Genomic DNA, 144,179 nt, shown 5'->3' on the forward strand with positions numbered 1-144,179 from the left:
CACATTCCGGATTCTTCACGTCATTATAAGTAACCAACTGTAGCCCTACAGATTCGACGTGGAAAAATTTAATCACATTAGCGGGATAATCAATGATTCCCCCATGTTGAATGAGAAAGTCTGATCCAAGAATTAAGTCAAATTTCATTTGCGTCAAGATCAAAAATAGATGTTGGAACTTAACACCACCAATTTCTAACTCAAGAAACGCCTGGAATTTGCATTTAATAGCTTTGTCAGGAACTATGCCTTTAACCTTAACTTGAGCAACCGGCAAGATGGAGATGTAGGTCGTCTCCTGCGCCACATCTATTAATTTCTGCGAAATTAGTGAGGCTTGCGATCCCGAGTCTACTAGAGAGTGGACAATCATATTGCCTAACTTAATGATAATGATCGGTAAGCCGCGTTTATCTGAGGCTGTCGTGGTGTTGAATCCTCATATAGTAAATCTGCATCCTCTAAATACCAATGGTTAATGAGTGCGCTACATACTACTTCTCCTCCCTCCGGGTTTTCAGGCAGTTTCTTTATTGCTTCGACAAAGTTTTTTTTTGAACCCGTAGCTCTTGGATCCATTTCCGTTCTCTCATTTCTTCTCTGTATCTCTGCCTGGTATTCCAAAGAAGCTGCTCCAGGTAAACCCTCTTCCCTGTTCTTATTCCTTACATATTCCGTAGTCTCTCTCCAACGTTTCTCTAATTCTTCCCGCTGGGAGTTCCTATTATCATTGGGTTGATTAGCTGCCTGCCTCCATGAAGGTCCAGGTTGAAACTTAGCCCTCCCTTCGTAGGGGCGATTCCTAGATCTTCTATACCGAAACGGAATATCTCGGCGAGTTTCTCTTTCTTCTCGCGGTTCTGGATTTACTTGAACTGGAGTTTTCATTTCCGTAAAGTTGGTTGTAGTTTCTTTGGTTCGACCTGCTTTTGCTGCGCTCTGAGTGTGCGCAGTATCGAGTTTCCTCAGGACATCATCGAGCTGCTCCAAGTCCTGGACGTTTGCTGCCACCAATATTTCCTGAACATTTGGTGGAAATTGCAGCGTTATGACCTCTATAAGTTCTTGCTCCGGTAAAGGAGGGTCGAAAAACTGCATCTTTTTAAGCTGAGATATGAGATAATCTGAATATCGCGAGGAATTGACGGACGTGTTATACTTTCTAGAGTATAATTGAAGTTTTATCAGGTGCTGAGCCTCAGCACTCCAAAATCGTCTAAGTAAGGCTTCCTTAAATTCTTCGTAAGTGTTAATACTGAATTTAAAAGCGGTAAACCACATTAACGCCTTGCCTTCTAACAATCGAGATGCTATTCGTAAACGACGGTCGGTCTTAACGTGATTTTCTTGAAAGAATTCTTCGAGGTTGAGGAGAAACTCCTTAGCAGTATACTCCTCTTTCCCCGAAAATTTGGCTGGTTTTTCCTCAGTTATTTTAAAAATTGTGGAAACATTCATGGATTCTCCACTAGAGTTGTGAAGGCTAGATGATGAAACATCCTGTTCGATTTGCGATACTTTGCTGTTGAGAGCTTCTATACCCCCTTGGAGTTCAAGTTTTAGGGTTTTAATTTTCCCCTGTACGGAATTCTCAATTTCCTTGACCTCCTTCTCTATGTCGGTCTTGACTTCTGCTACATCGCGACAGATACGAGTAATCTGCGTGTGAGCATTATCTAACTGAGTCTTGACACGTTTATCGGCCTCCTCTTGCTGACTTTTCAGAAGAGTAATTTCGTTTCCCAACTTCATGAAATTATTTTTAACAGATTCATGAAGTTTGTCTTGAATAGACGCGATTTTAGTTTGCGCAAGAGATAATTGAGCATGGGACTCTTGAAATTCTTCCTTTAAGCTTTCTACTTCTTTAAGGACTTCCTGAGAAGAAGACGGGAAAGCAAGTTTTAAGTCCTCCGCCACTTGTGATTTTATATCTTGCTTAATGATTTCTAAGTCACGAGTTAATCTTTCATTTATTTCCGTAAACTTAGAATCCATTCTTTTGTTAGATTCTTTAAATATTTTTTCAATTTCGGCACCTGCACTATTGAGCCTACGTTCCAAATTATTATTAACTTCCGCAAATTTTTGATCAACAGATTCTGTCAATTTTACAATGTTGGCATCATTAGCTTCCCTAAGTTGACCTATACTAGCCTTAGTGGCTTCCAGGGTCGCGTTAGATTCTTTAAGTTGAGCTCCTAAAGTATTATTAGATTCAGCAATCCTACGCCCGAGATTAGTGTTACTTTCCGTAATCCTGTCATTTAGACTGATTTTTAAAGCCTCGATGGCAGCTAGTATATTTTCCATATTAATGTCGTTATTTTCACAAAATGCAGAAAATACAATCATTCACCTCATACGTAAAATCACCATTATTGTCCAATGGTAAAGTTCAAAATTTCACCAATACAAAATATCAAACACTTGTGCATAAAATTAAATATCACCATTATTGTCCAATGGTAAAGTTCAAAATTTCACCAACATAAATATCAAAATTTATATAAGCCTGTGCATGAATATTATGCCTGAAATGTTTTACATAGCAAGAGAAAGAGAAAAATAATCACTTGTGCCATAAACTTGATCAGAGTTCTGTGCCAAAAGTTTAAAATTTCGTCAAAGTCATTGAATTGAACTTCGTAAAATTTTAACACATTCACTGAACTGGAATTAACGTACGTACTATGCACTTTTATTTGAATTGGTAAGTTAAGATATCACTGATTTCAAAGTTAATTTTTATCACTTTACTCTCTTTAATCTGGCCCCAACGTCACGGGTGCCACTATTCACTACCTTCTCTCTGTAACAGGAACGCCCGTACTTCAGTTTATCGGAGAGCATGAGGAACGACAAGGCGTGTACGGCCCATGCTAAGAGAGCTAGAGAGAAGGGTAGTGAAAGAAAAATTCATGATTAAGTGGATCCTTCAGTTTATTCAATAAATAGGCAAATAATTATGTCACCTTTTATAGCTGAATTGTAGATTTGTCCCTGAGGGCGTGAGGAGGACGTTGTCCCGCGGCGGCTGCGTCGTCTTGCGGTCGGCGTCGGCGTTGTCTTCCGTCGTTGTATTAGTGTTGATGACTCGAACCAGAGGCAGGAACGGGGAAATGTGGAGCTTCCACATTTGACGTCGTGGGGTACTGGTGTGACACTTCCCTATGGCGAAGCACGCCGAAATAGTTCCCACAGCAGCAAGGATAAAGTTAGAGTCACAGTTCGTATTTGGAATAATACGCAAATGAAACAATCTAGAACCTTCCGAGGTGCGGTGATCAAGCACTTCATAAAGAAAATTAAATTTATCGAGTACAGTCTCTGCACTGTACTCCACCAGCATAATACATTTGTTGAAATAAATGACAGTCCAAATTCCCGTACGTCGTGATTTTCAGATTAACACTGGCACTTAAGATCATAATGCAACACAGTTCAACGGATAGACATAGTCTTTAAATGAAATTGAGGCTGGCTAGAAATACTACCGCTGCTTTCACACAGTCTTTGAACGAAATCAATGCTGGCACAGTTAATGCAAGAACACAGTCTTTAAATGAAATAAAGCTGACACAATTAATGCGAGAACACAGTTTTTAAACGAATTCAAAGCTGGCACCGTTTATGTGAGAACACAGTCTTTAAATGAATTCAAGCTGGCGAGAACACAGTCTTTAAACGAATTCAAAGCTGACACAATTAATGCAAGAACACAGTCTTTAAACGAATTCAAAGCTGGCACAGTTAATGCAAGAACACAGTCTTTAAACGAATTCAAAGCTGGCACAGTTTATGTGAGAACACAGTCTTTAAACGAATTCAAATATACAGCCGGACCGAGAGACGAATTATGTCGCGACGTGCTTACTTGCACACACTCGCTGACTCACGGCTTACTGCCGACTCACTCCACTCTCTGCCTTCAGCACACTGCCGTCGCATACCGCACACTCTCTCTGCTTTACTGCAGGCTCTCTGCTTACATTCTGCCTTACCCCAGGCTGGCGACTCGCTTATATTTCGTTCATGCAGCAATGGAACACGAAGGAACCTTCTGCGTGACGTCGCTTGTCCTTGGCCGGTGTTCTGGAACGTCGCGAACTTGCTCGCAGTTCCCATTATGCCTGTGCGCTCGGCGCAAGTTTTAAATGCTTACGGCCGGGTGTTAGCGAGCTTCTCTTAATAAAAGAATGAAACGTGAATGCTCGTAGGGTGTTACCGTTTCAATATCAACTTCAGAAAAGTTTATCTTCATTTTGTTCGAAACTATGTCCACCACTTTCAATACTAATTCCACTTTTGATTCTGTTCCTTCCTCAGGTACACCATACACAAACACATTTTTTCTTGCTGATTCGTTCCTCGCTAACCTCACTTCTCTCTTCATTGCTGTTAATTCCTCTTCCAGTACCACCACCTTCTTTTTCAAGCTCCCTATCTCATCTTCTATCTCCGCTAACTTGTCATTTACACCTCCAATTTCTTCTTTTATAAAACTGTTTAAGTCCTTCATCTCCTTCATTTGGGTTGCCTGGTGTTCCTGCATCATTTCCTTAATTTCTTCTCCTTTGCTTGCTTCCTTCACCACTCTCTTGATCTCTTCAAGCTCCTCCCAGCCGAACGGTCCCTGGTTTGGACCCGGATTTTTTTCTATACCTCCTACCACCAGCAGCGTCGCAATAACCGTCGCACACAACATAATCTCCAACAGTCCTTTATAACCACTAATTTCTCTTCCTCTCTCAACTCCACCTTCCTTCCAACACTGCCTTGCACCATGCCATCTTCCAATTCTTAGCCTGTATTGCTGTAACGTTATTCCCATATTGCGCACCTCAGCTCATTCACATGTCCGCACTTCCCGATGTCTCGCTCGTGACTGTTGGTTTAGTACATAAAACAAATTCGAGTGTAGTTTATGATACACAACAAAGTAACCGTTTCCCAATAATAGATTTAGGACCACAAGTTTATTGGACTGCCTTTCCTTTTACTACATCCCGTAATATCCGTTCTTTGGAACGTGATATATTCGCTACCTTTATAGCAGATAAAATACACTCTTCATTTCAAAATAAAACTTATCTCGACTGCAATCTTCTATTACATTTTATTCATTCCTATTTAGATACATACCATCGAAGACAAGCATACATCTAAAAAGCAGAACAACTCCATTAGATAGTGGGATTCCGAATGTGCTTCCTTAGTCCAACGAAGGCAAGCTGCCTTAAGAGCATATCGGAAATATGTAACACTCGTTGACTATATCCGGTATTAAAAATAGTCTCTTCTATACAGTATATTTTTTTATGAAAAACGACGAAATGCATGGAAGTTTTTGTCATGTTTCTCAATAGACAAACTCCTGGTCAAGATGTATGAGTGTCCATTAAACATCTAAGCCTTACTCACACAAATTTGCCAATAATCAGACAATATCGGAATTTCTCTGTTTTATAAAAAACTGACACCAGATTACGTGGAACCTTCCTACGAATATAATTTCATACACTCCTGTATGAAATTTCTAGCCTCCTTAAATGAACTAGATATGGCACTCGACCATCGAAATATACTAGTCCGTGTAGAGATGATATAGCTTATACAATGTTAAAGCAACTACCGTCCCACGCTAATTATACGTTAATGAATATATTTCACGACGTACTCGACAGCAATACAATTCCTGTCGATTGGAATGGTTCCAATTATTCATATCAATATTTAAAAAGGTAAACATTCACAAGATGCAAACGGGTATACAGGGATCGCGTTGGGACCATGTCTTTGAAAAACATTCCAACGGGTTCTCTTGCACAATCTCATATGGTGTTTGGAATATTATAAGATACCCACAATCTATCAGTTAGGTGTTTCTGAAAGATAGAAGTACGGCAGATGCCCTCATCATATTCCTTACCGACGTATTACTTGCTAAAAGTCGAGGTGACGTTTTGACCTTTCTGTTTCTTGATAAAAATGTGCATATGATAATGTGGACATCGAAGCATTTCTAGAAAAATCACATAAGTGGCAACTACCTATCCGGTTTATCAATATCATAAGGCAACTATTAACTAACCATCGCATTTTAGTAAAGAACAACGGACAATTCTTTGATTCTAGGTACACTTCCAATGGTCTTCCACAAGGCGATATTTTGAGCCCGATTTTGTATATTTATATCTCTTTTAATTAGAGGAGATGACCACTAAACAATCTCGAATCATTCGATACGCCGACGACTTCATTATTTATTCCATTAAAATCGGTAATAAAATCACGTACTACTATTGAAAATACATTAACGATTTTGGTTAGATGGCTCCTATATCTTAGTTTAGAAATAGAATATAAAATTAAACTGCAATGATCTTTACGAGCAAACGTCATTATGATCATACGCTATTAAAATCAGGCCACCGTGAGATTAGTATAAAATTCGACCAATTATCTGGGAATTAAAATTGATAATAAATTACTCTGGAAAGTACATATCGATTATGTTATCTCCACATTGGGAACTTAATATAATATTATAAAATCCCTCTATAAACGCCCATGGGGATCTGATCCATATATACTTCTTAAGGTATATAAAATTATAATCCGATCAGTATTAGAATATGGTTACATATTTTGACGTAGCTTCCTCTTGCCACATACGCAAAATAGATACATTTCAGATTAAAATAATCCGGTTAATAATGGGAGCTATGTACTCATCCCCAACGAATATGTTCTTAGCTCAAGCATCGAAACCACCATTAAAGTTTACACGACGATTACTTGCAAGGAAATATATTCCGAACAAATTAAAGTAAATTTTCCAGAAATTACAGCTTTTAAAAAATATTATCCAAAACGCAATTTTAATGAAGAACATCAACCGGTTCTATTATGGACATTTAACCAATTTCGACATTATACTAATATGGTACAAACCATAAACCACCCAAAATACTCCATACCTTTCCGAGCTAGTGCATGTAATCCCGACATCTATCACACTATCCTCGAAGACAGCACTTCATTACTAAGAAAAAACAGTCACGTTACGAAAATTCTAACCAATACAGTTTTAAACAACCACGTATAGTCCCACGCATAGAATTACGGGAGCACTTTCCACGGTTCATCAAAGACCAGTGGAATGAAGAATGGTGTCAATCATCACAGACGTTAGGTAAACTATTCACTCTTATGAATGACATTCCTAACAAGCTGTGGTTCGCTAATGGAAAATACCCTCGCCAACATATTACTGCAATCACACTTCTTATTCTTCTTTTCTAGCCTATTTCAATCCACTGTTGGATATAGGCCTCTTCCATATGATTCCATCGTCTTTGGTCTTGAGCCACTTGGAACGAGCGTGTTCCAGCGAACAGCTTTATGTCATCGAGCCATCTCTCCTGGGGTATTCAAATGCCTCTCTTGTGTTCTAGTGGTCTCCAGTGAACAATCCTAGAGGTCCACCTGTTGTAGTCTTGTCGAGCTATGTGTCCTACACATTGCCATTTTAGTCTTGCTACCCCTCTCTAGGATATCTGTACATTCGTTCTTCTCCTGATGTCATCTGAAAGGATCTTTTCCCTAAGGCAAATCCCTAGCATATGTCGCTCCATGGCTCGTTGTGTTCGCTGAAGTTGCGAGCACTTTTCTTCCTTAGGGTCATCGTTTCCAGGCCGTAAGTAGTGACTGGCATCACGCATGTATTATAAACCTTGGTCTTCAGGTTAATTGGAACAACCTTGTTGAACAGGATGAATCTTCGTTTTCAGAATGCTATCCAACTCATACCTATTCTGCGAGGAATTTCTGCACCTTGGTTGCCTGTTCCAAGTTTTATCTTGTGTCCAAGATAGGTGTACTCATCGGCAGCTTCTATACATTGGTTTCCCATTCTAAGTGGTTGACCGTCTGGCCTTAGTATTTTCGTTTCACTAATGTTCATTTCCAAACCAAACTTTAGCAGAGGCAATTCTTGGCTCATGCTTTCTAGCTCTTCTAAATTTTCACTTACGGGCACAATGCAATCGGCAAAACGTAGGTGGTTCAAATATAACCCCTTATATTTATTCCTTTATTATTCCAATGAAGGGTTCTGAATACATCTTCCAAGGCAAGGGTAAACAGCTTTGGAGATATTGTGTCACCTTGTCGAACTCCTTTGCCAACTGGTATTTTATTGGTGTTGAGGGCTTCGCCTACTCTGTCTACCATTGTTGCTTGATCACTCCTTTTACGTATGAGACACGTTGTGGTAGATAACCAGTAATACCGAGCTCGATAGCTGCAGTCGCTTAAGTGCGGCCAGTATCCAGTATTCGGGAGATAATAGGTTCGAACCCCACTGTCGGCAGCCCTGAAAATGGTTTTCCGTGGTTTCCCATTTTCACACCGGGCAAATGCTGGGGCTGTACCTTAATTAAGGCCACGGCCGCTTCCTTCCCACTCCTAGTCCTTTCCTGTCCCATTGTAGCCGTAAGACCTATCTGTGTCGGTGCGACGTAAAACAACTAGCAAAAAAAATAACCAGTAATAATAATACGCGTTATTTTCAAAGTACCACATCAGCTAAGGAGTCGCAATGAATCTGCTGCAGGATACATGGCGACAGATTCGAGGTCAGGAGAAAGCTAGGCTGAGGATAGGCGAGATAGGAGTAGCAAATTAGAGAGCTTTATTTGAACAGCCACATGACCCCATGACATACACATCGTCCAATACTGACGTAGTGACAATCTAATACAGCTGACTTTAACCACATGATTTACAATTGTAAGTTCTAGAAATAAATATGAAAATTGTAACAGAATATATTACATTCCTTCCTTCTTAAAATCTTGGCTACAACTGATCAGGCCAATGTAGTGTTATACGCATTCCTTAGAAAACACAGTAAACACAGTGATAATATGACTAAATGACTGTGTAATATTCATAAACAATCATACAATTTGAAAAATGAAATCAAATTAACATACTATCTTACGATATTATAAAACACAAAAGAGTGACCTACTATGAATCGAACCTTACAATAGGTTTCCTGTCTCGAATTGGATATCGTCTATTAGCGACAGTTGACGTGACAGTTAGCTGTGAGTGTTGCAGAGATCGTCTGCTAGATGCAACAGGACTCTGACGTGCTGGTTGTGCACGTTGTGAGGGAGGAGGCTGGGAGCGAGAAGTAGAAGAACTCTGTTGGCACTCAGAGGCTGGTGCCAGCAGAGGAGTGATCAGTTAGTGAGAGTCAACTAACTGTGACGTCCCTCGCAGTAAAGCATTAGCCCTATATCGGTTAGTGCTAAAAACAGCGGGCCCTGACTCTAACCCTATTAGCTGCTCTATATGTCTTTTCCAAGTCAACCCAAACTCGAGATGAATGAAATAGGTAACTGGGCCTAATCTACGTATAACCCTACCTTCTACCCACTTATCTCTTTCTCTGTAGTCTTTAGGTAACACCGGCGGTCCTATAGTTAATTGTCTAGTGTAGCTTCCTCCTGCAGTAGTTATTTGTTCCTCCTATTTATTTGCTACAGCTTTCTGCAAATTAGGTCTGATCAAATCCAACTTAGTTCTCAAAGGACGATTGAACATTGGCTTAGGATGAGTTTCATTAGTAGTGTTATGTACAGTGTTACGATAAGCTATTAAAATCTACTCAGCTACATTTACATCTTCATTTTCAAAAGTTGCATATTTTAAGCGTTTTTAACAGTTTTATCTGCATTCTCGACCTGCCCGTTAGAAGCAGGATGGCATGGTGCTATCAACATTTACCTTATCCCGTTTTGTTTCAAAAATCGAGAAAATTCTTCACTAGGAATACAGGAGGACCAAATCTACAAAACATAGGACGCAATGTCTCAATGACTTGCTTAGCTGAAGTTGAGTTAACTGTTTCATTTTCCAACCATTTACTATGAGCGTCCATTACAATAAAATACAGCTTTCCTAAAAGGTCTTAAAATCCTATGTGAGTTCTTTGCCATACATTGGGTGGAAATTCCCATACATGAAGTGTACATCTATTAGGACTTTCTCGCTGGGCAAGACAAGCTGAGCAACTGATGGCTACTGCCTCGATGTCCTTATCAATTGAAGGCCACCATAAGTACGATCTAGGTAATGATTTCACTTTAACTACTCCAAAGTGTCCACTGTGTATTTCATTTAACAAGGTGTACTGAATAATTAGCGATTTAAACAAAATAAACAACCTCTTTATTGACAGTCGCCATTACATCCAAAACATAAACAACAATTCTCTTCTCCCTGACCTTACAACACACACATCGATCTCCTACATATCGATAGTACAGTACATCACTCCTTTTTTACTTTAAATCGTAGTCTGACAAAAATCCTGGGGGTTTCCTCTCCCGTTGACTTCGTCTCGGTCCCGATTCTTGGCTCCCTTTTCCTTCTTTCTTCTCTGGTTGATATTCTTCTTCTGGATCCTCTGGTTGCTCTTTCACACTCTCCGACCCGTCCTCAGACAACCGCTCATAAAAAGGCCGGAAGCAGGTAGAGTTGCGAGTTATTTGTCTACCAACCGAAGAGTCTATTGTCACAGCGTTGTCATTTTTCTCGACGACTTTCAAGGGTGTGGGTCCAAATACGGTTGAAAAATTTTTTACTTTTGGGTTACGCATCAAAACCTTGTCGCCCTCTGATAATTTATTTTCTCGGGCCCAACGTCTAATTTCCGCGTATTCTCCCGTTTTTAACTTTGGAATAAGGTCTCGTTCCACTACCTCTTCTAATATTGTTTCTGTTTTGTATGGGACCAGACCGGGAATTTTGTCCCTCAATTTTCTTTTAAAAATAACTCTGGCCGACTAACCCCTATAGTCTGGTGCTCATGGTTTCGGTACATCAGTAGGTACTTGCTTAGTTCTAACTCCCATTCTAATTTCATGGCATTGGCAATCTGTAGTCGTTGAGTTATCCCTGGGTTCAGTCGTTCCACTGTGCCATTTGCTTGTGGGTGTTACGAGGTAACTCTGTTGTGATGTATTCCACACTGCTGCAGGTAATTTTCCGTCTCTGCGTTGACGAAGTTCGTGCCGTTATCTGTTAAGAGAACCTCAGGATACCGGTATCTTTCAAATTACCATCTAGGGCCTTTATTTTGCTTTTAGAGTCAGTATTACTTAGTTTCGTTACTTCTATGAAACGGCTAAAATACTCTATCACGATCAATAGTTATACCCCATTAGGGAAAGGACCCAGAATATCAGCAGCTATTCGTTCCCAAAGATTTTTAGGAATTACTGTCGGGGATATTTTTTCGGGCTTCTTGGGTTTACTGGTAATCTGACAACCCAGACTTGTTCTCACTGTCCGTTCCGCTGCTTTATCCATTACAGGCCACCATACTTTCGATATGAGTCTGTTTTTCATTTCTAAAATTCCCGGATGACCCTCGTGTGCCAAACTAAGGACCCTAGTTTGTAAACTTTTCGGAATTACCAACTTAATTTCTTTCAGTAATATATTGTCTATGACGCATAATTGCGACATCATCGCCCGAAATGGAAGTAGGTCAACGTCATTACGATCCCAACACCCTGTTTGTAAATGCGACCGGACCTTTTTTAGACTGGGATCAATTTTTGAAGCTTCATCTATTTCTTCCAAAGACAATGCAACTAGTGCCAAATTCGTAGCCAAGTGCATCAGATAATGGTCCTTCTTGGCTTCACCGTTTGAATCCTCACTTAACCGTGATAAAAGATCTGCTTTGTTATTTTTCCCCTTTACATACTTAACTTGGAAGTCAAAATATTGGAGTCTTAGAAGCCAACGTTCAATTCTCGCGCAGGGTTTTGATCTAGGCCCAAAAATTACCTCTAGTGGTTTATGGTCCGTATACAGGCAAAAATGCTTACCCATCAGTAAAATCCTTAGACGCTCACACGCCCAGACAATCTCAAGTGCTTCTTTCTCCGTCTGAGAGTACCTTTGTTCCGCAACCGACAGGCTGCGACTAACGTAGTAAATTATGCGTGGGATCCCTTCAATGTTCCGATGTATCAGCACCGTACCAAGTCCTTTTGGGCCAGCGTCTGCCATCACTATCATTTCGTCCTTGGGGTTGAAATATCCCAATACTGAACTAGATGCAAGTACATTTTTATTTTATTAAAAGCCTCTTGGTGTATTTGTTTCCATACAAACTGTGCAGATTTATGTGTAAGCTGTCGCAGTAGTTCTGTCATGGTTGATATGTTCGGAATAAATCTACTTACGTAGTTCAGTAGGCCTACAAAACCTTTCAGCTCAGACACATTTTGTGGTCTTCTGCAATTCTTCAGAGCCACCACTCTGTCTTCGGTAGGCCTAATGCCTTTAGCTGATATTATGTGACCCAAGTACTTAATTGAAGTTTTACCGTATTCACACTTTTCCTCATTCAGTTCAATACCGTGCTCGCGAAAAACTTCAAGAACCTTTTTTAATCTTCAATCATGTATTTCTTTACTTTCCCCATACACCAGATTGTCATTAATAAATACGCAAACTCCTTTAGGAATCTTGTTCCTTACCAGATGATCCATTATCTTTTGGAACTCAGGAGCTGCCCAATTCAAACCAAACATTAGCCGTTTGAACCTATATAAGCCTAAATGTGTGCTAAATGTGGTAATCTCCCGTGAGTCTGGATGCAACTCCACATGGTGAAAAACTGACTTAACATCCAACTTTGAAAAGTATTTGCTTTCACTAATTTCAGGGTGTAGGTCTTCCATGGTTGGTAAGGGATGACTAGCCATCTTCATGTGCCATGTCCTCGCAGAACGTTGGCGATCAGTAGCATGATCTGTTGTTTGTTCATAGCTGTCCTGAAGAGAGTAAGCTTCGTCACCCCAAACCACTGGCTCAAGTTGCCGGGCCATGATGTCCTACTTCTCCCTGGACCACGTTTTTATTTGCCATTCGCATATCGACACAAAATCTAACGCTGTCACCTTTTGGAATTGGTACAAGGGAGAAAACCGATCTTGACGGTCCTTCAACCTTTTCAATTATGTCATTTTGCTCCAGCTCAAGGATACGTTCTGCTATTTTTTGTTTCAATGCCAATGGTACCCTCCGCAGAGGTTTAATAACTGGTGGAACTTTCGGATCGATTGGTAATTTAAGCTGAAAATCCTTTTTTTCTCCCACCCTTGATGTGTCAGAATCCACCGTCTGGTTAACGTGCTCAGAAATGTGTAACATTTCTAGTTTTGTAGCCGAGGAACGTCCCAAAATAGGTGGTCCCCTACCTTTAATAACTACAACAGTGGTACTAATTTTTCTACTGGAATGCGTTATGTCCGCCTCAAACCCTCCTAAAATATCCAACGCATCGGTTCTACCATAAGTGAAAAGTCTTTTCGAACTATTTAGTAATTTTACTTCATCGGTTACCTGCTTCCTTTTAAATTCCTTCCAAGTTTCTTGGTCGATAACATCGCAAGTAGATCCTGAGTCAATAATAAAAACGAAGGGTACCCCTTACAATAGACAAGTGGTCTTCCCCGTTGTCTCCAGTTTTTGTCATTTGTAAGAAAGGTGTAGTCTAAATCACTACTACATCCAGGGCCGAGTTCATATTTGACGTTGCCAACGTAAAAAACTCCCTCATCAACAGTTGACTCCCCCGATTCTAACGTATATGTCCTTTTTGTTTTCAACACTTCCGATAGTGCCCCGCTAAATTACAAGCCTGGCAAACTTTGTTTCTTGCAGGGCACTGGGGGTCACTTGCTAAGTGATTTGTTTCCCCGCAGCGATAACATTTCCTTTCTCCTCTATTTTGATAACTATTATAACTAGTTTTCGGCGGTGCACCAGTGTTTTGCCACTATTGGAAATAGTTCTTTGTGAAATCCCATATTTCTTCCTATTCGACATACTATATACCTTTTGCTCAGAAGCGTCGTCCTTACTAAAATGTGATGTCTGTATGTTTATCATTTCGTAAGCCCGTCCAATGTCAACCAAATCGTCTAGTGTGACAGAGGATTTTTCTAATATTCTCTTTCTGACTTCTGCTGATTTGCAACCCTCTACGAACTGGTAACCAATAAACATGTCCTCCAATTCTTATTTTGTTGTGGTATCTTTAAAATCACATTTGAAAACCTGTTGACGCAACCTAGATATAAACGCGTCAGATGTTTCACTAACATCCTGTTTCATAGACTTCATAATTGCTGCTCAAATTACGAACTGCTTTTCGGTAAAAAAATGTTTATCTAACAATTCTAAAGAATATTCATGCACAGCTTTACCTGTAGGAATAGTGTTGTGTTCAAGGATAGAATAAAATATGTCTTGCAAGCCTTCTCCACCCGAATGTAGGTAAAGTGCCTGTTTTCTAGGAGAATCTGTTATTCCTTTTGTGGCAATATACAATTCGACTGAACGTTTACATCGAAAATTGGTATAGGCCTAGTACAGTTCCTTTCCATTTTAATATCTTCTGAAGGTTTAGTTTACGGATTTAATAAACGGATTTTACCGACTGCGCCAATGTACTGAATAATTAGCTATTTAAACAAAATAAACAACCTCTTTATTGACAGTCGCCATTACATCCAAAACATAAACAACAATTCTCTTCTCCCTGATCTTACAACACACACATCGATCTCCTATATATCGATAGTACAGTACACAAGGGCTTTTCAAGGACTTTGGAATTACGAATCTGTTGCCCCACATCAAGATTCCTTGTTTTACAGTTAGCTCAGCTTGTCCTTTAACAAAGTTACTTAAAGTTGGATCTGGCGTATTAGGCCATCCGTACAACACATAACCTAGGATTCTGTTTAACTCATTGTCTTTTTGGGACTCAATACTATAAAGTACAGAGCGAAATAAACGGATCAAACACATAAAACAATAGTGGGTTATATAACTTACCTGCTTCCCTGTCCATAAAATAAATTAAACCAGCATAGCTGCAACCGGTGAATGGGTATTTAGGGTTCTTGTGACGAGAGTATAATTGGACAGGAATACTAATCTAATTTTGTAAATGAGGAACTCTGTAATTATTTAGCTATTTAATTGACACAGCACAGTCAATTCATATATCTTTGTTGTAACAATTCTTCTTTACAATATGTCACACACGTGATGAAAAGATAAAATGCCATAAACGGCTCAAGGATAAAAATAAAACGATATCGACGTGCTGACGGATGGATGAATGAACCAATTTGAAAGTCCTTCGGTGAATATCACCTTTGGACCTACAGAATAAAAATATGGTGCTAGGATTAGGGACGTTTCGCAGAAATATATTTACTGTTAAGTTTCCCTTACATTTGGGAAATATTTACATGTAAACAGAAACACTGAACGCTATGAAAGACAACTAAATTAAAACCGAACACTGAAGCTACCTGTTGCCCGATTTCACATAAACATCATAGGGATGTGAACTCATATCCTGTGGGTAAACTTCATAATTACCAGACAATCTAATAATCATGGTCCAAACTACTAGTACAAAAATATATCACATATTCAAAGATATTCTGTCAATTTTAATATTAAGGTTCGATGCGTGACCAATTGGCCTAAAATATTTATAAAACCTCTGGTGATAAATTTCAAATAGAGCTTTTCACAAAGTAAATGTAGTGGCACTGAATCATACCCAATTTTAATATCCAGGAAAATAGCGACCGTAATTTGTTTACAATATTTCGTCAAGAGAACATAAAAAATAAAAGTATTAAAGGTTTCGTGTGAGCTTCGCCCCTTTATGAAGGCATATTGATATTTTGGAACCAGGTTATAACATTCCAAAGTCCACATTAAACGTTGTAAAAGAAGTTTGAGGAACGTTTTCCGAAGACATGAGCCCAATACTATTCCTAGATAACGGTTTGGATCCCTAGGGAAACTGCGGACCTGAGAATAAGAAAAACAACATAACATAATTGGCTGCAGTAAGAGTCTGTCTATAAGCTTTGAGAAGCCAACTTCTAGTTTGTATTAACGTATGGATTTCTCTGTCCCACCAATGTATTTTTCGGAATGGCTAGATAGTTGGGTAAAGGCTTTTCGAGGGGGTGATACACATCTATGTAGTCTTGATTTATCATGAGTAAGGAGGAATACGTCAGTTTATTTACAGGTAGGAGATTACGTTGTTTGATAATATAACGACTATAATTTTGTACATCAAACTTTCGTAACGATCGAACATTACTCTAGCAATTCGGGGAAGTATTAAACTGGTTAGGCCTACCTACTATAAAAGCAATTAATATTGGAAAACGATCACTTAAAAATGTGTCAGATAATGTGTGCCAAGTAGTAAGATGGACCATATTTCTCCCACAAATGGTTAAACCGACAGCTTTAGGGGGTGTGCGCCGCGGGCAGATTGAATCTAGTAGGTGAGTCATCATTACGGGTGATCAAATCTTGATCATGTGTCGCTGAAAGGAAACGAGGGCGTTTAACTGTGTCGGAATAACTTCCCCAGGTGATGTTGTGGACGTTATAATCCTCCAGGATTATGAGATACAATGATGAATCGAACTGGTGGAAGAAAGCGACCATTTACGTTTAGTGATAAGGAAGTCAGGTGAGAAATAGATATTTATAAAGAGTATATTTTTGTAAGAAATACCAATTGCAAAGAGGTTATGTACCTGATAAACAAGATTAAGCGATTTGTAAGGAAGCTTGTCGTGGACAAAGAAAGCAACTCCTCCATATAACTGTCCATCACATCTCTCCAAAGTAAACCCCTTAACATTAATGTATTGATTGAGATAAAGCCATGTCTCTTGTAGAGCTTCTATGTGTGAAGTAGTTTAATTAATTATTAATGCTTGTTCGTGTTTTTACTTAATACATTCCTAACATTCCACTGGATGGCCCAGATCATACAGCGACAGAATAATGAATACGCTATCTCTTAGGTGATAAATCACGTTCGTCAATTGAATGTTATCGCCCAAGAGTTGAATAAGTTTCACTAATGTATTCTGGATTTGACCTTGCAAATTTGCATTTTTGACATTATAGGTTATCGGCCGTTGGATGTTTTGAAACAAAGCTGGACACAACAGGCCCTCCATGTGGTAAATTAGAATCAGTGACTGAAATCTATGATTGTGGAGGGTTACAGACAACTGTGGTGCCCTCGGTGGATTGACATAACGTCCTCTATCATATCCTGGAGGAGAGACATGTTGTGGCCTCTGTGTAATAATTAGGGTAATATTCCTTTTGCGTGTGTTTTCAATTGTAGAATGGGGCACCTCCCTGACAAGTGACGGAAATTGCTGATGGTGCATGTCTGGTCGGTATTCAGTGGAAAGCATTTCACTAGCTGCTTCTTGATATGACACGTAACAGTAAACATGGCTTTTTATCAAAGTTTGTTGCTGTTGGGTAGGGAAATTTAGGGATCCAGTAAGGCGGGGACCTTGGCAGTGCACACACTTATGATATGCTTCTAAGTAATCTGTCGTTTAGTGTTGTAACGACCAGAATCCCGAGCAAGGATCTTTGGCGCGACAGTTTTTATCTGTATGGCCATACCGTTGGCAATTTTTTGCACAGAATAGGGGAAATGATGAAGGGTTGCACATATAAAACACATGATATAGTTAAACCTGCTGGGATAAGCGTTGAGATCTAAGCACCACCTTAATGGAACCTTTTGGGCACATATTCTACATGGTCGTCAATAGATACTTTTCGATTTAACCTCTGCATAGATTTGACCGGACCCGGTCATTTAAGGTTGTTGAGAATGTCAGCGTCCGTTAGAATTTTTTCAACTCCGCGAATAATACTCAATCGGAACACCTGGGAGCTGCGTATATAATCATTAATTTGTTATGATTTCGGAATAAGGTGACTCAAAAACTCGTTGGCTTGCACTGCGTATTTGAAATCCACCTGTAGTCTATTTCGCACTCTACGTGAAATAGATTTGACACCGGCAATTTTCTGCTCAAAGAAGATTCGACCTACGGCCATTGGATATAGGTTACCAATATTTTTTTAATTAGTAGATTCTACATTAACATAAATGGCATATGGACCTTAATGAGAAAGGGGGTACTTCTCTTGTTCAACTTGTGACGTATGAGCAGCCAGATTAAAATCACTACAGTCAACAGCAGCCTCACATTTATTCTATGAGTGTTTGCCTGTTGTTATGGTTATCTTTGGACAGGAACATGCATGGCTGTCGGACTGTAATGTGAAATTGTATATTCCGTAATACAGTGTTTCTTTTTACAGCATTTGTGAGTGTTTATTTTGTGTTCAACTGGTTATACCTATACCGAGTAGGCATAGGTCCCTAACAAATTGTGGCGACCCTGCCAGGATACGTATTAATTCATACTCTTTGTACATTGTGTTGAAATGGAGAAGTTAACGATAGCTCGGCGGCCGGTAAGAGCGTTTTTTATGATAACGTGCAATTTGCTCCTGCAAAATTAAAGTCAAGGAATACAAGACGGCATTCATGAAGGCACGTTGCAGTCCTTGATACATAAATTGGAAAGATTAGGAAAGGAACTGGCACTGTTGGACGCAAAAGTGTTAGATTTGTTTCTGGAAAGAGGAGACGACGAGTATGACCGTGAGTACGAATCTATAGACAGTTTTAGAGACAAATTAGATGATGCAGACAAAAATATGCCCTGTGGTTACAAGCTAATAATGCCGATGTGTTGGAAGTAGTGTCAGGTAGATCAACTGTATCAGCCGAGAATACAAACAAAAGGCAATCGAAATTACCAAAGATGAAAATCGAGAAATTCGATGTGGAGGTTAGGAATTGGTTGGAAGTTTGGGGACAATTTCGGCGCATCTGTAACGAATCTGAAATTGAGGATGAAGATAAATTTCAATACCTTATCCTGTCCACGAAGTTTGATAGCCGAGCTAGAGATTTAGTTACCAGTTCCCCCCTCCCTCCACTTCTGGAAATTACTCTAAGCCTGTAGAATCCCTTAGGGGTAGATCTGGAAGATACGATTTATTGAAAGAATTATATGTCAAGATGCTTATAAGTCTTGTATTAAAATATTTTTCAGACAAAGGAGAAGCCTTTGCTTGCTAGTTTATACGACAAGTTAGAAGCACAGCTGAGAACTTCAGAATCACTAGGCGTTACTCGAGATAAGTACGGCTCGATGCTCTTTCCGTTAATAAAATCTTGCTTGCCTGAGGGAGTATTACAGTACGTGTCTAGATGAGAAGTTCATCAACGACTAGGATCAGAATAATGGACATGCTGACAAACTGCCCGCGTTACTTGGTTTTCTGAAGTGTGAAGTAGAGAGTGAAGAGAGAATTACATTCGCTCAAGCTAGTTTTGGACTCTAATAAATCGAGGTGTGCTAAGATTAAAGAACGGGAGCGGTAGAAGCAAGGTTTAGGAGCTGCTAGTCTACTTTTCGCTGGAAAAGGAAACAGTTTGGATTGTGTCTTCTGTAATAAACCGCATGAGAGCAAAGGATGTCATTTGGCTCAAAAACTGGACTTAAGTGATAAACATAAAAGGTTGCCAGAGAATAAAGGTTGTTTTTTCTGTCTCAAGGTGGGGCATAGGGCTGCTAATTGCATTACGAAACTAAAATATCTCGTGTGCAGTGATGAACATGAGACTATTATGTGTCCCGAATTGGATGTAAATAAAGGGTGATGAGAAGAACCAAGAATGGGATTCAAAGTCGTCAGGTGGCCCAAATGTAACCCTTAACACCCAAAGCAGTGATGTTTAGGAAGTACTTGTCATTAGGTTAAATCATCAATGGAAAGAAAGAACTGTACGGGTATAGCTAGATACAGGCTAGGAGAGATCCTACCTATTGGAGAAAACTGCCCTGGAAATGTGGTATATTCCACCAAAGATTGTAAAAATTGAACACGATTTTGGGGGTGCTTCAATCGGTGGTATATTCCACCAAAGATTGTACACGGTGCAAACCATCATAGCCTGTGTGATGTAGCTATTGTCAACCTATATCGTACACTTTCTCAAATTATTAAGGAACTGAGATAAAAGGTACTTTGTGGTACATTCCCACGGTTAAAAGATGGTCCTTGGATGGATGAAATCAGAGAAAAGAAAATTTGGCTCTCTGATTATGGTCCAGAGCCATTGGAGATTGAGTTACCCATTGGTGCAGACAACGTGGGGAGTTTCTTGACCGGGGAAACAATCAAGTTGAGGTCTGCTGTTAGGACCACGTTTGGTTGGACAGTGATGGGACAGCTCTGGAAGACAACTGAGAACTCTAACACAGTGTCTATGGTGAACCCTCTGTTTGTGAGAACTGTTTCTTTGGGTGAACTATGGAACTTGGAATGCATAGGAATTTGTGATCCAACTGAGACGTTGTCGAAGAAAGAAATTGAAATGGAAATTGAATGGAACCATGGAAACACTTCCAAGCAAATGTAAAGATAAATGAGGAATGATGATATGAAGTCGCACTTCCATGGAAAGAAGATCAGCAGCTATGGTCAGACAACAAGGACATTGCATTTAAAAGACTGCTTTCTGCAACACACCGCTTAATCAAGGGAGAAAAGTTTGAGAAGTACCAGCAGGTACTCCATGACTGGCAAGATGAAGGGATAATTGAAAATTTTTTCCATGATAGCTCTCAGGATTCTGGGTAATTTCTACCGCGTCGAGGAGTTTTTAAGGAAGGGTCGACTACAGCAGTGAGGGCGGTGTTTGATGCTTCATGTAAATTAAAGGAGGACTTTCACTCAACGACTGGCTGGAGAAGGGACCTAATCTAGAAGGCGTAATTCCATCCATTTTGAACGTGTTCCGTTTAAACAGGATTGGCATCTTCTCAGATATAAAATCGCGGTCTCTTAAAGGGATCGAAAAATTGTTAAATTCCTGTGGTGGGAGAATTTTGCTGAGCGAATTCTTAAAATATACCGCAACATGATGGTTGTTTTTGGAGTTAACTGCAGTCCGTTTTTACTTGGAGCTGTACTAGATATTCATTTAAAAAACAATTCATACTTCCGTGAAACTGCAGTTAAACTGAGAACATCTCTGTGTGTGGACAACTGCGTCACTTCCGTGAACACAGAACAAGAACTTAAACACTTTGTGGATGAGTTGAAGGAACTGCTGTTGCAAGGAAAATTTGACCTAGGAGGGTAGGAGTACAGCAGTTGACTCGGGAGGATGAAGTACCTAATGTGACATCTGTTCCGGGTTTTTGTGGGACCCCGTAGGTGGTGTTTTGTCATGTAAAATGCTGAAGTTGAATGGCTCTGATGTTCTCACAAGGAGGACAGTTTTGTCAATGACTCAAAGTATTTTTGGCCCAAATTGTTTTACTTGTCCGGTACCCATTGTACCTAAGGTTTTACTACAGGAAAGTTGGAGAGAGAAAGCAAGTTGGGATAGTCCGTTAAGTGAAGACACCCAAATCAAATTCAATAAGTGGTTGAATGGGTTGTCCTCTGTTGCTGAAATTAAACTGCCTAGAAGATTTTCTAGTTTCGAGGACAAATAATCATGGAGTATGCACGTACACATATTTTGTGATGCCAGTCAAATGGCTTATGCAGCCGTTATTTTTTACGATTTTTCAATGGAAAAGAGTTTTAAGTGAGGCTGGTCGCAGTAAAATCAAGGGTAGCCTCCTAAAGAAAATAACGGTACCGAGACTGGTGTTATTAGCCTGCACTATAGGCTCACGTCCCGCTTTTTCTGTGAAATAGAGTTTGAATCTGACGGACATCCCGGAGTACTATTGGAGTGACTCTTCTTCTTTGCTATGTTGGATAAGAAGAGAGGAAGCTTGGGGAGTTTTCGTCACTAACAGAGTGAAAGAAATTAGAGTATTATCTAATCCTAAGCGTTGGTTTCATCTACCAGGCACAGACAACTCAGCAGACCTACCTTCGAGAGTTTGCTCTACTTCGCAGCTGATTCCTTCTCGTTTGTGGGAGGGACACGCTTGGTTAATGTTGGAAGAGTATAGTTGGACAGCAGTGGTATTTGATATTATTTTCTCAGTATTCAAGAATCGTTAGAATGGTGGCCTGGATTCTGCGGTTCATCAACAATGTGAGAAAGGTCGTAGAGCAGAATGTTGCTTCTGAATGGGATTCTTTTGACGTTTCAATGGCGAGGAGACGACTGTTGAAAATTGTTCAAGAAAAGATTTTTACTGAAAGAGACAACCAATAAACATTGCGCCTTTTCAAAGACCAGCTGGGCCTCGTTAGGGTTAAGACAAAAATCACCAAGAGAAAGGACGAATACTATGTCCGTACACCTGTTTTATTGCCACTTTTATTGCCATCAAATCACCCTCTGACTGAGGTGATAATCAGAGAAGATCATTTGAGAGCGTCTCATGCTGGTGTTCAGATTCCACTCGTCATACTGGGGGAATACTACTGGATATCAAAGGGAAGAAGAACAATTCGCAAAGTCATCAGGAACTGTATACAATGTAGAAGATTTGAAATGAAAAATCAGTTCCTGAAACGCCAGCCCTTCCAGAAAATCGTGTGAGCGATGCAGGTGTATTTGAATTGGTAGGAATCGATCTTCCTGGACCACTATTTCTAAAATAGAACTAAAAGTCTTGGATTGTGATTTTTACATGTGCAGTTGTTAGAGCAGTCCATTTTGAACTAGGAATGACTTTGTCAACTACAGGTTTTATACTAGCCTTTAGGCGCTTCATAGCCCGACGAGGCAGGCCTCGTGTGAATTATAGTGACAATAGGACAAACTTTGCTGGGGCCAACAAATTGTTCGGCAACATTGATTGGAAAAAATAGGTCTGGAAACATCGGTTACTAGAATCGAGTGGAAGTTTAGTCCTCCTTCAGCATCTTGGTGGGGTGGATTCTGGGGGCGCATTGTGCAAACGGTCAATAAACTATTAAGGTTTGTTTCAGGCAAGGCTATCTTGGTATGAGGAACTGATGACTGTTATTGCTGATTGTGAATTAATAATTAACACCAGACCTCTCACCTACATTTTAGAAATTCGTGAAGAATATTGGTACCTCTATCTCCGTCAATGTTTCTTCAGGAAATTCCCGTGGTTGGTACTCCAGATTTAGACATACTAGATCAGGCCAGTCTCCCAAGAAGGTTTCAGTACCTTCAACAGCCGAGGAATGGACTGAGGAGAAGATTCCTACTGGAATTATCTGGGTAGCCTTCTGTACTGTACATCGGGCAAAGAGCCTAATCGGCAGTGGAAGATAGGATATGTGGTCATCATTGGTAGTGATGACAAGAGAAGAACTGACTGGCCCTTGGGGAGAGTGACAGCTATACTTCAAGGTAAAGACAAAGTGATCAGGGTATTCGGGTGAAGACATCCCCAGGAGAACTCATCCGTCCTACGAGGCTTCTTTATCCATTGAAGGTTGAAAGTGGGAGTGAGGAGATGGACTTACCCAGTGACACGGTTCCTGAGACAGTAAGTCTCAGCAGCCGCAACTTCACCAGGAGTGGAAGAAGAGTTAAAACACCGTCTCGCCTCTGTCAGTAAACATTATGTTTTGACTGGTATTAAAAGAGGGGAGTATGTCACGTTTACTATATGAGTGTTTGCCTGTTATTATAGTGATATTTGAAAAATTAAATGTATGGCTGACGGACTGTAACGTGAAATTGTATTTTCCGTAATATAGTGTTTCTTTTTACAGCAGTTGTGAGTGTTTATTGTGTGATCAACTGTTTATACCTATACTGGGTAGGCATAGGTCCCTAACAAGGAGGTTGAATCACAAGATTAGTTGGTAGGCTGAGTTAGAACTTGTATACTCTTCCATTAGAACAATCTCCTTCCGAATATCGGGAATGATTTTGAGGGTCATGTGCCTCCTTGCCACTACTATTAGCCATCATACCGGTTCCACTCAAAAAACACTAGGTTGATAAACACAGTGAAACATAATCCTTTATACACAACACCACACACGATACCGAGATATTGTTGGTTCGAGAAGTTACTCTAAAGATCATGCAAGGTCGTGTAGGTGCTATCAAAGGAAGCCTGTTCAGAATGCTTCGTTGAAATCAATCCACTTCGAGCATGCTCGAAGCCAATCAAAAACGCTGAAGGAGAAGAAGAAGACTGCTGAACGTAGTATTTTACTACGACGTCAAAATATTAAACAAGAGGAAGAATTATTTGTGGGTTAGTTGTGTGCCCCGTGGTAGCACGGTCAGCAAATTATTTTCCCAGCGGCTCAATTTCTTCTCAGGGTATCCATCAGTCAAGTAAAATCTGAGATTTTACATTAAGTTGCGTTTTACGTGAGTTCAGAATAATACCGGTTCACCGAAGACGTATCACCGAAGAATTCATTCACCTAAGAAAGTACCGACTACCGAAAACCTCGAAAATCTTTTACCATGCATCAATTCAATCAATAAATACTCAACTTAACAACTAACTTATAAACTAAGTGTAAGAGTAAGAATTCATAACACATTCGATCTAGAAAAATAATATAATAATATTTATTTAAATAAAATATCGACCTACGAAAAAAATAGTGTGAATTTGGGTAGTATTTTTATGTTATTATACCTGAATAATAGTCCAGAGTCAGCGCTGGCTCAAGTAAAAGAAAAGTAATTGCAACGTTATGCTATTTACACATATTCACACTCATATTCATGTTCATATTCATATTCATGTTGAAATTCATATCCCTGTTCATGTTAGCATTTACATTCCGAAATGAGATCAAAATGAATCTTACTATTCAGAATTGATCACTGGGCAATCACAATCCTCCATTGAAATACTTCATTAGGTTGACGTAAATACTGTCATGTTAATTATATTACTTATTCTCATCACATTCAAATCAATTACGTCTTAATAAAGCGTTTAGTTTACCAGAATGAAGCGCAGAAATAACTAAATAGATTAAAGTGAGAATGTAAATATGAATTTGAGCATATCTTTGGATATATGTCTCTGAAAATAAACCCTAGCTTAACTTTTAACTCATAAATCTGATCTCATAACTCTGCATTCATAAATTTGAACTCATGTTGTTTGGTCCTTCTTCTTAAATACGCTTCAATAACAGCTTAGGGGCTAAGGCAATACATCCCTAGTGCCTGTGACATCTGGCTCCTAGCCTACCATTTACCTATTCATTATATTTTTCAAGAAACGTCAATTCAAATAATCTCTGTGTCAAAAGAAACAAATTATCTATCTATCTATGTACGCAGTTTCTGATCCACACACACACACATCTATTTACGGCTCAATGTGCTTTCCCTTTCTCATATTACATAGTATTTCTCATCCTTGCAAGCTACTGAGTTCATATGGTCAGTCAGAATGAAAATAATACGCATTCATGTTTGGAAATGTGTAGTATAATAGTAGTATAATATACGGGTTCGGCCGCCACCGCCACCTCCGGCTCTCGGGAGAGGCCTCCTCCTCAGCCAGTGGCCTCCTCCTCCTCAGCCAGTGGCCTCCCAGTGGCCACCTCCTCCTCCTCCTCAGCCAGTGGCCTCCCAGTGGCCTCCTCCACCTCAGCCAGAGGCCTCTTCCAGTGCTGCCAACTTAACCTAACTAGCGCGAGATAAACAAAGCCACGTGCTTTTTGACAGACAACAACGCACCGCTAACCTCAGTACTGCCATCTTGACGGGCCTAAACCTCAGTAGTGCCAACTTAACCTAACTAGCTCGAGATAAACAAAGCCACGTGCTTTTTGACAACCACGTGCTTTTTGACAGATTTGTAAACAAAGCCACGTGCTTTTTGACAGACAACAACGCATCGCTAACCTCAGTACTGCCATCTTGACGGACCTAAACCTTAGTGGTACCAACTTAACCTAACTAGCGAGAGGTAAACAAAGCCACGTGCTTTTTGACAGCCACATGCTTTTTGACAGCTGCCATCCGCCATCTTTGAGCACCGTGCTGCCCTCTTTCGTCACCTGTCATCGGCAGTGCTGCCATCTTGACGGGTCTAAACCTTAGTGCTACCAACTTAACCTAACTAGCGCGAGGTAAACAAAGCCACGTGCAGCCGTCATCCGCCATCTTTGAGCACAGTGCTGCCCTCTTTAGCTACTTACCTTTGAAATGTGGTGGCGGATAATTTGAAAAATGCTTTTTGACAGCAGCCATATTGCATCGCAAACCTCAGTGCTGCCCTCTTTAGCTGGATACCTGTGGTAGCAGACAATTCCACGTGACAGCAGCCATCTTTATTCAAGAGAGCACCGTGCTGCCCTCTATGTGGTGGCGGCAAATTGAAAAATTCCACGTGCTCTTGTTTGGAAACAAACTCACGTGCTTTTTTGACAGCTACCATCCACCATCTTTAATCAACAGAGCACAGTGCTGTACTCTTTAGCTAGATACCTTTGAAATGTGGTGGCGGCAATTTGAAAAATTCTATGTGCTCTTGTTGGGAAACAAAGCTACGTGCTTTTTCTGACAGCTGTCATCCGCCATCTTTAATCAATAGAGCACTGTGCTGCGGGCAATTTCGTTAGCTGTCATCCGCCATCTTTAATCTAGAGAGAACAGTGCTGCCCTCTATGTGGTGGCGGCAAATTGAAAAATTCCACGTGCTCTTGTTTGAAAACATACTCACGTGCTTTTTTGACAGCTGTCATCCGCCATCTTTAATCCAGAGAGAACAGTGCTGCCCTCTATGTGGTGGCGGCAAATTCCACGTGCTCTTGTTTGAAAACATACTCACGTGCTTTTTTGACAGCTGTCATCCGCCATCTTTAATCCAGAGAGAACAGTGCTGCACTCTATGTGGTGGCGGTAAATTCCATGTGCTTTACAAACCTATGTGCTTTTCTGACAGCTGTCATCCGCCATCTTTAATCTAGAGAGAACAGTGCTGCACTCTATGTGGTGGCGGCAAATTCCACGTGCTTTACAAACCTATGCGCTTTTCTGTCATCCACCATCTTTAATCTAGAGAGAACAGTGCTGCACTCTATGCGGTGGCGGCAAATTCTACGTGCTTTACAAACCTATGCGCTTTTCTGTCATCCACCATCTTTAATCTAGAGAGAACAGTGCTGCACTCTATGTGGTGGCGGCAAATTCTACGTGCTCTTATTTGGAAACAAATTCTACTCGCTCTTCAGCTGTCATCTACCATCTTTAATCAAGAGAGCACCGTGCTGCCCTCTTTGTGGTGGCGGATAATTTGAAAAAATTCTTTTCGACAAGCAGCCATCTTTAATCCAGAGAGAACAGTGCTGCCCTCTTTAGCTACTTACCTTTGAGGTGGTTAATTTGAAAAATTCTTTTCGACAAGCTGCCATCTTTAATCCAGAGAGAACAGTGCTGCCCTCTTTAGCTACTTACCTTTGAGGCGGTTAATTTGAAAAATTCTAGCTGCCATCTTTAATGAAAAGGGCATCGTGGTGCTATCTTGCGGGTAATATTTTACGTCACAGCTGTCATCCACCATCTTGCATTGCTAACCTTAGTGCTGCCCTCTTTAGCTACTTACCTTTGACAAGCTGTCACCCGCCATATTGCATCGCAAACCTCAGTGCTGCACTCTATGTGGTGGCGGATAACTTGAAAAAATCTTTTTGACAAGCAGCCATCTTTAATCAACAGAGCACCGTGCTGCCATCTTTAGCTACCACCATCTTACATCGCTTACCTCGCTGCTGCACTCTATGTGATGGCGGTTAATTCGAACAAGTTTAATCACGCATCGGGTAAGCTAGAGTAAGCACGTGCTGTTGTGATGACATCATCATACATGTTTAGACTTGTCCGTTTTCTTAAGAGTAAGTCGATGTAAAGGAATGTGGTAGCGGTAAATTCGAACGAGTTTAAACATGCATCGGGAAAGCTAGAGTAAGCAAGTGCTGTTGTGATGACGTCATTGTGCATGTTTAGACCTGATCGTTTTTCTTAAGAGTAAGTCGGTGTAAAGCAATGCAATAAGTACAACATTTTTTGAATGCGATCAAATATTTATTTACAAATGTACTACAACAGTGTTCGTTTTTGCTGCTGACAAGGTTGGTGTGCTTCTTAACAACGTATGCTTCCGAAATGCCTCCTGCAACATTCAAATTAAACAAAGCATTTAGAAATATATTATACTAAGTATGTTATGCTTTACAGAGAAGATCATGTACTTCTTACCTTGCTGTTATTCCTTTTCGGAATCATCATCATCATCATGAAGTACTAGAGAAAGTTCATTCATACACTGTGTACAGTGTTCAATCCTCGGATTTGGTCCATCCCAATCATCATCACCATTTTCTCCTCGATGCTTGTAATGTCGCTCACAAGTTCTGCATAAAGCTACTTCGATTGACATCTTACTGTGTAGAGGAAGGATGTCCCAAAAATTATGTACGTAAGAGGCAGCGTACGTATATAAAAATCCTGGTGGTAAGTATTGAATAAGATGTTTCGGCATCGATGATCTACGTTTATAGAACATCTTAATAGCCTCACTCACTCGTGAAACATAAATAAGATGTTGCGTATGAGCATGCAAACAGCATGCACATTTACAGTTTTGTTCCATAGCGTACGATGTCGAAGCACACACTAATGAAAATGATAAAGATCTATTCTTATTTATAGTCTCGTAACAATATTCGTTAGCGGATGGTAAGTAACATCACTCATATGAATAATAAGACAATAGGCTGCTGTGTTAGCAGGAATGTTTTCAGATGTTTCAAATTCTAAACGAATATCAACTGGAGATTCTTTTATAGATTCTTCATGATAAGAGCAGTCTATAACTACAATCGGTGCTTTATTTTTAAATTCTTGAGGTGTAAATAGCGGACGATCTTCTTTCTGATAATACGATGATTGAAATTTACAAAACATGTCATAGAGCATCCCAAACTTATTTTTCTCAAAGTTAATGTCGATGTTTTCGTAGGGATACGTAATTCCATTGAGATATAGTCTAACGTGTCTTAATTTGCAGTGATCAAACAGTGAGCTATCTTTTTCGTGATTGAATTTACGATTAGTTTGAAATCCAAAAATAATGTACAAGGGCTTCTCAGTAAAACGTGATGTTTTAACTGCCCAGCTATGCTTGTTTGTAGGTGGTAACACAGGATATTCATGCAGCTCCCAACTTCTAAAACGTATAGGTAATGGTGTATCATTTTCTACAATCTTGAGCAATCGAAGTTTTTCACGATCAGATAAGGTTACATGTGGGATCCGCCACAGTATACGATGCAGTGTTATTTTCGATTCTACAGGTGTTTCTACTGCTTTAAGAGAATTGTAATCACTTCGATCACGGATTAGAATAAGCTCTTGTTTTACGTTGATTATAATACGTGTAAAGTCTTCTGCGAATCCAAAAATATGTTTCAGTGATAACATACCCGTAAAAGTTCCATCCTCATTAATCATCCAGTTGTTAGTAGATTTTGGACACCATCCAGCCATCCGCAAAAGATTACTTTCTTCATCACAGAAAGAAGGGTAGAGTTTCATTGCGCTTGTAATACCAACATTCTTCGTTCGATCTATTTCAACATTATTTACTTCATATCGCGCTTCAGAAAAGAGAAAAGCTAGAGCATGGTTGTTTAGTTGTGAAGTGCTTGGTCCACTTCCATCAGACTTTTCTAATCGTCCTTCAATATAGAGGTAGCTTTCGTGTGGTAAGGTGTAAACATCTTGTTGATTAATAATAAAATGAATTTCATCATTGTTATTTAATCCAAACGTAAAAGGTTGATAAGAATGAAGCTCACTTCGTACTACACCTTCACGACTTTCTACTGTATTCGTAATGTCTAGCATTTCTTCCATTCTGTTGTAGTAGTGTATATCCTAAATCTTGGAGTATCTGCTTATGGGTATCTGTTAACTCGATGAGTCTCTGCACACATGTAGTATGCCTTCGGAATGTACACCGTGTTTTATAGATGGTTTTCATACTGGTTTAAGATGTAGTTTGTAAGCTACGTACGCGTGCTGATCTAAATGAATAAGCTGATTATGTTTATTTACAAGTCTAAGAGTAATGTTGCTAATGTGTTTTACAGACACAGGATGATAAAGAACTACTGCTGGTTTCTCACAAATAGTATATCCACGTTCCTCTGTAACAATAAAGTCGTGCAGGACGTGCGAAGGTTGTAGATTACTATTCAAGTCTGTAATAATATTACAAGTAATGTTCACATTATAATCATCGAAGAGTTTTATAGGTTGATCAGACTCGTAACGTACGTTCGGTAGGAGCTCCCTCGATGAAAATCCAAGCAGTGGTCCAATCGAATCAGGTTGTGATTTGAAGTCAATCTTAAATGATGATTCAATAACACATTTGTGCGTAATGTTGCTTATAGTGATTGAGAACTTGTAATTATGATTACTAAAACTATCTTCCCCAAACTGATCAATTAACGTACTTTCAATATAGTCGTGAATATCATCTACTGTATAACTACCTGAGGGTAGTGTTAGCACATACTCATCGTAATAGAACTTGTTTAAACCATCACGCACATTATAGATTTTATTGTAGCTTTCAAACGATACTAGTCCAAGACTATGCGGCTGATAACCAAGTTCGATTGGTGGATTAAAATAGACGGTTGTTTCAGGTCCTTCTCCACGTACAGCAAACGTTCTTTCACTGTTCGTCATCACGCATACACTAATGCACTTTCTCTACTGTCTGGGTTTGATATAAGAACATAAGACATAATCGTCCGCACATGCGTGTATTAAAGTTTTGCACACGGTTTTTATTGTAAACAATGTCTGCACTGCTTCCGAAATAACGTATGAGCTCAAAAGGAGGAGGTAAATCTCCATAGCTATCAAAATACCATACTTTAGATTTACGTTTTACATAAGCAACGTAATGAGTTCCAGGTCCACGACTGTCGTCCAAGTTAATTACGGCACTTTCACGTTCACGTGGACGTGCTGGTAGTTGATCACGCATATACACTCCTCGAAAATAATGAATTCCTAGTTGTTTAGCAAACGTAAAAACTTCATCATGCGTTAGAGCTCGATATGGCAGTGCATTCAGTAGACGTTTTTTGGAGAAATGTAGATACCAAGCCCTTTCTTGTATGGCGCTAGCTTCATGTTCACACCTTTGCCTCGTAACGCAATTGCCTCCATCGTCTTGTTATGACGTTCACTCTCTTTCAACTGTTGTTTCGCTTCTTCTACAGCTTTGACAGTTCTCGCTACAGCACTAGCACCACCTAGCAATGACCCTAAAGCTGCTAAGCCAGCAAACAGCGCAGGAAGAAATCCTCCTCGTTTTGGTACAGGAATAATTCGCGCACGTTTACTAAATATTGCTCTGCACTTTGGAGAAATTCTCGCTCTTGCTGCGCGTAACGCCTTAGTAATAGCTACACGAGGATTGTATTCCCCTCGAATAGCTTTTTGCGCAGCCTTTATAACATCTTTCCATCCAACAGTTTTTACTTTCTTCTTCTTCTTCATGTCGTTTGGATATCGTTGTTTCACCATGCTGGACACGACTTTACTAGTCAAGAGCAAATCATAAACTAACCGTTGCCTCTTGTTTCGTTTAATATATATATTACTATTACGTACTTTATGATTCAGTTATCATGAAGATTATAAAGCAGCAAGACACGCTACCTGTTACCGACATTGTACCACATCTCTTACCTAGTTCTAGTACAACTACAAGAAAACGTCATGGAACGTTGTTTCCTTTTACTGTGCGATGTATTATATCAGGTCCGTCGGGATGCGGTAAAACAAATCTTTTACTCACACTTATTACTTCTGTAAATGGTATACGCTTCGAGAATATTTACGTTTTCGCAAAGTCACTCTATCAGCCGCTATATACTATTCTACAAACTGTAATGCACGATCTAGTTAAAGATGGAATAAGATATTTTAAATTTAATTCACATGAGCAAGTACCATCACCAGACGATGTGCTTCCTAATTCTCTAATGATCTTTGATGATGTCGCAACAGAACAGCAAAACGTTATTCGTGCATTCTTTAGTATGGGTCGACATAAATATGTTGATTGCATCTATTTGTGCCAAACCTATTCTCGTGTGCCCAAGCAGTTGATACGCGACAACGCAAATGTTATTGTGCTTTTTCGGCAAGATGAGCGCAACATGCGACATGTGTATAACGATCATGTTAACACTGATATGACATTCGATGACTTTAAACGTATGTGTGCTAAATGTTGGTCATTACACCGTTACAGCTTTTTAGTTATTGATAAAGAAAGTGATGTACAGCATGGACGATATCGCATGGGTTTCGATCATTTTATATGCATTAACACAGAATTACAGTAACTACTTGATTAAAAACCACCATCATGTTAACATCTAGCAAGGAGATCACAAAACATATCATCCAAGCTCGAAACAATATTCGACGGAAATTTAAAGAGCTTAAACGTATTCAAGCAGACACGGATTTATTTTTAAAAACACAACTAAGTACACCACTCAAAGAAATTTTTAATTCTACTTCATTACCGCAGTCTACTTCAAGTTTTGCTTCTATGCAAACATCATATCATAAAGAGAAGCATGAAGAAGAAAAGCATGAAGAAGATACGGAAGAGAAGAAGCAGGATGTAGATCAAGAAGAGGAAGATAAGGAAGAAGAAGAACTTAATGATGCATCACCATCTAAGCGTGTTGAGTTTTTAACTACAGATGTTATTGCAGAAACACCTACTACATCGACGCAAAATCTACCATCTTTGTCTGAGGTTATGATTACACCAGAATATCGCAATCAGTTTAGAACTTTTATTCAAGATACCTATGGATCTCTCTTTGCACCTTATATAGAAAAACTTTTTACAGGACAAACTGACACTAACTATGGTATTCGCTACGAAGATGACTGTTTCCGGATAGGAAATTCAAATGTTAAGATTAATAGCAACAAACTCATTGTAAAAGGTGTTACCTATAAACCTACGAAAGGACTCTTAGAACTTCTTTTCTCACGAATACCTGACAAGGATATAATTTTACAAGATGATCTTAAAAAGTATAAAGCAATACTTTTTGCTACCGATGCAACACGACGTAATTACAAGAGAACAGAAGCTGTAAATGCGAATAAGAGTTACAAGTATCGTGAGTTTATTTCTAAGCTGTTTCCGACTGCACGTAGTCTAGACGTTATCTACAAGCCTTTGTTGCCGTATGTGGATGTAAGATACTGGAATGACCCAAACTTACTCGTTGAACGATTACAACTTTTAAGAGCATCGCAAGAGGCTGGTCACACTGGTCACGGATCAGAAATTCTAGAAATAGAAAGAGAACTACGTTATGCCGGTATTATTTTATAATGGCTCGTCAAGAGAAGATCTCACCTGTAAAGGTAAACATCGCACATGAGTTACATAAACCAGCACGTCGCACCTACTGTCGCAGACGCGTTATTACACGAGGAAAAGATGATCTCTGGCAAGCAGACTTAGTAGAAATGATTCCATATGCTTCTAGTAATAAGGGCTATAAGTATCTACTTACTGTTATCGATGTGTACTCAAAGTTTGCTTTTGCACAACCCGTGAGTTCTAAAACAGCAGCTCAAGTTAAAGAAGCATTTAAACATATTGTTGAAGAATCGAAACGCTGCCCAAGGCTTCTTCAAACTGATCAAGGTAAAGAGTTTTACAACAAGGATTTTTCTTCTTACCTCAAGTTACTTGGCATTCAACACTACTCTACGTTCAGTAATCTCAAGGCAAGTGTTGTAGAACGCTTTAATCGTACACTCAAAACAATGATGTGGCGAGAATTTACAGCGCAAGGTTCATATCGTTGGATTGATCTGCTACCTAGACTTTTATCTACCTACAACGATACACCTCATCGCACTATCGGAACAAAGCCACGTCTTGTTACAAAGAATACACCTCGTCTAGATGCTATTCATCTTGTAATCAAAACAGCTGATCCACGTCGCTATCGCTTTAAAGAAGGTGATTTCGTTCGCATCAGCAAACACAAGTCTATCTTTGCAAAAGGATACACACCTAACTGGAGCACTGAAATTTTTCAAATCAGAAGTGTTAAGCTTACTAATCCAGTTACGTATTTACTTCGCGATCTCAGAGGACAGCCTATTGAAGGAGGATTCTACATCGAAGAACTGCAGAAAACAAAATATCCTGATCACTATTTAGTTGAACGTGTTATTCGACGTCGTGGTAATAAACTGTATGTTAAATGGCTTGGTTTTAATAACAGCTTTAATTCATGGATTAATAAAGAGGATGTACTTTAAATCTTATGTGTGTTTTCTTTTAATCCTCTACGTTTCCTTTCTTCTAAGTCACTAGGACATGCTGTAGGATTAAACAACACCTGTAATATGTTTTGACAATTCATATTTATTTTAGACTATATACATACATTTTTATCCTTTGTTCATGTTACGGTCTTTGTCACTCAGTTTTTCGTTTTATTGCACCAACAACGACAAGTGCTGCTATATTCTTCTGAGCAGCTAAAGCACTAGGTAATAACACATACACACACATACACAGCATAACTTTACGAAGCAGATTTTAACAGCTACACTCTATGCAGGCAGCATGTAACTACGTATCAGGCGAACGTGTTCTAGGGCCGCAGGGGAGATGAAGCACGAAGAAAAGAAGATCAATCACTCTATTGATGAGTCCACGCCCAACATGCTTCCTCATCTTTCTCCCAGCACGTTTCTTCACCTTTTCCTTGTTTACTCTCTCCACAGCCATGATAAGTGTTTATAAGCGAAGACAACTCGTTAGTTTTAGGTCCGTGATACAGTTTAATTAGTTGACATGTACGGCACTGTCTCACAGAAGGTCTTCTAGCTAAACTCACGTGTTCATGATGTAAACTACACGTTTGAAGCTCTGACAAAACAGGATCTTGAGTCCACTCACGAGGCACCTTATCCCAAATCTTCTTTACAGCATTCGCAGCTACATTGACCAAAAATGCCTTTGGTAATGCATTTAACTCTTCTTCAGTAAAAGTGTTTAGTTTCTTTTTGCATGCATAAAACTTTACGATCGCCTTTTCAACTGCGTTACACTTAGTATCTGTTAGAAATGACATGATGTCTTTACTCTACAAATGTTTCTTTTACACTAAGGTTATTTCGACACTGCACTTTACATATGTTGTTCACTTCCCGACATGCACTGCGACACAACCAATCAAAGAGCATGCATACATGTTGTAAAGACTGTTTAGTTGTTTCTCTACTATGCTCTTTCGGAAGAGTTTTAAATGATGGGCACCCCAATTCATGCATGTCGATAACTTCACATGATGATGGTAGAAAATCACGCAACCATTCTTTCTTTTCACAACCCTTTAAAAGAACAAGATCTGCTCTTGACAAATGTGCATTCATCATTAAAGGTAGAAAACGATAAGGTATTCCTTTTCCTTCCCACTTCAAACCTAAATTGTTTTCAATCCACTGAGTCTGCTTTTTATCTTCATCTGTTTGCAAACGGTAAGGGAACGGTGGACTAAATACTAAACTAACAAGTTTTGGTGCCCACAACACACAGCAATCTAACACAGCCACCTCTTTAAACACAAACTTGTTTCCGTTTACTTTAAAGCCTTGCACATCAACTATTAATGTTTTCGTCATGTTTGCACTCCACACTCTATCACTGTTTCCCGAAGACTAAAGCTTTTAGTCAACGAACGGGTTTAAACATGCATGATAACGTCATCACTGCAGCACGTGCTTACTCTAGCTTACCCGATGCGTGATTAAACTTGTTCGAATTAACCGCCATCACATAGAGTGCAGCAGCGAGGTAAGCGATGTAAGATGGTGGTAGCTAAAGATGGCAGCACGGTGCTCTGTTGATTAAAGATGGCTGCTTGTCAAAAAGATTTTTTCAAGTTATCCGCCACCACATAGAGTGCAGCACTGAGGTTTGCGATGCAATATGGCGGGTGACAGCTTGTCAAAGGTAAGTAGCTAAAGAGGGCAGCACTAAGGTTAGCAATGCAAGATGGTGGATGACAGCTGTGACGTAAAATATTACCCGCAAGATAGCACCACGATGCCCTTTTCATTAAAGATGGCAGCTAGAATTTTTCAAATTAACCGCCTCAAAGGTAAGTAGCTAAAGAGGGCAGCACTGTTCTCTCTGGATTAAAGATGGCAGCTTGTCGAAAAGAATTTTTCAAATTAACCACCTCAAAGGTAAGTAGCTAAAGAGGGCAGCACTGTTCTCTCTGGATTAAAGATGGCTGCTTGTCGAAAAGAATTTTTTCAAATTATCCGCCACCACAAAGAGGGCAGCACGGTGCTCTCTTGATTAAAGATGGTAGATGACAGCTGAAGAGCGAGTAGAATTTGTTTCCAAATAAGAGCACGTAGAATTTGCCGCCACCACATAGAGTGCAGCACTGTTCTCTCTAGATTAAAGATGGTGGATGACAGAAAAGCGCATAGGTTTGTAAAGCACGTAGAATTTGCCGCCACCGCATAGAGTGCAGCACTGTTCTCTCTAGATTAAAGATGGTGGATGACAGAAAAGCGCATAGGTTTGTAAAGCACGTGGAATTTGCCGCCACCACATAGAGTGCAGCACTGTTCTCTCTAGATTAAAGATGGCGGATGACAGCTGTCAGAAAAGCACATAGGTTTGTAAAGCACATGGAATTTACCGCCACCACATAGAGTGCAGCACTGTTCTCTCTGGATTAAAGATGGCGGATGACAGCTGTCAAAAAAGCACGTGAGTATGTTTTCAAACAAGAGCACGTGGAATTTGCCGCCACCACATAGAGGGCAGCACTGTTCTCTCTGGATTAAAGATGGCGGATGACAGCTGTCAAAAAAGCACGTGAGTATGTTTTCAAACAAGAGCACGTGGAATTTTTCAATTTGCCGCCACCACATAGAGGGCAGCACTGTTCTCTCTAGATTAAAGATGGCGGATGACAGCTAACGAAATTGCCCGCAGCACAGTGCTCTATTGATTAAAGATGGCGGATGACAGCTGTCAGAAAAAGCACGTAGCTTTGTTTCCCAACAAGAGCACATAGAATTTTTCAAATTGCCGCCACCACATTTCAAAGGTATCTAGCTAAAGAGTACAGCACTGTGCTCTGTTGATTAAAGATGGTGGATGGTAGCTGTCAAAAAAGCACGTGAGTTTGTTTCCAAACAAGAGCACGTGGAATTTTTCAATTTGCCGCCACCACATAGAGGGCAGCACGGTGCTCTCTTGAATAAAGATGGCTGCTGTCACGTGGAATTGTCTGCTACCACAGGTATCCAGCTAAAGAGGGCAGCACTGAGGTTTGCGATGCAATATGGCTGCTGTCAAAAAGCATTTTTCAAATTATCCGCCACCACATTTCAAAGGTAAGTAGCTAAAGAGGGCAGCACTGTGCTCAAAGATGGCGGATGACGGCTGCACGTGGCTTTGTTTACCTCGCGCTAGTTAGGTTAAGTTGGTAGCACTAAGGTTTAGACCCGTCAAGATGGCAGCACTGCCGATGACAGGTGACGAAAGAGGGCAGCACGGTGCTCAAAGATGGCGGATGGCAGCTGTCAAAAAGCATGTGGCTGTCAAAAAGCACGTGGCTTTGTTTACCTCTCGCTAGTTAGGTTAAGTTGGTACCACTAAGGTTTAGGTCCGTCAAGATGGCAGTACTGAGGTTAGCGATGCGTTGTTGTCTGTCAAAAAGCACGTGGCTTTGTTTACAAATCTGTCAAAAAGCACGTGGTTGTCAAAAAGCACGTGGCTTTGTTTATCTCGAGCTAGTTAGGTTAAGTTGGCACTACTGAGGTTTAGGCCCGTCAAGATGGCAGTACTGAGGTTAGCGGTGCGTTGTTGTCTGTCAAAAAGCACGTGGCTTTGTTTATCTCGCGCTAGTTAGGTTAAGTTGGCAGCACTGGAAGAGGCCTCTGGCTGAGGTGGAGGAGGCCACTGGGAGGCCACTGGCTGAGGAGGAGGAGGAGGTGGCCACTGGGAGGCCACTGGCTGAGGAGGAGGAGGCCACTGGCTGAGGAGGAGGCCTCTCCCGAGAGCCGGAGGTGGCGGTGGCGGCCGAACCCGTATATTATACTACTCCGCATCAAAGAATATTATGATTACATTTGGCCATGAACATAGTTAAATAATATATCAACGTACTCTCGTATTTAACATACAGCATCTACAACTGTCATATGATTCTGTCACGAAACTCAATTCTATTATAGTACATATCAATCTTACCTCAATTAGGTCATCCACGCGATGTGCTCTCTTTCACATACTATTTTCATTTGACACGAAATCTCACCTCATATAAATGTAACATAGCGTTTCATCAGCAAATAGCATTCTTATCCACACCGCAGCACATAAATAAACATCCACGTTTCAATATTCACAAATACATTCCGTCGAATAACCATATTACAACTTCATTTCAATACACAACTATCACTTTATTTGCATAATCTCTACCACAAACATATTGCCGATTACTCTTATAATGCTATGCTAAGTATCTCAGAATTGCTTTTCTATTAAATGCAACAACCATGTATATTCAAACCCAAAACAGAGTTCAATGCCCTCATGTTACAGAGCAAAGAGTACGTAACTCAAATACATTCATATCTGATGCGCGTGCCAAACGTGACGTAAACATTGTGCAAATTAATACGAGATCTATCGAAGTTCCACAATATCTGTTAACTCATTGCTATCAGCTCTTAATACAAACACTTCATTCATTTACTCATGCCACATTCTACTTATTCTGACCAAGTGCGGTAGCGCGTATATAATGTAATAAAAATCTATTCTACACTGCCATATTATATTATAGCCTTAAATATCTCACACTTCACTTGTATAATTCACTTGCATTCTTAATTAAACGCTTAATATTACCAACTAATCAGCACATGCCGAACTTAGAGTGCGCATGCAGATCAAAAAAACTACGCAGCTAAAAAATGTAGACTTAGCTCGTTTGATGTTATATCTGGTCCAGTTGTCGCTCCTGTGCTCGGATGTGGTTAGACCCGCGGTTGGAATCCAGGTCTGGTCATCCTCCGTCCTCCCGTTCAGAACCGCCTTCTGGTGGGTTGAGATTCTCCCTTATCATGGTCTGGACATCAGGTTGGACATCGGCTTCCTCGTCATGTGCTGGTCATCTGGTTGGGATGTACCTTTCCCTAGTTCGGTCCATCTTGCATTTTTAGCAGGCACACATCATTTCAGTTCTGTAGGCAGCAAAGATATTCATTTTGGAGAAGGAATCTGTCATAATATTTTCCATTTTTACGATGATATCTCTTCAGTTCAGCTTTTTCTGTAGAACTCGAAATTTACTCTCCTCCTTCTTGAATTGAGCTAGGATAGTCTTCTTCCCGTTTGAAATTATTTCTCCTGTGTTACAGTTGGTCCTTCTTTACCAAACGTAAGACGATTGCTCACGGGATCCTGCTAGATCTAGATCACCGTATTTTACTTATTTTTATATTTCTCGGCTCTTCTTATATCGTCCGCTGATGAATTATTCCGTCAGTTTTTGAACAACAATCCTTATTCTTCGATATTTTCTTCTCAATTCTTATTCTTCCGATATGAAGCTCGTTTGGCAGATGCGTCTACCCTCTTGCGATGCAAATTTTTAAGTGAAGTTTTTTAACAATCCCTTCGCTGCTATATTTTTTAATAAACAATCACCTTGACTCTCTACTGTCCAGTAGTGCCTTCCAAATTGGTTCATTCCGAGACGTGTGACCTTCTATGACATCGCATTATCTAGAAATTCATAGTATCTCATAGATAGTATGGGCCATACCTTCCTACGCCGCCATTTTGAGGGTCTACGAGATACGAACGGGCACAGTTGGTAGTATTACAAGAGTAGCCGGCATTGTAAATCATGAACGCCGTTGTTCAGTATTGCCAAATTAGGGGTTTCCCCCAAAATTTATTGTTCTAGAGGAAAAGTTGGGGGGAAAAGAGGCAGGGGTAATTTTAGGGGAAAATTATTTTTGGTCCACCTTCGTGGTGTAGTGGTTGGCGTGATTAGCTGCCACCCCGAGAGGTCAGGGTTTGATTCCCGGGTCTGCCACGAATTTTGAGAAGTTGTACGAGTGCTGGAACGAGATCCACTGAGCCTCGGAAGGTTTACTGAGCAGAGAGGGATTCGATACCAACCTCAGCCATCCTGGAACTGGCTTTCTGTGGTTTCCCACTTCTCCTCCAGGCAAATACCGGGATGGTACCTAACTTAAGGCCACGGCCGCTTCTTTCCCTCTTCCTTTCCTATCCCTTCCAATCTTCCCATCCACCACCAAGGTTCCTGTTCAACATAGCATGTGCCTGGGCGACGTACTGGTCCTCCTCCCCAGTTGTATCCCCCGACAAAATATCTCAAGCCCTTGAGGCGGTAGATGTGTGGTCCCTCGCTGAGTCCGAGCGAGAACCAACTCTGGAGGGCAAACAGACTAAGAAGTAGGAGAATGAGAAGAATAAATTATTTTTTAGGAATTTTGAAGGGCTATGGGAATGATTTATTTATTTATTTATTTATTTATTTATTTATTTATTTAGCCGGCCCCGTGGTGTAGGGGTAGCGTGCCTGCCTCTTTCCCGGAGGCCCCGGCTTCGATTCATGGCCAGGTCAGTGATTTTTACCTGGACCTGAGGGCTGGTTCGAGGTCCACTCCGCCTACGTGATTAGAACTGAGGAGCTATCTGACGGTGAGATAGCGGCCCCGGTCCAGAAAGCCAAGATTAACGGCCGAGAGGATTCGTCATGCTGACCACACGGCACCTCGTAATCTGCAGGCCTTCGGGCTGAGCAGCGGTCGCTTGGTAGGCCAATGCCCTTCAGGGCTGTAGTGCCATGGGGTTTGGTTTATATATTTATTTATTTATTTATTTATTTATTTATTTATTTATTTATTTATTTATTTATTTATTTATTTATTTATTTATTTATTTATTTATTTATTTATTTATTTGCTATAGCATGCTTGGGTCCGCTAGTGTGCTAAATTTATCTTGAGCTTTAATTTTTCACTTGTTTGCCAGCCTGTCTCAGACACTCTTCTAGCAGCTCTTTTAACGTACGTTCCCTTCACGTGCCTTGGGATTGCCTATTCTCCTCTCTTTTATGAACCCAGCAACCGCCTTATTCTTTACATTTTTATTGACTACCAGCGGATAGGTGTATTTATATAAAATATACTGATTTTTTCAATTAATTAAAACTAGGAAATATCGTTACATCAAACCATTACAAATATGTATATCGCTCACATTCTTCCTCCCTGTCCCTCTTGCCCCTTGGTAAGCGCAGCAGAACTTATTCCTATTGGTTCATGTTGAGGTGAATCACATGTAGGATAAAAATCACCGCAGTACGTGAATGTAGCAGTCTGATAGCGTAACTCGAAGCGGTTTTCACTGTGACTGTACAGTTTATGCAGTTGTAAGACTATTTGCGTAACTTGTTAATAATTCTGTGGATTGATTTATTATTTTTTGTGAATGTGTACCGGTGTAATATATAATAGCATCCAAAGAGAAGAAATATGTACAGAAATGTACACAGACGTGTGAAACAATTGAAAGATATGTTATATATGAAATTTATGTAGGGTAAAAGGTTATGTATTTTAGAAATTTGAGTATACTTAAAAGATGTTAAATACCGTGTTACAAAATGCCCTCATGTGTTATTTATTTTGTTATCATCTCAAGCAGAAAAATGCATATTTAAAAATACGGTACGTTATTGCTACACATGATGTTTCTAACCAGGGTAACCCACAACTGATACGGTGGTAAGATATTAGGTCATTACAAACAACTGTTTAGAGATGTTTGTAAGTAGGCTTACTACTGTAACTCGGTTATGCAGTAGGTCAGCTTTGCTGTTATGGTTAGGTTATAAACATGTTCTTTTACATCTTTGATAATTAGTGAGTAGGCGTACTACTGTAACTCGGTTATGCAATGGTTACGTTATAAACATGTTCTTTTTCATCTTTGATAATTAGTGACTCCGACTCGTTGGCTGAACGGTCAGCGTACTGGCCTTCGGTTTAGAGGGTGCCGGGTTCGATTCCCGGCCGGTTCCGCGATTTTAACATTAATTGGTTAATTCCAATGGCACGGGGCTGGGTGTATGTATTGTTTTCATCATCATTTCATCCTCATCATGACGCGCAGGTCGCCTACGGATGTCAAATAGAAAGACCTGCACCTGGCGAGCCGAACCCGTTTTGGGATATCCCGGCACTAAAAGCCATACGACATTTCATTTCATTTCATTTTCAGTGAGTAACAAATCTCTTCAGCACTTTTCAGACTTGTTTAACACGGTTAAGTACGTTTACATGCAGGATTGAGATCGATCTGAGTACCTTTCCCGTAATGAAAACACCATGTAAACGGGGACTCAGTTCGGATTGAGTCTCAAGGTCGATAGGTAAAATCTATGATCGTATTGTACTCGGTTCGAATTTAGATCCATGTAAATGCGGATCGTACTGAGATCGTATTGAAAACGACTGCGTACACACCCCATGTTTGTTCTGTCGAAATAACAAATATAATAAGCCAGTAGATATATTTACCTGTATAAATGATCAACAACTGCCATTATGTTATAAGACGGCCAGCCCTTGCGATTAACAAAATCACGATAACCTTGTGTTGGGGGTAAAATTGGAATGTGCGTTCCATCTATTGCACCAATTACGTTTGGAATACCACACTTGCTTTCGAAACCGAAAGTGATCTCCCGGGCTTGTACTGCATTTGGCGTTTTTAAAAACTAAGAGGTGTCGTCGATTTTACTACAATTCTGTAGCGTTAGTATACGTCGATGTTGCCTGGCGGATCCAATACGATACTCAATTACCAGTTCTACATGTAAACGGGGATTGTATTCAGTACGGTAAGTGTACTCAAATCGATCTCAGTCCCCACGTAAACGTACTAATTTACTCATCTGGCCAGGAATCCAAACCATTCTGTAGATATTGCCACGCTAGTCTCAAAGCTCATAAGAAGGATTTGTTAGATCGTGCAAAAAACGAAAAAGCATTGCTATAAAGTTCAGATGGAGGGGGTCGCAAAATCATGCCAAAATATCAAAACCTGTGGGATTTGTCAGCACTTTTAAACAGACAGAACTTAAAATTGCTGTTTATGTTTCTCAGCATTCTTCCATTAGGTGTGTTGATCATCTGAGGGAACTTCGTTCTCTGTTAGTGTTTTCTACTTCTAACACTTTACGGAGTATAAAAATCCATTGAAGAATATTTACCATCCTTATTAAGAACGTGGCCCCGTGGTGTAGGGATAGCGTACCTGCCTCTTACCCGGAGGCCCCGGGTTGGATTCCCGGTCAGGACAAGGATTTTTACGTGGGTCTGAGGACTGGTTCGAGGTCCACTCAGCCTACGTGATTAAATTGAGGAGCTATCTGACAGTGAGATAACAGCCCGGTCTCGAAAGCTAAGAATATCGGCCAAGAGGAATAGTCGTGCTGACCACACGACACCTCGCATTCTGCAGGACTTCGGGCTGAGCAGCGGTCGCTTGCTAGGCCATGGGGGCGTACTAAGAACGTTATAGGCCCTCCTCTGTAAGAAGATTTAGGCCCGGTTTCTTCAATTCTATGTTAAATTTTGCTTAACAAATGTTAACTAACAATTTAAAAGTACCCTGTTTCAAGAACACAATTCCAACACTTGTTACGAAACAACTGTTAAAAACAAGTTATCACATTTCCGTAAGATTTCTGAACGCGTTTAGCAGTGAGCGTCTTTTGTTTCTTTACACAGAGCGCTAGTGGCGTGTTCAAGTAGTATTTTGTCATACAGACACATGGTTGACATTATTATAGGTTATGGTTCGGGGAGACCGCTAAGAAGTAAACATGTCAAGTAAGAGGCAACAAAAGCATAGTTATGATGAATGCGAGACAAATGCTTTTATAGTTTTAATTTAAAATTATGCAAGTGTGCTTAAAAATGAAACAACGGACTGTTATATCACAACATTCGATATAGCCTATACTTGTAGGAGTGCAATCTAACGTTCCTACATCACCGGGAAAATGTGAAAATTGAGATGTTTAGAATGATTTTCGGGCATTATTTATTGCGGGGAAAATAATGTAGTGCCTTGTTAATGCTGCAATGGAGGCAGGAATTCTTTGTAGGATTCTACACACTCTTTTCTTGCACTCGTGAACACAGTCGCCTACAATTAGGCCTTCTTTTCTTTAAAAAAATACTATTTTTTCTGGACGTCGACCTATGAAGATCTTTTGCCCCTACAATTAGGCCCACGTGGAAAATGTCTCGAGGTCAGATGTCATGACAAACCTCCGCTGCGGACGAATTGGAGGTGATAGAACACTAAAAGGCGAACAAATTTTACTTAAACCTGTCAGTTCCGCAACCTAATAACTTCTGAAAAATTGATGTATCCCCGATTCCAATTCAAGGTGTATATACTTGGGAGTTGTTGCATAGTGGTCATCGTACCCTCGTCTGCGAACGTCGTAGACGTGAGTTTGAGTCTCGTTTCAGGGAACGTTATTTAAAAATTGGAACAAAAATATTCCGCAAATTGCAGTACCGTTCACTTTGTTTTCTACCTGAAATTAATATAGGTCTAAACGTTCTCACAGTTACAGCTGGATATCTTTCTCTGTATATATATTAATTTGAGGTAGAAAATAAAGTTCCACTGCAATTTGATCATTACTTTTATTCGCATTTTTACCTTCACATTCCCTGAAATAATAATTAAATTTGTATTTAAAGAAGTAACCTAACGCGGGACTCGAATTCACGTCGTTGCGGTTCGTAGACAAGTACGATGACCACTCGGCCACTACTCCACTTGTCTGTCGTGCAACTTTTCAAGTATATACGCGATGTTTTACAATCGAAAATTCATATTTTTTCGGCAATTTTTAGGTTGCGGACCTGACAAGTTCGAGTTAAATGTGTTCGCATTTTAGTGTTCTATCCCCTCCACGTGGTCCGAAGCGGATCCTGCCTCATAAGATTTGTCCTCATTTTTTTTTTTTCGAAAACGAAACTTTACGGTATTGACCCAAATCCTTGTACACGAGTTACTGTCGAGTGACCCCCAACAGGTACATTAAGCTAGTTGAAATTGATTGGAGGCATGGACTGACCCATTCTTGTAAAATCTATAAGCAACTTCTGCACTGGAGAGATTGATCAGTTGCAATCTGTTGGAAACTCTAACCTATTTTCTATATCGTCTAGTACCTTGTTCATTATGGCTTTGGTAATGGGAAATCTTTCTTCTGACAACTCTAAAAAGTCGTTATTTCTTAGTATGGGTCGTCCTTTGCCTTCTTCAGTTTATAAATAGTCCTAATACAGCAATAAAGCTTCAAGCGTCTACCGAGCGAGTTGCCCGTGAGCTTGCATCCGGGAGATCGTGGGTTCGAGCCCCATTGTCGGCAGCCCTGAAGATGGTTTTCCATGGTTTCCCATTTTCACACCAGGCAAATGCTGGGGCTGTACCTTAATTAAGACCACGGCCGCTTCCTTCCAACTCCTAGGCATTTCCTATCCCATCGTCGCCATAAGACCTATCTGTGTCGGTGCGACGTAAAGCAACTAGCAAAAAAAAAAAAGCTTACGTCTTCTACATGCCGCCATTTTGAAATTTTAGCAACTGTTACGTGGTTAACTATTTGTTAGAGTTAACAATTATTGAAGAGGCGACCATTTTTTAAATTATGTGTTAAGTCTTCTTAACAGCAGTGTTAACACTTAACATTCGTTGAAGGAACCGGGCCTTTCTATTATTATTGACGGAAGTACCGGTAACGATCTTACAACTCAAAAAGCTGCTTTGATTTATGTTACGGTACTTTTCGGATGTTAAAAAAGACATTGTTCCTACATTTTACACATATACACAAAACTCAGATTTGAACACACATTTAATTGTCAATACTAGAATTTTGTCAGTCCTCCTTTTGCTGCAATAACAGCCTGCACTCTGCGAGTCATGCTATCTATGCATTGTAAGCTCATATCCTTCAATTGCTGGTTGTGGTTCCAGTGGAATATGATCCATTCAAGTAATGTATTCTCGTAGTGACATTGTCTTTTGCCACTTCCCTCTTTAACAGGTCCCATACATTCTCAATTGGTTGAAGGTCGGGAGAATTACCTGGCCAGTCCTACCGAGGAACTTCCTTTTCCTTCAAGAATCTTTTGACAGTCTTTGCCGTATGACAGGGCGCACAATCTTGCATAAATATTTTCTTTTCATCTCCTTTGAACCAATCCCGGAGTTGTGCAAGAAGTCGAGTTTGCAGAACATTGATGTACTGTTTTTGTTTCATCGTACCTTCAACGATGTACAGCCTACCCAAGCCTTTGCCACTAATCATTGCCGAAGTTGGATGTTTGATAGGCTTTATCACACAATCTTCATTGAATTTTTCCGATGGCCTTCTCTTAATAAACTGAGCCTTGATCATTAAAATCTGGAAGGTGCTTTCGTCACTAAAGCATACCTGAAACACAAAAGCACTTTGTAAACATTTTTAAAGTAGGTATGGATAATTTTCAAATCAAAATGAAGAGATGGAAAACATACTAATCTCCCTTCTTCTACAGTGAAGTGTTTGTGTGCCTTAGCCCATTCCAACCGTTGCTTCATCATCCTTGGATTAAGTCTTGGCTTGCGAGCAGGTCTGCAGCTTTTGTAGCCAGAGTCTGCCAGTCTCCGCCGAACTGCTCTGGTAGACACTGGAATTCCTGCATAGTTTAATTTCCTTCTTATGTTGCTGTTCGCTGCTGCTCTATCTTCCATTATTATTTTTATCAACATTCGTTCACCGTGAGGTGACAGCTCCTCTTTTCTGCCACATTTGCCCTTACGATTCGGTGCCAGAGTGTTTTTTTCACGTAACCTAAGATTGATATTAGCCACTGAAGTTTTGAAACTCCACCTTTTTTGCTATTTCGCGCTGTGGAAGATTAGTTTCAGTCAAAAGACCTTGAATCATTTCCCTTTTGGTTGGTGACTGGTACTTTTCTAAGCTCATTTCTGAAAAAACGATTTGAGGTTATAACAGAAAAAATTGTTAATTTTCTCCCAAAGGAGCATAAACTTATCGTAAACGTACCGGTACGTAAAATATATGTACGTGCAAGCAGAAATGAATATAATTGATTAGGTTTAACTTACCATTAGAATCTTACCTTTAAAAAGCAACTTGTGTGCAGAGAAAATGAATACAAGAGCACTGCCTTCGTAATGTCCAGGCTGTACTGTACCTCTGATGACGTCACGCTTTGGGGGGAACTTGAAGGCTATACGCATACGCTCCGCTTGAATAACACACTCGTTTAAATTACTTAAAGAACTGTTAACACCTTATAAAACCAAAACGTGTCCTCAAATATTTGTTAATTCTGACATACAATGCATATCCTTCTCCGTAACGTTCTATCTCTCGCGTATGTACGTTCGTTTGCGTGAGTACAGCCTAACACTTTGAGACATATTCTTTCGATTTTATCCATGTTCTGGTCAACTGGAACATTCACATCACACACACTGACAGAAAACATGCAGCCAATTACCATTACTATTTATTACAAATATACATTATTTCTGTACCACACTGTTTCCACTCCATGAACACTGCAGCTTTCCTGGACCTCTTACAGGAAGTTACACCAGTATGGAGTAGGTCTGCTGTCTTTGAAGCACTTTGTTGAATACACAAGTCGGTGTGAATTTTGGAAAAGTTATTTAAAAATATATACACTCAAATATATATAGGCCAACACTGTCCGGCCAGGTCTTCCAATTTCTTCCCGTAGTCACAAATGACTAGGGAATCTGCTAACTGCATTGACTCCAAAGCCAAGGACTTTGTGACACACTTAGGATCGTCTAAATTCAGAAATACCATCTTATATGTATCTGACACTAACACACAAAATACTTTGCACACCTCAATTCCAAGTTCTATTGACATGTCTGATGGATACTTTAAGCCCCCTCGATTTAGGAAATTGAGATATCTTACTTCTGGAGGTAATTCATAAATAAGATCTGAATCTGTCAGAAGATAATATTTACATAAATCACACTGCTGTTTGATGCTCATAATTTATTTATTTTATTATTATTATTATTATTATTATTATTATTATTATTATTATTATGCTATTTGCTTTTCGTCGCACCTACACAGATAGGTCTTACGGTGACGATGGGACACGAAAGGTCTAGGAATAGGAAGGAAGCGGCCGTGGCCTTAATTAAGGTAGAGCCCCAGCATTTTTCTGGCGTGAAAATGGGAAACCACGGAAAACCATCTTCAGGGCTGCCGACAGTGGGGTTCGAACCCACTGTCTCCCGAATACTGGATACTGGCCGCAGTTAAGCGACTGCAGCTATCGAGTTCGGTGATACTCATAAATAAGACTTGCATTTTCAAATACACCGAATTCAGGTAAGCCGTAGGTCTGATTACATAAAAATATAGGGTCTACCTAATGTTACCCATGTTTATGACATAAAAAATTAACTCACCATCTGGACGAGACACTCTTATTTCTCTCAGGATGTGATTTTCAGGAAAGTGCTTAATACACACAACTGTGTTGTGATTAACTATTAAATTCTCCCTGGGAATAGCCTTAACTCCTTCTTCATCAGAAGGAAGCGCTAATACCGGAGTGTACTCTCCTTGTTTACAATTGGCTTTGCAGCCAGGCACACAGCAACTCTTAGGCATGGAGATTTCCCTCACTGATCATCTTAATTCAAGTATATACAATTCGTTGTTAATAATAATAAAACACAGAATGCACTAACTCAATTAATTTTACATTATAAATATAACTGTACACAAATAGCTTCACATAAATACACGCTCACACTAAGTTTTCTTCACTAATTAACGACTTTCCACTTAATAATGCAGTCGATGACGACTCATTCTCACATATATCTGAGTAAACACGCGGCCATCGTTAAAAATTTCAATAAAACTGCGAAAATCTATGTTTAACTCTACTAACTAATATGCTAAACTTTCCCCCTAACGATCAGCTGATTGCTTTCCCGCGCTCGTTACACTACGGCCTGGACATCACGAAGGCAGTGACAAGAGCGACACGCATTTCCCTCCATAAGTATAAATTTGCGTGAACATGTAAACAGTGTGACCAACATACAATATTTTTCACAACCCTCCCACTTAAATGTTTCCTTGATATATAAATGCACTTACAGTCTTCCTACAAACACTTTCCAGTGTCAAAAAATGGTTAAATGAATCCATCAAGAGAAAAAAAATATGAGGTGGTCATATTTATTTGGCCAGCGACTGTAATATTATATTTTTAACTGAGGGAGTTGAAGAAGACAAAGCAACTTTTCAGAGAAATCTCTGGGCTGAGGTTCTCCAGGGTGTCTTTCTACTCTTTAAATGTAGGTACTGAAAAGAATTGCTGTTGCCAGTCAGCTGGAAAAGCATATTTTGACTTTGAGAAGTACATGATGCATACGTGATGTACCGGTATTTGTTTAGGATATGATTTGGAATGTTTGGTAAAATCTGAAACCTGATGAACGCAACGAGTTCATGAAAGATGCAATAAGTTCTTAACTGAATTGTGCGACGAACTACAGAAAAGATTACTAGAAAATATAGCAACTTTACAGACGAAGACAGTGCGATATCCTTCTACAGCATCATCTCAGAAGAAACCTGAAATACTACAACTCGTACCCAATTTCAGTGCTCATAAAGTAGCAGGGAATATAGATGACAGTGTTTCAGAGTGGAACATTCTCCGAGGAAAACAATGGCACAACAAATCAAGTAGTACCGGTACTACGGCTTTCTGGGCTGAGGTTTTCCAGGATAATGATGCAGCTGGAAATGATCGTTTCTGTAAAATTGGTTATTTTGCATTAGGCTACCACAGAGGAGAGCGCATTTTCAGTCTTTTCTATTATAAAAAAAGGAATAGGGTTTCGTTGGAACTAAAAATGCTTTACTTCGAACTAGATATTATTTATTAGGTAAAAGACATGTTGTACTCGTTTTCAACGATCCCTGTTGATGCGTCCAAGTAACATCACAAAAATATCGAAATAAGAGAAGAAGAAGCGGAGGTGCTAGCAAATTTTAAGACTTCTGGAGCATCATTCAGCAGGAATATAATAAAGACAAACTCGTGGGGAGTTTTCTCGTAAATACTATCAAGGATGGTTTCTTATATTTTTCTTGTATGTTTCCAATCATTCTTTTGTTGTTTCGTAGTATTTCTGTAGATTTTAAAAATATTGTGTTTGATCAATATGATGATGACGAAAATATTAATTATAATTTGGGTTTTAAAAAATCTCATTTAGTGGATTTTTAAAAGTGATTTTGGGTGCAATTTGGACATATGGGTTGGCGACACTGCCGTTGTTTTCTTGTTTTCTGGTGTAGACTTGTTTATTTCAGCATGTCATATACCAGAAACACGAAAAAGTAAGACATTTCAAAATACGGGTTATTTATGAACAAAGTCACATTTTTTGTGTGCTTCCCTCGTTGATTATCAATATCAGATTACTTGTACGGTATTTGTAAAACATGAAGATTTCGGTGAAAGATGTACAAGGCCAACAAGAAGCTGTCTTAAGGGTATACGATATTAAGATTTATTCTGTTCCTATTTCTGGACGTTTGTTTATATTGCCAATCCTACAAGTAAGTAATATGTTTGTGTGTTTGTAGGTTTCACCTGAAACCAATGTCTTGGAAGTGAAAGAATTCGTGGCAAGAGGCATGGGAATACCCTTAGCACAACAGCAAATAATTTTTTCTGGAAACGCGTTGTCAGGTTGGTGTGATTATTTAATATTGTGGTTTATTACCTTTTCCTCTCTGAAATGATTGTATATTACATATTTATTGTTACTGGTAAAGATGTTCACTAAGTGCCCATTGGCTCCTTCCATCAGTAAGTCTAAATCACGTAATTCCCCCGTTATCAAACCATTTTCGTATTTAATCTATTACTTTGCTCGCATTTTGAATACAATGCTCCGAGATTCAGGCTCATGTAAGAGGAAATGACGTTTGCATTACATTTAGGATCGGATTGAGTGGTAGCTGTTCCTTCTTGTTATACAATTTGCTTGCTAATCATGTTATTGTCCTTTCATTGGACTCTTATTAATAGTTCGCGCAGAAGTCTATAACGGAATGCTGATGTATCTCACAAATCAGCAGTGAGTAATGAATAGCTAACACTGCTCCTGCATGCATCACTGTGTGAGGTTTGTATATTAGTACTTAAAGCTGGTAACTTCCAATAGTAGTCCGCTTGGTGCGACTGTCTTTTCTTTTCTTCTGTGGCCTTCTCGTTGTCGGGGCGGTGGACAAGTCTGCCAATGTCTCGAGTTGAGTACTAAGATGGAACAAGCCCCCAGATTAGAGCCGCAAAGCAGCCTTAGGCATCTAGTTTCCCTTGTGCAAAAACCAGTGGTGTGTGCTGATTAGGGTAGGGGTGCAGAAGACCGTTGATCTGCATTGGTTGGGGCAGGGTTGGACAAGATGGTCAGGGTAGGGGTGGGGACAAGAAAATGGGAGTCTGGGGGCCTAAGCCCCCAGGCTAGAGCCGCAAAGCGGCTTTTGGCCTCTAGTTTCCCCCGTGCAAATACTGTTAGTCTGTTTTGATTAGGGCAGCGCATTCTATGCGGGCTAGTGGTGGAAAGTCGAATCACAAATTTTTTATTCTTCAAATTGGCGAGGGGCGATTAGAATGTATTTTATGGGGTCCTGTGGTGGAAAGCTATATTACAATTGTTTTCAGTACCCTTTTTCCAAATAAAAATATCTCCAGGCCAATAACAACTGGTTAGCGTACAATGTAACTCTTTTCAGTATTTTTTAAAGACGCAGATTCGTTCCAAGCCGATATGAACGGAATCCTGTATTCCATATTCTTTGTGCTTTTATTCTGCACGGGTTGGTAATACAATCTGCGATTGTTGACAATGGCGCCAGATGCAACTTTATATTGGCCAATAGAAATTTAAATTCGTACTTCAGGAATACACAATGGTGAGTGTTGCTTTCTATTTGGTTAAAGAAGTAAATGTATTATCCGCACACTTTATCTTGGTACATTTGTGTACGGGAGTGAGGAGTAAGGAGGGAACTGTCACGGTATCGATAGTGCTGCCTGGTGCTGCCAATTGAATGAAAATGAAATCTGAATTGAATCGAGAATATGATCGATCGATATGAAATTTCTAAACCGTTATCATCTTAAGCCAACAACTATGTCACATACACATTATATAACATTATAAAACATTTCTCAATGCGAATCTTGTTCCTAGCGTGAATTCTATACTTTGGCTTTGTTGTGTAAACAACAACAGTACTAGTACGTAAAGTGTACGCCAGATGTCGCACAACGATGCTTAGCGATTCATAGTTTGTGTTTCAAAGGTTGCCAGTACGAATCTTGAAGCTCGCCGAGGTCGACCGATTCAGCACTAGAGTGTAAATGCACCAAGATAAAGTGTGCGGATAATACTTCTGTTGGCGGGATGGTGGGTTTCAGGATATCGCAATGAACACATCTCTTTTTTAAAAGCATTTCCAAGTAAGATTTCTGTAAATTTTGATTCCTATTAATGTCACTAAGGTTGGAAGTTGCTGGCTTAAGTTTTACCCTTCTACCACTGCAAGCATGATTGCCTTTTCCAACAATTCTGATTTCCTCATATTATGCCCAAAATAAGATAACTGTAATGTTGTAATTAATGCCTCAAGAGGCATGTTCTGAATGATCCACTTGTTCATCACTTTTGAATTCTGGAATTCTGGGAGTGACATAACATACAAATTTAAGCCGATGCCAGTGGCAGGCAAAAGAACAAACGATTTATAATATCAGGTTATAAAAGTAAATATATTTCTGGGGCTGGTTTTGTGTCCCTGTCCTCTGTAAGGAACATGTGAATCTCTGGGTAGTCTTGGAATGTAAGATTTGTATTATTTATTTTTGTACAAAGGGCATTCAATATATAATGCAACACATTTTATTTCTCGGCCAATTTCAGTTTCAAATAATTGGAATTTTGTTTGGGACATCTTTGAATATTCCCGCTTCGTCTCGTAGATTTCATTAATTTCCAGTGAGTGGCAGTGCTATGACTAGCCTTCAAAATGGTGTCTGTAATAGAGGTGCGTAACAAACAGGGAGCAGTTAATGAGTTTTTAATGGCAGAAAACTAGGGAATCACAGATATACATAGGCGCTTTCAGAATGTCTACGGAGACCTGGCAGAGGACAAAGCATGGCAAGTTGTTGGGTGAGGCATGTTTCATCATCACAACAAGGTCGAAGAAATCTGTCTGATCTCCCGCGTGCCAGCCGGCTATACACAGCTGTGTTGCCTACAAAGTTGGAACATGCGGACACCCTTATTCGAGTTTCTCGACTGATCACAGTCAAACATTTCACTGCTGAACTTGACGTCTCTGTTGGTAGTGCTGACACACTTATCTACCAGTTGGAGTATTCAGAGCTTTGTTCCCAATGGGTTCCTCAACACTTAATCAACATCTGTATCACCTAACAGAAGACCATAAAGAGCAATGAAGAAACATCTGTGCAGAATTTTGCTCATTATGAGGCTGAAAGTGACAATTTCTTGTCAAACATTGTTACAGGCGATGAAACATGAATTCATCGCTTCGAACCGGAAACAACAGTGCAATCCACACCAACTCTCCCATGAAAAGAAAGTTCAAAAACATACTCTCGGCTGGTGAAGTCATGGTTACGGTCTCCTGGGACTATAAAGGAGTTATTCTGTTCGGTGTCCTCCCTCGTAGTGAAACGATCAACTCTGAAGTGTATTGTGCTACTCTGAGGAAATTGAAAAAACGTCTTCAGCATGTTTATAGCCACAAAAATTTAAAAAAACGTCTCCTTCTCCAACCAATGCAAGACCTCACACAAGTCTGCGCATTCGGGGGATAGTGGGTTTGAATCCCACTGTCGGCAGCCCTGAAGATGGTTTTCCATGGTTTCCCATTTTCACACCAAGCAAATGCTGGGGCTGTACCTTAGTCCACGGCCGCTTCCTTCCCATTCCTAGGCCTTTTCTATCCCATCGTCACCATGAGACCTATCTGTGTCGGTGCGACGTAAAAAAAAAAAAAAAAGAAAAAAAAAGTCTGCGCATCCGACAGGAGTTTACAAAACTTCAGTGGACTGTTCTTCCTCATCCACCCTACAGCCTGGATCTTACGCTTTCTGACTTCCATCTGTTTGACCCTATGAAGGATGCACTCCGTGGGAAGCACTTAGTGGATGATGGGGAAGTTATCGATGCAGCACGATGTTGGCTCCGACATCGACCAGTTGAGTAGTACCATGCAGGCATACAAGCCCTCACATTACGGTGGTGGGTGCATTTGAATCCTCAATAAAACTAACCTGCTTTTAGAAGAAAATATTTTGCATTGTATATTGAACTCCCCTCATATATAATTGTTCAGGAGAGCGTCTTATAAATAGACTGATTATGTGCCTAATGCGATCGATTGATTAGCCATTAAACCTTTTCCAAGTGTAATATTTTACACCGGTGTTCTTGTTGAATCTGTGTCAGTAAGTGTGTCACCCTATCATTTTCAACATGAATTGATTGCGCTGCTAGCTTTGGAAACCACAGACAGTCCTCAAACCATATGGTAATTGGAAATGTAATCAGGAACTAGTGACTTTTGATATTGTGTCACTTAAAAGTAATAATTATAACAACAATCAAAACTATTAATGTACCTTCTTTGTAGATCAGCAAGTAGAGCATGCAAATCGGTTACAAAAGCAACAAATTCCAGCTCCATGTATGTTATGTAATCTTTCCATTTGAAGAGATGTTGCATCCTTGCACTAACGAATTGAAGCTCTTTCTCTGTTAGATGGAACAAAAATGACTGTAAAACTTTGCAACACAGGATTTTTTTGTGCAACAGAAGTGAACTGGATTTTGGTGAAAACTACAAAATAAGGTAAATGTACCAATAGATGACACCCTTGCCTGGCAGTACCAATAGGTGACACTCAGTCTGAACGTCATAACACTAAAGAATTTCCACATTCTCAGGGGGTAGTGCAAGTACTGGCAACATTAGTGACCTTAACTTGACTGCCTGAACTGGTCCCTAGTTCTTAACGTAGTGTGCCGCTAGCTTCCATCCTCTCAGTACTTTACATTGCACTTGTCCACTATGCATAAACAGCTCACCCCTCATGCTCCTCAGTTTCAGCCTGAGTGCATTGTTTGACGGACCCGGTCTAAAACTCCTGGCATGCTCCTTGACGTATACGTGTTTATGAGTTAAGTTTTATTTTTCAGTTAATATAGTAAGAATGTGTCAGTTTTGTTTTAATTTAGTGTAAAATAGTGCTGTCGTATGTGCTGAAGTCCAACACATCATGGATAGAAATAGGGAAAGAGAAATCGAAAGACTTTTAGAAAAGGAACATTCGTCAAATGTTGGGATTGCCTGAAGAAGAGCAGCCCGCTGCAGATCCACAAGAACTAGAAGGACCTGGAAGATGTGCCCACTGGAACTGAAAAAACAACAACAGAAAAACCAAGACTAGATGCTGTGTATCCCAGCGAAAGAAGAACACTCGGCAGTGACGTGTTCGGTGCGGTATGGAAAGTCAGGAATCAAGTGATGACGCAGAATAAACGTCAATTGTTTAACATCCAATTTTTGCATTGTTAAAATATCTTTGGACATTATTTACAAGTTGTTTCAAAATTATTTACTAGTTTTGTAACATTAAAAATAGATTTTTCTTAACTTGCACTATTTTTTCCTGACCCGGTCTAAAACACCATGCGTGCCTCCTCATGGGGTTATTTTTACGCGCCCTCTCCAGGGTTAACAGAGTTATTCTTTAATGTAGCCTACATGGTAAACTATGCTAATTTCATTATAATTTGACTTCCAGAACTAATAGTTAACAGGGGGTGTCAGCCGTTGGTGTCCATGGTGTCAGGTATTGGCTTGTTGATTCGTTTTACTATTTCTTTTTTTTTTCTCCCTAGATTCAAAATGTTAAAAAAAAAAAGAAAAATATTAACAAGAGACCATGGCTGATGCAATAGAAGAAGTGGGAAATGAGAGTTCTATGATGGCAGTGGCCAAGGGAGTTCCTAGGGTGACACTAATGTATAAAGTCATTTGATTTCATTGTGTGTGTGGCTTGAAGTTTTAAAAACATTGAAGACTGATTTCATTGCATTTTTACTCCAAAGACTGATCTCATAGCTTTTTTTAAATTTGAACGCTGATTCCTTTGCCTTTTTTAACTTTAAAATCTGATTTCATTCATTTTTATTTTTGAGACTGACTTTTTATACTTTTTAAGTACTAGCTACTGTTTTCCTTGACTAGCACTATTAGAAATGTTCTTCCTTGTAACATTGATGAAGATTAAATGATTTTGTGTTTTAAAATATGTTATCTATTGGGCCAAAATATATGACATCTATTGGGAATCTTGACTTGAGGGGTGTCACCTATAGGGACTAATGCTAAACGTGAGGATAAATTTAATTATCAGTAGTTGAATTAAGAAAATGGAAAACTTCACCCATATTCCAGTAGGGGATAGTCCAGGGCACTTAAGCTAGTTTCTTGCTCGATAAAATAGCATTTATTTTAAGCATAGTTCTCATTTTGCCATTTTTTTTTCCTCTTATAGGTGTCAGCAATAGGTACCTTTACCTTATCTCATTTTATTAACACGTTATTCAAATTACATCACTGATATGCTTAAATTTTATGTGGATTTTGATCATAATATGCCTTAATTGTACATACGAGATAACATTGAATACGATAAACTACCTAATGCCTTTGTTAAGAAGCTGGTCTTCAGTCTTAATACTATGGAAATGGTCTCTAGTTTTCTATTTATTTGAACTGATTTAATTTAATAAACAGCGGAAAACTGTGACCTGTCAAGAAAAGTATAGACGAACTCTTCAAAATAATTGTAAGCTCCTTTTAGGATTAAACCTGATTTTGATTTTAGATTGCTTATTTTAACATTTTAAGTCAGTTGATATTTTGAAGTGACAGAAGGTTGTGTGCTTCATAATTTACCACTTTTGGGTAATATAAGTGAAGCGTGGAACACTTTCCAGTTGGGGATCCTGTCATAGATAACCATGCCAGATGCCACATTTGTAAAAAGAGTTTCTCGCAAGTAGGAAAATTTCATAACACTAGCAACCTTAAGAAGCATTTTGTGTCAGTTCATAAAATTGTTTTTTTACTGAACATGAACATCCCAACAAAAAAATCGAAACGGTGGAAGTGTAACAAGTCTGGAAGAATCTGTGCTTGTTCATTCCATTTCAAAGTCATTGTCCTCGTTATAGTCTTCAACATTATCATAGTAACTATCCAGCTTACACTCGCATCTTTTTTTGGACGGTAAGTCCGAATTAAATGGGGGGTTAATTGGTCGGATGTAATTACCTGGAAAATAACCTATACGATATGCAAATACAACCAGCTATTTAGCATTGTTGAAGTTAACAGATCTAAGCAGTTGATTACTACCTTGAGAACTGAGACATGCTGTGCCTGCTCGTAAGCACATATTAGATGACATTCTTCCAGAACCTTATCAAGAAGTAGAAACAAGAGTAAAGGATGAGCTCCAAAATACAAATAGTATAGCTATTACAACAGATTTGTGGACATCAACAGCAAGCAACGACTATCGGAGTATCACCATTCATTTTTTAGACAAAGTCTGCAAACTTCGACATAAATGCATTGAAGCGATGGCATATGAAGAAATGAGGGACACAGGTAAAAATATTGCAAATTTTTTGGCGAAGACTTTAGAAACTGAGGTTTAGTGGATAAAATAGTGGCTGTGATTTATGACAACTGTCATAATGTAGTTAAGTGCTATGAGTTGGGGAAAATTTCCCCATTTGCCATGTGTAGCTCATACACTACAACTTTTTGTGAAAGAGGAACTTTTCATTTCAAAGAATATTGAGAATCTCATTGTGTTATGTAGAAGAATTAGTAGGAAGTTTCAAACACTCCTCAAAATCCACAGCCGGGCTGAGTGGCTCAGGCGGTTGAGGCGCTGGCCTTCTGACCCCATCTTGGCAGGTTTGATCCTGGCTCAGTCCGGTGGTATTTGGAGGTGCTCAAATACATCAGCCTCGTGTCAGTAGATTTACTGGCATGTAAAAGAACTCCTGCGGGACCAAATTCCGGCACCTCAGTGTCTCTGAAAACCATAAAAGTAGTTAGTGGGACCTAAAGCAAATAACATTATTATTATATAATCCACAAAAATTCTTAGAGCTGCACAGAAACCTCTTCCTCTACTACAACACCGCCTGATTCAAGATGAACCTACAAGATGGCAACACTTCGTATGTTAAAAAGACTTAAAGATCAGATGAGAGCCATTGCATTCTCACCTGCCGATCTCACCCTTCCAGTAATTCTTACAGTATCGCAGTGGGAACATGCTGATTCATTGCTCAATACATTAAACTTTTTTTTGGTCAAGCAACACTTGCTCTAAGTTTTACACTGACAGTGTCCGAGACAATCCCTGTTGTGAACAGTGCTATATCTCGTCTTCAGAATCCATCACACAGGGGATCAGGAATTGTGACTACAGTAAGACTGTCATTGCTGGATGCAATTAATATCTGCTATAAAGACATTGAAGAGTATGAAATATGTTCCATAGCAATGCTGTTAAACTCCCATTTAAAAGGATGGCTTTCTGGCAGTTGAGTGCTCTCACTCTTGCTATAAACTGCGGCAATTTGCTAATCAACAGGAGGGTCCTGAATTTACAGCTGAAGAGATAAGCTTGTAACTCTTTGTAATATGCTGTGTGTTTAAATCTTTGGCAAAGCTGTAGGTTGCACTTAACTCGCCAGTGGTCGCTAAATGACCAAAATGCTCACGGTTATTGAAAATAATCTGCTCTTTTATACGGCATGTAGTTTTGAACTTGAGTCCTGATGTACCTTCGCACTGCAGTTTTGAGAGAAGGGCGGATGCATTGAAATGCACATCTGTGACTTTGAGAAGGGACAAGGAGGGAGGAATTATCAGCGACCGCTAACGGTGAGCATTTTGCTTCATGCGCGACCAGTCACGTTGGTGCTAATTTCTGTGTGTGTTATAGTTTTGCTATTGTTTTATGTTTCATAGTTGAAACAGGTTTTTGCAACTTATTGTATTAATGTGTTGTGTAATTAGTGCATGACGTTGGCTTCAAGTCGTGACATTTTAGCTTGGTTTGATGAAATTGCTAGTGATCAACTCGAGGGTGAGAACAGTGACTTGGACTGTGAAAGTGAACATTAAACGGACACTGAACAGTCTGAGACAGAAGAATGTGCTGATGAAACTGTACCTGGAAAGCAATCTGTAGCTGGCGAACAACATGTTGGAGGTAAATGAGAATGTCATGTTTAGTGACAATGTTTAATAGGGAAAAATAAGGTGACAAAGTGGGGCAGACACCCACCAAGAAGAAATACACGCTCACGTACTTGTGCTGAAAATATAGTATCTCATCCTCCTTGTGTAAAGGGCATTGCGAAAGCCGTGCGCACTATTTTAGGAAGTTGGGAATTGATTTTTCCAGATACAGTTATTTGAGATTTATTACTATTTATAATTTTATTTCTAATTTTTAGTGTTTTTATAACCATTTAAGGGGCTGCCTGGCTGAGGCGGTAAAGGCGTGCTCGGTTTGTCCGGAAGGATGTGGGTTTGAATCCCCGTCAGGAAGTCGTAAAATTTAAGAAACAAGATTTCGACTTCCAGAGGTGCACATGGCCCTGATGTTCATCCAGCCTACCCAAAGAATGAGTACCAGGTTAATTCCTGGGGGCAAAGGCGACCGGGCGTAGAGCTAACCACTCTACCACATCAAGCGTCGAGGTTATGGATAGTGGAAGCCTTTACCTTCCACCCCTCCAAGGGCCTTCATGGCCTGTATGGAGATGACTTTGCTTTGTTTTTTTAATAACCATTTGAGATTTATTCTTATGTTCATTTAATGTCTTAATTTACGCTTTAAATCTGTTGGTATTTCATATGTAAACGTGTCATGTCATACCGTGAACATTTTGCTCAACGTGCAACCACTCGTGTTACTTTCATCCTAGCGACCACTGGCGGGTTAAATACTCTCTAACAATTGTATAGTAAAGATTTTACATTAAAAAAAAAAAAAAACCATTTCAGATGACACATTCTTCGGAGCCAGCAAAATTGCCCAGTATGTCATGCTTGTATGGCAGGAATTAGCAAGAAAATATGAAAAGTTCATTGTCAGTTAACACCAAAGTGAAATCACCACATACCTGAAAGAAGATCTGTAATCCCCGCTTGCAAGTGTTTACGATTATCGGACAACAAATATATAAGTTCCAAAGCTGCAACAGCTAGCTGTGAAGTATTTATGTAAACTCCCAGCAACAGTATTTTCTGAGAGATTGTTTAGCACAGCAGTACTCGTTTGATAGAAGTTGAAGTAAGCTCAATCCCGACAGAGTGAGAATGCTTATACTTTTGAACAAAAGCTTATAACACCATCAGAGGAGCCGTTTGAATAAACATTTTTTTGTAATATCTGTAGCCATCTCTTTTCAGTTTCGACTCAGTTATAAATTAACTGTTAGGCTCTTCAGTCTGACGAAACTAATTTTGAGTAAATACATTTATAAACTACCTGAAAGAGAAAACATATGCTAACAGTATTACACCTGAAAAAGGAAACAACTTAATTAAAATAGAATGACATTTTTCATTCTTGAGAACCGGGCGAGTTGGCCGTGCGCGTAGAGGCGCGCGGCTGTGAGCTTGCATCCGGGAGATAGTAGGTTCGAATCGGCAGCCCTGAAAATGGTTTTCCGTGGTTTCTCATTTTCACACCAGGCAAATGCTGGGGCTGTACCTTAATTAAGGCCACGGCCGCTTCCTTCCAACTCCTAGGCCTTTCCTATCCCATCGTCGCCATAAGACCTATCTGTGTCGGTGCGACGTAAAGCCCCTAGCATTCTTGAAAGAACATCATCAGATTTTATCAAATCACACAATATTATTCTATTTTAATTAAGTTGTTTCTTTATCAAGTGTAATGTTGTTACCAAATGTTTTCTCTTTCAGGTAGTTTATAAATGCATTTATTCAATGTTAGTTTCAGTGCACTGAATAGCCTGATAGTTATAAAATAAAGTGATCTAGGAATTAACTTTGTGTTTCCTTGTTCTTCTCTTCTTTGTTTTTGTGGTGAGTGACTGGTGTGTGAAGTGATGTCACTAGAGGTAACCTCTGTCTGTGCCTGTAACTAACCAGTGCGCTGCAGCATTAGCAAAGTAACAGAAGTGAAAACACATGTTACACCTGCAGTTCAGTGGTGTACTTTAACCCCTTAAGCTGGCAATTTCATCCTGAGCTTCTCACTTTCCAGTTGGTATTTAAATTGAAGCTCAACAGAGGTTTAGACACAATCAAGTTAAACAATTCATAATGTTAAATCTACGAAACATAATCCAATGAAAATTTTAGGACTACTCACCGAGAACATGTCCAATGTTTTTCAGTAATATTTGAGATGACTGCAGGTTAAGGTTGTCCATAATCACCTGAATTATTTGCAAAAATATATAATTTGGTTAAGTTCCACTTTCGGCATCCAGCACAGCCATGAAGGGGATCTTTTGTGTGCTTGTTATGAAATCTATTCCTCGCCACAAGCAATGAACAGCAGATGAAGTTATTACAGCTGAAAGTGTTTCTTTTTCATCTCCGCTGTCTGCCACTTCTGTAACCTCTTGCAAGCATACTTTCTGTTTGTATGACTACCAAAAATATTGCTTCCCCGATACATCACTTCCACTACTGTCATCATCTTAATTCTCAATCTGAAGATTGATTGGATCATTTTCTCGTATGAGCCTGCTCCTACATATTCTCTGATCTGTCTAGGGCAGAGGTGCTCACGCTGGGCATTCCGTCTCGCGAGTGTCCAGCACTGTGAGTGGACGGGCTGACAGGTGATGAGCGCACCGTATGCTATTCAACTAAAGTGATGCTGTGGTTGCATCACAGGCCGTGAAGAATGGGCAAAGTTTTCCCATTCACTCTTGATCACTGCTGCGATACCCGAGTTTGAAATGGAGGCAGAAAATAATGAAAGAAAGAGGGCAAAAATCCACTTTATTTTCAGTTTGCGTTATAAGCAAAAAAGTTATTTATGTTCGTTGTAGTTTATGTATTTTGACCAGATAACCTCAAATATTTTTATAATGTACATAATGAATGAATTGCAATTTTCACTATTACATTTTTAAGAGGTGCTTTAGAAACAGTTTTAATATAATACGGAGTTAAGGTGGATAAGCTGTAGCTTGTGGTTGTTTAGGTGTAAATTATCTGATAAACTCACCAACAATCCAATCATGCTTACCAGAAATAAGATCAATAAGGTTATCTACCTGGTAGATATATTTACATTGTTGTTGTACTTTAATCTTGGATAGTAAATATCTACAGTATGTCCTCACTTGTGATGAAACTCCCTCTCACCATTTGGCTAGCTATTATCATTGGATGCCTGTTCAATTTTAAATACTATTTTCAGAAATTCAGTGAACAGGGAAAGGCACATAACACTACAACACTGTGCAGAATCATTATTGCATTATGTAATTATATTAACTTTTGCTTAATGAATAAAGAGGTGATACTCTCATGTGGTGCATCCCAGGTGGTGGATAGGGGTGTCCTAACTGGCTTGCCGGTGGACGTGAGCAAAATAAAATAGCTCTTGCGGACTAAACACACAACTCTCTGTGGGTGGGAGAGGCAGACGAAGAATACACCCACAGTATCCCCTGCCTGTTGTAAGAGGTGACTAAAAGGGGTGACCAAGGAATGATCGAATTAGAACCATGAGACTACTTGTAATTAGTACTATCACGCGGGGAATACCATGGGCTGCCTTTACTTGTGAGTAGTACCACTATGTTAGGTACACAATAGATTTGTGATTAGTAGCAACAGAGTGTAAATCAGGGTGGGATTTACAGTACCTGAGATTAGTACCACTACACGCCTGTAATTAGTACCATTATGTGAGAAATACCACGGGTCTGGGCGTTTCCTGTGATTAGTACCACTATATGAGCGACACCGTCTGTCTGCGTTGCCTATGATTAATACCCACTATGTGAAGAACACCATGGGATAGTACGAGTCCCTGTGATTAGTACAGCTATGTGAGGAACACCATAGGTCCTTGTTGCCTGTAAGTGGCGCTGCAATGCGTGAAACACCATATCTTGTGTAAGTATTACATTACCTGTGATTAGTACCATCATGTGTGGAATACTGTGAGTCTACACTACTTTTGATTAGTATCGCAACATGACATATGCCATGGTTCAGCTTTAGTAGCTATAAGTACCATTATGAGGGGCCTATGACCTGGATTTTGGACCCCTTTAGACAACAAGCATCATCAATTCAGGATTGTTTTTTAGAAGCAGTCTCTTGGTCAGTAATCCCATAGCGAGTAGAAGGTAGAAGTGTTATCTCTCCCCTAGTTCATCGGTTTCTCCGTTAGGGTGCTATTCCAGCAGTAAGTGAGCTTGAACTTACAAGTCAGCATATGGATAAAAGAATTATTGCATGTGAAATATTATGCTTTTGCTTACCATTCCAGAAGTCAGTTGTCAGATAGTTTAGATAGCTTCCGGGTAGACTGTGTGGTCTTAGAAGATTTCTGTTCCTTTCTCATCTGTCGTGTTACAAAATGAAGTCAACACTTCATATAATGTAACACAAGTTTAGGGATAATATCTGCAACATGGTCATCACAGCATCCTAATTCTCTCGAGTTAATAGTGATACTGTGCAGACTCGTAAAATATATCTCCCCATAGACTATGTTCACAGGAGAGTGTTTGTTCCACTACACTTTCAAATTGCACAAACACATTTAAACTGCTCTTGAAGGATGGGTGAGGAAAGTGCTGTCAGTGCTGTATTCATTACTATAGTCCCTAATAAATGTGAGGGCCGCGGCAAGTATTTCTACTGTAGGCTTTTCGTGAAGCAGGCTGACACATTTGTGACATTTTGTGACCTTGGCTACATTGTGTACTATATATCCTCCTAGATAATAAATCAAACACTCCTTTGCAAGACTGCAGCTATCGCTGTTTATTAGACCTAAATTGTTCTCCCAGTCCGGTAAGAGGTCATCCATGTTCTCAGTGAAGTCTAGTGCTTGTCTTTTTTATTTTGTGCATTTTCTAGTACAGCCTTATTTGTCTCTTCTATCTTCTTAGCCATTATTCTCATTTGATTGATGAATGATATCAATGTAAGTTCAAATTTAAGCTCACAATTACTACCCGATGACAGGACAAGTTTGGTTGGGATATAAATAGACTGCAACATGTGTAAATTCAGAAAATCTATTGTTGAAGGGTGGTCATCACAACTTAATGAGCGTAGTATACCAAAGTGCCGTTCTAGTGGATTTTGATTAAATTTGGCTGTGAGCGCATATTGGAATCCATTATTTCATAAATAATTGGACACCTGTATGGTGCTCTCAATTGTTACTCTTGGGGATTCAAGAGTTCTTTCTGAAGCAAAATTATTATTCTTCCCAGTGAGGTTACCTCTCCATTTTATTATGGTTTGATGCACTATTGAATCTTTATAAAGAGCCCCTGCTGGTGTAGAAGTATTTAATACATCTATTAGGATTTTGTGAGCGTTTCTGTTGGTCCGCTGTCTTCAAATCCCTCCGAGTTTATCTGTCTAAAGAACTTCATGCCATTTGCAACATAATTACTAAATAACTGAAAAGCTAGTCTCACGTTCATGCTTTGAAATGAAGTGGAGTCCATATTTGCAGACGTTAGCTTGTGGCAAACTTTCAAACCTGCAAATTTATGGCAGTTATCCATTTCAAAAACTTGTCGATAAAATTTAAAGTCCACAACTTCATTATTGTAATATACTTGCCTTTTGTCGTGAAAATTATTTCTGATGCACTTAATTGTATGTACAGCATCTGAAAAGGCTGCATGTAGAGTTCCATGTCGCATGTTCCAGATTTAACTCTGCCAGTAGCCTGGTCATCTTAGCTGCAAAAAGCAATGCCACAAATAGGTTTACAAAGAGGTTCTAGGGTAAATAAAATACAATCTTCTCGGCCATTATTCTTGGCTTTCTGGACCGGGGCCGCTATCTCACCGTCAGATAGCTCCTCAATTCTAACCACGTAGGCTGAGTGGACCTCAAACCAGCCCTCAGGTCCAGGTAAAAACCCCTGACCTGGCCACGAATTGAACTCGGGGTCTCCAGGTAAGAGGCAGGCACGCCACCCCTACACCACGGGGTTGGCATAATACTGTATACTACACTGTATACAAAATAATAACATATAAAACTGTACTTTTGATTAAACTAAAGCCGCTCACAGACCACAAATTGACAAGAACAAGCATTACAATCACAGTCCAACTGCGAGCATTACTGTCCTTTAAACTGCATAAATTTAGTGAAATGTTGTCTAAATTTTGTTCGCTGGATGTTTTTATTTTGTGCTGCGAATATGTCTCTTAGTCAAACGCCTTAAATGTCAGTAAACCAAATTTATATTATTTATTTATCACACTACAGGTCTTGTTGTCCCAATGATAGTACGCGAATGTTTTCTTGAGCCCTAGTTCCCATTCATTACTATGGAGCTCAGGGCTCAAGAAAAGGTTCGCGCACTATACAGTGGCTACTATATTGTATGGACCAAACCAGTAAACAATTAAAATAAACAAGCATGCTTAAATGAATAGATTATACCCTAAAGGATACCAGGTATATGACATTTGCCATTAGTTGCAAGGCTGCTCACAACATAATGAAATTTTGAAATAATAAGAGTAACATCTCCCGCCAGTGGTGTTGACCGCTGGCGTGAGTAAATTCACTATAGTTGGAAACCAAATGAAGTGTCTAATATGCCAAGAGTGGTTGTCATGAATTGGGAGGCTGCTCCCGTTTCTGAAAGTATGAGCAAACTAAGGTGGAATAAGTAGCACAGCATTATGCAAAGTAATGACTGTTGCTTGCTTATCTGTTTAGTGCGCGGTGCCAGCCGACCTAGTATTGTGATGTATTACTGTCGTTTGGCCCCGATCGCATCTAACCTTGTGCTGAGTGCGTTATTATTATTATTATTATTATTATTATTATTATTATTATTATTATTATTATTATTTATTTATTTTCCTTAAATTGTACATGTACAATTTAGGGGTGGTAGATGGAGAAGGGCAAGCCCCACATACACGGAAGTGCCTCCATCTCCACATGTGTACATAAACTCTACTGAATATTTACATACAAACTTATGTAGACAATTTTAAATTTACATATTTACACTACAAACACTGTACCCTTAGAATAATAATTATCTTGATTTATCCTGAAAATATTAGAGTAAGAACACCCAGCCATTTATACTCTCACTCAGACCCCTGTATACACACTCATTCACAACCACTCACACCCGCGCACGCATACACATTCGCCCATATACACCTGTACTTGCACCCATCCTTTTTGCAATTCTAATTTATACAAGTTATATACATCACATATAGGTTTATATTTACATATACATTTTCTTTACTTCGCGGAGGAAGTGAGGAAGAGGAAGTAGCTTTACCTCAGATGGTATAAGGTTCCACGTACGAGCAGCCCTTGAGTAAAACCCATTTAAATATGAAGTTGTTCTAGCGAAGGGAGGGACAAGAGTAACTCCTTGGCCTCTTTTAACAGAGCGGTAATTGAGCTGCAGGCGGTGGAAAGGGGAGAGGTGTGTGTGATCTGTCAGGGATTTCCTAAGGAAGGCTACATCTATTTGTGTACATAGCGAGTTCACTGGTGGCAATGACCTGGCTGTGTTTAAGGGGATGTGTTTGTTAATTAAACGTTCTGCTCGTCGCTGGATACCTTCTAGTTTCCTCATATTTTCCGTTGTAGTTGGATGCCAGGAAGGAAGGCCATATAATAGTATGGGCCGCACAAGGGAAATATAAGCCGTTCGTAGGGCTTTACTTCTTCCTCCCGAGAGACATCTACGGACGAAACCTAGCGCCCGGTATGCCTTACACCTCACTTCCTCCACGTGTTTATTCCATTTCAGATTGTCCGTAATGTGAATACCGAGCAGTCTGATGGAGTTACAAGTCGGCAGTTGGATTCCACATAGAGTAGGTTGGTTCTGGAGTGGTTGTTTAGCTCTGCTTAGTCTTATATATTTACACTTCTTAATATTTATATACAATCTATTTACCTCACACCACAGAGCTATACTATCCAGATCCGATTGGAATTGTACAATATCATCACTGTTTTTCATGGCTCTGTAAATGACTGTGTCATCGGCATACTGCGCCATGGTCGAATTTACATAATCCGGTAAGTCGAGAGCATAAATCGTGTACAGGAGGGGCCCTATCACACTGCCCTGAATTACTCCAGAAGTAATTGTGGTTTGGTCTGATTTGGCTCCTCCGTACACAACACATTGCGTTCGACCCACCAAAAATGACCTCAACCATGACAGCAGTTTACCCTGAATGCCGTAGTTGCTAAGTTTTAACAGAAGTCTTTGATGTGACACCTGGTCAAAAGCTTTGCTCCAGTCCAGAGTCACACAGTCTATTTGTGAGACATCAGTCTGCTCCAAAGAGAACTGCCAGTCATCAATGACTTTTGTTAGAAGTGTTGTGCAGGATTTTCCCGGAATGAAGCCGTGCTGGTTTGAGTTCAGCAGGTTTCTCTCCTTGAGAAAATCCAACATACATTTAGCAACTAGACGTTCCATACATTTACAGACCCCTGATGTTATAGAAACTGGCCGGTAATCATCTACGTTTTCCTTATCTCCATCTTTGAAAACTGGCACTACGTTGGCTTCTTTCCACTCCAGAGGTACAGACCCGGTATTTATGGAATAGTTGAAGAGAGCGCAAAGCGAGGGCGCCAAGGCGACTGCACAATTCTTGAGAATTCTTGCTGGCACTCGGTCCGGCCCGGTCGCGGCATGAGGTCTTGTTTTCAGAAGGCTCTCCTTTACTTCATTCGTTGAGAAATACAGGTTGGTTAGAGGGAAGAGAGGGGTAGATGTTGTCCTTGAATATAGCATGTTCTCTTCCTCAGTAGGGACGGAGAAGTTACTTTTAAATTTCCTATTGAAGGTGTCTGCAATTTCTTGTGGTGTTGAGACTGCCGTACCGTTATGTTTAAATACAGATGGAGCTCTGTTGCAACCTTTACTTCTGAGAAGAGCCCAGAGTTCCTTGGAGTTGGTGTTGAGACTGTGGATGTAAGAATCGTAGGAATCTCTGATAGATTGTTTAGCCTTGTTCCTAGCCAGCCTGTATTTCTCCCACTCATAATCGGTTGGATTTCTTTTCCATTTCTGGTACAGGCGGTCCCTTCTTCGAATTTCTCGCACTATCTCCTTGGTAATCCATGGAGATTTCCGTCTGCTGGTTATATTTACTGTTGGTGTGGTTTCTTCTACGCATTGAAAGAAAATTTTCTTCCAGTCGTTCCATATCTTGTTTATGTCAGTACTGCCGGTGAAATCTGAGGTGAGAACGGGGAGGCAGTTGGATAGTAAAGTGGATAGATCATTCCAGTTTGTTCGGGAAAAATTATAAACTGTTCTGGTATGGAGTTTGGGGGATGGTTTTATATGGGTCAGTGTTGTGAGGATTGCCTGATGGTCACAGAATCCAGGGATAGTATTAAGAGATTGGACGGACTGTGGTATATTACTTAGGAAAAGATCAAGGGTTGAACGTGTTGTTTGCGTAATACGCGTGGCTTCGAACATTAACTGATGAAGGAATAAATCATAGAAAGCGGAAAGGAATTTATTGGCGAGGGGGTTATTTGGAACAGGTGCAGCATTTCTGGACCACGTAATTTCTAAGTTGAAATCACCAACAATATGAATGGCATCGTAATTTTGTTGTACATGTTGCACACGCTCAAGAGAGAGGATTAGTTCATCGTTCATTTCCGGCGACGACTTAGGGGCGCGATAAATTGATCCAATAAGGAATTTGCGTTTGTTGCACGTCACTTCCACCCACAGTGCTTCGGCTGCTGTCTCCAGGTGATGAACTCGAGTTGGATTACATTCTGGCTTGGCTGCAATTAGAACTCCCCCTGCAGAGTGGTGGGTTCGGTCCTTACGGAACAATATCAGCGAGTCAGGGAACACTTCTGAGTCATTAATTTTGCTAGACAACCACGTCTCATTGACACATACGATGGTCGGGTCAAGGCTTTCAAGCGATGTGTGGATATTTTGTAACCGTCCAGGTCGCATAATACTGCGCGCATTGAAGGCAAAAAGTGATATATTTTTATTTACATATGTATATTTAGAATTATTCACCAAGTCACTGGGCGTATCACTGGTAACTGTAAAGAACGAGTCTGATAACAGCGGCATTTCACACTTCCAGCATAACCATGTATGGGAACCGTTCTTTATTTTTCTGAATTCAGACACTGAGACATTTGCGCAGATTCTATGGCCTTTTAGCGAGCAATTATTACAGTGGACAAATAATTGATTCCTCCTACCACTATCTCCGCAAATTGTGCACTGTTGTGGACCCGGGTTTAGTTCGATGTCCCCACTTAGGGCAAGTGCCAAGCACAGCAGTGGCTGATTATCTACAGGCAGTCTGACAACACCGCTCCCGTCCCTTCGCCGAGGCCGACCTATGGCTGCCATCCCCAGACTTTCAGCACTGCACCACGTCAAACCGTTAAGACTACATTTTTCACTCACCAATAGTTTTTCCAATAGAATTATGTTTTCCAGGTATCCAGGAGGGTTATCTGAAGCGATTGTAGCACTTTTGGAGTATTGCACTGCACTCTTTACCACCAAAAATATAATAATACTGCGCATAACACTCAGCGTCACTTCTGCACACGCCGCCATCTTGTACAGTCCCTCTTTTTTCTTTTTGCTGACTCTGGTCTGCCTCCTAACCATTTAAACACCGGTTTGTTCACTTGCATCATCACTATTTATCACTATGCAATCTTCTGAATCCACTTTCTTTTTATACAGATATCTCACGGCACTTAGATATTTGTTCAAACGCTATTTGTTTTTCACTTAGGAACTTCTTTCTCAAAATCTCCGTTTTCTCACATTCCCCAATCAGATGTAGATCGTCCATCTTCTTTTCACGTGGAATACATACTGAAGTGTCTTTTTTCTTGATCCAACCCTTATTCTTATGCAACCCCATTATCCACCAAATCATTCCCCCTTTTCGCCTATTATTTCCAAATTTTATACTAATCTCAGAGACTTGGAGTACCTTGTAGAATAAGCTCAGAGAAGCTCTCTTGCCACATTCCTCTAACAACCCTTGCGTTTTGATGTCCTCAATTCTGGCTATCATCGCTCTCTGACCCCTGCTCCCTTTCCCCTTCCATGTCTCCGTCCAGATATAACCTAACCCTATCCTCTCCATGTAGGTTTTAATTAACATCAACCAACTCTCTGTGTACATACTCTTTTCCTGCTGCTTAAAGGCTTCCTGGACCACTACACCACCCTGTCCTCTCCACAACCTCCTCAGATAGTTTATAACCCTCCGAGCGCAATCTACTTCTATGTATTCTCGACACAATAATGCTACCTCCACATTCACTGTGCATTGAGGTAGCCTCATGCATATTTTACTGAACTTGTATGTGACTGAGTTTAGCAAATCCCTTTTTTTTTTGCCACCCCCCAGATTTCTGCTCCACACAGTACCTTACTCATCACTATCGTCTTATACACTAGTCTCAATATCCTATAGCTTATCCCCGGGAATTTTACAATTAAGGTTTTAGCCATAGAAAGAGTTGCCATCCCTGTCCACTTTGCCTTCTTGATATGATCTTCCCCCTCGTAGCTTCCATTTCCTTTTCACTTTTTGCCTCTTGACTTTGCTTATAGTTAGTACCTTAGATTTGTTGCAGTTAACTCTTAAGCCACTAGTGGTCGCTATATGAGATTTTCTCTCACATTATTTTTTATTGTGATATTACTTCACAGTGATGAAAGGGAGGTGACTGTTCCCTTTTCTAGCTGAGTTTATAACTGTCGTGAGTAGAGCGATTCACATTTGAAGGGTAAGCACACCCCCTCCCCTAGTCAGAACAAAGGTTCCTATGTGTCCGTGCACACTGCGTGAGAGTTCCTCTCATCGCACGACTAATGACGTTGGTGTTATTTTGAAGTGGAGCGGGAAACTTACTCCTGTTGTACGCGTTAGTATTTTTATTATGAGCACTTCTTGTTTTTGAAAATGTTATTGTGTTCACAAACCTTGCTTTGTACGTAAATATTACTAGATATAATGCATGTGTGAGATTTTATTTTGTACAGCTTCAGGACCGAAGTTATTTTAAGTAGTAATTTGTGTCTTTAATAAACAGCTAATCATGTCACGCTCCATGGCTAATTGGTTAGCGTGCTGGCCTTTGGTCACAGAAGTCCTGGGTTCGATTCCCGGCGGGGTTGGGAATTTTAACCTTAATTGGTTAATTTCTGACACAGGGGCTGGATGTATGTGACATCTTCATCATTTCATCCTCATCATGACGCACAGGTCGCCTACGGGCGTCAAATCAAAAGACCTGGATCTGGCGAGCCAATGTTGTCCTCGGACACTCCCGGCTCTAAAAGCCATACACCATCTCTCTCTCTCTCTCTCTCTCTCTCTCTCTCTCTCTCTCTCTCTCTCTCTCACGGCTAATCATTTCATTTTTATCTAAAATATATAAGGTAGAACTTGTGTTTCATTTCAGTAGTAAATTTCAGCCTTACGCCCCACAAAATTGTGAAAAATGTCATATTTGTTTTAATGTGAGAGAAAGTCTCACGTGCGACCACTCGCGGGTTAATGCCCACTTCTTTGTGAATTCCAACAGCTCGTCCAAACCTTTGGAGGCCGCCCCTTGTCAAAGCCATTATTATGACATCATCTGCAAAAATCAAGCCCGGTATCTCATGACCGGCACTGCCCATTTTTCTCTACCATGCCCTTCCAAGATGTCGTTAATGAACAGTAAGAATAGCAGTGGCAAAAGTTTGCAGCCTCGTTTTAGCTCCTTCTTGCACTCTATGGGCTGACTGATTAAATTCTCTTTTATCTTGACACAGCAATGAACCTTCCTATATAACGTTTCTATCGCTCGTATTGTTTTTCTTGAGACCTCTAACCTGCCTATTTTTTCTACCAGTGTTTTTCTGCTAACCGTATTGAAGGCTTTTTCAAAGTCAATGGCCGCTAGGTACACATAACCTCTTTCTCTACTTAAATATTTATCCAGTATCATCTTGACTATCATAATGTTATCTACGGTTTGTCTTCCTTTTCGGAATCCTCCTTGGAATATTGATATTATTGATTGGCTTTCTGCCCAGCTCAATAACCTATTAGCCAAAACCCCTGCATAAACTTCACTCAGCGAGTCTAGTAACGTTATTCCTCGATAGTTACTTGATGTGTTTTTGCTTCCTTTCTTTTTGTAAATTGGTCAGATGATTCCGCATTCCCATTCTTTTGGTATAATGCCTCTATCAAAGATCCTGTTAAATAATTTAACTATTCCCTCCCTAATTTGTCTCTAATTCCATACTTTTTTCCAGCATAAATTATTTATTCCGTTTCTTCCCCCAGCCAATTTGTTCTTAATTTTACCTAATACGTCTTGTATTTCTTTTATAGAGATCTGATTTCTAAATTCCTCCAAGTGTTTGTTACCTCGTCCTCACCTTTCCATCCATCCCTGGCTCCTAACAATCCCTTGAAGTAGATTACCCATTGGTCATAACTGATTGCAGCTTTCTCAACCCTTTTCCCTCCTCTGTTAATTCTGTTTATTCTTTCCCGTGCTCTCTCTGCTTGGTTTAATTTGCATTCCCTGTTAATCACCTCTGTTTGTTCTGTAATCCATGACTTTTTGCTCTCATCAAATTTTTTAAAATAATCTTTCCTTAACCTACAGAAAACTTCTTTGTCCTCCCTATCTTCACTTAGTCTATAGTTTGTCAAAGCCTTTAGCAAGCCTATATTTTTTCAAAGCCTTTAGCACTTGGCCTTTTAGTATCTTGCAATCTTTATCGTACCACCCATCCATTCCATTCTTCCTCTCACCTCTTCCTTTCTCTATCCATGCCACCCTCTTTATAGGATACTCAAGTAGGTCTAATGCCCTATCTATAGTATGTTCCTCTAATGCTGCTTCCCACCCAAATTTTATTAGCTGCATCTCCTGCTTCAAAAAGTCCTCTAAATCTCTGTGTGACTTCTCGGTCCATATATGCTTAGGATAGTTTCTGCCCCTCTCTTCCACACTATTTTTAAGCCCTATCATTTCTTCCCCTATATTCCTTTTTAGCCATACCCCTATCAGTGCATGGTGTGACTCTATCCAGTCTGCATTTTCGATCCTTCTAATTTTCCTTAGTATATCTCCTGAACACAACACTAAGTCGATCACACTTCCCCCTTTAGCTGTTATATATGTCAATTTCCCTTCTTGGTCCCCCTCCTAAAAGCCATTTAGAATATATAATTTCCCTGCCTCACAGAACTCAAGTAGCAACCCTCCATAACTGTTTTTTTTTTTTTTTTTTTCCTTTGCTTCTTCTTTCTACCCTTAAATCTACTTCCTCTTCTTTGTAGAACTTTGGGAATAGTTCCCCTATCCTGGCGCTCCAGTCTCCCATCAGTAATATCCCATCCTCTTCAAACTTTTCCCTGATCATACTGACTTCCAAGAGCAGCTCCTCTAACAGTTTATCATTCGCATACGGAGATCCCTTGGGGTGGCAATATACACACGCTATACATTTCTTTCTTTCTTTTCCCTCCTCTCTTCCTATATTGGATCTTTAACCATGATACTTCATCTAGATCATTCTCAATTTCCTCCACCAACTCATTAATTTCTTCTTTAATTAATACTACTATTCCTCCAGGCGCTCGTCCCTTCTCCTTATGTTTTTTTTTGCTTTACATTTAACTGTGAACCCCCCCCCCCCAAGCTATCTCTGTACCCGGTTATATCCAAGTCTCCAGTAATGCTACAGTGTCATAGCTTTTGACTACCATTATCACCTCTTTATTGGTTTTTTTTGCCTAACAGGCCTTCTATATTTATGAATCTTACTTTCCATTCTAGTTATAGCTTACTCTCACTTCCTCCTCCATTGCTTTCCTTATTCTTACTTTTCGTCATCATTAGCCTCTCACCCTCTGCCTCTCTCTCTTCATATCTTGACGATTTAGGGCACTCTTTCTAATCTATATCCTCTGTACCCTTGTTTCTCTTACCCCACAGATCTTTTAAACTCCTGCTTCTTCCCTTTGACAGCATGTCTCTCCCATTTTTATCTTCGATCCACTTCCTTCATTAATATGCCCCTGCCCTCTTTGTTCTAAAATAAGAGTTTTTTGTTAGTGTCATCTGTCACCCCTACCACCTGTGAACCTGTCATTAGTTCCATGCTGCACTGCACACCTACCCCTTCATTAGATTCACTTCTTGTCTTGCTCCCCTGCTCTTCTTGATCAGCCATCTGTCTTCTGTCTTGTCTTGAACCCCGGTCCTCTTCTTTGAGGTTCTCTTCCATAACTTTCAGCTCTGGTATGGTCCAGGAACGCCTCCAGTTTCTGTCGGACACCCACAGCCGTTGTCCACTAATATATGCTTTCAGTCCCTGCGCTCTTGTTCTTCCTTGATGCCTCCTCAAAATACTTGGGATGTCACTGCCCTCTCTCCCCATGTCTCTCTTTATCCAAATCTTTCTTTTATTGCAGATTGCTCACGTTTCTTAATATTATGTCCACCATTGTGGTAGAAATCAGTTTCACTTTTATTGGCCTCCTACCCTTCACTTTCCCTACTCTTCCCACGTCATCGATATCCACCTCACTGAAGTTAATTTTCATAATGTTTTGTATAATGTCCACGACTTTGTATATTGTCACTATCTTTATTTCTGACCCCTCTTCTTGCACTCCATGTATGAAAACTCATTTCTTCATCCTCTCCTGTTTTACGCCCGCTACCAGTACCTCTCTCTTCAGTAGTACCACCTCTTCTTCTAGACTTGTGATTTTTTCTTTTAACCCCTGTATCTCTTTCTCGTTTCTTCCTGACCTCGCCTCCTCTTTTGCCTTGGTGCTTTTCATCCAATTTCTAAGTTCCTTTTGCCCCTTGCTCATAACCTCCAACTTCTCCATTACCTTTTCTATTATATCTCTTTTTATCACCTCCCTAATCTTCTCTATATCCTGCCATTCAGTCCGGGGTTCAATTTCCCCCCCCCATCACCAGCAGCACTGCTATCACCGCTGCTAACATTAGTGCCTCTCCAAACTTCCCTTTTCCATCCTTACTTGCCGTCTTCCCCGTAGCTGTCTTCCACCTTCCCAGCCAGCTCCCTATAGCCGATCGGTATTGCTCTACTCCCACCATGTCTCACCGCACTCCTCTCTCCACACAACTGCACTCGTTGCTGATTGACATAAGACGTTGAGTATTGAGTAAACCAAATAGCGCACTCATTTGCACTTGAACTTTCTGATTTCAAGTCGTGAAATAAATTCATAGTTGTCGCTTTCTTTTTTCATCCTAGCATTCCTCTTTCATTTTTTAATGATCATTCTCACACATCTCAATGAAGCCCTAATTTTCCTAATTATCAATTTCAATTACTCTTCTTTCTTTTGACTCTGTGCACGTTCAAAGTTTTCTCCATTTCCCTCGTCTGGGGATTGAACACCCTGAATAAACAAACGAGAATATTATTAGTTAAAATGGGGACTACCCAACTATGATAGGAATATATTGTGTTCAAAACTCTTCCTGTAATAAAATAGGAAATGTTCTCACCTTTTGCACCTGAGCAGTATTAATGGCACTGATAGCTCCCTTCAATACGATATTACTTGGCTCGAGCATGTCAACATCTCTCGATTGTGTTTCATTCCTTTTCTACAAACCATTATTATTTAGAATGTCATCAAAATGGAACAATAAAGCAAATCAGCCACTATCTTAATATAAGTCTTCAAGTGAGAGAATACATTTGGGAAGGCATTCTCTCTCAATCTCGGACCGGATAAGTATGTAGACTATCATTAATTTGGTCTGGTCTTAAGTGCTCCGTGCAAATAACACTATGAACACCAGGTGTCCAGTTCAGTTCCTCTTAACTGCCTTCGTTCACAGGGTCTGACAGTCTGCATTCTTAGGGAACCTACACCACCAATCCTTATTTTAAAACAATGACGTTCTGTCCATGTAAAAATAAACATGCGTGTCTACGTTTGATATGTACTAGCCTATGAGAAGAAAAACTTATAGATGAAAAGCATTGCCAGGTTTTCTGTTCCTGTCACTTCTATTGTTGCACCCATATGCACAACCAAGACCCATGATTAACAGTTGTTACATTAGGCAACTTGTCACAGGTAACTCATTGGGTGAATACACGACTAGCAACTACCTCACACTGCTCCCCAGCCGGCCGTGGTGCCGAACTATATGGCTGCTGCTTTCAACGAGTAGTCCCGTTTGACCTGGCTAAAGGCCACTCCATTACTCTTCTCACCTCCCTGGGCAAAACGGTGGCAACCAAGAATGTGTTAGCTGAAAAATTTATAATGTCCAATAACGGACTATTTATATTGGAATTATGAATTTATTCATTCAGGACAAATATTTCAGGTTCCCTTCGGGAATCAATATCTACGTCATAAGTGATATGTTCCGAACTATGAGCGGAGAGATGGTGTTGAATGGCATTACTAGTCGAATAAGGTTGAGTGGAACTTTTAAATGTGTGAAAGGCCCTAATATGAAGATTCAATTTTGAATTTGAGAGGACAAATGGGGACAAATATTCATTTATAGGACAAGGAGTAAGTGATTGGAGTAATATATCAAGGGAAATGTTCGATAAATTTCCAAATTCTTTGAAAACACTTAAGAAAAAACTGTTAAGAAAAAACCAGGTAAACACTTGATACGGAATCTGCCACCTGGGTGACAGTCCTAAAGAGGAATTAGGGAAAAGATTAAGTTAATTTCAAGAATAATTTAGTTTCAGAAGTGGAAAACTGATATTGTATCTTTTTTCATTAAAAGACAATGTGTGGAATGTAGCTATGAGATTCGAGGAAGAATACAATGATGACATTATTGATTTATAAATAAAAATCACATCAAAATTTTAATTGAAGATTTTAATGCCCAGTTAGGAAGGTAAAAGAGATATAGACATAATAAGGAAGAGGTCAACACAAAGAAAAACAGACAGGCATAAGACTGGTGGAATTCTGCAGAAACCATGACATGATCTCAAAATCAGCATACTTCAAGAGAAGACCAAATAAGCTCAAAACTTGAAAACATCTAGATTGGAAAAAAGGACAATGGCAACTGGATCATGTTTGTGTAGACAAGAATTACCACATGGAAATCTGCAGTGTGAAAGTACTGAGAGAGAGAACTACAGGATTGGATCATTACTTGATAAAAAGAAATTAAATTCACCCCATTGACAAAGAAAAAAATCCCACCTAAGAAGAAGAGAACCTACGACCCTCATAAACTAATAAATAACAAGGAATATGAAGAACAAATAAAATAACAGATGATCTAGAGGAAATTCAATGTTAATACCAAAAAGATAAACATCTAATGATAGAAACAAATAGCGAGAAAACAAACTTAAGAGATTACTACGAAATATTTAGCAGACTACTACAAAGATACGATCCTCCAACATTAATGTTAAAAGATAAAAATGTAAGATGGCTCATAGCAATAGAAAAAAATACAGATATTTTAGTAGAAACATTTAACAGATTACTAAATTGTGAAGATCTCCCAGAATGCCTTTAGATAAACACAGAAACCCCAGTTAAAATACCCACAGAAAATATGAACTCATCCAGAATCCATGAAGTCTACAAAGCTTTGTAAGAGCTAGAAACTACAAAGCAAGTGGAGAAGGTTAAACATTTGCAGAACTTTGGAAATACGCAGCAGAACCAGTCAAAATATCATTACACCAATACATAGTGAAAATCTGGAACAAAGAAGAGCTACCAGAACATTGAACTTAATACATCCATTACACACACACATGCACAAAAAAAAGCGAGAGAAAAATCAAATCCAGACAACTATAGAGGAATTTTCCTTTTGGATTGCACATACAGTCATGTCAAGAATTCTATACAATCATATATGTATAAAATAAGAGTTTTGTCTGTACATTGCTCAGAATTTGAAAAGAATGGTATTTCTGTATCATCATGTCCACTGTAACCAGGAAATGCACATTTTACTTTTCCGTAATTTCTGTCTGTCTGTCTGTCTGTCTGTCTGTCTGTCTGTCTGTCTGTCTGTCTGTCTGTCTGTCTGTCTGTCTGTATGTATGTACACGCATCACGAGAAAACGGCTGAAGAGAATTTAATGAAAATCGGTATGTAAAGTCGGGGTATGAACCACTACAATCTAGGCTATAAATCATTTTATTAACTCTGAGTGAAATGGTAGTTTAGGGGAAGGCCTAAAATTTAATTCTCAAATATTTATATTATTATTGGTCCTATCGATAAATACTACATTGTACCGTACCCAAGGGTAAATACCCTCTAGGACGATGCCTCCATTCCTGTATGAACATCCGACTAACTCAGGGTTGGGCAGAGAGTGGGTTGGTTGTCTGTTGGGTCAGGATAAAAAGTCGAAGTTCTACACTAAAATATCAGTCAATGACAGGAAATGGAGGTATAACACGAATGAGAAACAATCATAGGGGGTAAGATAGATTTATTGATAAATATCCCCGATCATATTATGAGAAAACAATTAAAATCAAGGAATAATAATATGTCAAAATGAACTCAAAAATATAAAATAAATGGAAGTTAAAATGTTACTTGAATGATAAAACAAATTTTGAAATCAAAAATAATGTTCAATAAAGAACACTTATATACATCAAGACTGAGCTTCTTCTTATAGTCCAATGTTTATATTGTATGGCAACAAGTGTACGCAAACACTGACATGTGGTATTTCCATATGGAGTTACACACTATCGCATCACAACGATACGGTTTCCAAAGTTAAGTTAAAACGAGACTCGCCAAAATGCTACCGTTAAATAAAAGTTACATTATAAAGAAAAGTTACGACGAAAAAGAAAATAATTAAGACACAATGGGACGCTATGTAAGTTATGCAAAATACTAGGGGCATATCGTATACTATATTTACAACAATTCAAATAATCGAACTAAACACATCTATATACATCGGATATCGAGTAAAGTCTTAAATGCTACACAGATTCTAATGTGAATCCCGGTTCACTGCAAAAGATCTAGACAGAACTAGATAAACCACCAATACTTCAGCACTCGGGCTGTTCCCTTTTAAAACAATGAGACAAGGTATACAACCACATATAACAAGGTAAAACATCATCCTGTAAGGGAAAAACATATAAATAACCCTTGATATCGTGAAGAAAGCAATGGGCAACATTGCCTCCTTCTGCTGCATTTGAGCGCTCAACAGCGCGGTCATCCGTCATGTACTTCTGGGTAGATTACGAGCTGAAAAGAAATGTTGAACTCAACACTATGCCAATGTTTGGATCTGTCCCCCGAGGCTGTCACAAGGAAATATCGTCTCATTCACGCCTACTAATAAACAAAAGGCCAGTAATCAGCTTGCCATGAGATAACATCTTTCGCCGGCTACACGGAAACTCACGTATATTCATTCCTTCTTAGCATGCTTGTGCCATTTCACAACTTCAGACTCAATAGTCTGGAATTAATACTGTCCATTCTGATCACAATATACACTCAGAACACACTTGGCAGGCACACACATCTGCACAATATTCTTTCTCTTGTCAGGCATACCATCAGCCTGCACCAATACATAATAATTCAGCATGCAATCTTTATCTCATATTTCTCATAAATCCCATTGGCCTTCCACATTATGAGACTCAGTTCGTGTCCTTTGCAGACCATCAGGCAAAACAGAGTCCAACTTAACTTCAAAGATCTTATTCTAACGACGACGTTCTGCAGCTCCTTCAGTCAGCTTCCGTAAAATCATGCATCGTGCAGAATAGTTATACCTGTCTCTCTGAATAACCGAAATAAAATGAAATAATACGTATTTAACGTTGTTTTAAGATGAACCTGTCAATCTAGCCCTTCTAGCATATATATATATGGAAAACTCGGAGTATCCTACACTAGGTAACATGCATAAATAAACAACAACTAATCCTATCAATCCCTCATCTTCCCAATCATCTAATCATAAAGCAAAATGAAAATAAAATAAACATGCATTATTCTCGTATCCGAATCTATCATAGTAACAAAATTAAAAACACATGCCGTCAGGCTTACTTTACAGTAAAATAAAAATATCCTATCTACACTGCCCTAGTACCTTAACATAATTTACATATCATGCCATAAATAACACAGCGTCCTAACTGAATTTCACATGACGACTCTCGGAATACCAGGATAGCAGCTTACATCCCCGCTGATTGAGGGATTTACACCATGTTAATCACAGCATTAACATGTGGGAATGCACTTCCTTCTTCTGCATGCATAGCCATCATCTTGCTGGAAAATAATTCACTGGAACACAGAAGACTTTGGTTGACAATATCTTCGCTGCTCAGTGCTACGAGCCGAAATACCCTTTCTCTTTACAAGATCGGCTAAACACACTGATATATTTATAATAAACACTTCACTTAAAGGGTGAGAATACAGTTTTAAGAGCAGCACACGGTTCGCTCCAACTGCACAATTTAAAATATTATTTAGAACCAGTTACTGTTACTGGAATAACACTACGTTAATCACGATCACCAATCAGAGTTTATGCTTCCGCACTATCCAAGCATTTAACACAGAGTGACACTCTCCAGAGCTTGGGTTACTGAGGAGGCTTCGGTGACGCCATTTCAATACTGGGGTTCCCATGTGTCTGAACCAACCACCAATCAGAAAATTTGTCATATATGATGACACAATATTAATTGTGATATATTTACAGAACACAGCTCAAACACTAGCAAATCTCTTTCACCAATTTTTATATTACATTTCCAATTACACTGACTGACAGAGCAAATGCAACACCAAGGAGGAGTGGTTCGAAAGGGATGAAAGTTGGGGAAAAAACAGAGTCGGCACGGAAGAATAATTGATGTTTATTTCAAACCGATATGCAGGTTACACAATGCGCACGGCATCGACTCAGTAGGATGTAGGACCACCGCGAGCGGCGATGCACGCAGAAACACGTCGAGGTACAGAGTCAATAAGAGTGCGGATGGTGTCCTGAGGGATGGTTCTCCATTCTCTGTCAACTATTTGCCACAGTTGGTCGTCCGTACGAGGCTGGGGCAGAGTTTGCAAACGGCGTCCAATGAGATCCCACACGTATTCGATTGGTGAGAGATCCGGAGAGTACGCTGGCCACGGAAGCATCTGTACACCTCGTAGAGCCTGTTGGGAGATGCGAGCAGTGTGTGGGCGGGCATTATCCTGCTGAAACAGAGCATTGGGCAGCCCCTGAAGGTACGGGAGTGCCACCCGCCGCAGCACATGCTGCACGTAGCGGTGGGCATTTAATGTGCCTTGAATACGCACTAGAGGTGACGTGGAATCATACGCAATAGCGCCCCAAACCATGATGCCGCGTTGTCTAGCGGTAGGGCGCTCCACAGTTACTGCCGGATTTGACCTTTCTCCACGCCGACGCCACACTCGTCTGCGGTGACTATCACTGACAGAACAGAAGCGTGACTCATCGGAGAACACGACGTTCCGCCATTCCCTCATCCAAGTCGCTCTAGCCCGGCACCATGCCAGGCGTGCACGTCTATGCTGTGGAGTCAATGGTAGTCTTCTGAGCGGACGCCTGGAGTGCAGGCCTCCTTCAACCAATCGACGGGAAATTGTTCTGGTCAATATTGGAACAGCCAGGGTGTCTTGCACATGCTGAAGAATGGCGGTTGACGTGGCGTGCGGGGCTGCCACCGCTTGACGGCGGATGCGCCGATCCTCGCGTGCTGACGTCACTCGGGCTGCGCCTGGACCTCTCGCACATGCCACATGTCCCTGCGCCAACCATCTTCACCACAGGCGCTGCACCGTGGACACATCCCTATGGGTATCGGCTGCAATTTGACGAAGCGACCAACCTGCCCTTCTCAGCCCGATCACCATACCCCTCGTAAAGTCGTCTGTCTGCTGGAAATGCCTCCGTTGACGGCGGCCTGGCATTCTTAGCTATACACGTGTCCTGTGGCACACGACAACACGTTCTACAATGACTGTCGGCTGAGAAATCACGGTACGAAGTGGGCCATTCGCCAACGCCGTGTCCCATTTATCGTTCGCTACGTGCGCAGCACAGCGGCGCATTTCACATCATGAGCATACCTTAGTGACGTCAGTCTACCCTGCAATTGGCATAAAGTTCTGACCACTCCTTCTTGGTGTTGCATTTGCTCTGTCAGTCAGTGTATATCTGACTTCTGAAACTGTGGAAAACCGATGAATGACAGAAACTGACTTTAGCAACTGAGCACGTTGGTCATTCTGGAATTAAGATTTGGCGCGGTGTAGCTTCCATGTTTGCCAAATCCTGAATTTCCCATTGGCTGAAATATCTTGCTTGGTCAGCATCTAATACACGTGTCGATCCTTGCCAACGCTTGGTTACGCCACCCTTTCTCACGGTCATACGGAAATATGAAGCAATGTCCAGCAACTTACTGTCTTGCTCAACATCCGGTATCAACTATCTTAGGATACGATACTTTAACATATTAGACTGTAACTTGTATGAATAAAATTTACATATTGGGTCAAATAATATTCTAATTATTACTATGGGCCGGCAGGATATGGCTCAACATAACTAAAGTTATATAGAATTAAATTTCCGATCATTTATGTCTTTTTACCATACCGGCTATGATAACACAGATATTCATGAATTTGTATTTTTGTTCCTAAATCCATATCAACGCCGAGCCACGAGAGAATGGGTTAGCAGAATTTAATGAAAATTGGTATACAGAGTTGGGGAATAAGAAACTACAGTCTAGGCTATAAACAATTTTATTCATCCTGGATGAAACTGTAGTTTAGGGGAAGGCGCCTAAAATTTAATTTTTAAATACGTATGTTATTGGTCCTATCAGAAATTACTACATAACAAAAGTTATAGACAATACAATTTCCGATCATTTGTGTGTTATTCTGTTTTACCGTACTGACTATGATAAGAGTGGTATTTCAGAGTTGGAAGAAAACTAAATGTGAAGGCCTACAATATCGAAAGCTCATACAATTTATCAACAGTAACTTTACATTGACCCTTGTTTGTTGTGATGTTCTTTCTCTTATACTTCCACTCAGCTCCGATATATGGGATTATTGCTGCGTACCAAGAATAACAACCTGACTGAATATTGGTGGGAAATGGCTGGGGAGTTAAAAAACTTTCTTCTTTAGCATGCCATTCCTCTAGTTCATACATTTTCTGATACTGCTGGTACGTAATATACTGGTTCATTATAGTATTCCAACTCTTCGATCCCTACTCTGACGCGCTGTTTTGAATGAGCAGTGTGCCCATTTAAGGCAGAGGCTCACTTAGTAGCAGCAGTAGTAGTTGTAGTAGTGGTAGTATGACCTGGTCTAGAATTACAGTTTAGACCACATTTCACTAAATAACTCAAAATTCAACCCGGAAAAGAGCCGTTTCTTAAGAAAAGCTTCTTCCGCTTCATTTTTATTAAATTCTACATTAATTTTATTCCAAGTTAGCAAGTTGCCTCCAAGTCAGGTAGATTTTTCCGCCGCCAGTGTACTGAACTGAGATTTTCCGACTCATCGAGTACTCCTAAGAAACAGATTAGTAAAAAGACATAGTTTTTGCCCTGGGACTCTGCACTATTTGACTACTCCCCCCCCCCCCCGCCAAAAAAGACGACGAGTGTTCACGATCACGGCTGTCTGCGGCTTGGTCATTCCAGCTCGGGAACTTTGGCAGGGTTCGTTAAAAGTGAAAAAATGTGTGGTTTTTTATTTGATCGACTATTTCATATGAAAGCATTGCTTTTAATCGCGCCATTCCTACTGACGTCATAGTAATGACCTATGCTCTATTCAGTTGGGAAAACCAATAAGGCAGTCTTTCTGAGGATGTAAAATGGCAGGTGGAGTGTGAGTGTCTGATAAAATGAAAACTCCCCAACCTGATTGTGACTGTTGGTAGGCAACTGGGCCTACATGTACAATGAAAATGCCCTAACCCAGTTTTCATATGAGAAAAGACGTTTGGTGAATTCCCCATAACGTTTCTAGGGTAACATTAAGAGCTATGTAATTTAATACAATCTTGCTCACAACGTGTACACTACCTAACCTAGAATTCTGTATACAAGGTAGAATTCCGTAGCAAAGCACGGGTACATCAGCTAGTTGTAAAGATAAACTTGAACTGAAGCTAGGAGAATACTGAGGAGGATTTAGTCCCTGTAGAAGCTGCCCAGAACAGATAATCACTTTTTTTGGCGATATTGGCTTTACGTCGCACCAACACAGATAGGTCTTATGGCGACGATGGGGCAGGAAAGGGCTAGGACTGGGAAGGAAGCGGCCGTGGCCTTAATTAAGGTACAGCCCCAGCATTTGCCTGGTGTGAAAATGGGAAACCACGGAAAACCATTTTCAGGGCTGCCGACAGTGGGGTTCGAACCCACTATCTCCTGAATACTGGCCGCACTTAAGCGACTGCAGGTATCGAGCTCAGTGATAATCATCTTAATATTAGTAATGGATGTCTACAAAAGAAGGCAAAAACAAGAAGTCGTAACCTTTGTAGACAAAAAAAAAAGTTATGATTGTATTTTCAATGATGAAGATACTAAGGAATTTCGGACTTCATCCCAAATTAATAAAAATGATAAAAAAACCCTAACAAACAACAAATCCAAAGTAATATTCAGAGGAGGAATATCTGAGCCATGTACGATTAAAACGGTTATGACAGTGAAATAGTTTATCACCATTATATTTCAACTGTGCTCTAGAATACATGATGGAATGGTACAAGGAAAATCCTAAGAACATTACCAAGAATGATCAAATAGACTTAAATTGCTTTGGGTTTGCAGACAACTTACCATTACTAGCTAATAACATTCAAGAAGCCAGAAATCAAATAATAGGTCTACAAAATATAGCACAAAAAATAAAGACTGGGATAAATGTAACAGATCCACTAGTAATAAACCATGTAACAGTAAGTAACAGGACAGTAAAAATGTTGCTGTTTGAGTCATCAGTCCATAGACTGGTTTGATGCAGCTCTCCATGCCACGCTATCCTGTGCCAACCTTTTCATTTCTACATAACTATTGCATCCTGCATCTGCTCTAATCTGCTTGTCATATTCATACCTTGGTCTACCCCTACCGTTCTTACCACTTACACTTCCTTCAAAAACCAACTGAAGAAGTCCTGGGTGTCTTAAGATGTGTCCTATCATTCTATCTCTTCTTCTCGTCACATTTAGCCAGTTCGATTCAGTATCTCTTCATTCGTGATTCGATCTATCCATCTCACCTTCTGCATTCTTCTGTAACACCACATTTCAAAAGCTTCTACTTTCTTTCTGAGCTAGTTATCATCCATGTTTCACTTCCATACAATGCCACGCTCCACGCGAAAGTCTTCAAAAACATCTTTCTAATTCCTATATCAATGTTTGAAGTGAACAAATTTCTTTTCTTCAGAAAGCTCTTCCTTGCTTGTGTTAGTCTGCATTTTATGTCCTCCTTACTTTTGACATCGTTAGTTATTTTCTACCCAAGTAACAATATTCATCTAGTGAAGCAGTTTAAGTACCTAGGGGAAATTATAACATAAAACTTGGACAAGAAACCTGCATGGCAAGAAAGAACTAATAAAATAATAAAAGCTCAAAAAATGACATGGTCTACATACAATAAAAAATGTCTTATTGATCAAAACAAAACTAAAACATTACAAGACGGTGGTTCAGCCAGAGGTGAGATATGAAAGTGAAACATTTTAAAGTCACTCAGAGAAACAGAATCAACAAAATCCTAAAAGTAGAGAGAAGAATAGCTAGAACATGCATAAATAAAATACGAGGGTCGAGTCATAAGTCATGGAACCAATTTTTTTTCTCACGAACAGGAGACAACACAGAAAATTTAAGATATTCATTTGGAAATATTGGGCATGTACTTATGCATAGTGCCTGAAGACATTCTGATTTCAGGAGATTCTCGTAGGAAAGTGACAGAACACAGGCCATTGGTAAACATTGTTTTATTATGGTATAGACAGCAAATACACAAGACTACATACAAAGGACAGGTCTCCACTGGTTACAGACCTTCGAAATAATCACCTAAGGTTTTCACTGTGTGTTGCCAACGGTGGGGCAGGCGCTGACTACCATTCACTGCATATGTATCGCTAACGTGTGATACCTTTCTCCGAAATGCTGTTACAATGTCCCCTTTGTTAGCAAACCGTTGTCCACGTAATGGCTTCTTGACTTTGGGGATTAGATCATAGTCACATGAGCTCAGATCAGGCGAATAAGGCGGGTGTGGAAGAACCTCCCATCTCCACCGTTGTAAGCGACGCTGAACAATGGCTGCTGTGTGAGCTGTCGTGTTATCATGTAGGATTATGGCGTTGTCCAAAAGATCTGGACTTTTGGTTCGCACTACATGGCGCAATTGGTACAACAGAAAGGCAATGTAGTATTGATTGTAATTGTAATATTTTAATATACGATCGTTGCTCCTGCTTGTTGACGTCCATTTTGTGACGCTACTGTTGTTTACATACACCCATCTAGTGGCATCATACGCAAGTACATACTGTATGTTTTCAAGTGCATATCTTAGATTTTCCGTGTTGTCTCCTGTTCGTGAGAAAAAAAAATAGTTGCCATGACTTATGACTCGACCTACATATATCAGAAAGATGGACCATGGTGGATATTGCCAAATAAAGCAGTGTACAGAGAACTGGAGCCCATCACAGATACTATACTGAAGAAGAGGATCTTTTTTTGGTCACATTATTAGGGCAACAAAAACCATATTACCAAGAAAAATTACAGAGAAACTGGAATCAGAAGCATCAAGTGTGGATTAAGGAAGTTAGAGAGGATATAGAAGAACTAGAAGTAACTCTGGACAGTTTGCATAACAAAACAGAAAATTTAAAGAACTGAAAAACAAAAAAAATAAGATTAAAACCAAAAATATACGACGACATACAACTGAAAGGATATTTACAGATGTGGAATGACATCAAAGATCAGATGATATAGATGTTGATTCCCATAGGGAATTTATATTGGTATTAGAAAAGATCAGAACGAATGAGAAGCTACTGGGCAATTTGGAAAGAAAACTTATCGAAGATGATGACCAGAAAATGATTGATTGAAATGGTCCAATGAGGCCATATAAGCAGAAAAGAAAAGGCCATTTATGTCAGTCATTCCTTGAGTTAAGGCAATTCTGATATATATAGGGTTGGAAAAAAAAAAAAAACAGGCTTTTTTAGTTTAAACCTCTTCTTTTCAAAAAAATTAAGCCAGGTTTCATTTCAAATATTTAGTTTAAATTTATTTAAATCAGTTGCAGCTTCTTATTAACTATATACGCTGATTCTTGACTCAAAGAGAAGTAGATAAGAAGGCATACTCTTGCTCAAGTTTTATTGGCAAATTACTTGAATGTTGAAATGTTTGAGGTGTACTGATTTCATTCAAAACTGACTTTTCATTGCTACAATGTTGATAAATTAAGCAGAAAATATTTAGTAACTATTACATAATATCAAAACTAAACCTTTAAGTATAGAGGACAAAAAAAAGCACTCATAGGTTTATGAGTGATGATCATCAAAAGATCAAATAACGACAGTTATCAATTAATGAACATAGTTTTTCATGGCTCATTGTCATTTATTAAATAGATATTATTTCTGGATTAAAGCCACCTTATATTAACGAGTCTTAAAAACAAACAAAGCTGAGTTTTCAGCCAAGTTTCATTGGCTTTCATCAGGGCAAAGTATATGAAGGTCTGCTGATGACTGTAAGCATAGAAATTCTTCAAGGAAAATGGAAGTCACAACAACATTATTCACAGCCTTCCATTAACTGGACTCAGGGATTGGCGCGTACTGTGGTTGTTATCCCTCATAATAATGCCATCATTTCTTCAGAGTATTTGTTAGGGCAATAAAGAGGATTGCGTTAAATCAAGGTCACTATTTTAAAACAGAAATTTGAGTGACATAAGTGTGTACGTAGTGAAATCATGTATAGGGATTTTTTGGAATACTATTAATCAACATTTCATTTTAAACTGTCTGTGTTTTGCATTAGAACAATCTCGTGACAGATGTTGCATACTCATACTTCTTCTGCTTTTGGTTTTCCCCCAGAACAGAAAATGGTTTGCAATGTTCTGCTGAGTAACAGAAGGATATTCTTTATAAGCACACACTTCTCGCTTTTCTTTCACACGTAAAATCATTTGTTTATTCATCATAGAAATTTGTATGCACTGGACAGACAGACTGGTCAAGATGTGCTACTGTTGAGCTCTTTATCCTCAAATTACACTGTCCTGCGATTGTTTCATTGCCACCACCCTGTATTGCTTTCTAGGATGACTTCTGCACCCTGAATCAGGATCCAGTGTTGATTTTTCCCCATCACATCACATTTTCTCAAAAATCCTATATTACGTTTATTTCATCACATGCACTAATGCACTTTTTACGTTGTTAGGAAGAGTGTTGCTTTAATTTAGATTTCCATATTCTTTTATTAATTTATTTTATTATTTTATTAATTCGACGTCCTCCAGCCATCTCGTAGTCCTGTATTATCACGCTCAGAGTGTAGAGCTGGCAACTGTGTACAACATAGCCAATGTGCGGTTTTGGCTGAGTGGCATCATTCTCTTGTTGTGCTTTGTCCGTGACAGTCTGAGTTGTGTTTCTCTTGCTAGTGAAAAGGGATTTTTGTCTTCATAAGCGTTCTATATGTGAGTGACGTACTGTGTTAATATTTTTATTGAACTTACATCTATCAACCTGCCACAACGTGGCTGCAAGAACAATCCAGATACATTCTGCTATGTATTTGGAAGTTGTGTGCCGATGAGACAGCGACGCAATATAACCGAGTTTGGAAACCAAGACAAGCCGTAGGCTCCACATAAGGCTTGTAGAACTTGTATAGAGCAGTTACGGCAATGGGTGAACGGTAAGCGAACTGCGTTGCCATTCGGTATTCCAATGGTGTGGCGAGAACCCCCAGACTACAGTACTCACTGCTACTTCTGTTCTGTGAATGTGAAGGGATTTAAAAGCAGCAACGAAGGTAACATTGTGTATCCAAGCAATGTTCGATCTGCAGTTTTATCCGTTCCTCATGGCCCTCATTCACCAGTATCACAATGTTCAGAACATTTACAGGATTGTCCCTCTTCCTAACCTGACGCAGAAATGGCAGACACTAACTCTTTACTGTGATTTCTTCCCTGAATGTGTTGAAAAAGAACCGAGACTGATCGAGCAAAGTGCATTAAATGACTTTGTTCGAGATCTGGGCCTTACAAAGGAATCTGACGAGTTACTCGGGTCTAGACTTCATTAAAGGAGCATTTTGGCACCAGGGACGATGTACTATTGGTACAGATATCGCGAACAAGAATTTACACCCTTCTTTTCTGAAGTGGGAGCCTTGGTTAACTGCAACAACATTCTGGAGGTTATCTTAAAAACTAGCAGCACCACAGTATGACCCTGTTGACTGGAGACTTTTCATCGACGCTTCCAAGCGTAGTTTGAAGTGCGTCCTTCTTCACAATGAAAACAAACTTGCATCCATTCCCGTTGCTCATTCAGTTATTATGCGAGAAACATATGGAAATCTCAAAATGCTATTGTGTAAACTGAAGTGCCAGGAACACAAGTGGCAAGTGTGTGGGGATTTCAAAGTAATAGGTATTCTGTTAGGTTTACAAGGAGGTTACACAAAGCACCCCTGCTTTGTGTGTAAGTGGGACAGTCGAGCAAGGTTACATCAGTGGACTCAAAAAGAATGGCCATGTAGACAATGGATTGTAGGGTCGAAAAACATAAAAAAAAGAAACTCTTGTTCACAAGAGCAAAATACTGTTACCTCCGCTTCATATCAAACTGGGGATTATGAAGCAATTCGTTAAGGCCCTAAATGATGAAGGTGAATGCTTTCAGTACCTGTGTCGTCGATTCCCAGGCATCGGTGGTCCAGATACCAGAAAACTTCTTTCTGATGTTAATTTTGAAGACGTTTTTGTGTGTTGCAGAGCAATCAATCAGCCTGGACAGAATTCCAGAATGTGGTCAAAAACTTTCTTGGAAACACAAAGGATTTAGACTGCAAACAAATGGTGGATAGATTGCTTGTTTCTTTCCAAGATTTAGGCTGCAAAATGAGCTTGAAAGTGCACATGTTACATTCACATCTAGACTATTTCCCTCAGAACGTTGGAATGCTGAGCGAAGAGCAAGGAGAAAGATTCCATCAGGATCTACAGGAAATGGAACGCAGATATGAAACAAAAACATGCTGGCAAATTACTGCTGATTATTAAAGAGAGAAGGTCCATCTACTCCTCTCACATGAAAAGCAAGGCGAAGACGTTTCTTATACTAGGTAGGACATTATAAAATTGAAACCGTAGACTTACTATTTTCAGTACATTATGAGGCTTAATGCGTGGTAAATTTTGGTCCATTTGGCTGTGTTTTTCTACAGATCTGTTAACACAGTACACTACATATCTATATTATGTTCATAAGTATGCCCGTGTAAGATAGGAGTGTTCAGATGGGTGAAAAATAATAAGAAAGAAGCATTCTTTACCTGTGATAATGTGTAAGATAGGAGTGTGCAGATGGGTGAAAATAATAAGAAGCGTTCTTTACATGTGATAATAGTAATCTTGAATGTGCGTGTGCTGCATATTTATCAAATTTTGAATTTGCACAAAAATCTGATGTGATAGGGGAAAACTGACTTCAGTTCTGAAATCAGCATGCCCCAAATATAAAAGATCACCATGTAAACTTCATGCAATGATCGGAAAGTTTGAATTCGCAGGTCTGTACCAGTAAAATAGCCCGACTTTATGAATTAATATTAAAGTTAGCACGAAGTAGGTCTCAGGGCAATTCTGGGTGGTTTCTAGCTAGGGCTTGGTACAGGAGGCAGGGTCCTATCTACAAGAAAATTTTTAAATTGATTGAATAATAGTTTTATTCAGAAAATGCATTTCAAAGTGCACATCACCTTAGTGTTGATAGTCGCTGTCTTCAACCTTTTGATGACCCGTGCTCCCAGTTCACCAGGCTGAACGGGGCTGGAACACATTCTGGAAGTCGCCAATATTTCGTTGAGATAAGGCTGGAACAGCCTGGTTGGTTTGATATGGGTTTGAGTCTCGAACTTTCGACGTTGTGGACGGTCTCCGACGATGATACGGCTTAATCACTCGTCACATAACTTACACGAGTGTCCAAATTTACACAGTCCCCCGACACTTTGGTTTAACAGCACTGTTTCATTTAATATGGATGGGATATGCCGTCGAATTCACTCTTAATCTTGTAGATAGAATTTAAAAGTTCACTAAAGATGTAGATGCGAGTAGCATCGAGATTGGAAGAAAATAAAGCACAGTTCATGAATAGAAATAATGAAACTGAAAATTGTTCACGCACTTGGCACAGTTCGTGGTGATTTTCCACTAAATAAAGTAGCACTTGACATTGAAAGAAATGTATGACTGCTCTGGAGTTTATCAAAGACACTGCTGTCAGTCATGAAACAACACTAACCACTTTGACGAAGAAATAAAGTTGTAATGAAAAGTACAGTTCGTTGTTAGGCGCGCTTGACATTAAATAAAATAGGCCACTGTTCGAGAGTTTGTCTAAGACACTGCTGTCAGTCACACACAGATAATTTACACACTGTTTAGAAGAAATAATACACAGTTCTGTTTGAATTGGATTAAAAATAACCAGTTTGAATTCACAGTGAAACACTTGTGTCGCAGTACGCGATTATACTTTTATTATGGTAATCATTTGCAGTAACATTCATGGGAAAGTTCGAACACTTTCATAAATACTCGTGTCTATTAAGGAAATTATGCCGACTGGGATTTGAAGAAAAAATGTCACAGTTAATAGTATAACGTAGTAGTGTCACATTGAAATTAATTATGTTTGTTCAGATGCTAAGTTTCACACAGGCAACGTGGTAATGAACTCAGTTCTACAAGAACAAAAGTAAGTTGCATCGAGAAGTTTCTACATGCGCACAGAATATAAGTCCGACTTAACTGTTGTCACCTAAGTCCAATACACGACTTGTCATAATCAGAGTTTCAATACGCGCACAGATTATAAGTTCAATACGACTGTAAGAGTTTGTCCCACATGAAGACTTTAAATATTCGTTCCCTCAGAACGTTGGAATGCTGAGCGAAGAGCAAGGAGAAAGATTCCATCAGGATCTACAGGAAATGGAACGCAGATATGAAACAAAAACATGCTGGCAAATTACTGCTGATTATTAAAGAGAGAAGGTCCATCTACTCCTCTCACATGAAAAGCAAGGCGAAGAGTCAGGCTGTGGAGAGTCAGGCTGAACACCCAGCTATGACTGTCTGATCTGGGTAAAGTGAGCTCTCCTTATTTTCAGTGTGGGGCTCCTACGTCATCAGGTAACGTGATCGCTTGAGGCTGATTATCTCGCGAATCCTTTGACGGATTATCTTGAGATTCACAATTTGGGACGTCTATGTTATCCTCTTCAGAATGACATATCGCTCAAGTCGCTGCAATTAATATTAGAGAAGTTTTGAATTTTTCTCAATGGAATGTTCGCGAAGGTGTGACGTTCATATCCAGAATATACCAGGCCATGCAGGCTACACGTGGCGTCAGGCAGGTAGTCTAACTTGTCCCTGTAGTTACATCACACACACAGCTGTCGGCGGCTCGCCTGTTCGCTCCTCCGAACGTAAACAAACCAAGTTCGCTCTGAACGTCTTGCATGATGATGAAGTACAATTAATAGCAAAAAAATACGGCATATACAGGTCTTAACCGGTACAGGTCAGTATTTTGTCCAGGGTTCCAGAGCTTGTCTTGTATATAGTCCATTGTGAATGGGGAACCTTAAGGAAGTTCCCATCTATGACAAGACGATTCAGTTCCAGAGCAAGTAAATCTCAGGCACCATGCCACACAAAATAAGCTACAGATAATGAGGGTCATTAGCACACTCAACCTGCTCACATTCCTATAGGATCAGGTAAGAGTCATGTTTACGTTCAAAGAAATAGTTTCTGCATTCCTCCCGACAATTTTAAACCAACGGTTCGTAATATATCGTGCACATTTATAACTTTGTACGACTCTTCCATACCTCTGCCACCAGTGGTGAATGGCGGTAGGCGTGGAGGTGGGGGGGGGGGAGGGTGGCCTAATATCTAAGTAGTTACTATACTGTTTTCATATACCCGTTTGTTGCTAGCAATAACTGTGGGTGGCGATATAGAGGGTGTTGACTATTTTTATTTTCTGTTTAGTGCTTACATTTTCATATCACTGTTCAATTCTTTGAACAGAAACACAGTCTTAGTGGCTTTCTGTGTGCGTAATCAATTTCGTACTTTTGACTGCACTAACCTAAAAGATGAAAAAATTCTTTCAACACCTACTGAAGAAGCTGGTGCTGTAAGTAACTGTTTAATAATGGGGAAAATTACATTTATCAATATCATTCATTTGACTTTTCCATCACTTGCAGGTTGTAAACAGTGATGTGACTTCTTTCTTGAAAAGGTGAGGATGTTGACTGAAACTTGACAATTAACGGACGAAGGTATTCATATACGTTTCATTAAAAAATCCATAATTTTACACCAAAACTTTTAAAATTTTGTCAGTAGTTAACAGGAAGGTAAATGAAGACATTTATGCTATAAGATTGCCCAATTTATCATTTCAGGGCTGTCCAAGAATTTTTTGTTAACAGAAACGGCACTTTTTTGAGACTACATAGCAACTACAAAAATGCATTTATTTTAATATTTCTTTCGCCGAACTATTATCGTTAGTGTTCTTGATGTCCCCTACTAAGTGTATTAGTTAATCACGATTAAGCTAAGAATTATAACACATTCTGTCAAAAATTCAAAATTTCAAAAATATTTTTTCATTTCTTCGTACTCAGTTCTTGAACGAGGATGTATTTTTTCTCAGTTCTAGTACAGGACATTCCTAAATTAATTGTCTTCCATTTGAGACCTTTTTGAGGTAGATATCTGAATTAGAACTCGATTTATTGTTGTTCGAACCTAAAAACAAAACATAATTTTTAGTTTTGAGTTAATTAAGTTTAAAGATTTGTATTATGATTAGCCCTCTTTCTTTTTAACTGAAAGTATTAGAATTCTCCCGCTGCATAGGTGCGGCCTTCCTCTTCAAGTTTCTTGTCCTATTTCAGCTTTCCTCTTCCCCTGAGGTACCTCCTTCGCTGTCTTTGTTCAGCAGTGCTCTCAAGCTGACTTCTGCGTACACGTACCTCATCAGCTTGTGACACTCCTGATGCTGAGTACATGTCAGGCACAACCTTCATTCTTCTTACAACCTCTATTTCAACCTTGTTTCCAACAAGTAAAGTGTAAAACTGCATCCATGACACCCAGTTTGAGAGTGGATAGCCCCACATACGTATTTTTCCTACACCTCTTCCATACCGTACTGTTGAATGACTCATTGGTAATTTGAGTGAAACCGTGAAGACATGTTGATAACTTTTTGGATTACAGAGCCTTTCATATACAGGCTTCATTGCATTTAGGACTTCTAGTGGTATTCCTGTTTTATGTTTATAATTTTCAAGTAGATTGCCAGCTTTGGCTCGATGGTATGAACACCAACTGTCTGTTATAGGGCACCAGTGATGGAAAGGCCTGTCTTTATGGGCAGTCAAATGATACAATGTTGCCCATATAGCATTTGTCATATCTTTTACGAAACTGTAGTTGGAACGCAAAGCAATTCCAAAATAATTCTGACACTTGTCTATCAGTGCTGCAGTTAATTTGCATCTACCACCCATCTTTTTGTTATGTTGTACAATTTTTCTAAGAGCTGTTCCTAAACGCTTTTGGTAGTGGCCCACACATTCCATTTTATTGACTTCTTTACCATTGTATGGATTGGAATCACACACTGCGTTGTAACTTTTGGAATCCCCATCCCCATAGAAATATACATACTCCAGACCTCTACTCTCACTTGAGCAAGAAAATATTTTTATTGTTCAATATTAGGCGAAGACCCACTGTAATTTTTGGCACAGACTGCAGCATGATTAGCCTTCCAACCTAAATAGGATGGGGAATGCTTATCATCATTTGAATGCTTCTTACATCCAGTACAGTTTCTGGACATTATCCCAACAACAAATATACATCCAAATGCACACAGGTAAACAGGCAACATGACAATATTTTCACTCAAAACACACAGTTATGGAAACCATGGAAGCTGTCATTACTAAAGAGTATTACTACTGCATACAAAGAATATGCTCATGGAGCCGTCTATGGAGAGCTATTCTGTAACAACGAGCCCCAAATTTGAATTAGAACATCGAAAGGAACCATGAAATTCTCCGTGCAGCGAAGCCACGCCCACCTCAGACCAAGACACGGGTGCACTGTTCCCTTTAAATCAATTTTCTGAGCATATTTATGCAGGAAACATGTAAGAACTATACATTTTCATAAAGTAAAATTAAGCTTTCATCAGGAAACAAAAATGAAAAAGTGAAAATTCCGTCCAAATATGTCATTTCAAACGTATATGAATACCTGAAGTGAACTTGACAATTACGATGACTTTGCAAATCCAAATGCTGCTTTCTCTCCTTTTTCAGTTAAATCCAATGCCAGATTCTGTTCTCTTGGATCCAGCATGTAAGCTAAGAAACGAGCTGGTGTTAGAGCCATATTATATTTATTATTTGTAGTTTTGTGCAACGTATTTGTCCTTCAAATTCAATTTGAAGATTCTTCCACACATGTTCTGACTCCAAAATAATGCAATTTGCTCACTCACTCCTTTTAACGTCATATCTCAAAAATCTGTGGTTTTTAGTTGCGACTGTTTTCAGAATGCCCTGGAAGAGTAGTGTATTCCTGCAAGATCATCACATCTTTAACCCAATATTTAGCTGCTACAGACCAGAAGTGTCGTTTCTGCATTATAAAATATTTCAGGATTTTTTTTTTTCAAGTGTGTCACAAGTTAGTTACCGTTGAGTAGGAAACATCTGTGTTGTTTATTACAAGAGTTTATTATTTCCTCAGAAAACACTATTGCACACAAGGTAAGAGCATTTTTCATTCTTTGTTTTGTATCAAGAACGTATTCTTTGGTTTTATGTCAGTAGTGTAAGAGATCGAAAGGCTTCCTGTTATAGTTTATTTTGATTTATGACGTTCTTGCACAGTACGTGAGAGACATCAATTGTACTATTTTAACTTGACACTATTGTCAGTAAAACATCTTCCTCAGTCAAAGTGGTTTTGTAACAATTTGTTTTATGACGCTCTTCCAAAGAAAAGTATTATTAGGTAAATGTGCAGTTTCATTTTGGATTGTGTCATTATTGTCAGTAAGAGATCTACTGTTTGAAAGCCGTCACAGGTTATGCATGCATCTTCCTGTCACTTCTTCGGTTGGTAATTAAACTTTTTCTTTTCCAGATTGATCATTATGACTTCTCGAAGGAAAATGTTAATAAAGGTGACACTAAATGTTACTGAAAGAGTTCCAAGAAGATGCTTCGTATGGAAATTCATCCGACAGTAGTGGTAAGAAAATTTTACAGCACGTAACACTGAATATGCAGTAAATCTTAAATACTTGTTAAAATCAGTAATCTAGAAATCAGAATAGTGAAAAAAATCAAAATACAAAGAAAATCATTTAAAAATATATTTTTAATTACACTCTTGTAAATATTAAGAAAATTCAAATTTAAAAAAACTGTAATTTTATTTGTTTTTCTGTCTACTGCAGGAATTCATAATTCTGGATCCAGGTCTGACCAGTCAAGCTGCTCTTCTTCTTCTTCATCAAACAGTTCCAGTGCTTTAAGTGATGAAGCAATTCTGAAGTTGTTAATGATTCTGATGTAGACAAAGACTGGGATCTTCATCTAACGAAGAAAGCAGTGAAGATGAATTCCAGAAAGACATTGACCATGTTATCATGGCCCAGACACCTTCCAGCAGTGATGATTGTAAAGTTAGTAAGGTAACTGCAGCTGACAGCACTCTAGATGTCACGCATTCAGTACCATCAGCTAGCACTGTTAGCCAAACACGTGACCTACCTGTAACTACTATCCCCTGCCTCACCCAGTAATGCTGAAACCTCCATTGCTACTACCGTTGATATTCTGAGTCCGGTTGAAAATGGTCAACGAAAAACAAATTAATCCAGCTGGAAGAGGAACATGTGGAAGGCAGCTAGAAATAGTGGGAAAGCGTACAAAAATGTGAAAGAAGCAAGAAAAATTAAAGCTCCGAGTACAGATAAATGTCAATTAAAGTGCTCTGAGAATGAAAGGAAGTGTGTTTTTTATGCATATTGAAACCTGGGCCACGTTGCCAAACAGAAAGTGCTTATTCATAACTGCACATCAGGAATTAGACCTAAATATAGTTATGCATGCAAAGGTGGATAATGGCCATGATAGAATCATAATGCTGTGTTCTTTTTTTAATCTGATGACAGATATATTCATGTTTGTAAGTTGTTGTTCAGAAGTACCTTAGATATCAATGACTGCCCTATTAGGAATAGAGTTACAGCCCATATCAACAGAATTCCTAATGTTGAAAGTCATTATATGCACAAAAACACCTCAAAACACTACATTGAAGGACTCAGAAGCATAACTGACATCTACAGGTATTATGTTAACAACTTCACTTCAGTAACTTCAATTGCTTCTATAACATTTCCACTAATAACTTCAATTTCAGTTTTTCCCAGTGTAAAAGAATTATCCGTGTGAAACGTGTTGCTTATGATAATGCGTCAGAGATGGAGAAAGTGAACTTGAAGACAAGTTATGATCAGTATTTGGTTGAAAAAAGAGCTATCAAGAAAAGAGGAGAATGATAACAAACACACACTAGTGTATCAGTTTATGATATACAAGCTGTCATGCCATTACCAAAAGACGACGACTATGCTTTTTACTATTCATCTAAATTGAATGTCGTAAACTTTACAATTACCAATCTTATGAAAAAGTAATACAATGTTATGTTAGGGATGAATCAAACGGCCACCATGGAACAAATGAACTCAGGCCATCTGTTTTAAAATATATTGAGAAGAACACTGGAACATCGAAGGATGTAACTTTCTATTCCGGTAATTGTAGCGGACAGCAAAAGAATCAGTTCATGTTAGCTGCATACATCTTTGTTCTCTGTAAATACGGTCTGAACTCCATCACTCACAAATTTATAATCAAAGATCCTTAACCAAAACAAAAGGGATTCCGTTCACTCTTTGATCAAAAGGAAAATGAAACAAACTGGGGGATTCAGACTTTATGGAAGCCATTATTATCAGAAAAGCCAAGCAATGTAATGTCCTGTTAAAACCTGCTTTCACCCAAAAGCCTAAAATTTCTGACACTAAAAAGAATCAGTCACCAGTTATGTGCATTTAAGGCAGTCGCCTAAGTGACAGTTTCCCTATCTGTCGTTTTTTTTAGCCTTTTCTTAAAGGATTGCAAAGAATTTGGAAATTTATTGAACATCCCCCTTGGTAAATTATTCCAGTCCCTAACTCCTCTTCCTATAAACGAATGCCTGCGAGAGTGGAAACTGTCATCAAGGCTAAGGGTGGGCCAACACCATATTGAATTCCAGCATTACCGATGGAGGGCGCCACAAACTTATCATCCCCCTTGGTAAATTATTCCAGTCCCTAACTCCTCTTCCTATAAACGAATGCCTGCGAGAGTGGAAGCTGTCATCAAGGCTAAGGGTGGGCCAACACCATATTGAATTCCAGCATTACCGATGGACGGCGCCACAAACTTATACGTCATGTTCAGCCAGGTGTCCGGATACTTTTGATCACATAGTGTGGGTCAATCACGATACAGTCCATTTGGTCTCCTGAATCCAAGATATCTGCTATATCTTGCTGGAATCCTACAAGCTGACCTTCAGAGGAATAACCTTTCCTGAACCCAAACTGCCTTCTATCGAACCAGATAGATAGATAGATAGATAATGCCTTTATTGGTGGCGAAGTTAGGGCTCAAGGCCCTCTCTTACACTTAACCACTAGATGAGTATACATATACATAACTTATAATTTCGAATACAAATAAAACAAATAATACTGATAGCAATAATAATAATAATAATGAAAGAATCCTTAATTTTAAAATACACAAAATAACGTACACTTAAATTATGTAACTGCAGTAATCCATTCATTCATCCCATTCATTCCTTCATTCACTGAACAATTATCCAGCAAGTCAGCGGGATCTACCCAGCAAATGCTCCCGGCAAGCCACTTTAAACTTGCGATGAGAAGGATTTTCTCTAATGTTCGCAGGTAGCGAATTCCATGACCTAGACACAGAGATTATGAAGGAGCGGTTGTACACAGCAGTGCGGTTTATAGGTATGGCAAGAGAGGAACCAGATCTTGTATTGTGTTCATGATAGGACGAGAGGTAAAAAAAAAGATGAAGACAGATAGTCGGGAGTATTAGTGGAAAGAACTTTGTGCAGAAGCGATAGCATGTGAAGTTCACGGCGCTGGTGCACTCGAAGCCACGACAGCTCCTTATAATAAGGTGATATATGAGCATCATATCGCAGATTAAAGATATATCTTATGCAGCTGTTCAGGCTCCGGTCCAGTTTCTTGTTACTGTCCCAGGTTATTCCAGTCAACACAGTGTCACAGTAGTCAAATATAGGTAGTATAAGAGAGCGAATTATTTGTACTTTAAGTCGAACAGAGAATATATTAGCGAACCGTTTCAGGGGATATAAGCTTTTATGTACTTCATTGCATGTGCTTATCACCTGTTGAGTCCAGTTTAGAGTCTCAGTCATGATAATTCCTAAGTTGGTCACTGAAGTAGAGTAGGGTATGATTTTATTGTTTAAAATTATTGGAGGGATGTTCTGTTGCTTGAGGGAATAAAGGTTTTTACTGGTACCGATAATAATAACTTGAGTCTTATTTGGATTCATTAATAAACTGTTTTTATTTGCATAGTCACTAAGATGTTGAAGGTCAGAATTTATTTTAGTAATTGCAGTATCAATATCACTCGGTTTTGAATGATAGTAAATCTGTATATCATCCGCGTACACTTGCAATTTGCAGAATTTAAGAGCTTTTGATATATCATTAATTTGGATGATAAATAGCAGTGGTCCGAGAACCGACCCCTGAGGGACGCCGAGGGTCTTCCTTTGCCATCCTGAACTCAAATTTCCAACTGTTACATGTTGCCGGCGATTTTCAAGATAAGATAAAAAGAAACGAAGTGATACACTGTTAAAATTTAGCTCTCGAAGTTTCTGCAGTAGTAACTGAGGATTAACAGTGTCGAAGGCACTACTGAGATCTAATAATGTCAATACAGTCACGTCCCATTGGTCCATTGCACGTCTGATATCATCTGTCACTCGTAGTAAAGCTGTCGCAGTGCTATGTCCTTTCCTGAAGCCGGATTGAAAGGGATTCAAGAGGGAATGCTTGGTAAGGTATTCAGTAACTTGTGTATGAACTAGACGTTCAAGCACCTTGGATAAGGGTGGTAGAATGGATACTGGACGATAATCTGTAGGAGAATCCAACTTGGAGCTCTTCGGGATGGGTCTAATTAGTGCATCTTTCCAAACATCTGGGAAAACTCCGTTTGTCAGGCAGTAGTTAAATATATGAGTTAGTATTGGCAGAACAGCTCCTAAGATATCCTTAATAAGCGATATAGGAATGTCATCATTACCTGTGGCATTAGATGTTATAGCGTATATCACACGTTTAACTTCATTCGAGCTGACATTTCTAAAAGAGAATTGCTCATACACAGGCTGATCTTGTAACAAGGGTAGTGAATTTTCTGGGAAGGAGGTAGAGGCTATTCTTGGCCGTGCGAAATGATCATTTAAAACATCTAGCGATATGCTTGGCACATGTTGCTCTACAGCTTTACCTATACCTAACGTGCGTAATTTATTCCATTTTTGTCTCGGGCTGTTATTGTTCATCAGTTCCTGAAAGTATTTATATTTAGCATTCCTAATTAACTGTTTGGTTCTGTTTCTCAGAATCTTGTATTGCTGGAAATCATCTGTGTCATGCGTCTGTCTGTATTGTCTGTAGAGTTTGTCACGACTGGCCATAGCAGATCTTATCTCGGCCGTTAGCCAAGCGGAAGAATGGCGGGTGATTCTTACCTGTTTCTTTGGTGCGTGCTTGTCAAATATTTCCAGTACCAGGGAATTGAATTTGTTTACTTTAGAGTTAATGTTCTGAAAATTACGTATACTATCCCAAGGCAAGTTACATGCATCGTAGCGTAGTTTATTCCGGTCCATATGTCGTAAGTCCCGTATTGTAATGTAGCGTCGTTTGTACTTAGGTATTCGAGTAGAATAACACACGTACAGTAGGTCATGTGAAGAGATGCCAGGAGCAGGGATCTGTCCGTGCTTAATTACTTTTTGAGGTTGATTTGTCACAAGAAGATCAATTAAGGTATGACTTGTGCGGTCAGAGTAATGAACATGATTAGTAGCGTTGAGGGGTAAAATTGTCATGTTTGTAGCGATAAATAAATTCAGTAGATTGTTCGCGTCACTAGTCTGCTTCAAAAGGTCAGTGTTAAAGTCGCCCATGATTATAATGTCATCGTATGCCGAGATAAGATTTGCTAATGCCTCTTCAAAATCATCAGTCTGTCTTATTTTAGGCGGCTTGTATACAATCCCTATCAATATCTTTTATGGCAGTCTAATTCTACAAACATAAATTCCGGTCGCAGTGTAAGTCGTGGGTCAGAAGTGGAAATTATCTTACATTTCAGGTCATTTCTGTAATAAAGTAGAAGTCCACCGCCTATTTTGTCAATGCGGTCATGGCGTAATATTGAGTATCTGTCAAGGTTAGCTGTCGATGACGGCATGTCTGTACGCATCCAGCTTTCACTGATTCCAATAATATGTACATTGTTCACTTCAAAAATAGCCTGAACCTCTTCTATATGAGGTAATAATGACTGGCCATTTAGGTGACAACAATGTAACGATCGCGGGTGGCTACTGAGCTGCTCTTGCAACACAAGTCCTGTTGAAGGTGGTAGGGACGAAAGAGAAGGGGAGGGTGAGGGCTGTGGAGAGGAATGCAGGTCAATAGTATTACCGTTATACTGGTCAACAATCATATGAAAGTAAGCAGTATGAAAAACAAAAGTTAAGTAAGATGTAAAATAAGCTTACCCCAGCAACCTGGTGAGTAGATTCACTGACTTTCACAAGCACACACATACACACACACAAATATAAATTAATTATCGGTACTACACACATAATATCTTTCTCTTAATTTCACGAGTTCATCCTACTCCCTGCAATGTTTTTTAACTGTGCCATCGTGGATATTTGAGATTTGGTTCCATCTTCTCTTAATACACAAATGCGTCCATCTTGAGTCCAGCATTTCTGCAGTCCCCGTAAATCCCTTGCCTGATTAAGTATATGTTTTCTCGCACTTGTGAGGGACTCAATTAGCATGAGCCCACTGCCCTTCAAAGCTCGCTTTGCACGCCACACTCGATCACGATCATGGTATCGTAGGAACTTTATAATGATAGGCCGATTTCCCTGTGAGACCACTTCAGCAGACGTTCTATTTCAGCGGCCTAGCCTGTGGCAGCGATCCACATCAAGAGTTGAAAGTTCAACCGAAAGTTTATTTTTCAGTGTGTCCAGCATTTTAATGTAGACGTCCTCGGACGGCTGTTCCGGCACACCATGCAATAATAGGCAGTTCCGGCGACTGTACTGTTCGGCCTCGTCCAACGCGTCGTCTTGTTTCTGGAGCCGATCTTCAAGAGCCTTCAACTCCCCTTTAAGCATGGAGATGTCTTCGCTGGCCTGTTTCTTGAATTCCTGGAACTCGGCACCAAGCGCTTGGAGCACGTTCGGTGGGTTAGCGGCACTGACTGCTGAGTCTAGGCGAGCTTGAAAGTCTTTCATGCTATCTTCGAAAGCCGATATCTTAGCTACTTCCTTTACCGACATGATAATTATATTTTAAAGAAGAAGGCACTTAAATATATCACTTTTTTAACACTGATTAGCACTTTCAGCTGATTAACTTGCAATTTAAACAGGGTATAGCAAGAGCAACTTTACTCTACCGTCTCATTCGGTGCCAGTTATTAATTTTGCAAACTTGTCTAATATGATCAGAAAGAATGCTTTCCCAAAGCTTACATGCAACGCATGTCAAACTGACAGGCCTGTAATTTTCCGCTTTATGTATGTCACCCTTTTCTTTATACACAAGGGCTACTCTAGCAACTCTCCATTCATTTGGTATAACTCCTTCATGCAAACAAAAATCAAATAAGTACTTAAGATTCACTACTGTATCCCAACTGACTGTCTTTACTATATCTGCAGAAATCTTATAAATTCCAACTGCTTTTCTAGTTTAGTAAGTTCTTTCAATTTCTCCTTTTTCCACAGTCATTTCTAACTATTTCTTTCCATCCTGCCCCTCCTCCTTAGTTATTTTAGTTCTCTGTTATAATATAGTGGGTCTTTACCATTCCTTACCACCTTTGAAAGTACACACCTGTTTACAAAAGTTTACAAAACGCTCTATGTAAGTCTTCAAAATTGAAACTGCACCTGTGCCTTTAGTGTTATTCGGGAACAGTACTTTTATTTTATTTAGCTTACGGTACAAATTAAGTAGTATTATGAAAAACAACGAATAATTTATGAAACAGAATAAATTAAAAGTCAAGATAAAACGCAAAGTAGGAATCGGGAGAGATATGTCCAATTCAGAAAAATAGAAAGTAAAAAAAATAAAAATACAAAAAGCACAGAAATTATGAAAAATGTAAGTAAATACATAAATTAACAAGTGAAAAATGTGAACTAAACTAGGACGTGTTGTTGTTGCAACCATTGAATAAGAAACAGTGTTATTCAGTTGTTTGTTTTTCTTACTTTTGTATTATTATATTGTGTGTTTATTTTGTTATTTTGTACTTTTTCTATTTTTTTACTTTTGTATTATGTTTTGTATGTTTGTACCTTTTTCCCTCAATCGTTTTGGAATTTGCCTAAGAAAATGAAAATTTTATTGCCTCTATCTGTGGTTTATATTAATAAAAAAAAATTCCTGTGCCTTTCCCAAACTCTTTTCATTTAAACTATAAGATCTAATAAAAGTAAACATCTAAAGAATAAGGTATAACTGCCTGTTTGGAATGAAATTATCCTTGCAAGGGCGACATAGCTCAAGATACTTCAATGTCAGAATCAAATTGTATTAATTTAGTGAAAATAATGGCATATTTTGACATACTCTAAGCACCATCTATGAAATTTTGAACAAGAACGTCATAAATATTTTAAAAAAGTTTAACAGTTGTATGTTTTAATAATTATTATTTTTAAAGCAGAGAAAGTTGTCAGGTATTATCTAAAAAGGATCTGCTCTATAGTAAAAAGTTCAATCATAGGCTTAATATTTATTTTCAGTACATTTTATTCTTCTTTTGATGATGATGATGATGATGATGCTTGTTGTTTTAAGGGTCCTGACATCGAAGGTCATCGGCCCCTATTCTTCTTTTAAACTTTAAAATCACTCTCTTGAAAAATTAAATTTTTTGAGATATGACCTTGTTGAAAGGAGTAAGCAAGTTATTTTTCTGTACGGCACCAGTGGCAGTTGCAATAGGCTTCAAACAGTTAAGCATATCCTCAACATAAACCAGACCTCATGGCACAACAACCCGAAAAAACCATAGCATACCAAGTGACCACTGCTCAAAAGTCTGCAGATTACAAGGTGCTGTGTGGTCGACATGAAAACTTGTCTCGGGCTTAATTCTTGGCTATCTCGCTATCTCACCATCAGATAGCTCCTCAATTATAATAATGTATGCTAGGCAGAACCAGCCCCCATACCCGGGGAAAAAAACCTGACCTGGCTGGGAATTGAACTCAGGGCCTCTAGGTAAGAACATGCTACCCCTGTACCACTAGGTAAGCATATCCCCTACATTCTGTTTTAATACAAGATTAGAAACTTGTTTTCACTGCTTTATCAATAGTTTCACGATTTTCTTTACAAATTTGTACCAGAGTTTGCCAGGCTTTAAGATATATCTCCAGGCAGTCTATCATGGTATTCCAGTGCACTTCACTTGGCACATTTTGGAGCACCAGATTTTCTATAACATGAATTAGCAAAGTGGCTGTTTCTGAAGTATTTTATTACATTTATCAAATGTTCTCTCACATTTGGAACCCAAATGCCATATACTAGCTGTTTTAATACAAATTCTGAGTATCCATAAGTGTTGACATCCAAATCTTCATAATTTTCAAGCAGAAGAGACATTTTTAAATATTGACAGCATTATATTAACAACAGAACAAACTTTGCACTCTAAGTACTCTTCACATTTTGGAATGCTGTTATTAGCTACTTTTGCCTGATAATTGGCAGTGTAAGCATGACCAGATGTGTTGATAATGTCTCCTAAATAAACATTGCCTGTTTCAGTGGTAACTTAAAGGCATTTTTTAGGTTCATTGTGAACATTTGACCTATCATCAAACCCTCGACACATACTTTGATTTTTCAGAATAAGGGAACAAGTTTTCTTTTCCTCTTCATAAATAGTTTTCAGTACAGACCCATCAATTCCCTTTCTGTTTGGAGGGGTGTGACCTGGGCAGAGTTCTTTCACAAATCGAGGATTATTAAATTAATGTAGTAATGGTCCACTTTTCAGTACTATAATATGCAATATTCTGAATTACATTAATTAGGGACTAGTTTCGGCCAGGGTTGGCCATCTTCAGCCTTAATGTAAAACATCTAATAACTAAACAAATGTATATGCATACAATTGACATAAAAGAAATGAAACAAATATATACAAATTGACATTAAAAACTGGGATGAAATTATGAGTAAATTTGAAAATAACTAGGTTCTAGCATCTTGAGTATGCTCATCATCGAGACTCTTTCATGTATTAATTTATATACACAGAACTGTTAATTCTAATACTGCTGTCATTAATAATTCAATTGTAAACGGGAACTGGTTAATGTTGATCCCGTAGTTCATCACCAAATTTATTTGAGTGGTGTCAGCCATATGCAAGTCATTGGACACCGCTTTAAATAACCACTAGCTGACGGAGAACTGTTAGATGTTGTTTCGTCATCAATCAAAGTAATAAGATGAGGTGCTCTCGTGGTGCTTGTTAAGTCATGCTGAAATGTTGTTGGACATTGTCAGGACGGCACATGAAGATGAGGTTAAAACAGATCTTTTCATAGCGTTAACATCCTCAATTTTCATAGGTTATAAACTTCAATTCAATACGGATCAGAACCATGCATTTTATCCTATGAAAATTTAGGATGTTAACACTATGAAAAGCTGTATTTGATGCAAATGTAAAATTAACTACTTGCTCATCTAAAGATTGCTTCGGCTTTTGTGTTGACCAAATCACATTTGAATCAAATGATGATGTAACTTTCTTCTTACCCTAAAAGTATTCCAAATTATTTTCATTTCCCTCATTAGAAGAAGGTGATGCAATACCAGTAGTGGGAGTGGTGAATGTGCCTGTCAAAGTTGTGGTTGGAATGATATCTTTAAAAAGATCAAGTTCATGTTAATACTGTGTTTCCCGGATGGATTAGCGGTGATATATTTCTTCTTGCAACCGAACCGGAAGACACACGCAATATATGCGTTATTACACTTGTGCACGCTTCCTATTATATCCTCACTCTTAAAATTAACACACACCCTAGACCAATTCAGAAGCATGTAATTTCCTTCACCGAGTCATCTGAGTGAATCCCTAGAAATTCCTCAGGCAGTGGTTGCACTTGAGCTGCAAAGCAAAATAGCAGTATTCTACTTTTAAATCTAGGTCTTTTATGCATTAAGTTTTTTTTTAAAATTATACAAGAGATAACATTATCAAATAACACACAAGCTCACCAGACAAAAAGTGTCACTCCTGGAGAAATCAATTAATTAGTTAATTTTTGAAGAAGTTTTTTTTTTTGAGATGTTGTGGGAAGTCTCCTGGCTGGTCCCACTATGCTTGCTTTCTGTTATGCCTTGAAAGAATCCCTACAACACCTCAAAAACATTTTATTCAAGAATTAACTTCAACTTTGATTTTTCTCAAGGAGTTTCCCCCAGTCATTGTATTTTAGGTCTATTGTCAACCTTAAGTTATTTAGAATTTATATGGAACAACAACAGCAACATTTCTAGTATTTTGAAGACAAGATCGTCTCTTCAGTGTTGATCCCTAAAATTATACAATGCCTCATGAACTGCAACTGAAAAATACGTATTTAATTCTAGACTTCTTCATAACATTGAAATTTCAACACACAGTGCTCCCTGTAGTGTTATAGTGTCTCATAAACAGCATCTGACAGAATTATTTAATCTTCACATTTTGTTTACCTGTGCATCATCTTTTATACTTATTTGTGGTTGGCTGAAATTTCAATACACAGTGCTCCCTAAAGTGTTTTAGTGCTTCACAAACAGCATCTGACAGAATTGTTTAAACTTCACATTTTATTTACCTGTGCATTGTCTTTTATACTCATTTGTGATCGGCTGATAATGACCAAGAATACTGGTCAAAACCGGTACCAATTATAATTAAGTAGGAATGTAAAACGTGCATTTCTTATTTTAATAGTATTGAAAGGTTGAACCATCATATATCTTCTTTCAAGTTTATCATTACGAAGAGGCTAAACTTCATCACCGATATTATGCAGTAATCTTCAAAGTCTTCTAACCTTTGTAGATGCTGGAATAAATTTACCCCCTCCGGTCTTGTACCGCTCCAACTTGTCCTTCAAGTAATCTTTTTTCCCCTGTTTCTTTTCAGGTTGTCGTACAGGTATTTTGTTTTGCTGACCGCGTGGTCACATTCATTTGCTAATTCATTCCTTCTTTTCCCTTTAGTGTTGTACCATCTGTCTTTTTTGTATATTATACAACATTCCCACATTTAGAAAATAAATTGACTATCATCTTTTCCAGTGAAGTAAAATTACTACCCCACAGATATTTTTCCCATCATCTTTCATTATAATTTCTGCTATGCATATTCTAATTTACTTTCTCCTGGAAGGACGTGGGTTCGAATCCCCGTCAGGAAGTCGTAATATTTAAGAAACAAGATTTCCACTTCCGCAGGTGCATATGGCCCTGAGGTTCATTTAGGCTACACCAGAAATGAGTACCAGGTTAATTCCTGGGGGCAAAGGTGGCCAGGTGTATAGCTAACCACTCTACCCCATCACGTGCCGCGGTTAACAATGGTGGAAGCCTTTAACTTCCACTCCTCCAAGGGCCTTTATGGCCTGTACGGAAGTGGCTTTGTTTTTGTCTTTGTATATTCTAATTTACTAATCTTGTCCTAACACCAAGTAAGTTCAGTTTCAAGTGGGACATCTTATTCTGAGCAAAAAGAATACAGGTGAAAGGTGACAGATGAATAACATTATACCTGGTACCATTCAGAAGAGCGAAGCAATATTGATGCTACATACTGCTGACTCAGTCGTTAACATTAATGCCACGTTAGTTAATGAGCTCTTTATAGAGTTCTCTGAAACGCATTTTCCGTAATACCATGTTAAAATCTTAACAAGGTGTTAAGTAACACTACGTTAGCAGACTTTTAACAGTGGTTGATGAAACTGGCCCTAGATCTTTGGAAATGATGCTTCTCCCCTGGTTAACTGTTCGTGGGTAATTTAAGAGTTGGAAAGGCAAGTACAATACACGTTAGCTCCAAGTGTAAGGACACTTAATATAGTTCATCTGGAAGCTCTGTGTGGAGAAATTAGTTTTTGTTTTTTGTATAATATGATCTTTTATATTTTAATATTATTTGTACCATCCACCAAAACGTATCTTAGGCATTGAATGAAACAATATAATTGAAAATAATGTAATTCATGCAGTTTATGTAAAAACGAACTGTGTAAATACATGTTTTTTATTTATTTTGCTCTTAAATAAATGGTTTGAAAACTGTCTAATGGCTGAAATCCATCCTTTTGTACAGAATTATGATGCGTGACATTATAACTTCTGTGATACATAATTGTCTGATTTTAATGATGAATTTATTCATTTTAACTTTTTTTCCCGTGGTATAATTTGACAATTATATCTTGAATTATATCTTATGTATGTTAAAGCAGTATGTATGCCATTTCTTCCCACATGATCTACCATATCAGTTTTCATAATTTTTTGTCATCATTCAACTACTCACAAAAATTGGTTTCATACACCTTTCTTCAGTGTTATACCACATACCAGCTCACAAGTTCTCAGCTTGTTTGCTGACGCCACTGTCAGTTTGACTAAAGGATGAACCATCATCAGGTTTCCAACTCATTTTCATTTGCATTTGAAGAGCACAGTTTGTTCCTCTATGATTTGATAACTGTCAGGATTAAATTGTTGATGCTATAGATGATGTTTTAATACACTGGCAGCAAGAGGGAAATAGTTTACCATAATGACTTGATACATGCAAGTGACATAATGAGTGTGAAAGTTCATCTACTGTTTAAACAATAGTTGTGCAATCAGAGAGCCCCGCTCTTTGAGGTAACGGCATGAGTGTAGGATGAGCCTAGAGCTGCTGACTTCTAATAGTTTGTGCTGTAAAGACTAGATGGTGATATGTGGAGTCAAGGCACAAGCAAAGCCATAGTAATGTACCTAGCTGAGTATAGTAAGTTTACGCATTACAATTGTATATTTCGTTTGTCATTAATTGGTTACGCTGTATTCCTAAATAAGCTTTTACGTTGCCATACAGTATTTCTCTGAGTACAGGTAGGAGTCAAAGGAGTATTTAGTTATCCCATTTCAAAATAATTAACTTTGCTTCCTATGCAAAACCTAATGAAATGAATGTAATTAAATGTATTTAGTTAGCACAAGGCACTCTGTATACAAAATAACTCACTTTGTTTCCTCACCATAATCTAATACACTGAATAGAACAAGACATAGGTACAATAAAACTGTCAAAAGTTTAAATCTCTGTAGATACGTGCCCCTTCACTAGTTGTTACTGAGAACTTTTGGTTTAAACAACAGAGCTGGATGGAGAAGGAGGCAGACCTTGTAGAACCACTAGGTCTGAAAATATAAAACCTTTGAACTATAGAGCAGCTCCCAGAATGTTATCTAGAGTTTAAAATATTGCATAACTGAACGTTGATTTCCTGAGTGTTTCCTATAATAATAGTATTTTCAAGTTACCAGACTAGGTTGATACTTTTTCCTCTTGCCGACTTCTATATTTATTCTATTTTTAAAATTCTCTATCCCTCTTCATGAATGATGTTATGTTGCAGCTTCAGGATACTACATATTACATTATTATTATTACTATTGTTTTTGTTATCATCCAGTGTCATTATTTCACTATATATTTTGTTTTTGGAGCTGGTAGTCTAAACGTTTTACCTTCTTTTTTGTTTCTTTTTTTTGTAGACAGTATCATATATCATTAATATCTTTCTCTAATAATAATAATAATAATAATAATAATAATAATGGTGTGTGGCCTCCAGAGTGACATGGTGCAGGTCTTTTAAGTTGACACCATATAGGCAACCTGTGCATCTGTGTGAATGGGGTCCTATTTATGATGCCAATTGTAATCGATATTAACCAATGAAAGGTAAAATCCTTGATCCGGTTGAGAATCAAACCCGGGACCCCCTTGGACCAAAGGTTAGCACACCAACCATTTAGCCATGGAGCTGGACATCTTTCTCTGATAATTTACACTGCTATATGGTAATATTTTCTGGTCCAAAGTTTAATCAATAATTTTATATATACTTTCAGATGATGGCAAGAAACTGGCAGATTATGCTGTTACTGAAGGATCTGTATTATATGTTCTTCTGAAGAAGCCAGAACCTGAAACAACCGTCCTAAGAGATTCAACTTACAGGTTTCTTAGACAATACTACAATGAGAGTGATTCAAAAAAGATTGTTGAACATTTCATGAAACGTTTCAATCAGTCGGTTACAACCTTAAGCCTCGATGATCTGGAACGAATAGCTACAACATTCCTTCAAGATGAACAGAAGTTGTTAAGTATGTAAGAATATTTTAAACAAACTGTCAACAATAATTGTAATGGTATTTTGTAGCCTGAATGATAACGGAAACCTTCTTTCCATACTTTCTCCAATTGCTGTACTGTAAATACATTGTGTGTCTCCCCCATTGTGTGTTACACTTTATTATTGCCTTCCTTTATGCACAGTAATACAAGTTGTTTTTACTACTTCAACTTCTTAGGAGGTAAGTGTCTACCAATCAAATAAGGATGGTATCACTGAATGAATTATAGAAAATATTTAATGTAAATATGTGGAGATAATTACTGTGTATTGTCTCAATATCAACCGTTCAAAATTTGCATATTTCTTCTGATTTTCCCTGAAGATGAGCCATTTATTTGTAATGTAACCTCTAGAATATATTAATCGTATTTACTCAAGTAAGATGTATCCCAAAGCTTTTTTTGGGTGAGTTTTAGTAATTTTTAACATTTTGTTAATTAGTACATTTTACAAACTTAAGGAAATACAAAAATATTTTATTGAAATTGTATTGTCAAGTCATCATCCCTAGCAGTCGTATTACTACTAAAAAGCCACATAGGTGATGCATCAGTCAAACAGAAATAAGATGTGGAATATACTGTAGTCTCCCTTACCAAGATATACAACTTGAACTCACTGACAAACTTTCAGAGGTTGTTGAGAGATACCTTCTGTATGGGTATACAGGAACTGTGGTCTCTCATCGCTCATTACGGAGTAATAACATATTATTTATTTGATTTGTTACCCCAATTAACCCTTTTTTCTGTGAAAATACTTTCACAACAGTGAAAAAACCTGTAATATGCAATAACCAAAACGTACAACACAACAACCACCATCAGATTGTACACGTACTCTTTTATTACAGTGTGGTAATCTGTTCCGCCAGTGTACTGTTCAATGCAGTATGTAACAAATGCAAGTATTGTTGAAATGATCCTGGCAGTGTATACAGCGATGCACCATAGCCTGTCTTACATGCTCAGGAATGCTGGGAGTTTGGCATACTACTTCCGTGGCTGCGACAATCCTAGCAACCAGGTCATTGTGAGTATCAATTGGTGTCTCTTAAAATAGGCTCTTCACATGCCCCCAGAAGTAATAGTCCATTGGTGTCATATTTGGTGACTGAGCTGGCTATGGAACATTATTACTCTGTAATGAGCCACCAGAGACTGCAGGTCCCTTATGCCAATATACTCAGAAAATATCCCTGAACGTTTGTCAATGGAGTTTTGGTTCACCCTGTATGATTTTTGTAGAAGAATGATACTTGTAATTGACCAAGCTCTTCTGCAAAATTTTTAGTCTGCATTTTGTTTATATTAGCTGAAACTGCAAATCTATGGCCGTTTTTTTTCCTATCAACACTTGTATTTTGACTGTGAAAATGTTGAAACTGAACCATGGAACAAATCCCTTGATGACAGTATTGGGCAGAAAGTAATTTACAGGTGTAATTCAGGTTTTCAATAAATCCACTATGTTAATATAATTTAACATGTTATAAGTCGTTTCCAGCCCTAAGTATAATCTTATTTAGGGCAAATATTCCAATCTGTAAATCTGTTTGTGGTTAAATACAGCACAGGATATATTATTAGAATGATCTTTGACCTATTTAGTAGTTTATTTATTCATGAATGGGTACCTGAAATTTTAGAACAAAAATGTGGGTGATGAACATAATTTCATCTAAAAGGATGTGATATTCTTCTTGCTGACAACGAACAAAAATTGGTAGATATTTTAGAAAGAGTGAAAACAATAAGTTTGGAGTATGGATTAAAGATCAATCTCAACCAGTCATACATACATACATACATACATACATACATTATTATTAAAGACTGTTATGCCTTTCAGCATTCAGTCTGCAAGCCTCTGAAAATTTACTAAACGTCTTTAAATCATTAGAAACTGAGTCTAAACATCATAGTCTTTGGTCTCCCCCTACTTCTCTTACCCTCCATAACAGAGTCCATTATTCTCCTAGGTAACCTATCCTCCTCCATTCGCCTCAGATGACCCCACCACCGAAGCTGGTTTATGCATAGCCTACAGCTTCATCAATCGAGTTCATTCCTAAATTACCCTTTATCTCCTCATTCCGAGTACCCTCCTGCCATTGTTCCCACCTGTTCGTACCAGAAATAATTCTCGCTACTTTCATGTCTGTTACTTCTAACTTTTGAATAAGATATCCTGAGTCCACCCAGCTTTCGTACCCGTAAAGAAAAGTTGGTCTGAAAACAGACTGATGTAAAGATAGTTTTCTCTTCGAACTGACTTCCTTCTTACAGAATGCTGCTGATCGCAACTGCAAGCTCACTGCATTAGCTTTACTACACCTTGATTAAATCTCACTATATTACTATCCTGGAAGAAGACACGTCCCAAATACTTGAAATTATCTAGCTGTTCTAGCTTTGTATCACCAATCTGATGTTCAATTCTGTTTAATTTCTTACCTACTGACATCAACTTAGTCTTCGAAAGGCTAATTTTCATACCATACTCATTGCACCTATTTTCAAGTTCCAAGATATTAGACTGCAGGCTTTCGGCACAATCTGCCACTAAGCCCAAGTCATCAGCATAGGCCAGACTGCTTACTACATTTCCACCTAAATGAATCCCTCCCTGCAATTTTATACCTTCCAGCAGATGATCCATGTAAACTACGAACAGCAAACGTGAAAGATTACAGCCTTGTTTAACCCCTGTAATTACTCTGAACCAAGAACTCGTTCTACCATCAATTCTCACTGAAGCCCAATTGTCAACATAAATGCCTTTGATTGATTGATTTTAATAATATACCTTTAATTCCATAGTCCCCCAGTATGGCGAACATCTTTTCATTTTGTACCCTGCCATATGCTTTCTCTAGATCTACAAAACATAAACACAACTGCCTATTCCTCTCGTAGCATTTTTCAATTACCTGGCGCATACTGATCCTGACAGCCCCTCTGTGGTCTGAAACCACACTGGTTTTCATCCAACTTCCTCTCAACTACTATTCGCATCATCGCTTCCAAGATGCCAGTGAATGCCTGGTATACTAATCAATGAGATACCTCGATAGTTGTTGCAATCCGTCCTGTTCCCTTGCTTATAGATATGAGCAATTACTGCTTTTGTCCATTCTGATGGTATCTTACCAACACTCTATGCTAATCTTACTACTCTATGAAACCATTTCATCCCTGCCTTCCCACTATACTTCACCATTTCAGGTCTAATTTCATCTATTCCTGCTGCTTTATGACAATGGAGTTTATTTATCATCCTTTCCACTTCCTCAAGCGTAATTTCACCAACATCATTTTCCTCCTCCCCATGAGCTTGGCTGTTCACAACACCACCAGGAAGATTTCCTTTTACGTTGAGAAGATGTTCGAAGTATTCCCTCTAGCTGTCCAGTGATTCCCTAGGATCTATTATGAGTTCACCTGAATTACTCAAAATACTGTTCATTTCCTTTTTTCCTGCCTTCCTTTCTTTATTACTGTCCAGATAGGTTTCCCTGCTGCTTGACCAAGCCTTTCCAGTTATTACCAAAATCTTCCCACGACTTCTTTTTGTATTCAACAGCTATTTGTTTCACTCTGCTTCTTTCATCTACGTACAAAGCCCTGTCTGCCTCGGCCCTTGTTTGGAGCCATTTCTGATAAGCCTTCTTTTTACATTTACAAGCTGCTCTCACTTCATCATTCCACCAAGATGTTCGCCTTTTCCCACTTTACACACAGTTGTTCCTAAGCATTCCCTTGCTGTTTCTACTACATCATCCCTGTATGCCATTCATTCTCTTTCTATATCCTGAGCCTGCTTACTGTCTACTGTTCAAAACTTCTCACTAATCATATCCATGTATTTCTGTCTAATTTCCTCGTCCTGGAGATTTTCTTTCCTTATTCGCTTCCAGACAGATTTCACTTTCTCTACCCTAGGCCTAGAGATACTTAGTTCACTACAGATCAGGTAGTGGTCAGTATCATGGAAAAATCCCCAGAAAACTCATACATTCCTAACAGATTTCCTGAATTCGAAGTCGGTTAAGATATAGGCTATTATGGATCTGGTACCCCTAGCCTCCCATGTGTAGCAGTGAATAGCCTTATGCTTGAAGAATGTATTCATAAATGCTAAACCCATACTAGCACAGAAGTCCAGCAAATGCTTCCCATTCCCATTAGCTTCCATATCTTCCCCACATTTACCAATCACCCTTTCGTATCTTTCAGTTCTATCTCCAAATCTCGCATTGAAATCACCCATTAGCACTATTCTATCCTTGCTGTTGACCCTAACCACGATGTCACTCAATGCTTCATAAAACTTGTCAACTTCATCCTCATCTGCACCCTGACATGGTGAATACACTGAGACAATTCTCATCCTAATCTACCCACATCATTCGCTCATTTTCGTGCCTAACAGAAACTATGTTGCGAGCAATGGTATTCCTGATATACTGCCCTTCACTTTCTAACACCCGTCAAGTACACTTTATAATCTCCTATCTCTTCCTCGTTATCTCCCCAGATGCATCCTCCATCGAATTCCATTTCATTCGCCAAGTTGTTTCCAAGGAGTCCCTCACCTATCAAATGGAAGTGGGACTCCGTTACTCCCATAGGTCCAAGGCTTGCTTAAAATGTTCTGAGCTCGGTAAATTCATGAAGCAGGATGCTACCCTACTTACATATAGTCCAAGTGAGGGTCTCTCCTCTAACGGGTTATGGACCACTGGTGGATTATATAGTCCTAGCCGCCTGAGCACAAAGAGGGCCATTACTCAGAACATGTCCGAGATGCTCACTCCCATTCCATAGCAACTGGTATCCCGACTCTCAGAATCACTTACTAGGCCACTCAGCTGTTGCCCATGGTTCACGAATTTGGACGTGACTACAGTAATCCATCCACACCATGAACCATAAAACAGTCAAAGCTAATGATAATTCATCAGTATAACAAATTGAGCTCACAGGCATTCTACAAGAACTAGAGATTACGGATGACTTTGTATATCTAGAATCATTCATCAGCAGCATGGGGAATTATGAGTAGGAGATAAAGTGGAGATTCATCCTTGGAAGGGTTGTCATGAGAAGGATGGAACAAAAACAAAAGTCTTACTTAGTGGCAACTCTCGCATTTTCAGTTTTGCTTTTTGGATGAGAAATGTACCCTAATTCTTCCGGGAGGGCGGGCCAAGGATCTGGACTAACAATCGTTGGACCAACCCAGAGGCTACAATGCCAAGACAATAGGTTTAAACAACTTGACTAGAACATTTATTTTACAAATTAATAACAACAAACAGGTTTGGAAGCGCTTGAGAACTAACATGTTTAAGTAGATGGGTTTGACCCGTTTTCATTATTCACATGTAAGTACGGGACCAGCCCCATATAAAACAGCAATATAATTCTCTCCTCCTACAAGAGGACTAATACCAACGTAAACTATTTGGCTTGGTTCCAGATAATATTCGAACAATAACACTGGGCTGAAATCTAGTTCACAAAATTTCTCCAATAATACACCATCTAAAAGTCAATATAAAGTTGACATTCCATTTAGGTACATTTGCAAGCGAAACACATCGCTTCTTAAACTAAACGCCCAGAACATTGTGGCACTTTACATATCATTTCCATGAGCCCATTCTTTAGCTCCTACTGTGACTACAAGGCAAAACATCGATATCTAAGGCTCAAGTGCCCACCAATAGCTTTAAAACTAGATATTGAATTAAACAAAAGTTACACTTAGTTTCAAATTATGTTTTTCAATGATAGCTCAAGACCAAGCTTGCTGTTATCTGTACACATACCAAAGATGCGAGATACATGGCTTTACATTACCATTTCTTAGTTCCTCCCTTCATCCTAGCAACATTTTGAAAACCTTAACCTCTTACCTCTCATGCCCCCTCATGGTCTTTGGTTCGATGAAAGACAAGTGATCTGCTTAAAGTGCAGCAGCTGAGTGAGTGTCTCCACCACCCGGTGAGGCGAACCGTCTCGGCGGGAGGGGAATGACCCATGTTTACGTCAGCGCGCTCCCTCTCTCGGAGAACCGGCAGGGTTTAGCGCAAGTGAGCGGGGCATGAAGGAAAGAAAGAAAGAAAAGGGGACGGGCGAGAAGGGCGCCCCAGGATGGAAAGAATTCCTTACCCTGGAGCCATAAGTTAGGAACTGGGAGAGAACACATTTATTATAACACATCAACGGGTGTGATGCAAAGAAAGCAAGCATAATTAGATATCAAACGAGCTAAATAGCACATCCACATACATCAAGGTTTTTATGGGGGGGGGGGGGGGGAAGATAAAATTCATGGCTCAGGAGACATGGACTTGTAACATGTCCAGGGTGAAATTCAAAAATGCATTTTACATTTGATGTTGGTGAAGAATGCTACATATTCCATGGATGAAAGAAACAAATGTCTTCATCATAGAAGACCTGAATATAACTGAGCTTTTGTCATTCTTCATGAACCAAGGAATTCTGAGGTTCTTTGGCCACACAACCAGCAGAGATGGAGTGAACCTTTAAAAGCATCTTACAAGGAAATATAGAAGGGAAGAAATCAAGAGGAAGGCTACCGTGCGTATGGATTGACCAAGTGAAGAGGATCAGCAAATAATCCAAGCTAATAATGAGAGAGGTTGAAGTTCAGCAAGAGCAGCTATGTCAAGATTGCAACAAGAAATGGGGTCAATATACTCAGAAATATGCAACACGAATCATGATGATAAATCACACAGCTGGAACAGTTAGATGGTATGGAGCTAGTATGTTTCTGTGTCATTTGAGAAGTTCACAGTGGATGTAGATGTGGCAAATAAGAGATAATGTATCATGATATATTGCTTAGATGGTACACCCTCTCTCTCTCTGTGTATGTTCTTAGCAAAATTTTGACCACTGAGCGAGTGGGCTGTGCAGTTAGTGGCACGCAGCTGTGAGCTTGCATATGGGAGATAGTGTGTTCGAACCCCACTGCCGGCAGCTTTGAATATGGTTTTCCATGGTCTCCCATTTTCACACCCAGCAAATGCTGGGGCTGTCCCTTAATTCACGCCATGGCCACTTCCTTCCCACTCCTAGCCCTTTCCTATCCCATTGTCATCATACGACCTATCTGTGTCAGTGTGACTTAAAGCAAATTTTTAAAAAGTTGACCTAACCCCAAGTAGGCTAGTTTGAGAGAATAGCATATGGAAGTTCTATTTGTTAATGGTGTAGTGTAAATTACATTCTGTAGTACTGTTGTCATTAGTGCTTTCACGGCCCGTACTTAAAGACATGATACTATATAGGCTTTTGGGCTTATGCCATGTCAAGGAAATAAGGTGAAGTTCTTAACGTTTCGCAGGGAACTGTGCTCTTCGTCCTCAGAAGAAATCTCGACTGCCCACGATAAAGGCTTCCTAAACAATGACACTTTAAATTTGGACGTTATGCTAGAAGTGGAAAATGGTACGTTTATTCGCCACCAGATGGCGCCAGGACGTGGCAACGCTAGCGTTCGAAGTGGAAGCCGACCAAACCATCACAATCAGTCTAAGCGGTTCACATAATGCGTTTGCGTAACACATGACATTGGAAGGTGTATGGCATAGACACAAGCCTGGAATGAAACATCTGGCGACGAGGAACGTACGAATTTGGAAAACACTGAGACGAAATAACAATAGTGAAGGGTCCGGGAAGGGAACTACATTCCTTCCTTTCTTGGATGTTCTAGTAAGAAAGAAACCGGACGGCTCCCTAGGACGTACTGTCTATCTAAGCCTACCCACACAAATCGCTATCTTCATGCAGATTCTCATCACCATCCAGCACAAAAACAAAACATTCTCACGACACTCGCCAAGAGGGCGAGACGAATTTGTGAACCATCACATATCCAGGTGGAGATGGACACGCTCAAAGTCGCGTTCAAGGGTAATGGTTACAGCGATTTGCAAATTCATAGAGCCATACATCGCAGAGAAACGACCAAGCAAAACTCAGAGAAAGAAGAAGTGAAGGGAACTGCCTACTTGCCTTACAACACCACAGATCGAATTGCCAAGGTCCTCCACAAACACAATATAAAAACCTTGTTTGGCACTGCCACTAAAAATGCTCACAGTCTGAGTAAAACCAAGGACAAATTGTCCCCACTTTTACATCTCGTGAGGTATACGAAATTCCCTGTACTTGCGGTAAGGTGTACATCGGCCAAACATGGCGGTCCATTCGTACCCGTATCAAAGAACATGAACGTAATATTCGTCTCAACCAACCAGACAAATCGGCCATAGCTGAGCACGCTCTATCGTCGGGTCATGATGTCATGTTCCAAGATGCTCGAGCTCTTACCCACACTAGACAATACAGGTCCAGGATTTTACGAGAAGCTGTGGAAACACGTAGAAATCCGAACAATTTCAACAGGGACACGACTATCAATTAAGGAAGACCTCATTGCCAGCCGTTAAGAATTTACGTAGGTAGTTCCCTTCCCGGTCCCTTCACTATTGTTATTTCGTCTCATTGTTTTCCAAATTCGTACGCTCCTCGTCGCGAGATGTTTCATTCCAGGCTTGTGTCTATGCCATACAACTGCCAATGTCATGTGTTAAGGCCGGTCTCCACTGATTAACATTTAACAACAACATGTTAAATGTTAAAAGTGTTAAATGTTAACTGGTGACACCATCAGCATGTTAAATGTTAAATGTCAAAAACTGTTTCATTTAACATTGTGTCCACACTTAATAAACATGTTAAACTTGACATCCTTTGTTTATATACAGGTAGTTCATCATATCAATTTGTGGTAACACATTTAGATGGTGTCTAGTATTTTTAATTAAGGACAATGGACTCAGATGAAGAGGAATTGGCCTTTGTTATTGCCACTGCTGCTTCTTGTTATGATTTAGAAATGCAGTTTTATTAGGCACATTTCCTCCCCTCACTCTGCTCATTGCTTCAAAAGTAAACCACTTTGAAGTATAAACTTCGTCCGCTCCCGACTACCGAATTTTCTGAACTTTCTGCAATTCTCGACTGTACTGGGAGCGGAGGGACGCTAGTTTTTTCTTTGATTTACTCGCGGGAACAATTATAGATATTTTCGAGTTCCTGGAAACTGTCGGCTTTCTTCGCTTTATATCTGTATTCCTCTGATGAGACATCCCACAAATAACGCCATTCTATTATATCATTAATTAAGTCCATAGTAATCTCTTTGCTCTACCCCATTTCTGACTATACATTTTAGTATAGTGCAGAGAGAACGACACACGTGCGTGTACTGTATTTGTAGCTTATAACAAAGAGAAGGAGTGTTGCGGAGTGTTGTAATTATAATCCTACTTCATGAGGAGTACGTCGTTTGCGTCGTTTAGGTTATGTGTTGACATAGAAACATCATGGAAGTTACCGAAGCTGTGCCGACAACGCACGAACAACGAATTGACTTGACATGTTTTCCACTTGGAGCGGAAAACACGCCAACATGTTAAAAGTGTTAACTCAACATTCTGAGTTAACATGCAAAGTCAATTGGAAGACACAATCACAATATACATGTCAACTGTAACATGTTAAATTTAACATGTTGGTGTTAAATGTTAAACAGTGGAGACCGGCCTTTACGCAAACACGTTATGTGAACCGCTTAGACTGATTGTGATGGTTCGGTCAGCTTCCGCTTCGAACGCCAGCGTTGCCACGTCCTGGGGGCCATCTGGTGGCGAATGAACGTACCATTTTCCACTTCTGTTATAACGTCCAAATTTAAATTTAAAGTGTCATTGTTTAAGAAGCCTTTCTTGTGGACAGTCAAGATTTCTTCTGAGGACGCATAGCACAGCTCCCTGCGAAACGTTATTTCACCTTATTTTCTTGACACGGCATAAGCCCAAAAGCCTATACAGAATCGTGGCTTTCTGTAGTACTATTTGAGCAAATTTATTATATACTTGTACATCGTATATTGGTTATATATAATTTATAAAAGTCTAATTATTGGGTTATTGGTTATTTTGTTGTGGTTTAGACCATTAGAGTTTTGGTGAAATTGGGAGTAATATGCAAAACTTCCTAATTAGGCCGTTATTGCAGTACAAATCTTATTCATACATATTTGAAATAGACAATCAAGACATGAAAAAGGACAAAAATATGTCCCTGCATGTTAATATTAGTTTATGTATAAAAATGTGAATTTAGAGTTTAATTAAATCACATTTAAATAACAACTCATAAATATTATTGGTTAAACATTATTTCCATCAAAAATGTATTTGTTCCACTTCGCCTTCAGCTCTAGGAAGTTATGTTCCATAAAAAGTAAAAGAAATGAACATAATAGTGACAAAGTACTTGGCTAATGAGCAAATTATTTATAAAATGAGAATAAAATATTCATGAGTTATATTTTTGGGCTTATGCCGTGTAAATAATTGTAAACACACTCAACATTTCGAAAGGAACCTTGCCTTTCTTCATCAGGAGACAAAAGAAACGACGTATTGATGGTTGCTAGGAGAAAGCAACAAGGAAGCTTCAAATGGTGTCCAAAGATGTAAAGGGGACGCCATTTTAGCCCAATGCTAGAGACAATGAATAGTAACAGCAAAGCATTACTCTCTAATGGTTTTGATTATAGGTAGCCATGATTCACTGAGGTTATAACCTGTATCGCGGTTGAAATTATCTGGGTGTTTACGTATTTCAACCGCCTCCCTGATAATTCTTGGGCGATATTGCTTTATACGGGCAAGAACATCCACTTCTTGGAACAAGACATCATGACCAGGTGTTAAGGCATGATCAGCAACAGCTGATTTATCAGGTTGGTTGAGTCTGATACATCTGGTATGTTCTTTGATGCGAGTACACACCGTTCTCGAAGTCTGCCCAATATAAACCTTGCCACAAGTACAGGGAACTCTGTAGACACCAGGTTGTTGTAATTTAGGCAAACTATCCTTAGTTGGTCGCAGGAGTTGCTTAATCTTAATTGATGTTCCAAAAACAGTTCGTACATGGTACCTACGTAAGATTTTAGCAATACGATCCGTCATGTTATGTATGTAAGGTAGGTAAGCAGTTCCTTTTACATCTTTTTTCTTAACAGACGTCCGATTATGTGCCGATTTCAGAACCCTTGAGATCAAAGCTCTGCTGTAACCATTGCTCTCAAAGGTGGTTCCCAAGGTGTTAATTTCCTCTTGTAGATCTGACGCTTCACAAATCCTCCTGGCCTTCTCATGACCACTGCTGTCAGCACGCATGCACGGTGGAGACATTCCTGTCAAGTCGTTCTGCAGTAGCACGGAGGGAAAATTCACCTTCACGTAGCCCTATCATACGGCCTTCTTCAACCGCAGTGAGCTGTTGCTACTGGCCTCTTCGTCGTCGTAAAGGCATTCTTGACCCACTCACAGTCACTCCGGTCAATTTCGCAGGTAACTAACGCTCTCGCACAGTACAGCCCGTGTTTAAAACAAACCTGATTTGCAAAGTTATTGGGCCGCTACTAGCGCCACGCTAATGCGATTTGCGTGAAATTTGAATCAGCGTCACCTTTCAGATGTGTAAACACACCTACCAGCATTCGTTAATCTAGCAGAATGTCTCAATTTTTCCGCCAGTGTATTTAAGGGGAAAGAAAATTCCAAAGTTTGGAGAGAGAGAGCTTCCTTATCCCCACGTATAAGAACAAATGCATACAATTGTACTGAATATAGAGGGATAAAAGTGCTTTACATTGCTCTAAAACTCTGGGAGAGAGTCATCGAAGGGAGGCTTCTTGAAAAATCGGTTTAGGTTTATGTCTGGTGAATCAACAGTGGATACCGTATTTGAATTCAGATTAAACGTCAAAACGTGTCGCCTGCACAGGGAAGATCTGCATATGGTCTTTATAGATTTGTAAATGTCTCTACAATCGAGTGCCACAGAATCTATTTGGTGGGCCCGTAAAAGGGAAAGTGTCCCACATTCATATGTCACCATCGTTGAAGATATGTATGATGAATGCCCAATATTTGTGCACAGTTTCGTGTTGGCCCACAGAAAATTTTACAGTTAAAGTAGGTCTGCGTCAGGGCTCTGCACTTAGCCCATACTTCTTTATAATGTTAATTGATTAACTATCCAAAGACATCCAGGAATAAGCCCCATGGAGTATTTGCTTTACGTCGCACCGACACAGATAGGTCTTATGGCTTCTCTGGTACTTAGAATAGTATTCCCTCCTTCCCAAGTATCAGTATGCTTACTGTAAGGGTCGAAATGCTCAGGATGCGATCAATATGCTTATAATAGACATCTTATTAGCTAAATCTCGCAAAGAACACACTATTGCTGTCTTCCTCGATATACGAGGTGCCTTTGATTCCGCCCCCCTGAATATGTTATGGGATGTGTTATCACAGAAAGGCATCCCAACCACTTTCATAACTCTTCTACGTCATCTGTTAACGTCTCGCACTCTAATCTTCAAACCTCCTCTCACTACGCCATCCCCTCGTCAAGCTACTGTCGGCGTCCCTCAAGGTGATATCTTCAGTGGAATACTGTTTGCTTTATATTTATCCGGCCTCGAACAACTTGCCCTCCAATCTGCCCGAATTCTTATGTATGCCGACGACATAGTTCTCTACTTTTCCCATAAAGACGTAGATGTTGCTCGCAAATGCGTAACACGGCTGCTCATTCAAGTTCAGTCCTGGTTACACACTCATGGGTTCTCTTTATCACCCGATAAATGCTCTGCAGTAATCTTTACTACCAAGCGGGTTTACAACTCCGAGCCTTTACTGTTCGATACTTATGAAATTCCCATACGTTCGCACCATAAATATCTTGGCATTATCCTTGACCGTAAATTACAATTTTCCCAACATATACAACACCTACGCAACTGTACTACCACGTATATTAACCTCCTAAAATCCATTACACGTCGTTCGTGGGGAGCTGATCCTGCTACAGCAAAATTAGTCTACTGCTCCACCATCCGTGCTCGTTTCGACTACTGTACACATATAATTGATGTTGCATCACCATCTGCCCTTCAATCCCTCAACACAATTCAAAACCAAGCACTACGAGTTTGTTTTGGTGTGTTGTCTACCACGCCTACTAATGCCTTATTAGTTGAAACTGGTGACCCTCCTCTTCTCCTTCGACGCAGATTTCTAGCATCTAAGTATCTCCTCAAACGACTTCTCGTGCTCTCCAATAACCTTCTCCCCAAAATACAATTACTCGCTCAATCATTCTCAACACCTATCACACCTCCTTGCCGAGCCCCTGCCTTAATTTGGGCATTTGAGTCTGTCTCCCCTTTTAAATCTACTATTATTCGTAGTCATGTGCTACCATACTATTCTGTGGCATACGACGTGATTCAATATACTCCTACTATTATTCATTCTAAAGAATCTTCTTTTGCTATGCTCCCTTACCGGCTTTCATTTTTTCCTCTACATTCTAAAAAAGTTCGCATTTCATCCACTAATGCCTGTCCCAATTTTTATACTGATGGATCAAAAAATTCTTGTGGTGTCGGCGCTGCTTTTTATTACGAACAGACTCAGTATGCTGAATTGTTTCACTTATCGTCCCACTTTTCTATTTTTCGGCTGAACTCCTTGCCATACGACAAACATTACTGTACATCAAACATTCATCCATACAATCTGCTAATATATTCACTGACTCTCTCTCCGTGCTCCAAACACTAAAATCTAACAAGTTTACGCTGAACTGGTATGTTTATAATGTCAAACACATCCTCTTCAATTTACACCAATCAGGTATCCAAATAACCCTCATTTGGATACCTGCACATAAGAACATACCAGGCAATGAACGAGCCGATCGCTTAGCGAAAGAGGCTTCCCTCTTATCTACAACCCCAGCTACATTTTCTGTTCCAGCCACAGATTTCATAACTCTCCTCAAATCACAACAACGACAAATATGGCAAGACACATGGACAACATCTGCATGTCAGAAGGGCAAATTCTATCATAGTCTCCAACCCATACTACCTACTACTTTCTGGTATCAACACGCCACCTACACTCGTCGTCATATCATCAATATCATACGTCTTCGCTTTAATCATTCCCTTACACCTCTCTATAAATTTCGATTTCGCTTACAACCGCATCCCCTATGCCATTGTGGATCTGTAGATGCTGATATCAATCATCTCTTTTTTCAATGCCCATTGTACAACTCTCCTCGCCGCTGCCTGTACTCCAACTTAATACAATACAATTATCCACTCCCTTCGTCAATTGCATGTCTCGTCTACAAGCCCTCTCCCACAATCATACGTATCTTAAATCAGTTCTTAGATCACTCTAATTTACAACTCTAACCCCACTTTCCCACAATACATTGACACTACCTACATATTTCATCATATTCTCATTTGCTTCCCGCCCTCCCTAAAAGACACATAGCTACCGTTTATTCTCATCTCCCCCTCCACCGATCGCGTGTACATTTTCATTGATGTTCATATCAACACACTGTCGCCCCTCTTCATCTTTTGTTTACGATTTCACTGACACTTTGCCCCCTCTACATCCCCCCATATACGTTGCTCAGACATTTCTTTCTATCTGTCCAAAGTCCTACACTCTCACATATATCCACCCCTCCGTCGTTCCCCTGCCCTCTCCTGCTTGTCCCTTATATGTTGGCCCGGTGTGTATGTTTTGTAGAAGTCGCTGAGACGGCCACTCTAGCGTGAAGATTAGTATACCTTGTGTCCCTGTGCTTTTCCTATATCTCCTAGTCTTGTATACGTATTTCCTCACTCTCAATTGTCTAGGTGATACGTCTTTTCCTGAACTACTTCAAGTGCTTTGAACCCATTTTGTGAGTCTGCTGCATGGTCTCCTTCCCTCAATCTTCAAGTACTTCGTACTCAGAAAACATTGTCAACTGCATTGGTGTACTACTTTATTGAAATTGTGTGCGTGTGTAGAACTAGTACAAATATAATACAGTATTGTGTCTGGGTGAAATAACGAGCCCAAATCAACTTCACGAACAGAACAGAACAGGTCTTATGGCGACGGTGGGATAGGAAAGGCCTTGGAATGGAAAGGAAGCGGCCGTGGCCTTAATTAATGTACAGCCCCAGCATTTGCCTGGTGTGAACATGGGAAACCACGGAAAATCATTTTCAGGGCTGCCGACAATTGGATTTGAACCCACTATCTCCCGATTACTGGATACTGGCCGCAATTAAGCGACTGCAGCTATCGAGCTCGGTATGACCTTTAGTGGTAACAAGGCATATTTAACATCTGCAAGGATGTATTGCAGGAAAATGTGTTAAAGCTAAAGAGAGTGCAATTTTGTTTATGGATGGCCTGTCCGGCTCTATGGCTAAATGGTTAGCGTAATGGCCTTCGGTCACAAGGGTCCCTGGTTCGATTCCCGGCAGGGTCGGGGATTTTAACCATCATTGGTTAATTTCTCTGGCACGGGGACTGGGTGTATGTGCCGTCTTCATCATCATTTCATCCTCATCACGACACTCAGGACATGACGATGGATGGATGGCGGACACCCCCGGAACTAAAAGCCATACGACATTTCTTTTCAATGGATGGCCTGATGAGTGCAGGACTGCTTCTTGATAACGTCATTAAAACCAGCACGTTCATTTAACTCATATCTGTGGTGCATGCTGTTGGAGACATTGACAGAGATGTCACCAGCTCGGTAAATGTGGATGGTCAAAGTGGCAGGCAGCAACAGGAGTTCTACGCGACAAGAATATGGCTCTACACCTCAAAGGCAAAATATACCGTGTGATTCAGCCACCCCTCCCAATGTAGTTTTATGCAATCGAACTACTGTGTGACAAGGTTATGAGGTAGCTATTCCCCTACAGGCGTACTGTATGGTACTAAAGTCCAGTGAGCACATTTTGCACACGAATCTGAACCCTACCGCCAGGTTATATCGTCCGCTCGCAAAACATGATGCCTTGAAATCATGTAGCGACGTCCTTTGATCATGTGTCGTGCCTCGTGACCGGGTGCAACGAAGCGGGTAACCAATGCATAAAACTAGGTAACAGTGCAGTAATTAATGTCTTAAACAACGAACCAGATGGCGTATGTACTGTATTTTCGTCGTACTACCAACATGTTCCCTGCAGTGTAGCGTAGCGGATGTGGTTAGGCGTTAGCCTAGCACTCGACGGAATGTGCGGTCAGCGGTTCGAATCCTGCGTCATTATAATATTTTTGCATCGGTATGATATCTGAATACGTAAACACAGAGCCACGTTTGCCACATTCAAACAGCAGAAAGACGCTGTTATTCAACTTATGCCCTGCTCATACTTCGCTGGTTAGGGCCTGAATGTAATCTCTGCAGTCATTAGGTATATTTTCCACTGAGGAACACGTTGACATTCTCCTTATTTATGGAGAAGCAAGAATAAACGCGTGCGAGGCACTACGTCTGTACCAGGACAGGCGACACACAGTTGCTACGAGATTCCGCAGTGTAGAAAGACGCCTAAGGACAACAGACGTGATTTCTATTCAGTCACCAGTCCGCGTTAATCCTGTAACATCGGGTGAAACAGAAGAAGCCGTTCTGCAGGCAGCTCGTAATAATCCACACATCAGTACCAGGGCGATTGCACAACAGGTGAATATCAACCAGCCGTCCGCCTGGCGATTACTGCATGAAAGTAAATTTCACCCATAGCATCTCAAGCTACACCAAGAGCTCCATGGACGGGATTGCGAAGCTCGAATAGAGTTCTGTCGGTGGCTATTAGGCAGGCTGGACAATTATGCGTCATACGCATCGCACAACTTGTTCTCGGACGAATCGCGCTTCAACAATAATGGGAACGTCAGTCGCCACAGCACGCACTATTGGAGTCCGGACAAACCTGACTGGGTGCGACAGGCGGCACATAAAGTACGATGGGGTGTGAATATGTGGTGTGGAATCGTGGGGAATCTTGGGGGATCGCCTGATTGGACCTTATTTCTTTGAGGACAATTGGACGGGCCTACGCCACCTGCACATTCTACGTCAGGATCTCCCTCTGCTGCTGGAATATGTTCCTTCGCACGGTCATTTGACGATGTGCTTGCAACCGGATGGAGCTCCGCCACATTCTACTTTACCCGTTCGTAACCATCTGAACGACGAACTGTCAAGGAATTGATAGGACGAGGAAGCCCTGTTTCTTGGCCCGCCAGATCACCGGATTTAACGCCGTTAGACTTCTTCTTGTGGAGGCATTTGAAGAACGTTGTTTGCACTCAAGCGCCAGAAAACTGACCAGCTCCATCAACTCATCCCGACGCCTGCTGAGCAATTACATCTGGAATGCTTCAGCGCGCAAGACGATCTATTGGGCATCGTGCCCGAATCTACATATACCAAAACGGTCATCACATCGAATATTTGCTGCGATAAAACATTGCCAGAGCAGTTGTGTTCCTATTACTTCCAGTCCGTATGTGTCCGGCCTGCTAACTAATCGGCCCTCCTTAGGGCCACAAACACATTCATTCACACATAATTTGCATGGAAACGGGCATTGGACTCACATTCGTACGGTACGAATTAAACAAATTTTTCAAAAACATGGACTCTTCGGCCCGGATTCAAATCTCGCACCTCACACTTAAGCCCTCTCGGCCGTCACTTTACCAACAACGCTACGGTTCTGTACAGCGCACCGTATCACCGTATAACATGTATCAGGTTTCCTGTAGTCACAATGTCAATTTAGTGTTTCACCGACGTGTCGGTGCATATGATCTAGAAGGCACACGCATGCTTTCCAGTGTTTAATACGAGTATAATAGTACGGCGCCCTATCATGGTGAGGTGGTAAATACCAAGATATCCGATTGTGGTGTCTGAGCATACTGGCAAGGCAGATGTTTTCAGGACGGAATGAATATTGCGGGTTGCATGAAACTACATTGGAAGAGGCAGGTGCATCACATGGCACAAAATGGCAAGCCATATTAGGCTCTCAGTGCTGGGCTAGAAAAAAAACAGATGAGTAGATATTCCGTATCGCAGAAATTCGTATGTTAAGATGGACTCGTGCGATAACACAGCTGCATAAAATCTGGAATAATGGAGGTTGACGGGACGACCAAAAATTGAGTTGGATAGCTCTTGTCTCCAAAAGTCCTGAATCAATGCAATATACCCAAGAATAGGCTCCAAGAAAGGCAATACTGGAAGAGTGATAAGAAAAGCTGACCCAGACGTTGAGAGAATGCCTAGGAAGAAGGGGGAGGTTTATGAAGTTTCTGGACATTCTTGATGAGACGTATATCAAAAGTGCAGTTATTGTTATGCACAAGGCCAGTTATCACGCTGGCACAGCTTGGAAGAATTCCCACAATAAAAACAAAAGAAAATGTGAAGTTATATTGTGGTTCATGATTGTAGGAGTGTTATTACAAAAGTTAAACTACTTTACTGGGCCTTGTGAAGTCTGTCCAGCCATAGAAAAAATGTATATGAAATTGACACACTTGCTGAGAAGAGGGGTCATGCTGAAGTATGCCTACCTTCCTACAACTGCCAACACAACGCCATAAAGCTGATTTGGGATAACGTTAGAAGTGTTGTGATAAAGATAAACATAACATTCATTCTGAATAAAGTGAAAAACGAAGACTGGGTGGCCTATGTTTCACATGATAAGATGCTTCAGGAGGAAGCCTACAAAAGGGACATCGTGGTCGACACGGTCGCTGAACCGATCGTACTAAATGCACAGATGGCAGCGACGAGTTAAGTGACAAGGATTTTCGTGGTGATATGGTTAATGAAAGTGAAGAGCACGGGTAGGTTTCGCGGGTACTTCAGGTATAGGTATGTCTTTTTACGAGAGTTATATCATCATGTAAAGAAATAGGCGGACCACGTTGTCTTTCAACGTGGACATAGACGTAGTTGATTGGAGAAGCAACCGTCGCACTCACTCGACTGTTTGCGAGCTTTGCGGCATTAATTTAATTTAATTTTATTTTATTTTAGTTTATTACATTTAGAGTGTTTTGAAGAGTACGTAATCAAATTTAAATATGGTTGTCATATGTTCCGGTATATACATGTTTGTTTAATATAAAAATAGTGGTTAAATAACGAGAAATGAAGGCACAAGGCGTGGTGTATTACAGAAAGTCTTCTCGTAGTGAGGGAAAGTCCCAACCTGTACAGCGTGGAAATAAGGTGTTGTATCTTGCAGCAGACAGTGTCAGTATTCATAGTGACAGAAGTGGAGCAAGAGGTGGGACCATCGCGTGTAGTGAAGCACAAAAGAGGAAAAGCGCTCAGAAGTGGCCATAGGCAGTGCGTTGTGAATGTGTTCAATAAACTAAGTGAACAGAATCCAGGTTTAGTCGTTTATTCAGAAGTTGAGATCTTTGCACTGTTATCGTATACGATGCGCTGCCCTGTACGTCCGAACGCGAGACGTTGACGGAGTGGAGGTGGGTATTACACGCTCAACGAATCACAACTCTTTCTTTGGCGGAGGCATGGACATACTATGTTTACATCAGGATTAAACTCTCGTGAAAAGACATACAGAATAAAGTAACAAAGTGCAGTAGTTCAGTATCATGTTCACATAGTAATTTCCTGTACTTTTGGATAACAACAGCTTTAAGGTCTATTGTTTTAACTTAAAATAGTCAATATGGTATATTAAACAAACTGATACGGTACTCTGTTGAACGCAAGTTAGGATGACATTCACACTCATGTTAAGGCAGGATGTGCAAATTCTGCCTCGTAACTTGTTATTGTGTTCATGTGTGTTTTGTTTGTAAATAATATTGGAGAACGAGCAAGTGACTGCGTGGTCTGGGCTTTGTCTTTAGCTTACATTCAGGAGAAGGTCGGTTCAAAACCATACGTCGGTACCTCTAAAACTGGTTTTCCATGATTCCCAATTTCACTCCAAACTGTAACTTACCTCAATTAAGGTTACAGACGCTGCTTTCATAGTCATGGAACTCTCTTTCTCTATCATTACCAAAAATATGTAGATGTTGTGTGGCGCAAAGCAATGTTTAAAAAATCAGTTCAGGTTTATGCCTGGTGAATTAACAGTGGATGCCGTATTTGAACTCAGAAAAAAACGTCAAAATGTATCGTCCATCCTTAATATACTAATTTCTGCGATACGGAATGGGAGAAACATAGCTTTGGCCTCAATAAGACACCATTTCAGCATTTGTCCAGACTTAAGGCTCAAAATGGACCAAAACGACGTTCTGGTTCGTGAATTTGTGGCACCTGTCCATTTCATCTCATAAGAAACGGCTACGGATCGTCTGGTTCCCTATAACTGGATTTTTACGAGATATTTCATTACATTTCATTCAGTGTGAATTAAACTACCGGCACTGTGGTGTAGGGGTAGAGTGCTGCGTTATGGAAGTTAATTTTGTTTCTAAGTTAGGATGTTAAGTATTTCAGTATTTATTTTATCATGTCAGTACCGTGCATAATCTCTCTAGTCGTCAATTTAGTCGCTGTGGTGTTGGTGGTGGGGATTATTGTTTTAAGGGAAGTAAAACTAGGCAACTAGCCTCTTAACACTAATCAGAGGAAAGAGAGAGAATGAAGGCATTGGCAAAAGAAAGCGAATAGTGACAAATTGAAAGATTCCCTAGGCCTCGTAAACTTAATACCGTCGGATTTGGAAGAGGACAAAACTTAACCACGGGAGGTCAAATAGGGAAGATGAATGTGAAAAGCCTTACACAAAAAATTGAAGCAATGCCAGACTCAACTAAGAAAACCATGGTTGCTAACTAGTGATAGGAGAATTGTTTTGGAAAGAAGGATGATTTAAAAAATAAGGAATATTGTACAAAAATAAGAAAAGATTCTAAGTAATGAAGTTAAATTCGAATGTATAGTTATGCAAAGTTTTCTGTACAATAACATCATTAGTCATTATTACCCATCAAAGTTTGAACCTGGTTAGATTTTATCACTCATATTTTTGAGATGTTTTTGGCACTGCAAGTAATTTGGTGTTGTTTAGGCTTTCCAAGAAAAAATCTCTGCATGACATGTTAAAACTGAGAAACACTTCTGTTTCCTTCTGCATGTTTGGCTTAAAATGTTTTCAACTTTCCTTTGGTCGTCTTCCAAAAACGAATGGTCTATCATTCTTTGCTGTAATTTTTTCTTGAGTATTTCCACTGTCGTGAAAGATTCAATTATATTGCGACTGCAATTTTTCAAGAGATTTCAATGCTACACACATTCACTAAAGTTTTCAGGTACATTGGGCTATTGTTAACATCCGAATCTTCACCTTCGTCATAAAATAATTTCTGCAGGTTTTCGGGGCATTCAGGTATTCCTTGAAAATAAAATTACTTTTAGCACACCAAGTGTTATTCAGCCTTTCTAGAGCACGGTCTACAGAGAGCCTTCTCGTTGGTGCATACCTGTTTATTTATGACCACTCTAAATCAACAGATACGAACAAATTCTTCAATTGATCTCATTTCACTGATGAAACTGAAAAATGACTGTAAACCTTTAGCAGGCATTTCTTTTTTTTACACTTGGTTTTATGTCGCACTGGCACAGATAGATCTTATGGCGACGATGGGATAGGAAAGGCCTGGTAGTGGGAAGTAAACGGCCGTGGCCTTAATTAAGACACAACCCCAGCATTTGCCTGGTGTGAAAATGGGGAACCACGGAAAACCATCTTCAGGGCTACCGACAGTGGGGTTCGAACCCACTATTTTCCGGATGCAAGTTCACAACTGCGCGGCCCTAACCGCATGGCCAACTCGCCCGGTCACAACCATTTTACATCAATATCTAGCCTATCAGTTGTACGAATATCCACAGCCTGTTTCCAACCATTCGACTGGATGAGGAATGAAATGAATGAAGCCCACCATCTGACGGCGATGATAGGAATTGTGCCGGATGCCGATGCCTGTCGCACTCCTCTGGAGCAATGATTAATGACTGACAGATGAAATGAAATGATATTGGAGTGTCTTGGAAGACGACACGGAAAACCGGAGTACTGGGAGAAAAACCTGTGCCGTCCACTGGCGTAGAGCGATGATCAGCCGTTGTTTTACGTGCGGTACGAACAACTTAAAAACGTACGCCGAAATGTTAAGTTAACGTAGCGACAAGAATCTACTAGCAGGGCTAATTCTCCATATTTGTACTGCTTGAATGAAAGGAAGACACTTAGGATTGTGATGCGCGGGGATATTTCCCTGTAGAGGCCTCAGTATTGAATGTAACCGTGTGTTGACAAATGTCAAGACATGAAGAAAGGGGCAATTAGCAAGGGATTACTCAGTAGGGGGCCGGAACGTGACCACCGAGATAACGGGGGGGCCACGTCCAGAAACAGTTGCAAGCTTACAACATCGTGTTAGCTTTTGCACATCGGTTCCAGGAAACAACATTATCCTAGGGATCCTCGGGTTGTACCGTGGTTGAGAGATGTGCTGTGTTTAAGTTGCAGCGCTGGGAAGACTGTGACAGGATTGTGAGCTGTACGTTAGTTCCTCATTTTGTACCATATAAGTAAATTTTTTTTGAAGAGGGACCGTTCTGTCACTGAGCAGCCAACACCATGTGCATCCTCGGTAAGTTATGAACAGGTTTTTTTTTAACTTTTAAAATAGCAAGAGAATCGCGGAGTCGTGTCTAAGTTCGATAGGTAGGCCTATATATTTTGTCAAATGCCCTGGGACTGATTGGAACCTCAAATGGCACCTTCAAAAGTGCGGGTAACTATTTTGTAATTGGCGGACGTGATAACTCAGTTTCAATGGTTCTATCTTCTCATCAGGACGGCCCAGGCTTGAATCGCAGTCGATACATGAAACATTTTTAAAATGGGAAGTCGCGTTCTATTGATACGGATTCTTCTTAAAACAAAGATCCCATCCCTTACGTTTCCTTATACTTTTGAGCCAGAGCAGCATCATTTATGGTGGCGTATTTTGAGTATCCAACCATTCTTCGGACTTACCTTGTACCTTAAATGGTGAGTGGTTGCAGTGGCGTACCCAAAAATAATTTCAGTGGGTAAGTCCAGGCCAGTAGTGTGGATACAACTTTTCCTTGGAAGGGAGTGTGAAAAGATCTTTAATGTTTTTAATTAGAATTTGCTTTACGTCGCACCGTAGGTCTTATGGCGACGATGGGAAAGGAAAGGGCTGAGAGTGGGAAGAAGCGGCCGTGGCATTAATTAAGGTACAGCCCCAGCATTTGCCTGGTGTGAAAATGGGAAACCATAGAAAACAATCTTTAGGGCTGCTGATAGTTGTGTTTGAACCCACTATCTTCCGGATGCAAGCACACAGCTGTGCGCCTCTAACCGCACGGCCAACTCGCCCGGTGGATATAAAAAGAAAGCTGATCCTACCGAGTGCGGTGACGGATCTTCAGTAGATATTGTTGGTTTTGATTGTTACCATGTACAATCATAGCTTCTGTACTCTTAACATTCACCGGCTGCATTATTGAAACTGTTCGTAAAATTGATAATATCGTTCTTCGTTTGTGAGGAAGTAGAAACTTTAATTAATTTGTCTTCTTAAAAAAGGAACCACTTTGGTAATACATTCCGTGAAGGTGACTACCTTCTAGGCCGAAGATATTTCGATTACGGGAGACTCAATGAAAACTCTACTGCACCCAAAAACAAGGCAAAATGGCAACAGCTCAGTGTCGTTGGTTTCTGACATGTTCATAAAAATTATACATACGAATATTAGCGTCACAAAACTCTAACTTTATACTAATATACTCTGTATCCCAGGCTTGCGAGGAAAGTAATTAACAATTTACTTTACGTCGCACCGACACAGATAGGTCTTATGGCGACGGTGGGATAGGAAAGGCTTAGGAGTAGGAAGGAAGCGGCCGTGGCCTTAATTAAGGTACAGCTCCAGCATTTGCCTGGTGTGAAAATTGGAAACCACGGGAAAACATTTTCAGGGCTGCCGACGGTGGGGTTCGAATCCACTATCTCCCGGGTGCAAGCTCACAGCTTCGTGGCCCTAACCGCGTTGGAAACTAATAGGACAATGTAAACCCTACATAGCATATGTTGTAACGCGTGTTTTTCTTTACCAGCTAACAAAATATCTATACCCATACGCTTTACATTATATTTATTTATTTATTTATTTATTTATTTATTTATTTATTTATTTATTTATTTATTTATTTATTTATTTATTTATTTATTTATTTATTTATTTATGCCTTCAGTACAGTGGCGAAGTTAGGGCTTCAGACCCTCTCGTACACTTAACCACATACTAATCAGAATCTTAAATAAAATACTGAGATACTTAAAATAGTTAAAACTACATAAATTAATAGAATTGAAAATACTTTTAAATAAATGACTAAATTATTATTAGAACTAATTAATATTAAAAACTCTTAAAAATCCTCAGGAACGCACACATTCGTACTTCAACCATTCAGTCAACTGTCCTCAGCAGGTAGTCTCGGCAGGTGACCTTAAATCGTGATTAAAAAAAGCTAGTTTCTCTGACCTGAACTGGCAGGGAATTACATAATCTGGCGACAGTCACCACAAATAGTCTATTAATGTTATTTGTGCGGTGCAGTGAAATAGAAAGAATGAATCTAGAACGTGTATTTAAGTTGTGAAATGATGATAAAAAGATGAATGAAGAAATATACATTGGCTGACTTTCAGCTACCACTCTGATCACCATCGTTAAAGTGTGTAGCTGCCGACGATTATCAGACATCAGCCATGAGACAGCCTGATAGTATGGGGTGATATGAACATCGTACCCGATATTGTAAATAAATCGCAGGCAGGAATTCAGTGCTCGTTGAAGTTTAAGTGTTTCTTCTCTCGTCATGTCAACTAAAACAACGTCACAATAATCAAGAATAGGGAGAATGAGTGTCTGTATTCGTTTGGCCTGTAGCTCAAATGGAAATACATCCCTCTGCCGTTTAAGAGGGTGAAGAACTCCAAAAATCTTTTTACGTATTTGTTTCGTGTGATCAGACCAATCAGCTGCTTCATTCATCATTACGCCGGGATTTTAAACCGTTTTACTGTAGGGAATAATTCAGTAGGATAGGCGGGATTGCGACTTTGTTTGATCAGCTCAGTAATTTTCGTGATCCAATTATAATTGTATGAGTTTTTTTTTGCAGTTTAGTATAAGAGAGCTTCGTTGTGCATATACAGTACACTGAGTCGTCGGAGGTCCCTGTTAATATATTGTCTTGCAGTGTCGATATATTTGAAGATCGTCAGCACAGAGGTCATGTGCGTTATTTCCTGTCACAGATGGTATGTCATTGATAAAAATACAGAAAATTAGGGGCCGTAGAGTACTGCCCTGTGGAGCAACACTATGTTTCATTTTCCATTTAGGGGCCTTGTCGTTTACTGTTACACGCTGCTATTGACGGTTACTCAAATAAGAACTTAAAACCTTAAGCACAGCCAGGTCGAAATTTAGCAGTTCCATTTTCTTTATCATACTCGGAATTACTATAGTGTCAAAGGCGCTACTGAAGTCAAGAAGGATAGTTATAATGAGCATTCGTTTGTCCATAGCGTTTCTAATGTCTTCAGTAACGTTCAAGAGTGCTGTCGCGGTACTGTGACCCTTCTCAAATCCAGATTGTAAAGGGTACAAAAGAGCATTTTTATTTAGGTATTCCACAACTTCCTCGTATACTAAACGTTCAAAGTCTTTAGAAAGCGCAGGGAGTACGGACATAGGACGATAGTCAGAGGGTGATTGTGGGTCTAAACTCTTAGGTACCGATATAATATTGGCTGTTTTCCAGACAGTAGGGAAAGTTCCGTTTAGTAAACAGTTCAGTATGTGCGTCAGCATAGGCGAGATAGCATCCATAATGTTATGTATAAAAGTAATAGGAATATCATCTACACCTGTAGTCTTTGATTTAATCGAGTGCAAAGCCTTTTAACCTGATTTTCTGTGACACTGTGAAATGTGAATGGTGGATTGGCTGGAGGAGAGGGCGGTGAGTCGGTGCAGTTAATTTGGGTAGGTTGATTATTTATTCTACTAAAGTAATCGTTCAGTTTGTCAAGTGGAATATCAGGAGTTGTCTGTCTCAGTTGATGTTTTCCTATTCCCAGAGCTCTAAGCTGGTCCTGTGCGCGCTTAGAATTGAAGTTGTTAGCTAAATTCCGAAAATATATACATTTTTAAAAATTTCTGTTTAACTGCTTTGTGCGATTTCTTAAGATGCGGTTAGATTCGAAGTCTGTGTCATCTAGGGATTGTTTATAATGTCGAAATAACGAGTCACGGTGAGCCATCATTCTCTTGCCTTCATCATCTAGCCATGGACAAGAAGGACGAGAAACCTGTATTCGACGCGCGTGTGTGTATATATTTGCCGCATTATTTGTATAACATGTCACTTCTTTATTGCTTATCACATGGCCATTATTATAATAACATTACCGTATTTATTCTAAACGAGAATATTGTATCCTTACTCAAACTGTTTATTCTTGCATGCATTTCACTTGTACTCGGAATATATGAAATGCTGCAGTTATGTTGGGATGGGAGTAACAGAGGTAGCCGGGGGGCGGGGGGGGGGAGGGGGTTGTCGCCCAAGAAGTCCAGACACCCCAGGAGTTTTAACGAATGTACTTTTATTGAGCATTTTATATATAATGTACATTAATATTAGCTTACGGAGTCCGACTCATTGGCTGAATGATCAGTGTTGAGGACTTCGGTTTAGACGGTCCTGGGTTCGATTCTCGGCTGGGTCGGGGATTTTAATCACGTCTGATTAATTCTTCTGGCTGGGGACTAGGTGTTTGCCCCAACATATGCATATTCTGACAACATACTACACCACCAACCACCAAAGAAACACACAACACTGATTACATCCCTCTATATACGATTGGCGTCGGGAAGGACATCCGGCCGTTAAACAGGGACAAATCCACATGTGCGACACAGTTAGCACCCGCGACCCCACAGGGTGGAAAAGCGGGGGAAGAAGAAGAAGATGAAGAAAATTACTATTAGCTTCCGGAATCCGCACGAATCCACCACTCTTACTTGGATCAAAGGACACCCATTTCCTTTTTCGGTATTCTACACCACCTAAACTATGGAAGTTTGGACACCTATCAAAATAAAATTCTGAATGAATGCCCCCTCAAACTGAAATCCTGGCTACGCTACTGGTGCCGCCTCCGCATTGTCCAGCACTAATCTCACGTGGAGTGACCGGGATTTCAACCACGGAACCCAGTGATGAGAGGTCGACGCGCTGCCGCCTGAGCCACGGAGGGACCTACGGTGCATAGAGCATATTCCTCTCTGTATTCCCCTTTCTCGGGGAGGCTGGTTCACTTCCCTGTCTCCTACTGTCTCTACTCTCCCTTTTACCTCCTGATCACACTTCACTCTGGTCCACTAGTGTCTCGGTCCTTGTTTAATTTACACCTGCGCTGCTTTGACTCACCAAGGTCGCTGCATTCCCCACCAGCTGGCTGCTGACACTGCTGTCACTTCTACCTTCACTCCGCTGGTGACGACATGCGCTCGTAACCTGCAATTCGCTTCCTCCTCGCTGTTTTCCATTCTCAACAGTTCCTCTGGGGTCCAAGATCGTGTCCATTTCCTGCCTGATGTAACCAAACACCTCCCTACTATCTTGGCTCGTAGTCCCTGCGCTCTTGCCCTTCACATGTGCCGCTTTAAAATTCCCATCTGCTTCCTCTCATCTTTTCCTGTCTCTGCCTTCAAATATATGTTTGATTCTTTCAAATTCCGGGCATTTCTTAAAAATATATCTGCTATCACTGTTGATATCAATCTCATTTTCACCGGCCTAATCCCATTGTTCCTTTCCACTCTGTATACGTCATCAATATCCACTTCCGAGAAGTTCAGTTTCATCTTATTTGAAATTATACCCACCACTTTCAGCACTAACTCCACTTTCGATTCTTTTCTATCCTCAGGTACTCCGTAAACAAACACATTCTTCCTTGATGATTCCTGCATCGCCAACCTTTCTCCTTTCTTCATTATTGCCAGTTCCTCTTCCAATGTACCCACCTTCTCTCTCAAGCTCCCTACATCCTCTTCTAAATCCGCTGTCATCGTTCAACCCGATGTTTTCTTATTTTATAAAAAGTGTTAAGTCCTTCATCTCCCTCATTTGTGTTGTTCGTTGTTCCTGCAACATTTCTTTGATTTTTTCTTCCTTGCTTGTTCCCTTTCCCACTCTCTTTATTTCTTCCAATTCCTCCCATCCGAATGTTCCTAATTTGGACTCGGGTACTTTTCTACTCCTCTTACCAAAAACAGAGTCACTATCACCATCGCACACAACGTCATTTCTAGCAGCCCGTTACAGCTGCTTTTATCTCTCCCTCTTTCTACTCCAGCCTCCTTCCAACACCATCTTGCTCCATTCCAACACCCTATTCTTATCCTGTGTTGCCGCAACGTTATTTTCATCACTCACTCCTCGTTTCCGCTAACACGTCTGCACTGTACGCTGTCTCGCTCGCGACTCGATTATAAACATCATCATGTCAATGAAGCCATCCAAAAGAAGAAAATCACCAAAACAACGCAGAATCTGTAACAGCCATCACGGAAAGGTAGGTGCCATACATGTAGCAAGGAGAGTCGCACCAAGAGTGAACACTAAACAAATTAGCAAAAAAGACCATTGTTTGTGGAAAATGTAACTTGTATGTTTGTGGAAAACACAATCAAAACAAACATATGCTATGAGTGTGTGAGTGAGGTGGATGCATCTGAATTAAGATGTGAATGATGTATAAGAATTTGTTCAAGTATTAACCTTCATAAATTAGTTTAAACATGTATTCAAATTATGTATTTGTTTCTTATTATACAATATTTACTACTTAATTGACTTAATAAAGTATTAATACTTATGGAAAAGTTGTAAATATAACTATATGGAAAAAATATAATGGTGGAAATTATTTATCCCTCCCTTGGTCCAGCGTGTTTCAAAAAAGCTTGGTCAACCTGGGGTTAAATAAGCAATATTATAATTTTCCAGGAGGGCATTATCTATATCCACAAGTTCGTATGCACACATAGCGATCTTATTCGTTACAACATATGGCCCGTGAAACAACTGGAATAATTTGTGGATAGTTTTGGTCTTAGCATTAGACGGATAACGAATACGTAATGGAACTTCATCTCGTAAGTTTAAAAGGAAAACCCGTCCGCTATCCTTCTGATGTCTAAAAGCCCACTCACACCTAGTGGAATGGAAACAAATTGAACCGACCAGAATTTGTTTTTAACGTGTGTTTAAACGAGAGATAGATATAGTGATCGCCATGTTTCGAAACGAATGGTACAGGATTCCCTGCCAAGAATATTTTTCGACTAGCGGAGTGGAACAGAACAGAATACATCGCTGCAACTTCGTAGACGGTATATGTATCAGCTTCAGCTTCCTTATAATAAAACAGGTTAGAATATTCAATGTTGTTGTAGATTACTGTAACCTATGTCCAATTTATTTCATACACTACTGTTCATAAAAAACAGAACATCTTGAAAGACTAGAGATAAGAAGTTCATATTCACAGGACATGTTCAATAGTACTATGTTCTGCAGAAACAATTGGCATTTCAGTCACCTAGGTGTTGCCTAGTAGGCACTATGCCTTCCATGGGCACTGATAACTTGTTCCATGCTTGATGGCATCGACGCGTATAAAGCGCGAATGGCGTCCAAGGATATAGCCACCCATGCTGCATTCACCTAGTTCTACAGTTCATCTTTGGTGGTTTGTATTGAGTTACAGCGCCACACCCGTCGTTTCATCACATCCCACGTATTTTCGATTGACGACAAGTCCGGTGATCGGCCGGGCCAGGACAACAGTCTGACATCCTGTGACAACAAGAAGGCAAGTGTTTCTGCAGCAACATGTAATCGCGCATTGTCCTGCTGAAATATGGCGTCTGGAATGTCGAGCAGAAAGGGTAAGGCTACGGGTCGCAGGATGTCATTCACCTAGGTCAAACTGATTACAGTGTCTTGCACACGTACCAGCTGTGATTTGAGGTTGTACCCAATAACACCCCACACAATGAGGCCTTGATTTGGTGCTGTATGTCTTGTGCGAACGCCGTCAAAGTGATGCCTCTCCCACTGTCTGCGGCGAACCAAACTGCGCCCATCATTTTCAAACAATCAGGACCTGGATTCGTCCGAAAACACTTTCTGCTGCCATTCCTGTCCCCAGTGACGTCGCTCCACACACTATTGCAGTCTATCATGTTTATGCGCATTAGTCAAAGGTTGGCGGAGAAGTGGACGACGCGCCGGTAACCCAGACCGTAATAAACGGTGAAGGACAGTCACTCCATAGATAAATGGTTAGCGTGCTGGCCTTTGATAACAGGATCCCGGGTTAGATTCCCAGCAGGCTCGAGAATTTTAACCTTCATTGGTTAATTTCGTTGGCACGGGGGCTGTGTCTATGTGTCGTCTTCAACATTATTTCATCCTCATCACGACGCGCAGGTCTCCTACGGGTGTCAGATCAAAAGACCTGCATCTGGCGAGCCGAAATTTTACATGGACATTCCCGGCACTAAATGTTATACACCATTTCATTTCACCCCTGATAGTGTACTGTTTGTTACACTGTTCCGCTTTCGTGCCAGAGCCGTGGAGGACGCAGATCTGTCCTGCAATGCCATTCGGATAAGGTGTTGATCTTCTCGGGGGGTGGTCTGTGTGGTGCGACCAGACCGATCCCGTCATGTTCTACGACCTTCCGTGAACCATTCTGTAGCCTACATACACGTTGCACTGCCGACAAACTCCTTCCCACACGAGCAGCAATTTCCCTGAAGAATGTATCACGTTATCTCATGCCCTCTTTCAAAGTCACTCATTTGACGGCACGATTCTCGCATCCGTCTGAGAGGCATACTGCACGACTGCTCAAGTCAAACTGATCCATTACCTTCGGGTTATAGCGACAACGAGAGCCGCAGGCACATTTTAGCAGTCGGTGGTGGTGCGCCGAAATATCGATGTGGACCTTGAACCTGAGGGCCGACATGGTTCAAATGTTAGTCATTTCTTCAGAATATAGTAATGCACATGTCCTGTGAATATGAACGTCTATCTCTACTCTTTCAAGGTGTTCTGACTCTCATGAACATGAGTGTATGATATTGTTGATCATCACGAAATCATTTTATGGTGAGTCCACGTACAGTATATCAGAACGATAATTGACATCACTAGGTATGTATCTTAAAGTGTTTTTATATTTGCCGTGAACATTTCGAAGTGGCATTCCCTACGTTTGAAACTGTCATAAATGTGTTTCTAAAACAGTACTGCATACGAAACTACTCTTCAGTGAGCAACCAATACACTTAACAGTTTGTGTTTAATTTTGTGGCTACCTCGATTAATGATTTCATACTGCCATGGTTACGCATCCTACTGCATTAAAGCAGTTTTAAATTGATCGCGGACTCCCATTGCATCTGAGATATCTACCGTAGCATTTCCTTCTGTACAATTGAACTGTTTTGTTAAATTGTACTCCATCTCCCTGGCTGAATGATTAGCGTGCTGGCCTTTGGTCACAGGGGTCCCGGGTTCGATTTCCGGCAGGGTCGGGAATGTTAACCATCAACGGTTAATTTCGCTGACACGGGGGCTGGGTGCATGTGTCGTCATCACCATCATTTTATCCTCATCACGACGCGCAGGTCGCCTACGGGAGTCAAATCGAAAGACCTGCACCTGGCGAGCCGAACATATCCTCGGACACTCCCGGCATTAAAATCCATACGCCATTTAATTTAATTTCATTTCATCTGAAATAGTTGTTGAAATTTCAATTCACTAACTCTGAGGTACTGCCTAGGCTTAACTTCTTCGCGCAATAAAT

General features: G+C 39.8%; 1 protein-coding gene across 1 annotated transcript; it reads left to right on the plus strand.

Annotated features, from left to right (window-relative positions):
* The first annotated feature begins 50,551 nt into the window (after positions 1–50,551).
* Positions 50,552–112,218, plus strand: LOC136877135 (NEDD8). The gene is made up of 3 exons (XM_067150949.1): positions 50,552–50,781; positions 50,875–50,980; positions 111,829–112,218. The coding sequence occupies exons 1-3, from the start codon at positions 50,731–50,733 to the stop codon at positions 112,092–112,094; spliced, it is 423 nt and encodes a 140-aa protein (XP_067007050.1). The 5' UTR covers positions 50,552–50,730; the 3' UTR covers positions 112,095–112,218.
* Positions 112,219–144,179: the final 31,961 nt, after the last annotated feature.

This window comes from Anabrus simplex, chromosome 1, assembly GCF_040414725.1.
Source record: "Anabrus simplex isolate iqAnaSimp1 chromosome 1, ASM4041472v1, whole genome shotgun sequence".
NCBI lineage: Eukaryota > Metazoa > Arthropoda > Insecta > Orthoptera > Tettigoniidae > Anabrus > Anabrus simplex.

Excerpts from the sequence above, each read along its gene's own strand:
- LOC136877135 (XM_067150949.1), top strand. The coding sequence starts at position 50,731 with ATGAAGATTTCGGTGAAAGATGTACAAGGCCAACAAGAAGCTGTCTTA. Across the intron at positions 50,782-50,874 it reads AACAAGAAGCTGTCTTAAGG|GTTTCACCTGAAACCAATGT; the intron begins GTATACGATATT and ends GTGTGTTTGTAG. Across the intron at positions 50,981-111,828 it reads TTCTGGAAACGCGTTGTCAG|ATGATGGCAAGAAACTGGCA; the intron begins GTTGGTGTGATT and ends ATATACTTTCAG.